The 136,250-nt window shown below is 38.3% G+C and overlaps 2 protein-coding genes across 10 annotated transcripts; one reads left to right on the top strand and one right to left on the bottom strand.

Moving 5' to 3' along the window:
* Nucleotides 1-21,273: 21,273 nt before the first annotated feature.
* PIK3R4 (phosphoinositide-3-kinase regulatory subunit 4) lies at nucleotides 21,274-43,836 on the bottom strand. 2 transcript variants are annotated; one of them, XM_040065989.2, is made up of 20 exons: nucleotides 43,774-43,836; nucleotides 42,830-43,611; nucleotides 41,461-41,594; nucleotides 40,704-41,286; nucleotides 39,226-39,360; nucleotides 37,105-37,326; nucleotides 35,566-35,739; nucleotides 34,288-34,433; nucleotides 32,983-33,186; nucleotides 31,628-31,829; nucleotides 29,853-30,052; nucleotides 28,786-28,996; nucleotides 28,205-28,370; nucleotides 27,562-27,726; nucleotides 26,267-26,478; nucleotides 25,852-25,983; nucleotides 24,540-24,640; nucleotides 23,397-23,485; nucleotides 22,814-22,922; nucleotides 21,274-21,878 (listed from the first exon to the last, which is right to left on the bottom strand). In XM_040065989.2, exons 2-20 carry the CDS (start codon nucleotides 43,557-43,559, stop codon nucleotides 21,708-21,710), a joined length of 4,086 nt encoding a protein of 1,361 aa, XP_039921923.1. In that variant the 5' UTR covers nucleotides 43,560-43,611; nucleotides 43,774-43,836; the 3' UTR covers nucleotides 21,274-21,707. The 2 variants fall into 2 exon arrangements, with proteins under 2 accessions (XP_039921923.1, XP_039921931.1); XM_040065997.2 differs by having other exon boundaries at nucleotides 42,830-43,607; nucleotides 43,774-43,790.
* A 23,433-nt stretch (nucleotides 43,837-67,269) lies between these two features.
* Nucleotides 67,270-135,682, top strand: ATP2C1 (ATPase secretory pathway Ca2+ transporting 1). Of its 8 annotated transcripts, XM_058419459.1 has the most exons (31): nucleotides 67,270-67,416; nucleotides 72,251-72,415; nucleotides 73,309-73,404; nucleotides 74,433-74,655; nucleotides 91,968-92,136; nucleotides 105,602-105,712; nucleotides 106,638-106,754; nucleotides 108,259-108,348; nucleotides 111,077-111,112; nucleotides 112,021-112,082; nucleotides 112,440-112,548; nucleotides 114,268-114,423; nucleotides 114,982-115,050; nucleotides 115,746-115,821; nucleotides 116,315-116,381; nucleotides 117,471-117,595; nucleotides 118,809-118,906; nucleotides 120,343-120,438; nucleotides 120,537-120,626; nucleotides 121,352-121,456; nucleotides 123,126-123,282; nucleotides 124,523-124,693; nucleotides 125,759-125,856; nucleotides 127,401-127,451; nucleotides 128,225-128,391; nucleotides 129,542-129,610; nucleotides 131,311-131,427; nucleotides 132,193-132,340; nucleotides 132,969-133,064; nucleotides 133,844-133,985; nucleotides 134,856-135,682. In XM_058419459.1, the coding sequence occupies exons 5-31, from the start codon at nucleotides 92,131-92,133 to the stop codon at nucleotides 134,987-134,989; spliced, it is 2,763 nt and encodes a 920-aa protein (XP_058275442.1). In that variant the 5' UTR covers nucleotides 67,270-67,416; nucleotides 72,251-72,415; nucleotides 73,309-73,404; nucleotides 74,433-74,655; nucleotides 91,968-92,130; the 3' UTR covers nucleotides 134,990-135,682. The 8 variants fall into 8 exon arrangements, with proteins under 8 accessions (XP_058275442.1, XP_039943698.1, XP_039943706.1 ...); XM_040087764.2 differs by lacking the exon at nucleotides 91,968-92,136; XM_040087772.2 differs by lacking the exons at nucleotides 72,251-72,415; nucleotides 91,968-92,136 and having other exon boundaries at nucleotides 67,358-67,416.
* The last annotated feature ends 568 nt before the right edge of the window (nucleotides 135,683-136,250 follow it).

The following is a 136,250-nucleotide window of genomic DNA, read 5'->3' as shown; positions in this document are numbered from 1 at the left end:
ATTTTGCCATTACTGGAAACTATGTTTGTTCCTTTTCATTTTTAAGGGAAAATAAGGAATGAAACAAAACATTTTCTTCCTGTTGAGGTGGTCTGAAGTAGTTATTTATGCAGTGTTCTGATGACTTCAGATGATGTGCTGCCCACATATTGTAAATTCCATGACTGTATTACACTGTGAACTTCAATATTTTATTCAATAAAGACGACAGGGAATCCATCTGTTTGTAAGCACAAATCAGGTACTTCTGAATGCAAGTGGCTAATTGTATACTTATAAATGTTACTTTCAGAAGTTACCATCTAAATATATGATTTGTGCATGTTTGAAAAGTGTACTCGACTCATACTTTGAGCCTCTCCTTTTAACTAATGCAAAAAAGAATGATTATTGTAATTTTTGGTTGTCAGTAGCACTGTAAATTTTGCAATTATGTGATTATACCAAACTCGTTAGAAGTGAGTAGCACTGTGGGAATTCAACAGCATGTATCTTTAGTCTCAGATGAAAGAGGCTCACTTTAGAAATATTTATGTCCTCCTTGACTTTCAGCTTTGCAAGTTCAGCATGGTATAAAAGACAGATTGGGTTCATTTTCCTCTCATTAATTGTTACCATTGCTAAGAATTCTGCAGCTCTTGCTAAGGTGGCATTTTCCGTGTACATCTTTGTACAGATGATAAACTGTGAGATTCTTACAGCTTCAAAATAGGATTAAAGGTGAAATGAATTGCAACAGTCATGTTCAAAAATGAACAAAAATTACTGTAAGTAATAGAGGTCAGTCCTGGCAAGAAAACTTATGTTTTCTCAATCTAAATGGAATAAGGATTTATATATATTTTTATATATATATATATATATACACACACACACACACACACACACACACATATGTGTGTGTGTGAGTAGATGCTTATATATATAAATATATAATTAAAATAACAGATAACAGGTAGTAAAATTTTCAGTTCTACTGTAGAATTTCGATATCCCCAAATCATAGTAGACATTAAATAAAACATATAAAAAGGTGTAATGCAAATAACCCTTGGCTTTGATTGATTTTTTTCCTCCATGATTACTAAAATATCTGAGCAATTAAGTGAGATGAAGAGAACATAATTTGAAATTTTTTTTTTTTTTTTCATTTTTTTAGGGGAGTAAATGACTGCGTGCACAAGCCTGATTTTCTGTACATATCTCAAAGTCTGTGTAACAAACACACACAGTGCAACGCCTCACTAAGGACTCATGCTCATGCATGGCTTTTTGTTCTTGTCCACAGCCATATGAACTCATTACCTACATCTACAAAGATGGCTACAAGCATTCAATTGTGTTTTGATATTGTAAAGCTGAGTAATCACTTATTTTCTTCCCTGATTTGTTAATATCACTTTGGTTCTATGTTCAACATTCCTGTGAATGTATTGTCTTAGCAAGCAGGTGCTTGAAAAATGATGTTAGGGCTGAGAATGCCAAAGTTTGGGGATTTTTTGCTTGGTTAGATTACTTTATTTTACTGAAGGTACTGTAACATAATTTATTAGAAATGTTAAGTGTCTTGGTATCCAGTGGTTCCGGTTACCATGAGGTAAGTTTGCATTATTTTTCCTAGTCTATCTCTCCTATTTCCTTAGGAGGTGACTGTGCCAAACTATGTGAGTTTCTACAACAAGTGTACTTACATCTGTAAATTCTGAGAGAAACCTCTCACTGAAAATGTTTGGTGTGGAGCAGGCCCCGGTCCTGCTTGTCTTTTTATTCCATTCTCCAATAAAACCAAAAGGAGTTCAGCAAGCATACTGGAAGACAGCAATGCACCTTAAGTCACTGAAAGACTTAAAATCTGTGGAACTACGGAAAATAAACTGTGTGTTCCAACAGTGATTTCAGCTTTTGTTTCAAAAACTGTTTAAATGCAATGTTTTTTAACGAAACTTTCTTTTTCTCTTTCCTTAGCTTTTTGTGATGGTGAGTACATCTTACTCCTATGTTACTGATACTAGTAGAACTGTTTATTTGTCTGATTGACTTAGCAGAGATCTGATAAGCTGTGAACTACTTTGCCTACGTACTGTGTATATATGATAGTGTATATACTATCCACTCAACCAAACATTCTGAGCTGTGTGTTTCCTTCACAGGGGTTAAATCCTTCATGGAGTCGGGTGTTTACTGACCTGCAGCTTCAGCTTGCTCATCCATTTGTAGGTAAGAGAAAATGAACTGAAAAACAATATTAAAGCTGGATGTAGTTTCCTCAAATCTTTTATGTATCACAAATTTCTATTTACAATAAAGGTCATGGGTCTTCTTAGAGGCTTGTATAGTTTTGTTTCAGTGGTATTTTATTTAACACTATTAGTAAGGGTATTGCTGGCAATAATAAAGTAGTGTGAGTTCCTCCTTTGTTATTTCCCCCTATTCTCTATGTTCCTGTGCTTATTATTTTTTTATTATTTCTTCCTACTTTTCCCTGAGAGATACAGCTTGCATTATCCTTCTCTGACCTTTCATAATTCTAATTGTCTTGTAGCTTCAGCACTGCAGATTTTCTTCCTTGTCCCTTCTCTGACCTTCTTTTCTGTTTAACTTCACTGCCATAAGCTCCTCCACTGCTTCACACTGAACTGACAAATAATTTTATCACACCCATTATTTAAAACTTTCTCCTCTTTATTTGATTTCAATACTGTTCTCCTTTGTTTTGCTTTGTGCAGGTTTTTTTTTCCCTAACTACACTCAGTACTTGGTGTGTTTCATGCCCAAATGTGTCTGATATGAGTTTTTATACAGCAAATGATGATGAAACCCCTGTCCTACACTGAAATTGGCTGGAATGGTGAGTCAGTAATCTCCTCCCTTCATGAGGGAGGATAAATGATAGATAAATGATAAATGATCTTATTGTTACTGTAGTCATGCTGCTTGCTGTAGCCTGTGATTTTTTAAATTACATTTTTCTTCATGATGCATCAGATTATTTTCTTCAGCACAATTTCTGCTTTTAGATGTAATATAACGGCTGGAGTAATTACAAGATGAAATGTGTTTTACTACAGAAATGTCACATTCATTACAAAACCTGAGCAGTTCTCTTAGTAATAATGTAGTAATAATAGCATCAAATCAGTATCTGAGCCACACAGCAGTACTTTGATCAGGGAAGGGCCACACTGTGCCACAGAGGAGCTTTAGAAAGGAATATTGTGTGCTGAAATTGTAAGGTACAGCTGTACACCGCGATGCAGACTGTTGCAGGCTCACTCTGAGGTCAGTAGTGCAGGTCCTTCCTCTGCAGGCACATTCAGCAAGGGGGCTCAGGCTGCAGCAGATTTGCATTACCAGAGGTTCGGAGTGCAGGTGGATGTAGGCCTGCCAGAACTTGGGCAATATCTGAGATCATTTCTGCCCCTGTTGTTGTCCTGTGTTTAGGTGGTGCTGGAAAAGCAACCTCTTTTCTCTGCTGCAGTTTATCCATCTGTAAATAGTGCTAATAGAATTTAGCACTATTGTTCAAATATCTTTGTAAACCCTTTTCACAACAACAAACAATTTGTACTCTCCTGTTCTTCACTTCAGTATACCTTGGGTAAATTTTTGTCTAGCTCCCCATTTTTCTTTATGCTTCTATCAAGTGTGGGCAGTAGTTTATCATCGTGTTACACAGCTTTTGTGTATATTACTCTCTGTGTCTGAGATGCAAGAGAACAAAATAATTTGGGGGTGTTTTTTTGTTTCCTGCGACTCTGTTACCACCACATCATCTACTTATCTGAGTTTCACAACAAGAATATGCTACCCAAAGCACTAAAACCTATTTCTCACCAGAGATCCTCTAGTGAGCAGGACACTGGATGTGTGATGAATGTTTTCAGGAGAACTGTACAAGGTGCTAAAGTGAAAAAAAAAATAGCTGTGATTTACAGCCATGGGACCAGCTTCCTCTGTTAAACCAGCTCTTATGAAGAGCTGTTAAGGAGATGAGTGCAGTAGAAGTTATTCCAGTAGTTACTATGAAGTTTCTTGTTTTGAGGGACTGCATGAAGGCGAATGGGTGTGGAAATTCTGCTTCATGGGAAAAACCACAACATGCCTCTACTTGTCTGTTCTGGTGTAGAGCCATCTTCTCATATGTCAGTGTGTCTGACCTACTTATACCCATGAGTGAATGCAGATTCACTTTATAAAACGAGTTCTCAGAAATTAGTCATGTTCTGCCACCTGATGTGCTTTCCTCTTGTGATCTTATTTCTTGTTCTCTGTCATTTATTTTAAAGAAAATGAGTGAAAGGCTGATAATTGGGCTTCTTCCATCTTGCTTTAAGAGCAGAGTTCAGGGTAGCGACACTGGGAAAAGGCACTCCATAAGGCAGTGAGAGTGACACAGTTCATCCACTGTTTTCCCAAAAGAGGAAGTGTGAAAGAGCATGAGCATAAGAAATCTTTGGAACTGGAAAACATGGACCAGCTGAGTAGCCTGGCTACTTATTTGGAATTCGTCATCCACATCGCAAATATCTCCCATCCGTTGTTGCAAAAAGTCCATTATGTTGTTAAGGTAGATGTTCCTTATCGCTGATGACTTCAAAATCCTCAAGCCAACAAGATGTTTCTCTTGTAAAGTTTGAGATGAAATCAGTAGTGCCCATAGTGCAGCTAATGAAAATGCCTTTTGAGGTGTTTTCTACTTTTTTCTTATATTTTAACTAATAAAGCTCAAAATTATTAGTAGTCACATTGCTCTGAATAGGGTGTTTTGTAGAATTACTACAGGCACACTCTGCTTCTAAAATAAATTGCTGCATGCTGTAAGTCTACTAAAGTATGGATTTGTTTTTTATTATTTCTCTGTTTAGTTTCTGAAAGGACTTTATACTCTTGTCACATGCTGTAAAAAAATTGTTAGAAAGGAGTTCATAACTGTAGTGGTTCATTTAATACTGCCAAGTGGCCCTACAGGGAAATGTGATCTGTCTATTATAAATGTCCTAGTAAATAATGTAATTTCATTTTAGATGAAAAAGACCAAATATAATAACAAATAGTTGGCATTAAAGAACATATTGTGGAATGAGGGTGTATTTCTATTAAAAAAATTTAAAAAGAATATACAATAACTATAAATTTGGTGTTGAGAGTGAATTATTATTCTATCTGATTAGGAATGAGTGAAAAAACATATGAAAAACTAATAGTAAGAAGGACATGGAAGATTTTTACATTAAGAAAATTGAGTTATTGATTTAGATTCTATTTATATTCTGTTCACCAAAAATACTATGTGATCTTGCAGAAATTATAATAATACTGATACATAGGAAGGATTTTATGGATTCAAAGGGTGCATTCTTCCTTTTTTCCCCATATTATAAAGAAAAACTCTTGTTAAAAATTTATTAGGTGTTGTTTCTCTAGCATGCAGTTGAAACTCATGGAGCAATGTCGAAGATTATTTTAAGCTATTAGGTTTTCATTCTGACTGGCATAATTAAATAAGGTTATCTGGGAAAAAGACTTCCATGTCACACATAGTCAATGAAAAGGCTATATGAGGTACAGCACAGCTTGTGTGAAAAACCCCAAAGAGAAACTGTGTTTCTCATTAAGACTGAATTATTTAGTGCCATTCTGGTGGTTTCTATTGCAGATGAGCTATTTGAAATGGAAAACTCTTCCTCAAGTGACCTGCTCAGCTTAGAAGTTAACAGATGGGAGGGAGATTGAAGCTTGCTGAAAATCTCTGTTCTTGCTCATATGCCTCAGGCCTCCTCATGAGACCAAGTCCAGCAGGATCTGACCTGCCACTTCTCTCACATCTACGGGATTTAACTTATTTCCTAAAGCACTTTCTGTCTTCATTGAAAAAGGTGTGACTTCATCCTAAAACCAATTAATTAAAAAAAAAAAAAAAAGGTGTTTTAAAATGCCACAATACAAGATTATGTAACTTGGTAAAGTTCTGTGTACTCATGCATCCAGCATGATTTTAAACTTTGTTCACCTTGCAAAATCACCACAAGGTTCCAGTGATCACTGCTGCTGCTTCCTCTGTGTCACATCCTGGGCAGATAGTGAGAGGAATGGCAAGATTTGTCTTTACGAAGAAGTCCTGGGTCTGCTAGTAGATAAAACTAGCACCGAGAGATAAGACAGTGGGAAGGATTCTACTGATTGATAAATGGAAAAGAAGATATTTGAATTACAAACAAACCATAGGTTTGTTTATAAATGAAATTGGATATTGAAAGATGAAAGTAACAATGGGGAAAACCCATAAATCCCATAAGAATTAAAAATTAGGGGGCTTATACATTAAAAGGGGAATCTTAGATCTTAAGCATCTCAGGAAGTGTGCACCTCTCAAGTAACTCAGCCAATGAGGAAGGAGAGAGGGAAATGTGGCTGGGAAATTAGGATAAAAAGGAGGCAGCATCCTCCGAAAAACTGAGAGACCCCAGGGGAAATGCCCCATGGCCTCTCCCTTTATTCAAATAAAGTAAAAGGACTCCTCTGTCTCCTTTTTGGACATAAACCCCTAGCATTTGGGGATTAATTTTCCTTACAATAGGAAGTTTACAGTCTTTCCTTTTCTTGTAAAAATGTGAGGAAGTTCATTTCAAGCTGCATTTGTTGAGGCAGTGTCAGTGGTGTGAGGGCAGACACAAGTAAGACACTAGTTTTGCTGTTTCAGACCTTTCCATAGACATAAACAGTTGTCTGTAGACAAAGTTCATGAGCAAGTACATAAGCGATCCGAAAAGATGCCACCAAATGACCTGGAAGCCTCACAGGGGTTCTGTCCCAGACAGGTGATATTCTGGTCATTACATTCCCTGTATATATGATAGTGAACTCAAAAATACTGCCTTTGTTTATTCTGAAGAGTTGTTGGAGCAACTCCTGGAAGTTGTTCTGTCAGATATTGGGGATCATATATTGTAGATTCATCATATAGCTAGAGAGGAAATTCAACCATCATCAGGGCTGTTTAAATACAGAGAATGCAAATGGGGCTGAGCTCAGAATTCATTCTAGCACCTAATTTTCTTGCTACTGTAAAGATATAAACTCTGCATGTCAAATGAGAGTGAGAACAGTGTAGTGATTTTCTGTATCCTTTACAAAGTGTGTTAAATTGTGAATATCGACCATATAACAAGACTAAGCGAAAAGTCAGAACACCTTACTAAGGAAATAAATAAGGTATAAATATAATCCTCACATTCATGGAAATTTGAGGGTTTTTAGGTCCTTGATTTCTTTCATTCAAGTTTTCCCATTGATTAGTGCAGAATCAGACAACCATAGCATTCATATATACATAGTATTTGTTATAAGTGTTTGAAATCAATGAAGTCACTTAATTTGCAGCTATTCTTGGATAAAGGGCAAAACTTTGCCAAAATCTTCTAAATCCCATAAAACTAATGAATTTTATTTCTGTTTCTGAACAGGAGAGGACAACTACGTACCAGAAGAGCACAAGGAAAAGGGCAATTTCAGAATAAAAGAGCTGTGTAAGTCCATTAAATAATTATTTGGACATTAGGGGTTAATGGTGTGTGAAAAACAAGGTTCACTTTCCTGGTAAATTTTAAGAAATAGGTTTAATAAAATAAAAATAAGACAATTGGGAGACAGATTAAGCAAAATTACGGCTGGGTGGATGACTTGGCATTCAGCCAAGTCCACAACCTGCTATTTCAGAGATATTCTTTAAATACCCTTTCTATTGCATCAGTCTGTTACATAGTCATATTTTCCCATAAACTAGTTTCCATATTCCAGGAACTGTTTTGCATGGTCCCTCCTTGGGTCTGCCTTTTTAGAGCATGTGTTTTTCTTGGCTGTGTCCTCATTATCACCTCCAGTCTGGGCCTTGGTCCCTACTTTCTTCAGATGCTGATAGTTGGTATATCAATAGCAAGGTCTTTTTTACATGTTCATTGGATGTTATCCCAACCAAACAGACAGTTTAAGCATACTATTTCAAGTACTACCACTATGCCTATTTTTTTACTAATAGCAGAAATAAAAACTTATTTCCTTACAACAAAGGTTTAATCATACAGCACACATCTTGCGAAAAACCAGCTTTGTAATATACACTTATAACAAGTGGATAAGAGTTGCTTTCAGAGCACTTTCCTTCATGGATATTTTCAACAGCTTTTTCATTTGATTGGTAAAATTCTGCTTGATTTGCAAAGAGAAAGAGTGAAATTGGACTATAAAAAACACATTTGAAATTAATGTCATACCATGTCTGTAAAAGTCTAAAATTGTTGTGCATAATTAATGACACCCCTTGTGTTATTTCTGTGTTTTAAATGCAACTTTACAATCACATGAAACTAGTCACTGCCCTTCTGAAATTTCCAAGTGCTGTAACATTTTAATATTAAAATGCTACATTTTGTTATTGTTGTTACAAGAAGGCATAAACACAATAAAAAAAGAGAAGTCAAAACTGAGGAAAACTGGTGTCAGCCAGTTTTGTGATTTCTCCTGACAAAGCATTGGTTGATTCTGAAACTGAATCAAAGTGCAAAGGGCTCACTTCGAATGTAGAGATTCACTAGAGAACTATCCACTAGGACACACACTGGAAAGTGCTGCAAAAGGACTGCAGAGCCAGAATTCTGATCAGCAATAAAAAGATGAAGGCATTATGAAACATGAAGTTTGGGGTTATTTCCCAGAAGCACAACTCAGAAGCGTGTGAAAGTTCCTAAAATTTTCCTGTTTCCCATTACTACTGGATGGATCTCTGTTTTGTAGGCAGGCATATTGTCTTCTTACACCTTCTTGTTAAGGCAGCTTTAGCATGAACCTGGAGAAGAATTTGAATTCTTGCGTTAGAAAAAATGGTGATAATAATGAGCAAAACTAAAGATTTTGAAAGCCTTCTCTTGGAGGAAAAGTGCTAGAACAGCTGGTTGAGAGTTCTTGTTTCCATTTTCTCATCTTTAAAAACACAGTCTCTTATTTGCAGTTACCCTGTTTTGAGTTTTCTCTAGCAGCAGTTCACATTACAACAGATCATGGCTATTAATGGCACTATTATTGACTTGTAACAATCAACTTTGGTTTTACTCCTGCTTCAAGCTGTTCTTTTCATTACTTTTCTCATTCTCTGTTTGCAAGTGAATGATTCACATAAGCCTCCATCCATTTGCTGAGTGAATCCTCTCTAAGGGGGACAAAAAGCTTGATGCTTTTTCACTCACCTGCTGAGAACTAACCTTTTAAAGTACAAAGTTGTGTTTTGGTTTCTCTCAGCTCCATGCTGTTTCCAAGATTTAGGTGAATAAATACTGAACTGCAGAGTAGATGTCAGAATAGTCAATAGCTGCTTAGCTAAAAGGAATGGATCTTCTTCAAGAAAAAGTCCCACAAGTCATTCTTAGCTTTTTCTTGAATTGCATTTCCTGAGAATGGGCTTGGGGTTTGCAATCAAATGTTAAAACATGCTCTGCAACTTTTATTCTGAATTCTTTCTAGCTTTCATGCCTTTCCCAAGGTGTGAATTCCATCCACAGATACTGTTATAAGAAGAAAATTGCCAGCACCGAAAAGAGATGAAATGTCTTTTCTTTGCAATTTTCTGCTATTCGTTGTCCCTTCACAATGTATCAGCGAAGCTTGCTGAAATCATGATCTGATGATGATGCTTTTAAAAACTTGAAGATGAGAAGTCATTTTCAGCAGCTCTCTATGAAAAAGGAGACCAGAAGGCAAGGATTTCAGGTCCTTCAGACAGACTTAGAGTATGTAAAACTAATTGCAGGAGGAGTACGTGGATCCTCCAGTTTCCATATCTTCATATCTTTAGCTTTTAACTTTTATTTTCTCATGCAACATTAAGAGGAGAAAGTGGGTTATATTTTGCTATTAGGGACTACAGTGCTCTACAGTAATGAGAGATGTTTTATTCCCATCTATTTCCATCACAGGCACCTACAGGAGCACTCTTTTAACCTACAGGCTCATTAAGCACTTGAATTGGGAAGAGATTCCCTCAACAAAATATTTGGTATATTGAAAACAAAGAGGATGCAGAAGATGGGGAGAAATAACCAGAGAAATAAATTTCTCTCTTCATAAGCAGATGTTTGTGCTTGTTTTGTCAGATGTCTTGGAACAGAAGGAGTGTGCTGAAAAAGCACACAGTAACCTGAAGACAGGCAGAAGCTATTCATGATTTTACTCTGAAAGTACACTGGGTTCCAGAGAGATATTTGTTTCTCTTCAATGTTTCCAAGTGTTACGGAGACCAAGGTCATTAGAGAGATACTTTAAGTACAGTACAGCTCTGAAATTACAGTACCTGTTCCTCCTGCCTCAGAGAAATAAAATATCTCCATTGCTTTCAGAAAGCTGAAAATACACTTGAGTTCTGATGTTAATATATAGCCTCTGTACTGCACAGGTGAGACTATTGAGAAGCTGCATCCTACCACAGTGTTTATCCATCTGGGTTCTTTACTGTTGTTAATTGATTTGCAAGGTGCCATGAAGTTTGCCTTTTACTTTTTGTTTTGTTGTCACTGTTGTTAATAAACTACATTGCAGGATTTCCATTTATCCTGATGGCTCTGCTGTAACATGTATATCCTTCCTTATCAAAATCTTCAAAAATCATCCCCGGGACAATATCTTTCAGATGAAAGAGAATTGTGAAGTAAAAATTAAATTTGGCATATTTGTGAGATAGCATGTGTGTATCCCCTTTGCGAATTACAGCCTCATCCATATCTCACAGTATGGAATTGTCCCCCACAAGTATAGGAATCTAGGAAATGTGAAGATAGAGTGCAAGGAAAAAAGAGTTTTCTTTTTCATCCAAGAAACCTTGTGAAGAGCTGCGCCGTAACAGAGGCCTGAGAAAAACGGAAGAGGTGTGTAGGGAGACAACACTGTAGTTTCATTTGAGTTACATAATTTCAGGTCATCGTAAAACTGGAAAATATGTTGACTGCTCAAATGTTGCACATTTTATGAAGCATCAGATAATTATTTTAATAAATTAACAGCAAGAAATGAGCATGTGATATAACTCTTTGGAGCCTATTAATTGTAATACATTTGATAGAGAATATCAACTTCCTTTTATCGATGAGTCAATTCTGATATCGTTAAAGTTACCAAACACTTTACATATTAAAATCTTTAATGTGGAATTTTGCTGTACCTGATAAATCATGGAAGAATTGTACTACAAAACCATCCAAAAAAATATTACAACTATAAGAATTGATAGTAAAAATACTTTAGATATGTCATATATAGTGGGTTTTCTTCTGATCTATACTTCTCTTATATATAAGCTACTGAACCTATTTTACAGAAGGAGACTAACATTAACTTTATAGAAGAGATTCATTTTCATATAACTACTGTGAAAGAAGGATTGGATCTGGACGTTCATAGAAGACTGGCTACTGTTACCTTCATTAAGCTATAAGGTGAGTATGGGGGAATATGGAAACTGCACTTTCTCCATTCTACACTTCAAGAAGTCTTTCCTAAAGCATTTGTTTTTTTTCATTTAACTGGAGGGGAAAAAAAGTCAATACTCTTATTGGAACAGTTGTGTCCTTGGCCAGGCTGGGCAAGTAAGGAGGAAAAGGATTGAAAGTGGGGCTCTCCCACTCTGTTCTCTGCCATCACCCCAACTGTCCTGATTCTGCTTATAATGGTATTCTCAGCATCCTTTCCTCTTCTCTCTCCTCTCTTTCGCAGCACAGTTAAACATTGAAATCCACTCAGTTCTACCAGTTCTTGTTCTTTCATACCCTTGTCTTTTCTTTTCCAGTCAGAATATTTTAAAAAGAAAATATACAGTTTATAGTAAGAAATTTACACCTATTTTAACCATTTCACAAAAACCAAAACCAAACAAAAAATCATCAAAATACTTGGAGACATCTTAATTCTGTGACACAGCTGAAGCTGTTTGATCCCTCTGCCCCTTTCTTTGTGAAGTTTACCTTTTCTCACTTCTCATGTCTAGCACAGAAGTACTTGGGCTTTCTTGGTAATGATTGCACTGTAAAATACAAGGAAGTTCTAAAATGACATGGATGCATAGAATTATCCATTGCCATGGCTGGGTATATGTGATGTGTCTCTCAGACAGCTTAGGTTATAACTGAGGTCACACCCTGCTTTTCCTCTTACTAGACCATTAAATTTGTCTCTAACCTCTGTACTGCTGTCATCTCTCTAAAGTCTGCAGGAACTTCAAAACTTTGGGACCTTTACCTTTCTGTCACATTTAGTGGAAATTGGTCAACATATTCCAGTTTCTACTGTGGCAAGAATAAGCAGAAACGGTAATAATATCAACCTCATTTTCATTGGAAAGAAGGCCAGAAAAAAACTGTAGAAAAACAGGACTGGTACACTCCACCCTTCCTTCTCAAAACAGTCAGATTTTATTGTACATGTGGAAAAATAGTTTTTAAAAACTTTCTTCTTAAAACTAGTCCAGGTTATGAGATTGTGAAGAATTTTACAGGATGCCATATTTTTAAGCTGAAAATGAAACAAGTAGACTTCCAGCTGATCTTCTCTGACTACACAGTTGAATAAAAGCTGCCCCAGAAATTTACTTCATCATTTATGCCATACATGATTAAATCTGTGGTTCTGGATGCTAAGTCCTTTGTGCCTGCTGTGAAGGTAACCACGGTACTACTTGTGACTGTACCATTCCCTGTGGCTGGTTTTTACTAACTCACTCTGGCTTTTTGATTCTTTTTTCCCCCTCTTTTGAGAAGACATTCACAAAATACAATACAGCGTAATGTGTTCATTTTCTCCAAGCAAAACAGAAAAGCCAATCAGTGTTCCAGCACAGCCTGTCTTGTAGTATGACACACTGACAGGCATGGACTTCCAAAGCACGTGTTACTTTTCAGTATGAGGAGTGAACCGGGCTTGTGTATGATGGAAAAGTGTCATTGAATGTCAGGGCCTTTTTCTTTTACTCAGCCTTTTTATGGCCTAGAACATAATGGCCTTTTCCTGCCTCAGTCTGAGATTAAAATTTTGGTTTCTGCTAGTTAATACAAAGCAGTTAATACATTTATGTGTTACATTTTTATTGCAAGATGAGGATTTATGAATTTTAAAAGTCAAGTGTTCTGTCTCCCCTGGCAGTCTGTTTTTCATTCTGTCCTGCATAGTGCACTCAGCTGGCATTTAGAAATAGACTATTTTCAAAATTTGCTTTGCATCCAGGAGAATTTCCTGACTTTATACATTATCTTTATTTCTGTTTTCACTTTTGCTACTCTTTTTTTCTTGGGTTCTGTGGGGTTTTTGTTTGTCAGTTTGTTTTGGTTTTGTTGTTTTGTTGTTTTGTTTGTTTTTGGTTTTTTGTTTGTTTGTTTTTTCTTTCCTGATACTAAGGCACTCTTGCAATTTTTGTTTGAGAAGTCATTCTTCTAAAACCATGCACAAGTGACATATCAAAATGAAGGATTTAAAAAATGTTATTTGAAATAGATGCCTTTACTCATGTACCCCAAAATTGTGAGAAGTAATAATAAAAATGGGAATGTCCAAACCTGCTTAGTGATATACTCAGGGGATGAAGCAGAGAAGAATAAACTGCATTCTGGTGGCTGCTGCTGATAGATGGTTATGGCTCAACTTTTGTTTCCAGCTTTTTCCTAAGCATTCTGCCTTCTTTGGCTCAAGCACAGATTCCACTGAGATCATGTAAACTGTGCCAGAACTGAACCCTCTAAACTGCATCTCACAGGCAGATGTGATACTTACATGGAACTGCCAAGATAAATCTCATTTTGAGGAGTATTAGTGGGAAGCTCAAGCCCCTATTTTTTAATGAAAGTTTTGACATTCTGAAAACAATAGAAGATGATTCTGCCCTTGCCATCACCATTCCTGAATATTTACTGTAACTCAAGCTGATTCATGTATTTATTAATTCATTTCAGATTCAGTGGTAATTATTTTAATGAGAGAAATAACAAAAAGCTGTTCTCCTCTTGCAATGTCACCTTTTTGTACAGTGTGTACCTGAGTGAAGTCAATTTCATTTGCAGATTAGCATTTCTGACCCAGTTACCTTCAAAGATATAATATTCTCCTTCTGATCATCTGCAACAGTAACATCAACCATCCTTGATTTGGGATTTGACAGCAAGGTATTTCTGTTACTCAGCGGGCTTGTATAATTCTCAGGTCTTTGTCTCCCCAGTGATTTTTAGACATACTCTTCTTGTCCTTGCTTTCTGTAAATCCTTGAGAAGCCACTTTCCTTGGCAGTGTCTTTCGTCTCTGCGTATCTAAGAATATTAACTCCTTTCTCCTTAATTATGCTAGCAACGCCTCTTGTGATATAGTCTCTTCCCAAGAGACTGTACTTGGTATCTCCTATCAAAACACTTCTATGTAATACCAATGTAATGTATTGTAATAATAATCTATTTCAATTTCTTCTAGTCTCTGATTTACTTGTTCAAAACCCAGTTTTTACAGATGTATGTAGATGATGATTAAATGCATAATTATCTCCTTTGAAGCTGACACTTTGAAGAAATCAATGAGCTATGGAAATAATAAGGTGAGAAAATCGGCTTCATTTCAGTCATTATCCCTACACCGCATTCTAGAGGATGGCTGCCAAAGTGGTGTCAGCTGGAACAGAAAAGTCTCTTGGAGGCTCCAACCAGCACAGCACAAACAAATTACAGTGCAGGAAGGAAAACAGTGACTTTTAACACTTTGCTTTTCCCTCTCCTTGTTGGAGAATAAAATCTGGACTGTTATCTTCACAGGTAAAAATAGAACTTTTCCTTCTACTTTCAGAGCTGTTGCCAGCTTTACTTTACTAGCAGTGCTAATGGTTTTCTGCCTCCCAGCATCCATGGCACCTTGGTGACTTATGCCAGCTGGTCTAATTTAGACAAGAAGTAAAATATCTGAGCAAAACTAAGTCTTTGCTTTTTCTGTAGTCAGGATATACTACCCCATGAGTGTTTAAAGTTGGAAGGAAGGGGATTTGTGTGATGGCTGGATTTTTAAATTCTCAGAACAGTCAGGTAATTTATAACAGTCTTGATAACACCAAACCATTACTGTTTTCATGGAAACTGAATTCCATTCAGGAAGTTATTTTAATAAAAATACATTTTTCTCTCCCATTTTACAGAAACCTGTATGCACACAAATTAAATTTTATTATTTTTTCACTGCCCACTCCTGTCAGTAACTTCATGCCGGAGTTATTGCAAAATCACAAATTTAATTTTCAATATGGCATTTTTGTATATAGCAGTTTTGTTATCAGTAGCCTTTAATGGATTCTTTTTTGCTCTGAATGTACTAAAGTATTATTTGAACATAGGCAAACATTGATGTTCACAACAGCCCAAAACAATGAGTTTCATCACTTAATTACATGCTTTATGAAATAGAACCTTTTTTTTTGTACATGTTTATCTCATCCTTTATGTGATACTCTGTAGTTCTTGCATTAAATGCATGAGCAAACACTTATTGCCTGTTCAGTGTTTCCTGCCATTGCTTATTTACAGATCTGTTATCTCTTTCTTCAGGCTTCTGTTTTCCAGATGCTGATTCGGGGTCTGGTTAATGGTTCTTTATGTGGAAACAATTCTTTACCCACAAGAGGCCTCTCTGTGCCTCCCACAGTTTTGTTATATATATTTTCATTATTAAGGGGAAGTGCTACACACATTATGCACAGTAAGAGGGCACCATGGAATTGTTCACTGGTGTATTATCCTGTTCTTCCCCTTGTAATGTCTAACATTTGTTTTAACTTCTGGATCAATAATAAGTACTGAGTTAATCTTTTTATAGGACTATCTGTTATAATTCCAACATTTTTTTCCCCTGATTAGGACTATGGATTCAGGACTATGGATTCAGGACTCATTCAGGGCTCTTCATTATAAACACAAAATTAAGGGTGAGTTGTGTTTATCATGTACACCATTTTTACCTACAAATAATTTAATATTATGTGGGATCGTTTAGCCATCCATCATAATGAAGTCCTTAAGGAAAATTTTTGCAGCCACTTTTTTGTTCCTACTTTCCCAAGTAGCTTACTATCTACTTTACTTACTATTGGGCATATCGCTGTTCCTTTTTCTTTTCTAAGTCTTTGATAAACATGCAAACAGAGGTCACCTATCTCTAATGATAGCTTTACTCCCCTGTGAAAACTGGTCTTTTCATGGTATCACATATTGTGCCTTAATTAGTATTAAATAGTATTTAATTTAACAACCGTCTTTAACAGTGTTAATCTTTGGGAATATTTTGTATCAGATAACAACATTAATTATTTTTGGAAGGCTTTCATTGGGGAATTTGTCCAAAGCCTTCTGGAAAAGCAAGACAATCAGCCAGACATGCACTGTTCACATAGCTAGCAATTCTTTTAAAGATAAGCTTATGATATGTTGACTCTAGAACCTATTTATTGATGCCTTTACTAACTCTGCTTTTTTTATAATTCAGAATAGTTTCTGAATACATTAGGCTGGTCTCAAAACTCCCCAGGATTTTTCTAAAAGATCTGGTGTGAATTCTGCCAGTTTCAACCTTTTTAATACTAGAGCAGTTTTAAGCAAGAGGCTCCAACCCATATTTAGCAGTTTGGCTGTTTCATTCCTGATGCCCTTTAAAATATATCATCTTTTAGATGAGAATTTTCTGCTCTTGGCAATTTACTACTGATTGAAACCTCTCCTACCAATCTGGCAGAAGTTTCAGGCACAGGGATTCTGTTGCACATCACATACATGCTCAGAAAAGGGACAGGATTCTAGCATAGGAACTCCCCTGAATTCCTCCATGGTGAACACAGACGCAAAGTACCCATCTAATTATCTGCCATGGCCTTGTTTTGTTTGAAATCTCCTTTTACACCTTCCTCAGTTATTGTCCAAACAGAAACTGTCAGATTCTCATTCCCAATATATCTGGAAAAGAATTTATTATTTGTTTTTATGTCTCGCAGAATGTTTTCCTGAGAATATATTTTGCTTTTCTATATTGTATTATACATATGGCTTCCAAAGTTTATTTTTCTATGTTTTCCACTTTAGTGTAACTTATGACTTTTGAAAGGTTCCCTTTACCTCATACTAGTCTTCAACATGCTACTGTGAATGTGTTAACTGAAAACATTATCCTTGCTTAAATGTCACACAGCAGTAGGATGTCATCATCATTATGGCAGTTAAATGGAATCTTTCATGATTGTGCTCCACCTTTGCAGCCTCTATAATTTCCTTTAGCACAGATGGAATTGCCTTTCTGGTAAGAAAATCCATGCCTTCTTTTGATGGGATTCTGCTGCTTCAGCCTCCCTTTAAAGTTTTGCCAAGCTCTGCTCCAGGCCTAATCTGAGGATACAAAGCTTCTATTGACACGAATCCGGAGGAAACGTCACTGCAAATATCATGCCCTTTCACATCTGTTCTCCACTTCCCCTGTCTTTCCTTTAAATATTTCACAAAGACTTGTCTAATTGTAACTGTCAGCAATGTGGTATAATTTTAGTTTAAGACCATCTTCCCTACAAATGATTCTCCCGTACTCACTGAATCTCAGTTCTGCCTCTGTACACAATCTCAGTTCTGCCTCTGTGTCTTTGTGCAAAATTCCTAAGACAGCTTTGCACTTCAGGCTTTGGGACTGGTTTAGCCAGCTGCTTGAAATGTGTTTTGAATTGTGGGTGAAACACCAAGCTCCTGAGTTCTAAAATTCTTTTGATCAAATATTGATGAGATTGCTAAGTTTTATCTGCCATTTCTCTAGGTTTGGGAGGGACAACAGGGACTGAACCAATATTGCTATTCTGAGAAATATTAAAACAAAGACATGTCCTAAATTGTAAATCAGTACTTCCACTTAGCCAGAAGCCTTCCTTGTTATAGGGAATAAGTTGAAAAATCCATGCTACTAATAGATTAGTATTCTATAAGATGTAAGAGATTTGATAAATATTATTGAATATAATTTTGTTTTCTTTTCCCCTTTTGCATGTCTACAGTGCAGCAGTGCAGTATAGTTGTCTTTTCCTTACCCTGATCTAAAAGATGCTCCTAAGCCTAAATAATACAGCTCTGATTTTAAAGGTTTGGGGCTACAGGCAACACCAGAGAAGACCTCATTGTCTTCCTGGACTGTGATCCTGCAACATTTTTCCATGTGATCAGTCACAGTGCAGTTTATTGTGGGCCTGTGGGTCACAATGATGTTAAACATAAGAGAAAAATTCCTAGTTTTATTAATTCTTTTGGATTGTAATTCTCTGCTCTTGGTTTGGGTATGCCAGCATACTCTGTTCCTCCCACTGATATGGTGTTTGCCTTCAACATTCACTCAGAAGGTACACCTCAAATATTTAAAATAATGAAAGAAATTATAATTGTAATAGGTAATGTCACCAAAATCAGATACAATGACTTGCCTCTAGGAGCCAGTCATTGTTTTCTCCTACACCCTGGCTGTCCACAGCCTGGTCTGCTTCTCAGAGTCCTGCAACAGCGATAAACATCCCAGAGGTCATAAAAACCTGAACTACCAGAGATCCTCAAGTGGACATAATATTGGCAATGCGGTGAGGATTCCAACTGAAACTTTTTCAAATGAATGATGCAGAAGAAAGAGCTATGTATTTTAGCCAGATCCCACCACAAATAAAATATTAAATACTGCAGTCCTGAAGTACAACAAACTGGACATTTATAAGTTATTTTTGCAAGTCATGCTTTTAACATTATCCTGTCATTTCTTACAGGGTTGTATAAACTCCTGTGCTCTCTGTCTGCCTCATAATTTGGATTACTCCCTTGAATTGCTGGCTGTGCTCAGTCCTGAAGGGATTCATGGTTCTTCACCAGGTGAGTGTATTTCTGACTTTTACTACATTTGTTTCCCTTTCAGCCTTGTGCTCTGCACCCACCCATGGAGGAATTCCACATTACTGCTTTCTATTCCATTTGGTATTCATGCTATCAACATAAACTCCAGTGAAAGCCTGTCTAAGATCTGGTGAGAATGCTGTATTTTAAAATACAATTTATAATTTTGGGGAATATATTCCTCCAGATGTGACAGGGTAGACATGGAACTGACCTTAAGATTAAATGGGTGCATAGTGTGTGGTCAGGATCAGGTAATTTGTCAGGTAAAAAAATTGTATCCAATAAAACCCCAAATACATGACTCACAAAGATTACCAAATAAAGTTGAAACAGAGCAGAAGATATTGTATATCTCTACAGTGACAGGCAGAAACAGTTTTCTCCTGTTCCAAGCTGCTATAAGCTCTGGTAGCTCTAGGACATAGTCTCTAGCTGCACCAGGTGAGGTTGAGTCTGGACATTACAAAGAATTTCTTCAAAGGAGGAGTGATTAGACATTGGAATGGGCTGCCCAGAGAAGTGATAAGAGTCGCTGTCCCTAGAGGTGTTCAAGAAAAGACTGGACATGGCACTCAGTGACATGGTCTTGTTGACAAAGTGGTGACTGGTCAGAGGTTGGACTTGATGATCTGAGATATTTTCCAACCTAATTGATTCTGATTAGCAGCTCACTTACATAAGTTCAGTTACATAAACATTCAAACAAACAATGTCTACACTCACCAAATATTAAAAAACCCCTTCATATATGATCTAGATTGTTATTAACAGACTACCATCTCTTAAGCAACATAACATCACAGATAGAGGAACTACTGAAACTGTAACCGTTGTGCTGTTTGGCAGTACTGACATTTCTCAAGGCTGGGACAAAGCTCATTTCCCTACAAGTGGTCCCACTGAAGCCTGAAATTTCTTGTAGAAATTGACATGATTATATTTTTTCTGCAACATTACTGTATATGGGCAAAAACCTCACTCATAGTTTACTGGTTATGATGATTCATTGCTTAGACCTGGTTTATGACTTTTTAATGATGACTAAAAATTATTTTAACATAGTAGAGAAAATTATATAGCAAATTCTTTTTAATACTATATCCACCATTCAAGCATCCTATGTATTTCATACTGCTTAAAATGTCTTATAAGTTTCATATGGTGTCAGTGGATTTTAACACCTGAAAATGAAATCTGATCTGCTTCTTTCATCAAACTATTTTGTCAGTGGGCAGAACCATTAACCAAGCAATGCAGCCAAAGAGGTGATTCCCTTTGCCAGGTGTATAAGGACCTGTTTGGAACTGTATACCAAATGGATACAGAACAAGCTTGACTTACCACCTTCTTCCTTGCTGCTCTGCAATACATGTGAACTGAGAAAATCTTCCTTATATCTGAATTCATACAACATAAAGGGACAGCACCAGCTCCTCTATACAAAGCGAAGAAAAAACTTTTTCAGCATAACAGGGAGCAGCAATGATAAGGTCTGCAAAGAAATGTCACACTGTTCTTGAGCTCACTTCCTCTTTTGTTACACTTGGGGCAATGTCTATTACATTAAATTATCCAAGTAAGGCACTCACTAGGGAAAAGCAGGCAGTCTTTTGCCATTGAATTCTGAGACTTTTTAAACAAGTCATTATTTCATGTGTTGTCTCTTCAAAGAACCCATTTCACAAGTTAAGAGCATTCCCTGCTTCTATCAGATACTCTGTAGAGATGTAGGCTTCCATTTTTTTTCCAGCTACACTCGAGAAACGTCAAATTAATGCTGCTTGTTGTCAGTGACCTTCCGAGTCCATCCACGCAGAGGGGGTCAATCACCTGTTTTAGGGGGAAAAGTAGTATCTGGAACTGCATGGAAGGAATGTTAGTAAAGCTTAAGTCTGAAAAGGATTTGGTAATCTGAAAACCTGGATCAGATAATGAAAGAGTGATGAGAACATTAACTGCCCCAGTCTGACATTTAGAACTGCCTCTCACATGAATATTCCATGATGAAAAAGTACTTCCCACTGAAAGCAATGTTTTGGCTATTTTTGACATCCATACTGAATGACAGAGAACATCATCCCAGTGGTGCTGCTTTAGGTTCCCAGGACAGCAGAGCTTAGCCTTAGACTCAAGTTTAAAGCAAGCTGGATGCAAGGCACAGCTGAGAATCAAGGACACAACTGTCAGAGGACAGCTGAGGATTGACACAACGCTAAGCTGATCTCAAATGACAATTAACAGCCCAATGGCTCTGTCAGCTGAGAGTGTGAGACCACTGCAGTGGAGCCACGGATGTAAAGAAACCCAAGTACCAAACAGGGAAGGTCAAATGGACTTTATTATAGTTACTAGAATGTACAGGGACATCAGTGCACTGGTTCTTATTTCATTTCTCAGATTCAACACAGGAGCAGTTAGACGCCAGCTCTTTCCTTTGTGCATATTTAGAATGTGTCATGTGGGACGTACTTAAATAATTTTCTGAAAGGTTCTTGAAGAACAATGTAGTCAAAACCAAGCTAAGTGACCTCATAAATTCCCTGATATTTCAAGGAAATGCTATGGGTACCAAAAAGCTTTAATATAAGTGATTACATAGTGCCAATTAGGGTGGTAGGATACAGGAACTGATTTTATTATCACTTTCATAGTTTTTAAAGTCCTTTCCATTAACTGGAAACAGTCCTTGAAAACTTCATTATAACACTATTTTTTTTATTACAAATATTTACATACTATATATTAGTACAATTTTTATTTCCACACTTTAACAATCCCATCCCTTGATGCAGTTACTATAAACCCTTGTGTGGTCTGGAAAGTTGCGATATCTGTGATAATATCATGATGCCCAACTGGGAGAGACTCTGGACCCTTCCGAGGGGTCTCATCAGTGGGCCCCAGCTTTTGCTTGTTCTGAATTTCCTGTATAAAAACAAAGTGAGAAATACTATTTACAGAACGGTTTGCAAAGAGAGATTGTCATCCACATTAGGTTATCAATGTAAGAAGACCGCAAAATCTCTTCCACCCAAAAAACAATCAAACAAAAATGCCCAACCATACAACCCCACTCTTTGACAGTTTTCTCAGGATTACTCCTTGTTTAATTTCTTTCCATTAGACACGGCCCAAGTCTTAATCTGAACTGACATCACAGCTCTTTGATTAGGTAAAAAATGGCGGGGGGGGGGGGGGGTGTTTCTCATATTTATTTCAATGACACTAAGATCTGATATTCCAACGGGGGGAAAATGTTATAGGAACACATATATCTTGGCTTCCCAAAAACTATATAAAAACTGCTTCAATAGCATGAATGTAATTTAGAAGTTTGAGAAGAAACTCTAAAAAGCCCAGTGCATTGGGTAGACACCTAGTGACTTGTTTTAGTCACCTTTGAAGTAGCACTCAATTTGTTGGACTGAAACAAAACATTGTGCTATTCAACAACTAGCAACATTGTCAGTTCCCAAAGTCACTCTGAAGGATGTAACAAAAACTTCATCATGCTGGTACTGTATTATCCTGGTACCAGTTCATCTCACATTGCCTTGCTCAAAAGACATTCCAAATATTGATCAAAGCCAAAAGTGTTAGAAGTCTAAATTTCAATATCCCCAAAGAAAGATAGGACTCTGGCTTCTGCATGTAAGTAGTATTTGGTGGTCCAATTCTGTCAAAAACAAATTATGTTTTTCTTTTATAGTAACTTCTTCCCAACTGCCCAAAAATGCAATGCTGTCACCATCCACAAAAAGTAAGAGCAAGTTATAATTAAAGACATCATACAATGAATATAATCCATAAGGCCATCCAAAGGCAAGCAGAATAGGTGTCTATCAAACAAAGCAAAATACCTGAACCACCTCTGTGCCTTCAATTATCTTCCTGTAGTAGGAAACAGATGGACAATTAGAACTTCCAGCAACAACATACGATCTCTCAGGGTAGGCTAGATCCCAAAACCTAAACATGAAGAAACAAAATCAAGGTGAGGTGTTCAATTTTATCCGCTTAAAACAGCTGCTTAAGAGTGGTCTTGCTCTTATGATGAAAATGAGTGGGCATAAATATGTATATTTATGTAGAAAGCTACCTGCTTTCTACACTTAGTGGAAGGGAGTGATGCAGAGAAATCTACACTCCTATCAAGCTTACATATGAGTTAATTTTTGGGTTTTGTCACGGAGCCCATGAAGAATTTTACAGAAGGATACACAGTGTTTCAGAGTACACATTGTGTTTCAGAGAAGCAGCAAGTTCTGCAGTCCTTTTGCTGAGAACAATTTCCTCAGCTCACTGGTGCTTACTAATGAACACATGTTCACTATTATTGTTTTGGCTTCTTAGAGATTTCTTAGGCAACACTTGGTAAAATTCAGTACACCAGCAGGGGTGGAGGGGGGGTTGACAAACAAGAAAGTTGCTTAGTTTGATTACCTTATTTTCATGTCTGAGCCTGCTGTCAGTAATATGGGATTACCAGAAGCTGGACTACAGTATATTCCGTGGATGCTGTGAGGAGAAGGCTAGCAGGAAAAAGGGATATATAAAAATAACTTATCAACAATAGCTCTCACCATGCTTCAGAAAGGGAATACATTCCTTGCCACATTCATCCACCCAGTTTCCAAATCTTTCTGGCAAATGCCAAGTCACTTTAATGGGCCACATCTTAATATATTAAAGTAAATTGCTCCCTTACACTTTACAGAGCAATGCAACAGAGTTAACCCTCTGTAATCCTTTTTTTTTTTTTTTTTTTAACCTTGGAAATTACATTCTCAATGATGAGAGATTATTTTTAAAAGAATCAGGCAGGCAAATCCTACTGCAAAGCACATGGATGCTTACATTTTTAGGCTATGAAAGCATTATGGGACAGATATACTATCTGAAAGCAGAAACTACAACAGAAAACTATCTTAGATCATGGAGCTTCCTGTGTAAAAATGGGCAGGACTGAAATGAACTCAACCTGCAATCCTTGTAGCATATGCAAACTTAGGTTTAAGTAGATTCCAGATTCCAGATATACATTTACAGAAGCATTTATAGAGATGCATTTATAGAAGCAGCTGTGGTAATTTTTGTCTATGTATTTGTGAACAATATTCCAGATTGCTCCTTTCCTAATTAAGTCCTTGAAGAAGAGCCATTTCATGCTTCAAACTAGCAGTTAAGTGTAGTAGTGGTATTATATTACAGAAAGAATGTGTAAAAGAGCAGATGCTTACAGAAGTATGCATAGCCCCAGGAACAGCAAGTAAAAATAAGTACAAGATGCCACACTATGAATTTTGGCTTTCTAATAATCTTTACAAGTTTGATCAGCTCGCTGGTTTTCTAAGAACATGAATAGGTGTAACGAGTGTTACAAGTACGTTCCATAGACAGTGGAAGGTACCAATGAAGATTCAGGTTACACTGCTGTTTTACAAAGCGGATTTAATTCTGACAAATAGAACAGTTATGGTGCCAAACTGAATTCCAGGGCAAGTTCTATACTCATGCACAGCATGGAGCCTAAGGTTGCTCTAACCCTGGCTACACAACAGAAACTGGAAAAGAAAGAGACCAGACCTGCAGTTCTGAAAGAGGCGGTGCACTGCTGGCCCACAGGGTGAAGCGTCGATCACCAGTTTCCATATCCCACATGGAGACTTCATTGTTGCCTTGAACAGCTACAGGAAAGATAAAGCCAGTGCAAAAAGTACAAAACAGGTTGGTTGGCTCTTGCTGTTTGCTCTACTGACATCTTCAACATAGTGGGTATGACATAGAGACACTCTGTGTTTGCTCCCTGCAGCATTTGTGTTAGTCTTGCTTTAATACTTTGGTTTTACTGCTTGAAAGCAGCTTCACTGTAACTGAAAGTGCCTGATTTGAAAGAGTTTAAAGGAAACCTGATTTAATTCCCAACCCTTTTAAAAATGTATAAAACCTTCAGTTTCCTCCCTAGATAACTTCTCAGCCTTCTTTGAGAAGGATAGATGGCTTGTTCAGCATAATCGTCAGGGACTTTGGAGTATACTCCTGTGCAGGTAAGAAAACAATCCAAAGTTCAGTAGCTACAATGAAGTTCCACACTCATGTGGAGAGGTAAAGAATTCTGTTCAAGGGATTGCTTACAAGCCTGGCAGCAACCTAGCTGGACTAGGCAAGGACTTTTTAATAATAATCCAAAATTATGAACTTTGTAATTAATTTAGTCTTTCACAGGGAGGTAACAAAGTAGAAAGCACAGTGAAACTTGCTTTATTAGTACATTTTTTCAAGAAATTTGTTTTATCTCCCAGTATTGAGTTAATAACTCAAAGTATGAAGTGAAGCCTAAGAAGTAAGCAAAATATGAAACTCAAATTACTCTCATTTTACAGCAACTTGATAAATTTAGTTACTGTAGGATTAGTTTAAGGCACTCGGCCATTTCAGAATGTGTTCCTGACACAAACTTACAAAAGTCTATGACAGTGCCACATGCAGTGAGGATGAAGCAGCTGTAAGCATATCAGATAAGGAATCTTGGAGATTTCCAGAAGTTCTAACCCATGACATAGCTGGCTTAGATTGAAGGGGGAATTGGAATTCAGTCTGTTGTACAGAGCGTGGTGGCAGATTTCCCATCAACTTCGATGTATGTCATGAGTTTGAATTTAATCTTTTGTAACATTTTGTCCTTAAAAAGAGATGGCGTAGACAGCCCACAGGGAGGGCCCCTCATGAGAGTTGCAATGCTCAGAAGATGAGAATTGTAAAGGCTGTCTGCCATTTTGACAATGGCTAAATCCTACTTTTCTTCTTTTCAACTCCCCACCAGTGCTTGAAGCAGAAGCTGAAAGTAAAGCTGCTTTAATCACAACCTCTAGCAAGGTAAGTTTAAGACATCTTTTACCTGCTATAACCCAGGACTGATAGACAGGATGCATAAGCAGGCGTCTGATTCGAGCCTTGGAAGGATGAGAGTGGCTGGAGATGGGTAACTGAAACCTCATGTCCCAGCATGCCATGGTACCATTGCTCGTTCCTGGTGAGAAAAATCTCCCCTTAGTCAGAGGGATAAATATATGAGTTTTTGTCCTTATCTTTGTGCTTGTTCCTAGGGAGATGGCCTTCAGCCTCAAGTACTTAGCTGGCAGAATGCTTCCCGAAAATAGATGAGAAGCTATTTCTCTCCTCTTGTTTGACAAAAGCATATGCTAGTAAAATCAGACCAAGCAAAAGCTTGAGCTGAAGTAATTGTAAGAGAAAACCATAAGGAAAGTGGGGGGCAGGGAAGAGAGAGAAACTAACAAGAAATACAGGCTTACCAATACACAGCCAGCACTGGTGTATGTCCACAGCGAATGAAGTTATGAGGCCTAACTTCAAATCGTGTTTCAGTGTCCAAGCGTTGCTGCTGGATCGCAAATCCCATCCAACCAGAGATCCATTAACTGTTCCATAAGCCAGTACTGACTGGGCTCCTGAATTGAAGTGATGCATATCTACCACACAGCCATCATCCTTCAGATCTAATGATCTGGGTTAAAAGAATAAACTAATTTAGATACAAGTATGACTCCCTCCAAGTTTAAGACTCCTTCCCACAGCTTATGCTGAGCAGCTTTTTCCTCTTTGTGTCACTTCTCAAGGCATCTGCGAGAAACGGCTTTCTGATTTCAGTACAATGGATGCTTATGCTCTCTCAATTCTCTCTGCTGATAGGTCCTGCAAGGCTGTCAGCAGTCCTTTGCAAACATAAACACAGCTCTGTGCCCTGGGTCAGGGCAATCCCAAGCACAAATACAGGCTGGGTTGAGAATACACTGAGAGCAACACTGAGCAGAAAGACTTGGAGGTGTTGGCTGATAAGAAGTTCAGCATGATCCAGCAATGTGTGCTCACAGCCAAAAAAGCCACCCACAACAGGAAACAAAAGTGTGCGTAGCAGATTGTGGGAGGTGATTCTCCCTCTCTGCTCCACACTTGTGAGACTCCACCAGCAGTATTTTGAATACTTTCTGAGGCCTGGACATATCTCTCACTCAAACTGGAAGATTAAGCTGTAGCTTCAGTGACTTCAGTGAATATTCAAACACTGCTCATATGGAAGTAAGAAAGAGCTAAGCCAAGCCCAAAGACCGCCCCCCCCTAAATCCCATTACCCATATCTCTACCACCTTATCACATTAAGAGCCTGGGAGGAAAAAATGCAGGTCTGAGGCCACATCACATGCTGTACCTCTGTAAACATTTATCTAACGACCTCGGAAAGAACCTTCAAAATCACTTTGTAAGTATTAAGATTGTAACAAAGGAACTAGCCAATCCCAGTACATAAATAAAACAACTGAGAACTATTCAGAATGGCTGTTTCAAGCTCAAGTTGCTGTGTTCAGTGACACAGGAAGCACCAATATCCTATAGCTAAGAATGGTCACATCTGCACAGCTGCCTTTCAACTCTTCTTTATGAAGCTGGATAAGAACATGGATTACAGCCTTCCAGAATGGTCTGGGCTCAGTCAGCAGGAAGCCTAGAGCAAATTTAAGGATCTAGCTGAGGAATACACTAACAGCTTGAGCTGTGTGTGTGATGAGATTTAAATGCTTTAAGTACATACCTGCTTTGTATTGGATGAATTTTAGGAGATTTAGGGAGCTTTGAGGCTTCAATACCAAGAAGCTGGATGGCACCATTATCTGAAGCTATAGCTAAGTAATGTGAGCCTTGGCAAAATGTAAGTGTCTTTACATGTCCTCCAATCCGGGAGTATGTCAAAATTGATCTAAACAGTACAGACAGACAGAAATAGGGGGAGAGAAAAAAGAGGTTATTTTTGGTGGCACTTAAAAAAAATTATTTCTCTTAAACACCTACTTAAAACCAATGACTCTTGAGAGAGCTCTGAAAACAACATTTTCTAGCTGTTCCAAAATCAGAAAACAAAAAGCCAGTGTTGGCTTTAAACAGCAACACCAGAATACATTTATATATGCACAAAAATGAAATCAAAAAGATATACAAAAATGAAATCAAAAAGCCTGTAATTATTATGGCTACAAAGCAGTCCCTTTGCATTTTTTCTTTTATTAACTAATTGAAACAGCAATCTATTATTATAGATGCAAGGCAAAAAGAACACCAGTATATCTCCTTATTGATATTTCCAGTACACCCACAAGTGATTTGTATTTTGCTCCCTGCTCTACTTTTGTTTTTCACTCTAAAATTGCAGCCCCAAATACCACAAGTTTTTAAGCTACCTGGTTGTAGTGGTTTTTCCTTCCATTTTTTGGCTGTTCCAGACCTTCACTGTGCCATCATTTGAGCAAGTGGCAAAAATGGAGTGTTCATCAGAAACCCGAATGCGATTCACCGCAGACTTGTGTTCATGAAGGTGAGCTACCAACAACCCTTTGGGACGCCATCCTACAGGGAAAGCAAAACCACAGCCTAATTAGGAACATGCAAGTCCCCCTAGATCCATCCACTAATAGCTATATCAGGATACAGTCATTACAACTGCAAAGCACAGACGGCACAGAAAACAGTGTGAAGGCATTTTAAATATTAAAGGCAAAAGCCTACTTGCTCAATTCTAAATTAGACACTAGGTCATAGATGTTCTGCAGAGTAAACACATTTCCTTAACTAAGAATTCCCTCTTTCCCTCATCTGTTGCACTTTTTCAATGACAGGATGATATCTTCACTCAAATTATACATATATATATATTTTAAATATATATATATTAAATATGTATATGTATATGTATATGTACATGTACATGTATATGTATATGTATAATTTTTTTCTCTAATAACCTCAGTGGCCTGTGATGTACCTGGAGGTGGGGGCTTGCTCTCCCACTCAGCATTCTCCATCATCTGTTTGGCAAGTCTCTCTGCGTTACACTGCTCTCTCTTCTGCTGGATCAGCTGCTGCAGCTCAGTTTTGCAGGTGGTGATGCGCAGCTGGTGAGCAGATGGGGACATTGTGCTGCTCAGGGCCTGCAGGGTCGGTTTCCTGGGCTGGACAACTGCTCCATCAGATGCCTGTAAGAAATCAGACCTTAAAAATATACACCTTTTATATATATATATATATATATATATATATATATATATATATATATATATATATATATATATATATATATATATATATATATATATATATATATTCTACACACAGATAAATGCCCCCCATAAGATTTCTGGATCACACACAGTGAATAAAAATGGAAAGTCTTTTTTATTGAATCACTTAGCAATGAATTAGCATTAAAAAAAATTAATGCTTGCATGAAGACAATTAAAAGTAGTGAAAATTATTATCTATATAAAAGATTACCATTCTTTTATTCTACCTTGTTTGCCTACTCTGTTCTGTATTCTATCTAAAGAAACTGTAATGTGCTGTGCACACCTATTAATGTGATTATTGCAGAGGCAGTTATTGCTCTCAAGACTGACAGAATTAAAGGTTAGCTCTCAAATTAATTTACATCGGGCTTTAAAAGTCAAAGTGTGAAGTGTTTCCCTTGTAGTTCAGGGTAGACACACTCATTTAAAGCTAGCAGAAGTTAATCTCCAACTAGAAGCCAAACAAAAAAGTGTGCAGTGTCAAGCGATGCCTCCATGGCCTGCAGAGCTCCCAGCCTAACCTTCTCTAGCCAGTACTAAGTATTACAGGTACAGGATGTAACTTACTTCAGTGGTCTCTCAGTTCCTATTTTAAAAATAAGAACTTGAATGTCAGCAACTCTGCTGGAGAGTACACCAACAGCATGGCCAGTGTCAAAAAGCCTCCAAACAAAACAAGAACATCACAGCCCTATAATCCCACTTGACTTTAAAACAATTAAATAATTTCAGTTTCAGGTGAGAACATAGTATTTTTCAGGTATACCTGTGGAGAGGATGACAAAGTGGCACAAATGCCAGCTGAGGACTCTGAACGAAGTGGTTTCGCAGCTTGGATGGCTTCAGGATCAGCAGTTTGCCCATGTCCTTTGGATATTGGCTGGGAGATGTTTGTTGGTTCCAGGGACCCAAACATGCTTTTCCATTCTTCATTTACATTTGAATCTTGCTTTACATGCTTTCTAGCTATATGTAGTTTGGAGGGAGGGAGGGAAGGAGGAGGTGGGAAGAGAAGAAAAAAAAAAACAAAAAAACACCCCCCAACATTACCATGACAGCATTCACACAGTAATTGTCATTACTTTGAGACGACATGGAAGTGTAATGTTTACATGCCAGATTGTAATTTATGTACAGAGAAAACCCTACTGCTGTGTTGTGGAGATCAGCTGACAGGCATTTATGAAGGAAACCAAACAAAGCACATGTGTGTTCACATCTTCTTGATCCTATAGCTGACTCATGTAATAAATCACTTCACTAGAGGGAAAGCTTACAGCTAGAAGGCTGCAGGATTAAACTCCATCATATGATAATTTTTTCTTATAGAATCATGGAAGGTTTTGGGTCATTTAGTCCAACCACCCTGCAATTAGGGACATCAAGAATGAATTTGTAACAGCACAGTACACAAATCATTGTTAGTATCAAATACAATCAGTTTTCCATCATAATTGCAACATCAGCTGTAGATTCAAGTATCTTATCACTTTAAATAGGAAATTTATTTATTTTCAGCATTCCTTTAGAGTTACTTAGAACTGAAAAATATAGGGAGAAAAAGAAAAACATGGGACAAATTAAATTTCAACAAAGTTGGTGAAGAAAAGTTAAAGGCATAAAGACTTTAAGGGTAACAGTTTTGGGTGAAACAAAGTCAACACTTGAACTTGCTGTTTAAGTATAGACTTCATCTACACTAAGTTTTAAATCATGTTGACTCCTGATCCAAGGATGCAAAAAAATTTAAAAATCCTATATGTCTATACTTTCCTTTACAATTATATCCAAAGCACCCTAATTCTGGAAATAAGTTGATAATAGCTATAGGCTTTACAGATATTTCTGTGTTTTTATATGTAAAAACACAGAATCTACCGGTGATGTAATAGAAGAGGGAATTACAACCTTGAGAGACTAAAGAGGAAGCTCAAACTGTCTGGTAAAGAAGAATTTTGAGGATACAGAGAACTGGAATAGTTAGCAGCAAGTGAATTTCACATCTGAACAAGGAAATGTAAGAGGTTTTTTTGAGCTGAAAGAAGAGGAGGTAAGAAAAAAAGTAAAATGGGAGTGGATGAGAAGCTGAAGAACCCTAGGGTGAAAAAGCATATACTTGGGTGAGCAACAATTGGCAACCCCTCAATGCCAGCCTGAGGAGTTTTCAGTTTTCTTCAGGCTACCTCAAGAAAACACCCAGGATTTTCACAGTTAGAGCTTAGCCCTTGTTGAGAGGAAACAGAGCAGATATGTAGCCTTCAACATTTACACTGTTGCCATGAATCACTAGAGTTCTGTTTGTCACAACTAGCTGAACAATTGCGCATGCAGTCAAAATAATTTAAAGTATTCTCAGGGGAAAAAATAACCCAAATTTTTCAATGATCAGAGAACATTTCACCACCTCACATTTCAAATAGAAGCAGTAATTTTCCTATTGCAAACTCAGTGAGGACAGTGATAGTCATACAGGCTGATTTACTGAGAACACCCTGAAAGGAAGGCTATACTTCAACTATATAGATCACAAAATATACTAACCACGTTTGTCATCAGAATCCTGCTTTGTTTTAACGAGATCCACTTGTCTCCCAGTTATTCCCAGAGCTGACAAGTCAATCACCCCTTTATGACTGCTGTCATGCAGGTGGCTCTGATCCACAATATTGGCTTTAGCTTTATTAGATTTTAACATAAAGTCCTTTAGTGCTAACAGTTTGTCTTCTTCCTCCTCGGTCATCCCCTACAGAGTAAAAGAAAAGGTAATATTAATCTCTTTTAACAATAACATGCATCAAGGCATGAAGACTTAAGAAGTAGTAAAATTAATGACCGGCTCAGAAGTGCACAAGAGCACACCCCCGGAATTCAAAGCATCGCTCATACAAAATATAAGGTAAGCTACTGCAGTGTAAGAATATCTTTCCTCCTAAGGAATGGGGCAAGAAAAAGTGAAAGGGCAGAACCGAATTTAATGCTGGATCACTATCTGGTGCAATCTGCTTAGCTGCCACCTAGACCATGCTTACAGCCCACAAGCCTTAGCGGGGAAGAACCCCACACAGCTACAGTCCTTCCTCTCCCAGTTCTCACTACTTTGGGTGGGTGATTCTTTATGTTCCCCTCTTCACACATAAGCTGCAAGACATTTTGGCACACATCCAGTACTTTGACACATACTCCTTTATCCAGCACCATGCACTTAATCCAGCAATGCTCTATAATGCTGCCACATCACGGATGCATCAGAAGTTTAAGACCTACAGCCATTTTTTAAAGACTTAGGTGGTATTTGTATGTCTCTATATCTGGCAGATCTTTTAAAAATCTTTAAGTTCTAAACAACTTGTCCCACAAGCATGTTCTGAAATCAATGAAGTTAATGGCTTGGAGGATCAGAACCTCAGACTGGGAGTCCCTCACAGCAGCAACTGCAAGGTCAGGTGTCACCGAGACACACAAAGCAATCACAGGCGGACAAGAGATTTTCGCAGAGGTCCTTCTGATCCAGCTCCCAGCTGAGAGAGAGTGGAGAGAAGAGAGGCCCTTTGTTTATTTTTTACCTTTTATACATTTGTGGGTCTAGCAGAAGATTGGCTTTTTGGGGTTTCCACCCCTCAGCCTCAGTGGCCAGACCAATTGTCAGTTACAATTGTTTTCAGGTTAGAAATATGCAAACAAAGGACAGAGAATGAAAAACAAAGGATTTGTTTATGTTACATCTGCGGGAAAGGTAGAAAACTACTCTTAATATTGTACAATAACGAAAAGATCTGACTCCATTTAAGAAAATCAAAAGGCTCAGAAAAACCAGGGTAACAGTCAGGGTTTGTGGAGGTGTACAGAGCCCGAGAGTCTCAAGCCTGACTTCTAAATTACAAATAAAACCCAATTACTTGTGAAAGAAGCTTCTTCAGCAGCTGTGCAATGGCAGGGTCCTCTGGCGGGGGGCACTCAGAGAGAGCTCCAGTTCTCTTCTTTTGACGCAACTGAAGGTGTCGGAAGAGGCTTGTGATGTCCTTTGATCTTAAGACATAATCAAATATGGAACGGCTGACAGGCTCCTTAAGTACACTTAACAGGACTATTTCTTTGTCTACCTGCAATTCAAAACAGACCAGTCAACATGAGGATATCCATGTAACTTGCACAAATTATCTAGGTTCAACTTGTCTCCTTTCTTGAAAATAAGATCTGTGTTTGCCATGTTGGACTTCCTTCATTCTCTTTCCCTCTTTCCTATGAAGTGCTTCTCTTAGCTTGCTGTCTACATGAAAAACAACTTCAAAATGAGTCCAGAGTGAGGAGTTAATATTACAATCCAATTAAATGTTACCCACTACTTGCTTGCTAAATATAGTGTTGCATAGCAAAGAAAAGATTTTATATCCTAAGATGAAGAAGAAATCATTTATATACTAATATGGCACAGAAAGTGAACAAGACAAATTTATCAAATAATGCCTAAAACACAACACAAGAACATGTAAACAAGGAAAAATAGTATAGTGAAATTCCCATCTGCAAGGTTTACAACAAAACGTTAAACACAGGATGCATTTCTCAATGTACGTACTGCAATTATTTATCTACTAAAACACCTGAGAGGTGCAGTCTACAGGTCCTGAAGTTGTATGCAAAGATGCCTATATGATCACACTGCCAGCTTCATGCAGGTCATTCCTGAACATACACTGATAGTAAATGACTTCATTCATTCTTGCTGAGCATCGTGCCCTGACCCTTGGCAAAGCACTGAAACACAGGAGTGCTGCTGATGAAATCACAAGCACGGTCATCACTACTTAACACACCGGTCTTGTAGAAGAAAGCACAAAACGTAAACCCACTTGTTTCACAGCCAGCTTCTCATGCCTTTTAGACTCGTATAAACTAGCAAAATATTGCAAGAGTTTGACTAAAACAAGGCAGAAAAGGCTTTAAAGAAAAACATACCTGTTGATTTTAGGCTTTGTAAAATGTTTTGCGTTTTGCAACAAATTTGAGATACCAGTCTTTAAAGCATGGAAAGCAATGGCCATTCTGTGAATCCACCAGCAAAGATCAAAAATCCATAATTGCTGTAATCTTAATTGAAAAAAAAGTATATATGGTCCTTATAGCCAGGACCATGGCCAAGACAAACTTAAGAATCATGGCTAGTCCAGACATATTCCCATTAATATTACTGGAAGTATTACCTGTATTATTGGTTGTGTGATAAAAGGATGGAGGTATGGCATTAGCTTGCAGTAGACATCAGCAATATTCAAATACTGTGCCACCACAGTGATAAATCCAACTGCACCATAACATATCCAAAGATTAGGGTGACACAGGAATGGTGCTGAAAAAAACATAGGCTGTTAAAATATATCATTCATATAGGAGAAAGATCATCCTGCATATGGCTGTGATGTAATTTCCTTCTAATAGAATTTTTCCCAAACTGAACCTTCCCTCCTCCAGAGCACCAAGGTTAAAAGATTCATATGGAGGAAATTATTTCATGGATTACACTGTACTCACACTACTCAATTTCCTTGCTCTTTCAAAAAGGCATATTTTCCTTATTTGTTCATTTCAATCCCTAATTGTCAACTACAGATTTCCAATGGAGACTAATCCAAAAATAAATCTCAACCACATTCTAACAATTACAGTGAAGCCTAAAACTGGTGATTTATTTTTTCCTTTTTAAGTAAATATTTTATTCTTTCCTGCTTTCCCTCTCTTCCTTGAAGAGTCACTACTTATATTCTAAGACTATGAGACTCAGAAATCCCCCTAATTATGTGGGCTTTAAGAAGCTGTTGTCAAGGCACGGTATCTAGTCATGAGACAGAATCACAGATCATCTGCCCCAAATTCTCAGTGCATTTGAAAAACTATAACATTAAGAAGAAGACTACATCTTAAAAGATAATTTGGTATTTTTTTTTATAAATAGCTGTTAAATCTTGGGCACATTTAAATTAAATTGATAAGCCTGATCAGAAAGGAGAGACCAACTCTGCAACCAAAGGTGTACTGAGTTAATGCGTTTTGATGGTGTTAGAATAAGAAAGGATCACAATTGTCTGAATTCTCTCATCTCCAAAGGCTAATATGTAAGTGTTTGCAAGTTATGTGCCTGATGGACTACCAGAAGCAACCAGGATTTTTTCTTTACAGCAGGTTGTCATATAGACCAGGGAAAGACCTTAAGGCAGAAAGTTTTTGGAGTGAGTGTTTTTTGCTGCTGTCCTATATAAAATCCAAGAAGATGCTTCCAGTTTGTTCCACCAAAACTATTATTTTAGAGTCCTGAGCACTAACATGGTTCAATTAGCAGTAGGTCCTTACCACAGTTTTGTGTAGATTCTAAAACAGGACAAGTTTCTATTCTGGACAGCTAAGCTGACAGTGTAGCTTTATGTCGTACTGAGATTTCTTTTCTTTACCAAGAAAACAGGGTATTCTCCAGTATTCCAACTTACCGATATCACAAGCAAACTCATAAATATGGGGCTTTTGCAAGAGCCCCAGCTGGCACATACAAGTAAGAGCATTGAGGGCTTTATAAATGACAAATTCTTCAGCATCACTGAGACCTTGCTGAAGCAGAGGTTTGAGTATTGACGAGCTTTGCCAGCCAACATAAGCAGCAACACCTGAAACATAAAAATAGTGCAAAAAAATCCAAAACAAATTGATAAACACCACAAAACTCTATGTCTTCTTACCAGAATTGAGAGTAAACATAAAATAATTTTATCACTTCTAATCTAATAAGATAATAATCAATATACTTGTTCATGTCTTAATGCTGGACTTTGCAACCCTTTGCTAAAAGGAAGGGAGGAAGCAGAAACAGCACAAGTAAGAGAAATCCCCTCAGTGCAACTGCTACAGAAAGGCATCTGCACACAACCACAGGCAGCAGTGCCTGCACTTACTTAAATACCAGTTAGAGAGCTCAGTTTTAAAGATGCCTGAAGTAAAATAAAAACAACTTTAGAACTTAATCTGAATTCTTCTGTGGGTGTTGTGAATGGATACTGGGAGAGGTGTTAAAAATACAGGTTACATGTCTTCACTTTTAATTGCCTCACATGTCTCTCTATGTCTTTTGCCAGAAGTCAGGACACTCTGACCTGTACTTTGGCTGCTCCATTGCTCCTTCTAAACAATTTCTGGTAAGTTATCAATATCACCTCTTGGCAGTTTGCCAGTACAGCATTTTGTGGGTTCCAGTCACAATGGAATGTGTAGCTACCCTAATGGCCCCGCTGAAAGTTTGATCGTGATTGTTTTTCCTGCCATGCACCTGAAACACCATTTTTGCTCTCAGGAACTGCAGTTGGGAAAGTTTTCTTGACCCACAAATCCTGAGCACTGACTCTCAGCGATGGTCATGTGGATTTCCAACACACATGGACCATTAGATACACTTAACAGCTGGTGTCATATTGGTAAGATTTTTAAAACTGTTATGAAGTATTCTGAAGAGACAGGAATCTTTAGGTGAGATTTTAAGAGACTAAGAAAACTTTTCCAGTTATAACTTTAGCATATACCTATGTCTAGTTTTCATCATATGAAGAGATCTACTGAAGTGAAGGGGACCATGTGCACAGGTGAAGTGATGCATCTACTATAGAGCATACAGAAATCCAAGTAACCACTTGCCAAAATTTGGCTTTTCAAGTTAGTGGCTGTAGCAGAGACTCAAAGAAAAAGAAAAAAAGCATTTAAATTCCAAATTTTTAATTAACCTATCCTAGACTTAAATGCCTCAGTCTCCTTTGTATTAAATATTTGGACTAAAAGACGAAAACATTTATATCTACATTGTTTCATCTTCATTTCCTAAAGAAACATTGCCACCCAACAATTCAGAAAACTTTTTTCTTATAAATTCTAGAAATCTTTATAAGAAAGGACTTTTATATGACTTATTTTTTCATATCCCGGAAACTGTTAATTTATTTACTTTTTTTTCTTTCCACTCTGTTTGGCTGAAACCAAACACTTACCAACAATGCTGTCAAAGAAAGCTCCTCGAAGATGCCAGTCATTCTTGTCATTTAAGAAAGTGATCATATGAGACAGAAGAACATCATTGGCTTTTTGACGTCCAAAAAAGACACACAGACGTGTTATTCCATTTTCCATCAATGTTTGTTTCACAATATTTTCTGGGTCACTTAGCAAAGTCACAACTTTCTGCTGAACCATTTCGTGCAAGGCTTGCAGCTCTGCAAGGAACAACAGGATGAACATTTTGGCTGAGGAGAAACAGAGTGTGCATGTGTACCACCTGCTGCTAAAGGAGTTACAGTGCCAGGTCATCCTGAACAACGCTTCACTTGGTAAAATTGGCAACGCAACAGAACCTCAACAGCTCCAGCAAGGGCTTACCAAAGACTTCAGGCTAAGCATGAGGTGATGACAAATCCAAAGAGCAGAGAAATGAGAGACATTTTTACCCAATTTATTCTAAACGTGTTGCAACTTCCACTAAGATGATTCCACTCATTTTATACATACAGGTGATATGCAGATGTGAGGAAGTATCAGAATGAGTCAGCAGCAACATTACCACAGGAAACAAAATGCTTTGAGACATTTTTGGTATGTTTATTTGACTGTGAATTTTAAAATTTCTGAACTGACAACAGATCAAGAATATATTTTTAGTTAGGTAGATAGATTCACTTCATTAAGCATACAGAGAAGAATATAAGAACACTTAAAAAAGTGAATGCTTCCAGTTTCATTAAATTTCTGCAGTTAACAATACTGATGAAAAATTTGAAGATGACCTTGCCTATGTCTTCTACTTCATGACACAATTAAAAAAAAAACAATTAAATGGAAATAATAGATTGCTAATGCAATGCATATTATTGAAAACTACAAGTCAGGATCTCAAACAAGCAACATAAAAAATTCAGCTACTGCTGCACCAGTTTCGAGGGGTGATTATCATTTGCCTGCAGGCAAAAGTCCAGCTAATTTGCTTTCTATCATGACTCTGTCTATCAGTCACACAAAATATCCTCCTCCTGGGTTCAAATTTCTCATGTTTGGTTTCTAAAAGGCTGAAAAGAACAGAACTACTCAAGCTTCTTTCTTCCTTATATTATTTCCTTCATCTCCAAACTATCTCAAGGGATAAGAGACAGCATTTCTTAGAAACACAGCCCATACGATGTAGCTTCCTCTCTCACTCCTCAGCAATTCTGGATACCCCATGCCTTACGTGAAGGACTTTGAAGAGGATCTTTCATATTTGGTTTTAGTAGATTCATTGCTGTTTTATTTTAAAGTATCATCCTGCAACTAGTTAAGAGATAATTGTCTTTTCCCCAAAATGGAATATGTGCAGGATGTTTACCAGCTCTGATTAGATACAGATTGATCTATTTAGCCCAGAAGAGAAATGACTCTTTTTAACCACAAACTCTTCCCAGCTAGGAAGACTTGCCCAGCATTATTCTGGGAATTTATGCAACACTAAATGGCACTGCAAATGACACACAGGTCAGTTATTACCACGTGTCTTTCTGAAGGGAAAGGAAAAAACCCCACATCATTAGGATTTTAACTCATTCTCTGCGCTAGTTATAATACAAAGTTACAGTAATGTTACTGCCAACTGGCATCCACACATTTAGTTTTGCCAGACAAGAACTGGGAGGCACAGGGACAGAAAAGGAAGAATGACTGAAAAATACAGCTCAGTGACTACGCTAGAATTTGACAGGTTTTCCAAAGCTAATGCTGCTTCCCACTCTGCACTCCAGAAGCAGTATTTGGACACAGGCGTGTTTTTGCAGCTGACTTGTTTATGAGACAAGCTGGAAGTGAAGCTGGATATGCAACCAGGCAGCCAGCATCACAGTCAAATACCTTGAGGACCTCTGGAGAAGAAAAATATGCTAATTTATATACTATTTTTTGTCCCTCGCAACGTTCAGAGCAGAGGTGCCTGTCTCTGCATGAAGCTGTAACACTCACACTTTGATACTGGTCAAGCAAAACATCCTTCCCATTTAATAGCAAGGTTAAGATTTGAGAGATGAGTTAGATCAGTGCTACCCAGAAGCTTTGGCCCATATTTGCTATTACAAGCAGGCAAAAAGTGACATTACCTGTGTCATAGTTATCACTAGGGTGAGATGTTTCATCCATTTCTTCACCATTTGGTTCATTTTCCATATTCAGATTTTTCAGCTGTACTAACTCCAGAAATCTCAGAGCTGTTTCTGCCAATAATGCTATGTTTTCTGCAAAGGGAAACTTTTTGGTTAAAAATTGTTCTACTTTGCCAATTTACATCAGTCTGATGATCCCCCTGAAGAAAGCCATCAACAGCACCAGCCACAATAGGCAAACAGGACATAAATTACACAGGATGCTCTGGTCAACCCACTTCTGTTGACTCCCAGCAAAGCTACCAAGTACATCAAATCACACAGTATTTTTGTCATGTAAACAAGTGGGAAAAAATCCTAATGATATTAGGTGTAACAAAAGCTAATTTAATTCTTCTTGAACTAGCCCTAAATGACACTTAATCTCAGGTTTTCTCAGCGACTAAATAACTTGACAGAATGTAAAGGCCAAATATCCGGAATTAACTAACATTGCCACATAGCAGACTGCAACAAAATAGCACCAACCCACCACACCAGGACATGTATCCTAGGGAATAACAACTTGTTTCCCTGGAATCCACTTATAGAACATTTGTCAGGGTATCCCTCCAGACGATTTGGCACAGTTCCATTTGGAAGCTGCTGAAGCAATTCAGGCTGCATTATATGGGTCAGGCCACTGCTGGCACAGGAACAGTAACATCAAGGCAGAAGTCCCACTTAAGCAGCCGTTCTGAGTGTCATCCAAAACAACAGCAACATGCCAATGGAGCCTGACCACAGCCCAGACCAAATCCTCTTAAGTCACCAGTCTGACTACTTCCAAAACTGTACTACAGTAACAGAAGTTACCTCGGTTAGATTACCTTTAAATACATCAATGTATTTGAAATTTAAATTGATCATGGTGACCACACGCAATTGTTTCTATTTATTAGGTATACAACCTCTTCAATAAGCAGTTTTATCAATTTACTTAGTAAACAGAAGAAGAATATAACCTGAAACATTTTCAACTGAAAACTTCATTTATAACTAAAGAAACCCCAAACTAAAACAACACACCAGAAAATGTGCTAGTTATAGCAAATAAGGGTACGTAGTAAATAGCGAACATGGGCATGACTACAAAGCTCACACATCTGAATAACACCTAAAGGAAACATTTGTTACGCTATAAGCCAGTCTATTACAGAGCAAATGATCTAATTTCAGCCCCTGCATATCAAATTTCATTTTGCTGGAAAACAGCTCTGCAGCCCAGCAACACACCGATGGTTTAAGTTAGTTTCATATTTTTTCAGTTCCATCAGGCCATTTTAGGGAAACAATCATCCGGGCTAATGAAATGTAAGTACAGGTGCCACTACCAGCAGTCACTTCTGAGACTTCTGGCGAGTTTTACTGACAGAAACAGTTAAGAGAATACAGAAAAGCTCAAGATTTGGACTTTTGACTGGATGTCCTCTTACCAGCATATGCAAGTCTGACGATGGTGGCTTCATCCTGGGCCAAGTGTGCAATGCCTGGCAGAATGTACTCAGGGTAAATGTTAATATCATTGCGTGGCACCTCTTTGACGAGAGCAAGAACCTTAGTTAGTGTCCTCACAGATTCTGCCCTCACCCTGGGCACAGAGTCGTTGCTGAAATGTAACAGATAAGGAGTAATACGATCCAGAAGAATCTCTACACTTAATCTCGGTGCTAAATGAAGAATCAGCTCCAAAGCAGCAAGTTTTGAATCACAGTACTTGAGAGTCTGTAAACAGGAAGTTATCACAGACACTAGAATAACCAGCCCATTCTCTTTTGTCTCTCCCTCGGCCTTCTCTGTGCGATCATGCCCACAGAGATTGTGGATGATGTTGTCCAGATCTTTACGTATGACCAATACACGCTCATCTGCTGACACAAACGTTTCCTTGGCAAACTGGGCCATGTAAGGCTGAAGGAAAGTGTAAAATATTTCAGGAAATGCATTGTTACGTTGCTGTTTCAAATAATCTTCAGCTGCTAAACGTTTATCTGGCTCTCGGTGGATCATCTGAGTGACCTTGAGAAAGGCAGAAGTAGGAGGGAGTGGGAGAGAAAGATCAAAGGTTTAGACATTTGTGATACAAAAACATCAAAACCCAAACCCAAACAATAAGCAATCTGTCACTGAAGTGCGTGAAATAAACTGCAAACAGAACACACAGATGGTTCTAATTCTGTAGTCCATCCTTACCAGTTCTCTGATACTGCGGTCTTCAATTTTGTTTAGGACTTGATCAGGGGAAAAGAGGCCATTTCTGTAAGCCAAAAGCTGAGATAAATCAAACAAGGGTACACCTTCTGTGAAGAGCTCTGCTATTACACAACCTGAGACAGAAAGAAAAAAATAAGTCAAATATGTCAGAGGACTATAAACAGTTATCTTAACTTTGTTTTGTATACACAGACAAGAAAAAACCCTAAACAAGTCTTTGCTCAATTAAAAACAAGGCAAATGAGTTGCCAAATTAATTTGCAGGAAGGAGATAACATCTCAAGCTCCAAAACCTGGCTTTTATACTTGATCCCTGAAATATGTTCCAGGTAATTTATTTCAAGCATGTCAACAGCAGAGGAGTTTGCAATTAGAAAACATGACGCAGTGACTTCAGCCACCTGCCAGCTGAAAAACTCATCACTAGAAAAGGAACCCACATCACTGTCATGTGGAAGAGTGTGATAAGTCAGCATGGATCGGGTAGTAGGTCAAAATTAAGCAGCTCTTTTACGGAAAGTGAAGAAATAACTTCTGCTCCCACATCTGATGCTGGGAGACAGCATATATTAACTCACACATGATTGCCAAAAACAGATCCCCAGTGTTGTGTACATGACACAAGTCTCTCTGCAAAGAACCTGCTCCTGCAGTTTGCTCCCAATAGTCTGCTTTATCAGTGGAGCGTCCTGGAAGTTTGGCCATAAGAGCAACTTGTAAAATGAAGTAACCATTTCCTTGAAATTTATATTTTCAATCACTTTAAGGGGAGAAAAAACACATACAAAAAAAGGACTAAACTCATGACTTTCAAGACAACCCAAGACTCAAGGCAGTCTCCCGCAGTCAAACTCCAACAAGTATTTGTGAGTGCGACCACAACAGGACTTTGCTCCCACTTCGTGCCTGTGGAAAATAAAATGAGAAGGGCTTTCTAGAGCCACTATCGCCAAATTACCCTGAAAGCTGTGTCAGTCACCCCAGAACTGGATCACTGACTGGTTTCTCCTCTCAGGTCCCATGAGGCACATGCTTCTCTGCCAATAGAAGATGATGGACTGTGCCTTGAAGAGCTGCCTCTTTCCTAGAGCACAGTTGAACCATAACAGAATAGTTTGTGATTCCTCTCCTCAGATTATAGTGATGCACTTAAATTATGTAGCCTACTATGTTGTCTTTGTATTTTTCTGTGAATGAAAAAGGTTTGGGTCTTTATGCTTAAAATACACAAGTTTTTAACATGCTGTTCTCCAAGCCCGCTGTAAAAAAAGAAAAGGAATCAAAAAAACCCCAGTTAAGCTCTTCTGCACTGCATTAGTCAGAAACAACACCTAATAGCTCCAAGTACCTGCAGAAAAGATATCCATTGCACGTTTTAACTCCCCTCTTGTTCGTTGATTGCTATTTGCCAAGTCTACCAAAGGAGTGGAAGGGTCCCGCATGTTTTCCAGCTCTGTGGCAAACATGCTGCCGTCGACAAAGCGCTCGGGAGCGATGTAGCACGTTCTCCTCCGGGATGTGTCAAAGAAATAATTGAAGTCAGCAGGATTGTCTTCAGGAAGGTAAGTTGGTTTAAAACTGGCAAAGTCAGTTAGAAGGACCCAGTTCCAGCTGGTTACCATGATGTTCTCTGTTTTGATATCACCATGGCGGACTCCAGATTTGTGCGCTTGGTCCACCGCAGTGAGGATCTGGAAAGCGATCCACCTTTTCTCAATGTTGTTCAGGAACGGCCTGGTACTAATTCGGTCATAAAGGTTGTCCCGTACGTACTGTCTGAAAAGCATGGCGGCCTTCTCGGACAGGGTGGCTTTCTGGAAGGGGAGGCAGTTCTGTGCCGAGTGTAACCTTATCTTCAGCTCCTCCAGCTCCTGCTTGTAGCTCGTCAGGGGTAAGGTGGGATCCTGAATGGCAAACACCTTCACGACCACCAGCCCCTCCCGGTGCTTGGCTCGGGCCACCTTGAAGAAGCGAGTGCTGCCCAGGCTCTTGTCGTACTCGAAGTCGTGGATGTCCGAGAAGTAGCTGTCCACCGAGAGGATCTGCGAGGGGGCGATGCCAGCCAGCTGGTTCCCCATGGCGGCACCTCCTCCGGCCGAGGGCACCGCGCCGGGGCCGTCCCGCGTCTGCCTGCGGACAAACACAGCGCGGATCTCACGCAGCCCCGGGTCCGCCCCGCCGCCCGGGCCCGCGGGCCGCGCTCCCCGCCCCGAGCGGGCCCGGCCGCCGCCGCTGCCCGGCCCCGGCCGCCCGGGCCGGCCCCAGGGGCGCGGGTCCCCCCGCAGCACTCACCGGCCCAGGCGGAGCCGGGACCCCCGGCCCCGGAGGCGGCGAGAGGGAGCGAGGCGGGACTCGGGGCGGCGGAACCGGCACCGCCGGGCGGGCGGGGAAGAGGCGGCGCCGTGAGCTCACATCCTGCGCCCGGCCCGCCGGCACCCGGGCTGAACCCGAGAGTCCGCGGTGCTGCCTGCGCCGTGACACCGGTCCGGCTCTTCTCGCCGCTTGGCCTCCTGATGAACTTTTTATTTTCCCTCTCCGGCTCCGTTTCCTGGAAGGGTTTCTTTTTGGTTTTTTTGCTCTGCAATGGGAAGAGGTTAGGGCGGCAGCGTATAGGCGATGTGTTCAGGTCGGCTTGAAGTTGTTTTCATCTATTTGTTTAGCCATGTTAAGGAAGAGCTGTGGGGGTGCAGCGTCTCCTGTGAGCCTGGAGCTGAGGCAGCTGAAGCAGTGCGGGTCGGAAGGTGCCTGCAGGAGATGGGGGTGCTGCAGAACGGGCCTCGGGAGCATCAATCAGGACTTCTGTCAGCAAACAGGAGAAGAGCTGCCATGCTTCCTTCTCCTGGTGCTTAGCACTGGGTGCCTGTAGGCTTCTTCAGGTGGCTTCACTTCTAGGTCTGTCCTGACAATGCTTGGTATATCTGAAATACAAGGAAAAAGGCTTTTTGTGGCAAACAAAATTATTGCTCTTCTCACAGTTTAATCTGAAAGTGCTTGAGAGCGAGGAGAAGCCCAGGGCAGAGTTTGTTCATTCTTCCCTTTGCCTTTTTCCTTTGCCATGTTCTTTGCTACCTATGATGCTCTACTAAAGATGTGGTATTTGGGTCTCACAGACCAGTGCCTGTATACTCAAAACTTTCCTTAATACAAGATTGCCACCAGCCGTGTGTGAAGTCACTTAATCACGCAGTCTTCAAAGTGGTTTGGGTTGTCCTAGTGAGAGTTTCTTGCCAGCAGGACTGTCCCAGGGCAGAAATCTTAACCCAGGCCTAGGGTTAGGTTAGGACTAAGGTCAGGGTGAGGAGAGTGAGAAGTAGGGAACCTTCTGACATTAGACTGCTGCCTAGGCACTGTTCCTTCTAGGAAAGAACTGTCATGCTATTTTTTCCCTTTGGAACCCCATTATCTGGACATATGTCACCAAGACACACAAAGCAGTCACACATAGACGAGATTTCGCAAGGCAGAGGTCTTTCCGATCCCAGCTCACAGCTGAAAGCCGAGAGAAGAAGAGACCCCTTTGTTTATTTTTTTACTTTTTATACATTTGTGGGTCTAGCAGAAGATTGTCTTTTTGGGGTTTCTACCCCTCAGCCTCAGTGGCCAGACGAATTGTCAGTTACAGTTGTTTTCAGGTAAGAAATATGCAAACAAAGGACAGAGAATGAAAAACAAAGGATTTGTTTATGTTACTTCTGTGGGAAAGGTAGAAAACTGCTCTAATATTCTACAGTAACTAAAAGATCTGACTCCATTTATAAAAATCAAAAGGCTAATAAAGAAACTCAGAAAAATTAGAGTAACAGACATAACTTCCATTCACAAGATCTTTACCTGGAGGGCAGGTAGGGTAGGCTTCAAGTGCCAGGGGAATTTGGAAGAGAAGGCACATAACTCAGTTTTCTGCTCTGCTAGAAACTTGGCAGGTTGTCTTCGTGCTGTAACACTGTAAACAGCACCGTTTGGCTCCTGTCATAGTGGGTAAGGAAGGGAATATGGAGGGGTGACTATAGTGCTTCCTTTTTGACTTTGAAACAGACAGTATGCTAATGGTACCCTGGTATGAGCCTTCCTCATCACCTAAAACTTCATTCCCTCGTTTTAGGGCATAACATGGGTGGAGAAAGCTGTGTAAGGAGACAACTGAGTGGCTGCTATAAGTCTGGCTAAACTGGATGTTGGTTGTCTTGTAAGTTACTAAAAGAATAATCAAAAAATCTCCATGGACTTGTCTGCAGAACAGTTACATAGGTGTTGCTCTCTCTAATGGAAAAAGTAAATGGATTTAAAGTGGAAAGATTTTCTCAGTTGCATCTGTCAGCCCCTGCAGCTTAGCTGTGCTCTCCAGCCTTTGATCATAGGAGGTAGGTTCCCTTTCCAAAAGAGGGCAGGGATTTTTCATAGCCAGGGCTCTTTGTAGCTGCCGCAGGCAGACTTTGCTCGGAGCTGAGCTGTTAGCTTCTGTCTCCGAGCTAAAGACATGTTTATTGCCTGTGCCCCTGGTTGTGATGGGCTAGTCATGCTTCAAGCCAGTTTTTCAGCCACCTGTGTCAGGGTGACAGCCTACACAGTACTGCCAGGGGTACAGCGTGTGTGGGCACAGGTGCTGAGAGAGATATAACAACACGTTTTCATGCGCTCTATTTCAAGTTTAGCTAAACTGGCCACAACAAATGGAGGAGGTGCATTTATGGCTCCAGAGCAATAAAATGGAAAAAAAAGTGAGTTTTGTATATGCTCTCCTCTTTCAACTCCTCTTCTTCCTTGGTCATATACTGTTTAGGTGCTTCTCCAGATGACAAACAAATAGGAAGGAAAACTTATCATGTCACTGTGGCATCTTTGGTCAGCATTTATTCAGAAGTATACAAGAAGTAAAAATAGACACTTAGTTTTAGCTGTTGATCATGATGAAGTTAACAGAAATTATATAAGCTGTCAAATACATTGTTGTCTTTTTCCTTGTCTCCCAAATCTATTTCCCTTCTAAAGCAAACATTCTTGGGTATCTATGCAAATGCAATGCCTTTCATCATTTCTTGAAAATGTCAGAACACTGCTGCTGCTGCAGAGCTGAGCTTAGAAACAGAAAAGCAAAGAGCATTGTCATATCAGAAGTCTCCTTTAAATCGTGGATGAGGACTAGAAATTGCCTGGAAACTGCTTGGGCTCAGTGGTGTGTCCTATGGATCTCCAGTGCTCTTGCCCCAGTTCAAAGAATTTATCCCTATTTACTCATTCCTGGGCTTATGGAAATATTTATGTTGTGTGAAACCAAAACTGCTTTGAAAGAAGAAAGGAGGTATAATGAATCTTAAATCTAAAGCATCTTGGAATAAGAACAAAGCTTTTGAAATGCTCAAAGTTGTATATTTCTTATGATTCTCTATGCCAGCATTTGGGGTATTTTTTTGCTTTCAAAATGGTTCATTAATATGTCAGTTGACTTTCTAGGAATGGTCCTTCTTTAATTACTAATTTGCAAAGGGATTCAAGATCTATGCGTATCACCCCTGATTAGTATGTTTGTACATTTTAAAACATTCTGCAGCACCATTCTGTACTATCACATCTTGTTACAGTCTGTCCTGCTGATTTAGCAAGACTTCATTGCATGCAATATGGCAGTGATCCCAGGGACTGCAATGGGTAAGAGAAATGATTTATAGAATACTTTCTTTAAAAGTACTTAAGGTAGGAGAACTGCCTCAAGTTTGGTCTCCAGACTGATGTACTGACAGATTTGTTCCATAGTCATGTGCTAATTGTTTTGGAATGAGAATCACTTGCTCCTGGATCCTTTTATCAAAGCAGCATGTACAAAATTAATTTCACAAAACTCAGCAAGAGACCATATGGAAGGGGAAAATGGTATTTATTTTAAACAAAGTTGATTTCAGTCACTAACACATTGTGTTGTAGATGTCAGTCCCTTGCACTCCCACACTATGTAGTCAGAAGCATCCAGTCACGTGTGAAACCTTCGTACACAATCTTCTATTAATGTTTCATTCAAACCAAGTTCAGTATTTCTGCCACACAGCAAGTTAAATTGCATTAGCACACATGCCCACCATTGGGTTATACTGGTGCAATTTTCTTCTGTGTCTGCAGCTACTTTTAAGTTTGGGAATTAAAAATCCAAAGATGAAAATTGCAGAGGTGAGTTCTATTACATACCTTAAAAACCTAAGCCTTAAACATACCTGCAAGCTGTGGATAGTTCTTATAACCGCCCTCTTTCAGGGGGAGTGGAGAAGGAAGAATGCTTTCCTTTTATTCTTTTACAGAACTGGAGACTCACTGTTGCTGTTTTGAGCTTCAAATGTAATTTTGGTAACCCTCTAATCTCAGTAACTAAACTGTGCAAATTTCCCCTTTTCTACATTTGATTCCTCTGCCTGAGACTCAGAAATGGCCCTTCTGTATTAGCCACAAGTCAGCTAATGGTTATCTTTAATTAGGCTAAGTCAGCTCCAGTGCCAAGCACATCATGCTTTTTATTATCATGTATCTTAGTTTCGTTAACCTAAGCCCTAATGCCAAACACCTTATATATTATTTTATTTTATGTTGTTTTATTTTATTTTATGACTATTCAGTCTTCCTTTGAAATCCAGGGTACAAATCCCAAACTGTGCTCTTGGGCACAGATTTAACATGTTCTTCAGTAAAGGGTCCAGTCCCGTGCTAAACGAGCTGCTCTTTGCCAGATCCAGACTTGGTCTCAGCTGTGACCCCACAGAAATGCCAAGTGTTTCCAAGGAAGCAGGCCTCTGCTGGAAGCTGAGAGGTTTGTGTGTTTCAGCTGTTTATTTTGTGTCTTGATGACAATTTGGGAGGGTCTAACAGAGTGGCCAGCACGTTTTGGAAACATGTTTTAGATAGGCAGGTTTTGTGGAAAGCGGTTGCCTTCCCAAAGCAATTATAACTCACCATTTCCAGGGCTTTCCTTTCCCATGCCCCACTTGTTCCTGTCTCAGTAGGAAATAATTTTACCAAGACACAGAGTAGACTGTTCGAAGCATCTGCTAACAAAAGGCTGAGTATCATGTTGCAAATGCATGTCCTCATTTGCTGGAATTGTAGAGGCAAAAGAGAGCACAGAACTGGGGCTGAATATTAAATTTCCCAGGAAAAAAAACAGCCAGCAGGCGCTAGTTGCTGTGAAATCTGGATGAAATTTAAAGTAATTCCTCCCTTGCAAGGGAGATGATGATGTGAGAGTGAACTCTTTGGGAACAGGTACCCTTAGGAGAAAGCCTGCTGAGGAAAGTCAGGTGTTAAGCTTGCCTGGCACACAACTGACAGGAGAATTGGAATGGCAACATCTGGGGAGGTGATGCAGGGCAGAGAATACCTGGCTGGTCAGTGGTGTTACTTATGGGAGTGTCAGGCAAGAGGACAGTGAAATAATTATGGTCAGTCCCATGACTATTATTGCCCTCCGGGCCTGTGTGTGAGAGCAACCGCAGAGGTACTGGGTTTATCCACAGGAGAAAGGACTGAGAACATGATCTCTTCATGGTCTTCTCCTGTGGACATACAACATTAAAAACTGTCGCACCTTATTCTTTTAGTAACAACTTTCTGGCAGAGACAAAAGCAGTAATGTTTATGCTGTGATATCAAACAGTGCCCTTTCTTCTCCACTCTTACCCTTCCCACTGAAACTGTAAAATATCAGGGAAATTCACTGCTAGAGTCTCTGTCTTGCTGCAGTCAGATTGTTTAGCTCCAAATCTTGGTCTGAGTACAACCAATATCGTCAAAAATCTTTTCAAATTTGGGACAAAAATTATGGACTCGGGCCCATCTTTTGTGAAGGATCTATTATCAGATGCCAGGGTTAGGTAGATCAGAACATAATTATGTACTTCAGTGCAATATTCAGTTGTTAGTCATTCTTCCCTAACGGTGAAATGCGTGACAGTTTGGGGGTTTGATTGGCACCTCCATTACCTGCTCTCAATAAACAGATTATTGGCCTCTTTTTTTTTTTTTTTTTTTTTTTTTTTTTTTTTTTTTTTAAATAGATCTTCACCTTGCACGCGGTTTTGTTATCCAGCCGGCTCTAATGTGTGCTGCAACTAATAAATGAGCAGCTGCCATGGCTACTGTAGCCATACAAAGAAAAGCTCTTCAGCTTTTAAGGAGTGGCTGGAGGCAGGTAATTAGCCAGGGCTTCACTCCTTGCACGCAAAGGCCTGGAAAGCCACACACCAGGCTTCCCTGTGGATCTGCCTTTTATCAGCACTTACTTCAAGGATTGCAGTGTCGCTGCCAATTCTGGCTACAGCAAGAGAGTAAGAAAAAGCAAAGCAAATCCAGTTATAATTAAGCTGGTGATAACAAAGGGGTCTTAAAAATATAATAGCAGATTTATCTTTGGAGATCTTCCTTCTCCTGCTTCCTTCCCCCCATTTCAGGCTTTACTCCTTCGTGCTGTTGTCTGTTCAGTGCTTCAAGAAATGCATCTCTAATGCATCCAGGAGTAAGAGGGTGTTCACCAAATGGTCTTGGCTCTTTTCATATCAATGCATTGCCATTTATGCATCTTAATCCACTGTCCTCCATTTCTGAAGAATTCCTGGTATTATAGAGCTATTTAAACTCATTCTTTAGCATGCAGGGTAAATCACATTCTGCTATGTAGCAGATTGTTATTTGTCTGTCAGCCTACAGTAAGAGGTCTGATTTCTGCCCACTGACTTCACTGCAAAGTTCTCTGTTGCCTATAATTAGGGTAAAATTGGGTCCAAGAGTGTTAAATTATATCTTCTCCAGCACAGAAGAGCATACCCTGACTTTCAGCCGTATCAATCTGTTTGCAAACAACAGTGAAATTATTTTTGTGTCTCACTGAGCCATGACAACATGACAGTCTCTCTTAGAGCTATAGACTGGATTTCAGGACAGAAATTGCTAATATCAGCTAGTTTGAATTCTTGTAGAGGGAGGCAAAAATTCATTCAGAAGCTTGTTGCAAACCTATACATCCTGGGTTAGCTGTAGGCCAAGAACTGCAGCATCTTTGACTCCATAACAAAAAACTCTTACCAGGAAAACTACTGGTATTGGTTTATTGGGGTATATTTTATTTCTCTCTCTTGTCTCTCTCTTGTCTCATTCAGAGCTTATTCACTTGTCTCAGAAATGCAAACCATCAGTAGTTGCTCTTTAAAGGTCAACAGTAACTTTAAGTCGCTATAAAATTAATCTGAATCTGAAGTTGCAATTTCACTCATACTCTTACTGTTCAAGTAGTATATTTTAAAGTGTTTGGAGCTTTGGGCCAAGCATTGGTGTAAATCAAAATAAATACTTGTCTGACTTGCTTGGGTATCTTCCTTTGGCAATGTGTTTCTAGCTCACAGTTTGGTCTTCTTTGCAGCTGAGATACCTGGTTCTTTTTCTGCCAGCTTTTTTTTCTTTTTTGTTTGTTTGTTTGTTTTGATTTTGGGTTTTATTTACTTGTTTGTGATTTTTTTTTCTGTTTGTTTTGGTTTCTGATTTTGCATCTTCTCTCTGAAGTTCTCAACCCTCCAGTCAAGAGTTTTCAAGCTTCCTTGACTTTTGCCACTGCAATCCACGTGTTAAAAAAAAAAAAAAAAAAAAAAAAATTGCTTATATTGCTTATTACCTAACTTGTGTAGTTCTCTGTAATTCATATCTTTGTGAGACAAAGAATTATGGTGATAACTGCTGGCATTGACTCACACTGCTCTTTGTGCCCAGCCTGCCTATCTGTTGAGTTCAGTTAGGCTGCTAATGTAAGGTTTGCAAGCCTCTGCAAGGAAATAAGCTTCTTATAGATGCCCTTCTTTTAAAAATCCTCATAGGTTTCAGTCTATCTTCATCTTTCCCCAACCAGTCCTGATTCCCTAACTGTGTTTTCTGTGGCCTCGCTCCTAAGGGATGTTTGAGCCTTGCATCATGCCTGTCTGGGGAGGAGGGAAATAGTGATGACAGCCAGCGACCTCAGCTGACTGAGGAATGGGGTGCTGGGGAAGCAGTTTTTGTCCTTGTTCTCCACCACCCCCGTCTGCATCAGTACACTCCGGAGTTGGTGAGGAACTGCAGCTCACTTGGGATGACTGGATTCCTTTTGAGAGCTTAAGTTCTAGCTGTCCTCTGGGCTTCAGTAGCCTTTGAAAAGGATGAGTGGGATGTTTTGCTGTCCTATTGTTTTTAACTGATTTAATAATCTTTTAAACTTGAGGACACTTGGGGATAACAAGTGAAGTGAAATAGTTGTTTTAGCATCTTTTGGAAATACCTTGAACAGCAGCAGGCTGCAACTTAGAGGGAAAATATTTCCCATTTTGATTGTGTTTGCAGCCCTGGGTCATTTAGAGAATCTCTCAGCATACACACTGCAGATCACCAGGAAAAAAAAAAAAAAAGGAGCAGGTAACCAGCTGGATTTTCTCCTATAGTAGAATCCACTGGCTGGCCAATACATAGTTTTGAAAAACAGAATTATTGCAACTCGTCCTGGTCAAAATCTGTGTGGTGAAAGAGTAGCATGACTGAACCGGTGGGTAGGAATTGCATCTACATGGCCCAGTGCTGGCAAACTCGCTCCAGCTCTGAGACTGGGAGGAGACTTCAAGTTCCTCTTGGGCCATATTTCTGCTGTGAAGCCATCTGATGGCAAAAATACAGCAGGAGAGACCACTTGGAGAGTTATGGCAGACTACTAAGAAATGTGCCTGTGTAAGGAAATTCCTCTTCTTTGCACCACAGAGCCAGGCACGCTCCTTGTCTTTGTGCTTTTTGACTACAGGAACAGGTTCTGCCTCATACAAGAGCAATGTTGATGGTCTCAAAACATTTGCAGAGGAGCAAAGCACAGCCAAGACCCACTCTCCACCATGTGCTGCTGGTCAGCTGGCACAACAGCACTGTACAAGGGAAACATCGCTTCTTCCTTCAGTAAAACACCCATCCTTCCTTTAGTAAAAAGCCCATTGCATTAGAGGCAGCTGGATGAATTCTACTATGCTTCTATCTTATACTAATTGTGTATTAGGGTATACACAAGATGATTTTAAAGTGAGATTTTTCTTTCTCAGCTTGTGAAAGATTCTCTTTTCCAACTGCTGGAAAATAACATGAGCTGATCCTGTAATGAACTCTCTCATGTAAGAATTGCCTCATTACCACTAAATGTTGCCAGCTCTTAGATTTGTGTTCTACTTCATAAATTCTAAAAAGCAGCTCAATATATTTAGAAGCTATTTCCTAGTTTTAAAAGGAACCAGAATCTATTCCAGGACCCAAGCCAGATACCTTACAGTTTAAATTAAGATAGATTGTCATGAGCTTATTCCAAAAGATGAAGAAAAAGTTTTTGCAGAGCAATTTATCTCTTTTTTCTTTTTCTTTTTCTTCCCCCCCCCCCCCCCCCCCCGCCCCCCCCCCGGCCTTTTTTTAAGGGAAAGAACCTGTGCTTTTTGTGTTCCTGAAGAACAGTGAATAAGGCCAACAAAATTGCACTATTGTGTGTGCCTGCTAGTCAAGTATGAATATAATTTTTTTCTTTTTTTTTCCCATTGGCAGAAGGCAATAAAGGGCCAGAATTCATTTTCCCTGATTCTACATGCCAAGTCCATAGGGTTCAATTCACTCCAAAATAAAGGGTAGCTGCCTTGGAAGAACTAATGATGAGGTCTGGAGGGTTTCTCCTATGAATTTTTAATTCGAATATTATCCACGTCAATGTTTAGGTCAGCTCTGTGTTGCTTGACTGCTATAGAACAATGAAAATCTCTTCTAATCACAATGGGTGGTTACTGTGATTTTTCATTTTTATTTGAAGCATGAAGTAGTGAATAGGATAATGAGGCAATTTTGTTTTCTTACCTAGACAGGTATAGGCAGAGCAGCACAACAAATTTGTACTGCTATTCATGTTGCATATACCCGTAAGAAATAGAAGGGAATTTGCTATAGGCTGCAAAAGTAGTTTACAAAAATGAAGTTGCTAAGGAGAACATCAGTTCTGAACAGTGCACCTTCCTAATATCAGGGAATTCTGGCTGGGCAAAACAGTAATGTTGGATCTTAGTAGACAGTGCTGCACGCATGTTGGGTTTAACCAATGAATCTTTTTCCAAAAGGAGTCAGAGAAGGGGAAAGTCCATAATGCAGTTAGGCACATTTCTCATTGAAATCTGTCTACTTCCACCATGCCCAGGCAGATTTAAACAGATGAAAACATCAGCTAAACAATGATTCTATATGTACATAAATTAAGATATGAGAGTGTTCAGTAATTTATTTTAGTTAATAAAATGCTGCTGTGATTTTGACTTTGAGAAAGGAAGAGCCTTATAAAGAGCAGAAGACAGCATCTCAGGGCAAACAACTAAAACTGCATGAGTTCAAAGATGCAAGAGGATGTGTTCCGTCAAACATGTGCTCAATCTATTCAAGAAGGAGCGTGTACTGTGTCCTAATAAAAAGAAATAATTGCATTTATTTGATCTTCTAGGGTTCTTTCCTTCATATTCTATCCAAGGGAGCATTTTTTGATGTTATGACTTCTTTTTTTTCATAATGTCTTTCAAAACCAGGCCTGGTGTCAAGACCCCCTCTTTTCCAGTGTCAGCCCTGACTTTTGGCCATTGGTACATTCATTGAATTGGATCCCTTCTGCACTGCTCCTGGAGAACTGCACAGCAGACAGCTGGGAAATCCATGGCTGGATCTGGACTGTGGGTTTCCCATCCATATAGGACAGAAATATGCAGAGAAGGAAAGCACCAAGTCTGACATGACAGTGCTGAGTAAGGCTTCTAGCTGAACTAATAGTTAATAATGGTTAATAGTTACACCAGAAAGCTGTTGGTCTATGTGGACTTTTTTTCTTATCTAAACCCAAAATTAAATTTTACTTGCCATGTCCTAGCCAGAAGTAGAGTACATAAAGCAGGGTGAAATTCCAAGTGTAGGAATAATGAAATATTTAACCCTAGTACCCTATTCAGCCATTTCTCAATGTTCCTTTCAGTTTTAAAAATAAGTGGATTTTTCTTCCCGTTTTTCCTCAGCAAACCTTCTAACAGTTATAATTTCTTATTGCAAGAAGGGCTGAAAAATTTGGTATATAAACATCATTTGTCTTATGGCATGTTTTACCTGAGCAAAAAACATACCCCCCACACCTCACAAAAGCAGAATCCATGGAAGGAACAGTTGTAGCACTTTGAAGTGCTATTTAGGCTGTCAATTCTCTTACCATAAATGTTTTTAAATCAGGGATTTAAATTAAGCACTCACATTAATCACTCTCAAACTAATCAGTGAATTGATTCCAAATCTGGCAGCCAGTCAGTGTTGATACAAGATTTGCTGCACGTATACTCACAAATTCTGTTTGCACGGTATTTTATTGCAAATATAAAAAGGCAAATACAGTTGTCAATTATGAATGAAATTGAATCAGGATAAACTGAAGTATGAAACTGGTGTATATACACTCAGCAGCCTGTCAGTATGGACAAAACCTCCTGTGATTTGACATCTTATTTGATAGATCTTCTTGTAAATAATAAATCACCTTTTCTTTCTCCAAACAACATGAACCATGTTCATCATTTGAGATCCTTTTCATTATTAACAGCTTGACAGAGAGTTCAGAAACTCAGCAAAGAAAATATTCAGGATATCCTATATAGTAAAATATATTAAAATTCCATGCTGATCTTTTGTACACAGCCTTCCTATTTTACTAGCAAATTTACATAATTTTGTATTAGAAGAGTCATGGTCTTCTGCTTCTTGAGGCATTTCCATACTGGAATATGATTTGAATGACAAGAATCACAGAACGTCTTGTTGAAAGAAATATTTAGGGATCATCTAGTCCAACGCTCTGCCATGGACAAGGATGCCTTTCATCAAACCAGGTTGCAAAGAGCCCATCCAATATGGCCTTGAGCATTTCCAGTGATGAGGTATCCACAACTTCCCTCAGAAACATTTCTCAGTGCCCCATCACCCTCATAATTAAAAATGCCTTCCTTATATCCAATCTAAATCACCCCGCTTTCAGTTTAACACCATTGCCCCATGTCCTACCACTACAGGAATGCTGGAATCTTTTTTTACTCAAGTAATGCATACAGTTTGCTATGTATTCCAGAAAGTGAGACATTTCCAGCAGTGCTCATATATTTTTACAGCTCCTGGAGCTGACGTGCCAAGGAAATTTCTTCTCAGGTGCAGTCTGGCTCAACATGGGTCCTAAAGAAGCCATGGCAAAACACGGGAACAAAGACAAAAGGTACAAAGAGCATACAGACAACTCCTAGGCCACGAAATAATTCTATTCCTCCTCTGAAGACGGTAACACACAAAAATATATCCTTGTAGCTAAAGCTGGTTACTTTCTGGCCTTGACATGCTTCAAAAAATTATTTCTATGAGGTGACCAACAATACCAGGCAGTTATCTAATGAAGACAGTGGGACCTTAAAAGCCTCATTGAGTGATGAAGAGCTGGGCCTGTTTGTTTACTCCCAAAAAGGCCTAATGTTCCCATGCATGAAGGAAATTCCATATTCTCGCTGCAAGAGTTTAATGGGCAAAGAGAGGAAACAAAAAAAAAATCTATCATGAAGGAAGAAAAGAATTCTGAAGTTTGAGAAGCACAAAACAGATGGCGTACTCCTTTTTCTCAATCCTTTTTGTTATCTGAAATATACCTTCACAGAAACAGAGGATCACTGAGGCAGGGGAGAAAACTTGATGGGAAAGGATTCATGTCCATGCCTTTTTTCTGGTGCTGTAGTGAGCATGGGGAGGGTGGACATGGAGATGGGGGACAATGACATGGTCAGGGTTCTCTTGCACAATGGCCACTTAATCTTTGGCTGTAACAGTAGACACTCTCTCTCCTCACCCTTCCAGTACAAAATCCAGTGTCCTGAGTGCCCTGGGGCAGGTGTAGATGTTTCAAAAAGGATGAAAACCATCCTGTTTTTTCACACCCTGAAAATCTTCACACGAACAGCCAAGTTTGGTTTTAGGTCTTGAAATTGCATGTGGGCTGCTGACAGTAAAGCTATCGTTAAATATTCATTAATTCTTTTCTAGAAGTAATTTATTCTTCTTACTTCCCCCCCTCCCCCCAACAGGCATCTCTTCTTCAGGTTTTTGTGGCAGATAACCTGCAGGGCTAAATGGAAATTGAGTTTGTGCCCTTAATTCTAGAGTGATTTGGATTCATGGTGTATCACTGTAAAAAACAGCTATCCTAGCTGCTAGGCAATTTTAATAGTGATTTAGCCACTTTTCCCTTATTTATTGTGGACTTATTTTCTTAGTTTCATATTTTCTTGTTCTTAATCTAAACACCCAGCTCATAGCTGTATAATTATTTACTGTAAACAAAATATAGATTTCTTCCAATAGTGATTTGTAACAATTATATAAAATAGAAAAGGAAGAAAAACAGTCTGGTACCAGAGGGAATGTATAATATCTGAAACACATCTTCATTGCACCAACCTGTACTCTTCAACATGTAAGCTTACTGAAAGACCTGCAGGAACATCACAAATGCACATCTGATTAGCTAAAGCTAAACAAATCTGAGCGTTAATTCAGTAGAATCCTCTGAACTGGTAGACAGCCAACACAATTAAACAGTTATCCTGATAAACAGACACAAAAATGGATCTGAAGACTTGCCATGACACAAAGTAGCCATCAAAGTAAAACTACAGCGATAAGGAGATGACTTAGAGCATTTACTTTGTCTTTGGTATTTATTTCCTTATTACAACTGGGATCTCTGTTTGTGATGGAAGTTTGGCATTTCACACTGATTTAAGAGCTTGAGATACTTCATTTCTTTATCACTGAATATAACCCCGTTAAGCAGTTTCATTGTTATTAAGTATAATTGTGCTAAATTAGCATCCATAGAGATGTCCTGGTTAAAAGTTTTTCTATAGCAGTGATTGTACACAAATAACATAATCCTGATTAAAAAAGAAAAAGAAACCGGAGCAATAGGTAGGAGAAGGAATTTGTAGTTGCTTTTCAAAAGAGCAGGCAGGGAAGTGGCTTCACACCAGCCTCTCCTGGGACAGGGAAGATTCCATTCCTCAGCTAAGTCAACACAGTGGTCATGGCCCCCGAGGATTGCTATTTGAACACAGGTGTTTCTCTAAAAGAGACACATGGCCATTGCAGTCCAGGCTTTGGCAGAGTCCTGATTTCCACAGCGCTTGGCTCTCTTGCTGAATGAATTTTTCCGCAGTGCTGGTGTTTCTTGGGCTTCCTTTGTGCACCCTGCACAGGAACGGTTTGCCATACAAATTCTTCAAACGATCCTCTTAAGAATTAATGTTGGGAGAAGGCTTTTTCCTTTTTGAGCTGTTATGCTTAACATCTAATTAGCCCATGGTGTCAAGGCTAACATGATAACTCTGTAGGCCAGACATTTCTCATGAGGAGTAAGGAATAATTTAAAACCATCATTAGGTGCTGCAAGGTCTTGAAAATAGAAATTCTGTTCGCTTTATCTATAACTTTAGATAACTGTGCTACAGTATTCCTTCCAATTTAGTGCTCATTTCTGTAGTTACTAGGTAAAATAACAAGCTGACATCTGCACTGTATCATATGCTTGATTATCTGTATGCAGAAAATGGCAAAGAACTATTTCAGATAACCAAGAGATTTAATGCTTGAGGGAATTTCCAATAGAATTAATCAGCATCTCGGGACTTTAAACTGTTTGCTTAAGAAGGATTTTCGGTTAATTGAGGTTCACTAACTAAGGTTACATAGAATGCAGAGCAACTTGTAGTTAGGCCTTGAAGCATTGCAATGAAGGGTGTTTCAGAGGATTATTTGAAAAAATGTTTTTCACATCTAATAATTTGCTTCTTAATTATCCTAATTACTAGCCATTTGATTATCTTTCTTACTGTGTAAGCTAAACTGAGAGAAAATTATCTTCCTTTTTTATGCAAAACAAAGAGTAAAAGGTGGTCCTTACCTACATACAGAGAAACTTTGAGTAAAAAATCTTAAGATTCCATTAGTGCTGAAGCATGTTAAAGTATTATTAATTCATATTCATCTGCACAAATTGAACAAACATATATTTCAAAACTATCCTGATACAATCTATCTTTAACTGTATGCTTTAATCAAAGCACCAGGAGTGTGTTAGAAGGGAATGAAGAATAAATTCCAGAAGGAAGAATCTTCTCTGATCATGCCTCTTCCCAGCCTCTGTTCAAACGCACATACCTGCAACCAAGGACTTCACAACTAATTTTGACAACATCCTTGTTTTCATTTTCTTAAGAAATTGCAGGGTGAATGAATCACAGGGGTCACATTTTGACCAACAGATTACTCAGTCAGCTTAACTGACTACTAGATTGGTCCATGTGTCACTGAAGAATTTGTATAATTTTTGTCCCTGACAGTCCTTTGTTACAGAGTAAACAAGCACAGTGAGGAATAATACACACAAAATTTAGGACTCAGCAATAGTCTATGTTGATATTTCTCAGCCTTTACTATCTGAAGAACAAGCCAAAATTTAAGGAAAGGAAGATTTATCTTACTTGTTTTGTCGTGATTGTTTTCTTGTGTAACTAAACAAGTGCATTGAAATAGGATCATTCATGCTTTCAGTTTTATACTACCATTTTTTTAAATTATTTTTTTATTTTTTTAATTTTTTTTTAATTTATTTTTTTTAATTTTTTTTGCTTGTATTTCGCTGTATATTTCACTAACATTATGGGACTTTAAATTGTTTGGAAATGTGCCATCTGAGATATGATGAGACAGTGGTGAAAAGCTGCTGAGAAGCACTCAGCTAAGAAACTTCTACAGATCCTTTCTATCCATTTGCCCTACAGCCCTTTGATATAAAGTTGTTTGCAAGTAGTTGTTTCTTGGCACCTGACTTGCAATGTTCACTTCTGAGCAGCAAGAATGAGGATTCAAAACCTTCCCCTGCATTCCCCTGCTCTGTTTACACTGTTAAGTTACCAGGGCAAACAGAAATGTTTACTGCTGCTGTCTGCAGCCTGTTCATCTAAATTTCATTATTTCAGTGACCTTTCTTGTAGTAGCTGCAATGTTTGTGAAAGCAAATTTTGAGGCAAGGGATTTGTCTATAAATTCTCATTTGCTTCTACCTGTTTTATTTCTGATGAAAGCTTCTGATTGACAAATTAAGTGTAATTGCTTTAAAAAACAGCCTTGATACATGCTGCCTTATGACTAATACTTTATGAGGTGTTTGTGAACTCAGAGACAGTATAAATGTCAACATGGGAAATATATTTAATCCTTCTGCACAGCTGTATTTATCAACCTTTTCCTCAACTATTAACAAATATCTGATAAAGTCCTCAGGGGATCTTGCCGTGACACATACTGAAATTGGTTTGCCCATCCTATCCCTTCTCTTGCCTAGTGGAATGTTAATGCTTTAAATTGGTCAGAGAGTTTGAGAAGATGGACTAATTCAGGAGCAGTTACACAAGTGATAAGAGGTCTGACCTTGTCCCACCATCTGGTATGAAATTAGAAGGCAACTCATTTCACTGGAAACCAGACCCCTCTTCTAATGCTGGGATGAATTTTGTGATTTGCTAATTTATATCAATGGCTGAGCTACTCCAGATGGAAATTCTGACTCACAGCTAGTGGGTGTTGCAGGTGAAGTGAGGGTAAAACATTTTGCACCTGTCTACAAACTCCAAAAGAAGGCTGTAACTTTGTGAAAGCTATTCCTGACTAATTCTTGGCGCTGTTCCTTTAAAAAGACTGTTAAAAACCTTGTCTCATAAAATTGATAAGAATATTTTCCATTATTTTCAGTACAATCAGAATTTTATTCTGAAGAGGAAGAAATGTAGTTTCAGAGTGACTTCCTTGACAGTAGAGACTATATACCCATGATTTACCTAGGAAATTATTTTTCCAGTGCCTGGGAATTTCTGTTTTTCTTTTTGGTCAAAATTGCTCTGTTTATTCATGACACATTGCACTATAGGATAGTCTTCGTTTGCTGTGTTTACCTGACAGAAGTGACTCAGTGGGACAATTGTGCTCTTGAGCAAATGATATTTAGGGTAAAACATTTGAATTGTCCTTTGGCTAAAAGAGCATGGGAGTGATGCTGATTGTTGTTCATTCTGGCCATTTTTGAACTTAAAAGATGCTGAGGAGTGCTTCAGTTCTGGAAATACATATGCTTTTGAGGAACAAAAAGGATAATATTTTAATTACCTTTTTATTGGAGTTTTGTGACTTAAAAAATAATATTGCAAGAGTGACAAGTGTTTTCCAGTGAATTTATGGCCATGTTCATAAATGGCATCCCTCACAACATTATCAGAGGTACTCTGAATTTACACAGAATTGTTTAAATTGGAAAAGACCCTTAAGATCGAGTCCAGCCATTGCAGACATGCAGGAGCTGCAGAAAGTAAAGCCTTTATTTGCAGCCAAGATGTAACCATTGCCATGCTCTTGAAAATACCTTTTTTCTCTTCTAGTGTCCCTTCAGCTTTTGGTAGAGAGGATCACAGCTGAATCTGAGAATGAAAGCAAGGCTTTCATGCTTTTCTCAGAAAATGCATGTGGTAAACACTCTTTATGTTACATGTATGTCTACTTCTACGCCACTTTCATGTGACCGGTATGTACGTGACCAGCACTGGACAAAATACATGTGGTAATTTTGCAGCTCCGTTACCTTTCATGGTTAAAAGCTGGAATCTACGACAGTGGGCAGAAAGAGTTTTTATATATGACCCTTCCGTCGTCACTATGCAATGCATCAGTGGTGACAAAATCCACTTTACAGAACACAACGTTCATTTCATCACAGTGGCCATGATGAGGCTGACTGGGTACTGGGACTTAAAGATCCTCTTACCCTTGAGTGAGATTTGGCCTGTGTTTTTAGCTGCCTGAGATTTGTATCTCATGAGTAGACAGCTCCTTGCAAATGCATCAGATAAATTATGCACAAACACTCTATCTTAGGCCAAAAAAACCCCCAGATAGAAATGCTGCTTTCCTTTCCTCAAAAAGTGCTTGTTTCTATCCATACAATCTTCTCCTCTCTCTCCAAGTACATTTATTTTATTTCCATTAATAGCCACTCTGTGCACTCATTTCATCAAGGGAATGAAATAACCCCGCACTGTTGAATGAAATACTGATACAGTAGAAATAAATGCAGATGTTTCCTATATGCAGACTTCCCAGCTGGTAATTGACAGTCTATACAAATGTTATTTTCTGGCACCGTTAATAATTTTTTTGTGATTTGCGTCATAATCTATTTATTTACGGAATCTATCATTGCACTGACAGCAGGGAGTACAGTGTACTTTTTGTAAAGTCAGTCTGAAGATTGTTATTTAAAGCAGAGTCCAAGGCTTACGAAGAAGATATCCCAGGAGGTGATAAGGGAAATTGCATTGAGACAACAGAGCAGGAGGGTAGCTTCCTACACTCTGGAACGGAGAGATAGAAGAAGCAAAACAGAACAGTAGTAAATCCCAGGGTAATGGCATCATGTTATTTCATGGAATGCCGTGGAAGAAATGGAAGAATAGTAATGTCTTACACATGCACTGTAAGCATCTATTGGCCAATTGAGTGACCGATGTGCTGAAGATGGGTTTTAAATAGAAAAATGGAGAAAGAGAGGGGTGAGATGCCCTGCTAGCTCCAGTCGTGACTCCACTAACTCCACTAGAAACCCTGTCTTGAAATCATCTCCCAGAGTATGAAATGCACCTCTTCATTTTCCCACTCGAAAACCATAGCAGCTCAAAAGCTCAAGAGCAATGATCTGTGTACAGGCAGCCCTCGAGATGACCCTTGACAGAGGACACTTGAAATGGAATCACGAGGAAAATGGAGTCTTCCTTTTTCTTTAGAAAGGCAACTAAGGTATAATAGCAGAGCATCCTCATCCCATTGCACATTCCCATTGCAGAGACATGGGGAAAAGTCCCGGGGTTTGACAGCATCAGAGGATGATAGCATTCTGCTGATGTCTTGATCTGTTCCAGCTCTGCAGTGTTATTTTTCAAATTTCCCCATAACCCATAGAGTTAGTGACCATTTCCCAATTATATGCTGCACTGAATATCCCAAATACAGTGACTGTAAGGTAATTTTCTTTGCTGACTGACAAATTGTATACTGTTTCTCTATCATGCAACCTTGATTGAGTCTGGAAACAGCATTTGAGCATATTTGGTGTATTGTATCTATCAAAATGGGGAGAAAGCCAAAGAAGGTGTTCTCCATAGAAACACAAGGTTACAGTGGGAACGCCGAGTCTTCTCTTGGTGATAAATGGCACTGACACTGTGATTGCTCTGCTCTTGTAATCTCTGGAGGTGTCTCTATGCAATAAATTTTTTACTAACATGCCCCTTATTTTCCTTTTTTAACCTGCTCAATATTTTGGCCGCCTGATTTTATGTAAGTGAAACACACTGTAGCATTTTTTCCCAAGAGTAGTTTTCCTAATATTTCTAAGCCAAAAATTTTATATTTGCATGAGAACACAGTAGTATCAAATCATTCAAAGCAACTGATACTTCTAGATCAAGGTCTGTTCTCAGTTACTGGTAAGAATTCAGCAGTAATTTAGCTACACAAATTTATAGTTTCTGCTTTTTAGAGTGATTCATAAAGGAATTTGACAGCCAGAGGAATGATAAGAAAGAGAGCTCATTGCTACAGGATGCTGTGGGCACCAGCAGCTTATATGGGCTCTCAGAGGAATTCGAGAAATTCATGCAGGAAAAATTAATCTGGGCTACCACACCTAAAGGCACCCTTCCTGATGCAGGAACTCCATGACCTGGAGATTGCTGGTAGCTGACGAAAGTACCTGGAGGAAGGAAAGCTGTGTGCCTGCTCTGCTCTCACTTGTGTGTGCACCTGCCAAAAGCCCTTGCAGGAAGCAGCTCTCAGGGGGACACGTCCCCTGAGCGGGTACGGCTGCTCTTGTGAACCACTTCTGGCAAAGGGTGAGACCTGCAAAGAGAACCCCCAGAACTGTGACTTCAAGTACAAGAACACAGCAGAAAACCCCTTCTGTTTGGCAGTAATGGATGAGGACATTCTCTACCTCACGTCAGGGCCCTGAGGGCACCCTCTGCCCCTCCTGGGGGTTTGACTGCCAGGGCTCAGGGCTCTAATGCCCTGTGACACAGCTGCTGGTTACAGGGAGAAAGTTGGTAGGACTCAGCGAGGTCTCTCCTCACCTGCCATTCATTGCAGGATCTGGTTTTAAGCTCAGGCTCTGACTCCTTGGATCCCAAGCAGTCTGCATTGCAGCCACATCATGGCCGTGCCCAGGCTTGGCTGTGGGTCCTTCTGATGGACTGCCCTGACCCATTAACTGTTTTCCCAGCCTGACCCCAGACCTACCTCATCACCCATGGACTTGCTGTGCCTGGCTGCCCCCTTCTAGCCTGCCCTGCTCCCTCCATGAGGGCATTGGGGTAAGCCCTGGCTGGTGGGGCCATCCCCTGTGGCTCACAGCCACCCACCTCTTACCTTGGGAGCTCCCTCCCTTGCTGTGCCACACCAGTGTCTAGTGCTGCGCCAGTAGCCACTCTGGGGTGCCACAACCAGGTTGTTGACCCAGTCTGTGATCCATTGTAAGTGATGAAAGGTTGGTGTTTTGTTCATCTCTGGTTTTCATGTGCCTTTAGCTGTGGGGCATGGGCACACACTCCCTCTGTCACGCACCCCAATTCCTGCCTGCTTGCCTTTTGTCAAGTGAATCTAGCACATGTGGTCCCACCAGAGAAAAAGTAATAGGTCTGACAGTAATATGCTTGATCATGCAGCACCATGATCTTATAATTCAATTACATCTTTACAGAGCTTCTCCTACAAGAATTTATAAGGTTGAAGGTTATTACCATGATAAACACAAAGGTTAAGGGTATTTATGGGTACAGCTGCTCAATGAACTTCAGTAATAATTGTAAGGCGACTTAGACATGTTTTGCCTGGGGGTTTCTAGAAGTTTGTCAGGAGGTCTTTTGAATTCAAACACAAAAAGATAATAAAATGGCCTGGGCTGAAACACGGCTTGTGGCTCACTTGTAGTCATAAGCTAGGATAATGAAGAGCACTTCAGCTACCAACAGGTTGTGTATCGACACAGGCTGTGCTCAGAGTTGAGAGAAGTTAATAACACAGCAAACTGTAATCTGTTCATCTAATTTGCCTCATGAGACAGAAAATCAGTTGCAGTTTTTCTCTTCCTGCATTCCTTCCCAGAGAATTCATTGGCAGAGGAAGCCACTGTCAAACAGCCCTGACAAATTATCGTTTCTGTGCACAAAACACATAATTCAGGTTTCATCACCCTTTCCTGTCAACAAGTTCCAGTCTGCTGGGGAATGATCATTTCTATGTTACCTTCTGCCTCTGCTAGAATTGAGCCATGTTCAAGGCTCAATTCATCTCAGGATGAGAAAGGACATATAGCAAATCATTTAGCTAAATTGCCTCCCTGGTAAACCATCAACTTATATTAACAAAACTTTTAAACATTTAATATTGCATCTGCTCTGTGATTTTTGTTTTAATAAAAAATCCATTTATTCATCTCTTCAATATGTCACATTTCTGCTTCTCCCCCTCTATAAATGTGATGCTCTTTTACTCATTGGGCCTAACCTCAGAACCCTGAGTTGTTTCTCTCTGGCTGATTAGCTGATGTTTCATCCCTTTTGTTTTTCTAAGGAGTAAGTTGGGGATTTTCTTTTTAAGTCACTACATGTTGATTCATTTGTCTGTTTACTAATTCTGTTTCTATTTCTTTTTGCATCTATATCCTCCCCTTGTGTTTTAGGTCAAAGGCATTATAAATGAATTAACAATTCTTTCCCTGACTGCCAGAATAACTGTTCATAAAAGCCTGGTTTCTAACTCCTTACAGTTGATGAGGAACCTTTGCCCTGAAGCATACAGTTTGATATCCCAGCCTGCACCCATTCTAATGAATGCTCCCATTATACCCTTACTTGTTCAATCTTCCTTTGAATCTCAATAACATTTGACCCCTGAGATGACATGCAGGAATTAAAAAAAAATCCCCATTTTAATCACTTCCTATTTTATTCAAAAGAAAATCTATTAAAAAACCCCAGACTTCCTTCCTGTGTTTCAGATGTGCTGTACCTAGTTCTTCCACAGTTTCTTTTCATTCCCCTCTGTGTCTGTCTCCTGCCAGCTCTAAACAGTTTGCATCTTTTCAGTCCTTCTTCATATAAAAGCTTTTGTAAGACTATTCATGACCACTGTCTGTCTCATGTCTTTCCATTCCTGCAGCTGTTTTTTGTGAGATGATGATACATCTGGCTATGGGTGCTCTCAGTTGGACACATCCTTCGTTTGTAAAACAGAAAATAATACAGCCCTCTATTATTCTCTAGGCCCACTTTTTTGATCATCTTTGCATAATGTGAGCAATAGCTTCTTCTTGATGTCTTTGAAGTGACTACATCCTCTGCACTAGAGATCCAGGCTATCCAAAACTGACAGATAATTCAATCCTAAAATAATTTTTAGAGTGTGTACAAGGCAGAAAGAAGAGATTGACACGTAGCTACTAGGAAGAGTGTCTTTTGATATATAAACAGATAAGGTCTAAACCAGACATAATTTTTCAGAATCCATTTTCTGAATGTCTTTGTACTTTCAAATACCATTCTTCAAGTCAGATGTTTGCCAAGTTACAACATGAAATTTAGAGCCGGTTGGGCAAGCTTTTATTCTAAACTATCATGCTGGTTCTTCCTTTTAGCTGTATGTAGGTTTCCAATGCATTCCTCTTTTAATCTGATCAATAGATAAATGAATTGCCCTGAGAGACAGATATTTTAAAATGGAATCTGTTATAAAGTAGAATATGGGGTTTTTTTCAGTAGTTGCTAAGCAGTTGAATTATTAATTGCATCTGGAGTTTCAGGTGCTCAGCAATTGGTCCTTGTTCTCCACTAGCTTTCAAATGACATATATACTTTCAATTACATCCTTTACATCCTGTCAGTGGCAGGATTCACATTCTCCACTGTAGGGTAAGGCACATTTCATGCACTCACACCATCTCCTCTCCTTGCTTGCTTAACTCACATGCCTCAAATCTGAGATCTTCACAGAGAAGAAAAAAATCTAGAATTACCTAGCAGTAATCTCTAAATCATATACTATGCTAGGTGTTTATATGTGAGAGGAAGGGAAGCTAAGGTGAGTTCTTATAAAGCCAGTATTACAATCATTTTTGTTTCCTCCTCTGTGGTGGGTACTATTCATATAAGAGAAATGTTCCTAGGGGAATATTTGGAAGAGCCTTGGAAAAAGAAAAGAATTACAGACCATGAGAAGATGGGAAAAAAAGTTTATTTATTTTTATTTCTCATTTGTTGAATTATCTTGAGAATGGTAGTTACATTTAGAAAGAAAAAAGGTTTTACATTAAGTATTGTCTTGAGTTGCAATATGAAACCAAAAATGTGTATTCTATTTTCCATCTGTTAAAACTGTTTGGAGAGGTTTTCTTTTCCTTTATCTCTTGTATAACCCATTCCTCATAACTCTGGGGTGGATGTCTTCTGTTAATGGGCTGGCTGGTAAAGCCAGGTGGAACAATGCTCCTTATCTCTTCCACAGCCCATCCTCCCACTGGGTGGAGCCAAGGATTCCTACCTGTTTAAAACCTGAGAAGAGGAAGGCAGCCTGTTTACTGCTGGATTCTAGAGGAAGACTGGACCCATCTCACTACCACTGGACCCTTTCTACAGGATCATCTCTACTCCAACAGAACCACCTATGTTACTCCAGGAGGATTTCTTTGGACTGCTTCCAACATCCTGGCCAACAGAGTGTCAGGTCTTATGCTGACTCTGTCAGGGTTTCTAGGATTTTTTGTCTGTTTGTTTGAGTTTTTTGGGGGTGGGTGTTTTTTGGTTTTTTTTTTGTTTGTTTGTTTGTTTGTTTGTTTGGGGTGTTTTGTTTTTGGTTATTTTTTTGGCTACTACATTCATATTTTTAACATTCCTAGTAAAGAACTGTTATTTCTATTCCCATATTTTTGCCTGAAAGCCCCTAATTGCAAAATTATAATAATGTGGAGAGAAAGGGTTTACATTCTCCATTCCAAGGGAAGCTCCGGCTTTCCCTGGCAGACACCTGTCTTTCCAAACCAAGACAGATTTAAAGAAGACACATGATTTTCTTTTCACAAGAAAACATAGCAGAAGAAATTAAGCAACAAGTTTGAGGAGTAAGGCTAAATTGCTTAGAAGGGGCTACTTTCACTTGAATGAAGAGACTCCTTAATTTCAGGGAGAAAGTTGTATGCCAAATCTGGCAGAATGCATGTTGAATTTCCATGTTATCTTTCTCTAGTGTGATGAGGGGAACGTTTTGAAAAGCCAATGCTAAGCTAATGTTTAAAGGTGAATTGCTGAAATCAGGCTCCCTTTGAGAAAGCCTTTCCTGTTTTCTTACAGTCTCTTATGGGGCTCTTAGCAAGAATGAATCTTGTATCCCTAAGTACACCTGCAAATTTAGTTGTTGGTGTCCAGGATGCAATTTCTGTAGAGCTTGTACTTGAATAGGAGAGGGTTTTCTCAATAATCTGACCTTGTGTGTCTCTGCTTTTGCCTTAAATAAGTGCACTTGTTTAGAACCTGGACTGTACTGTAAGTATTCTTCACCTTAGGCAAACCTCCAGGGGAAGTGCTTTTGCTTAGGGCTCTTCTGAGTAAGATATGGAATCAGTTCAGATGAGTTCTCTTTGGAGCTGGAAAAGCTGTGTGTCTGAAAAAAGGAACCCTAATGAGTAAAGGCCCCATTCTTCCACCTTTCAGGCACCTTCTGCTGGCTAGGAGCTTAGTGGGGTTTTGGATGGGCTGCTACCTGCTTTCATTTGTTTGAAGGCAAACCTGAGAGGATAGTAGCAATGCTATAGGAAGATGAACTGGGCTAGATAGATGAGACCATGGTGACGTAATGAGTTAAACCTCAGATGAAAGAGTTAGAGGTGAGAAAAAGCTCAGCTGGCTGCCAGGTTCACAAGCAGTGAACTTCTGCCTGGTCTTTCTAGCCCCACTGCTCTGTGAAGCGCCCTAAAACTAACCCACAGTCCACCAGCGCAGCGAAGAGGAGGTTTTAATGCTCCTTTGAGATGTGTGTGAATAATCAGTTGAACTTTTTTGTTCAGACTAAGTTAATAAGCTGTAGTATCTTATGTGTTTAGTAGACAAGTGAAAACACAGTGGATTTCTCTTATCTAACTCTACCATGGCTTCTTGTTGTTATGTGTGGGAAGCTCCTTCAGGAAGAATTTGGTAGGAAAAAAGCCCTTCTCAGCTTCATAAACCTGTAAAGTGAGTACAGAATTGCCTGGGCTGCAATGTCAGGATAATTAACAATGGAACACCAGTGGTGAGGGAGCTATCAAATGGGATATCTCTGAATCAATATCGGGTCTGGTATTAATTAATGAAAGCACTAATTAAGGTTTCTATTAAACAATCTGGAAGACAAAATGAAGCACGCATTGATCAAATTTGTAGAGGCTAGGCTGAAACTACAGAATGATTGATCAAGATATTTTAGAGCAAGAGGCAAATTTTAAATAGGGTGTGATTTTAATTTAGATAAATTTAAACAATGCACTAGAGGGTGACACTTTATAAAATGGAAGGCTGCTGATTAGAGCTCATTAACTCGAAGAACTAGAAGAGTGGGTAACAAATGGGACCCAAATCCCAATACCATGGAGTTTTAAAAAGACAAATAGCTTTCTGGCTGTGCAGAGAGTAAAAGGTAAGTCATTTATAGGACAGTGGCTATAAGAATATCTATTCTGTGTTTCTAGTGTGGCAATACTGGTGTAAAACTTCAGCCTGTTATCTATGTGAAATTAACTCTTTGATTATGACCTCAAGGTTGGCTATTAAAGGAATTAAGTTTCTGAAAGCAATGCTGGGCTGATAGATCTGTGTACACAGCCTGTGAGAGGCATGTGAGCACAGTGTGTTCCACTGATAGCCGCCTCTCAGTCATGTGACACCTGATCACACACTCTGATTGTGATCCATTGACTTCCGATGCATTCCTTTACTTGGCAAAATGCAATGGGTGGAAACTTCTTTGATCAAGGAAAATGCAGCAGGACATAAGTGTAGAAGTCTCAGCCTCTGTCTGCCATCTTATCAACCTGTTCCTTCCTGTTCCTGCAAAACTAAATATTTGACATTAACTTCTGACTGGACTGGGTAAATTGGGTGAACATGAAGAGCATATCCAAGGAAAGAAGTTTTGAGAAACGGGTTTTGAGCTTTATTTTACAGCTGGGGTCTCTCTTTTCTAAGAGTGACATAATGTACATTGAAGCCCTGGTACAGCAGAAGTACTGGCTGCAGCCGGTTGCTCCTCACGACTTTGTATTCTTGGGAAATAAAGAAGAAAAGGGGGAGCAAACTGCTTTATGCATGTTTGGGAGAGGTAGAAAAAACTCTGAAAATATTTCAGCATCTAGGAGGAATTATGGATCACTTATCTGGTCCAACAGTTTCAAGTAAGCTGTTGGCAACCATACTTGTAGTATACGTAGTTATTTGATGCTTGTGTGAATGCCTGTACACAAAAGTGCTGCATTATGTTTGAGAAGCATTCTGGAAACCCAGGCAAATTTTCTTGCAGTAAAATGAAAGATTATCTTTTGGCACTGCACCAGCAATGAATCTTTATATTTGGGAATCAGTTTACTGGTGACATTTCTTTAACCATATCTTCTTTCTTTAAAAAGCACTTATTTTTATGCAGAATTAATGATGCCTTTTGCATATCCTTAGGGTTTTTTTCATAGTAACACCTTGTAATTTCACAGAATTATAGAATAGCTGAGGTTGGAAGGTACTCTTTGGAGATCATGTAGTACTACACCACGCTCAAAGCAAAGTCAGAGAGAGCAAACTGCTCAAGTCTGATTGTAAGGCTTTGGACGTGTCCAAAGCTGAAGACTTCATAACATTTTTAGCAGCAGGTTTCAATGCTTCATCATTATAAAAGTGGTTTAACAAAGAAATAATTACATTTAAGTGAAACTTTCCACATTTCAGTTTCTGCCCGTTTCCTCTAGTCCTTTCACAGGGCACTGCTGAGAAGTCAGCTTCCTCCTCCTTCATTTCAGCCTCTCAGGTATTTATGCATATTTAGAAAATCTCCCTGATTCTGCCCTTCTCCAGACTAAACAGTCCATGCACTCTCAGCTTCTCCTCCCATAATAGATATTCCACTCCCTTAATTATCTTCATGGCTCTTTTCTGGACATACTCCAGTATAATCATGTCTCTTTTGGACTCGGGAGACTGTGACTGGACATGGAACTAAATTTGAAGCATTAAAATCCTAGAAAATCTAAATTAGTGATGCATATCAAAGAGTTTGCATCATTCAAAACAAACAAAAAAGAACTGGATCAAGTTTCAACCAGAATTGAACTAATAAATCCTGCTCAAAAATACAGAAAATTAGATTAGTTGAAGATGCTGGCCTAACAGCTCTGCTGCAGTTAGTTATTTATCAAAACAATGAGGTGGGGGGAGATGGGGAAAGAAGCAAATTCTTATTCTGACAGCACACAAAGCCAAATGCAATACTTCCTTTATACATATAAGATATGCTTTAAGGACCCAACATGATGTCTTCCTTGGGACAGAGGTGCTCTGCAATGAAAGGCTTTAGAAGGTGAAGGGGTCTGGCTGAGATGCCAAGATGGTAGGAGGAGACAATTAAACAGCTCACAATGAACAAGATTTTCACGTTGCTGCCTGTCCTGCTGCCAGCAGCTTGCACTGAGTAGTAGGACAAAGTCTGTGTTTGTTCACCAGCTCCTTAAATGTGTTTTCAAGGTGGGGGCATTGTGTGTACATGTGGTACCTGCATCCCTGTAGATATACACATATACCTGTGTGGATGCATACATACCTCTGTTTTGGTGTGGGTTTGTTGGGGCTTTTTCTGTCAGGCAAAAGAGAATTATTTGCTACTTTTACACAGGATCTGGATGCTGTTTGTGGATTTTGGCTTCTGGTGATATATTTTATTAGTGTCATTGGAGACTCTTGTAATACAGGGCGGGGGTGTCTAAGTGCTGTGTGGGAGACGTTCAATTCACCTTGACTGATACCACAAGTACTAGTGGAACAAATAGGCTAGTGCTATTCTTGTTGACGCTGGATAGTTGTCAGGCCAGAGCTGAGGAGTTCAGTCTCTTGTTTGCTGTTTTCTGAGCACATGATAGATCATTATTTTAGTATAAATTTGATTCATTCCTAACTAGAGTCAAAATGTTTAAATTTCTTCCATTTTCTTTTAAATACACCATGGCATGAGAAGTGAGGGGATTTCTTTAATAAAAACACAGGGCACAAAAAGAAACTGTTCTTTCAGGTGTCAGAACTCATGTTTGGAAATTTTGTCACATTATTTTACACCAGAGAAAGGAGACTTTTTCACTGAAACCCTTAAGCTAAAACATTCTGACAGCTGATATTGTATGTTGAAAGCTTGTCTTTGCTTTCCTTGGCTTGTTACTGCTTTTCTTAAACAGGGTGGAGGGAGGGAGAACATTTGTGATATGTATCCACTGACTTATTCTTGACAGTGCAAGTATTTCCTAGTTAAGAAGTCTTTTTCTGTTTCAATAAAGACTTTAGGTGCTAATCAAGGAAATGTAGAATTCTGATATTTGCCTAGGCTGAGGTATGGCTCAACTAAGTGATGCTGTCCTACACTCCTGAGGCTCCCACCCATCTGGATTACTGCAGATGTCTCCCTTTGTGCTCCCATAGCACCTACATGCAGCATAGAAGGGGTGAGTCTACAGGTGCCTGCTAAAACGCTGTTAAGCCAACCTGAAACAAGCCTACAGTGCTCCATTCCTCTGGAGGACCTTGGTCAGGCGCTTCAGACTTCTCAAAGAAGCATCTTCAGCCTGGTACGATTTTGCAGGGAATGGCATAAACATAACGCTGTGATTTTAGGTAAAAGTCTGAGGTTATGCAAAACAAATATGTCCTAGTAGATGTCATTTTAAAGGAACCACTACAGCAAAGTGGAGCTCAGCGTTTTCCCCTGCTTGACTCTTTTGTGCCTGTGGCTTGTGTTTTTGCTTTTACTACTCCTGTTCTTCTGCTTTTGGTGATCCTGGCTTTGCAGAGCAATTAAAATTCCCGTGCTACAATGTGTCACTGATCTTCTTAACATCTCCCTGGCTTCACAGCAAAGCGTGTACTTGGCAATTTACAGTGCTGACAACTCCACTTTTCTTCCTCGGCTGCTCAGGTGGTCAGAGTCACACAAGTGCCAACAAATTTTATAAAGCACAGGAGCAGTGTTTCTGACTCAGCAGGACTTTGTACCAAAGTGAGGGCAGGAGAGGTGTTGTGCCGAGAGCCCAAAACTGGCTGGCATCTCTCGATAGGAAGCAAAACAGGAAGATCACCTTGTAAGCAGGCTTGGTGCAATCCAAACAGATGGGCTGAAGCATAAGCAGCCAAACAGTCATTTAGGAACACAAAAAGGATTTGTTGAAGGCACATTTCCAAGCATGAAATGTCAGAATGGTTGCCTGTGTCAAGCATCAAACCTGAAGGGAGGGCTATATGCAAGTAGTGTGGGATGAGTTAACACTGAAAACAAACACGTAAATCTGTCTTGGATTCTTTCCTGAATCCATTGAAAGATTTTTTTTTTTTTTTTTTGTAGCTGTGAGACCTAGAAAGGAGGAGTGGGAGGAGAGTCCTGCAAAGCAGTATTATTTCCCTACCATATGGATCACTTTCCACTAACTGTGCTGACAAGGTAAAGAACTTATTTCTTTTGCCTCTCACAAATGTTGATGTGCAGGAGGCACATAACATTCTCTGGCTGGTTAGTCTTTATCAGCTGTATTTAATAGCTTCAGGACAAATTCTGTAGTATTAGCCAAGCTCTAAGTAATAGAATCATAGAATGGCCTGGGTAGGGAGTGACCTTAAAATAATTTATTATGCATGGAAGCATACCTTAGGAAAGACTTTAAAAATTCAGAGTTAATGGCTGTGGAGTTGTAGCGAGGACTGAATTGCTTTACTGTAATAAGAACCCAGCTCTGTGACTTATCTGAACAAAAGGTCAACAACAGCAACAAAAGAGAGAGGGAGACATCCACCCAAACTTCCATAACTCTGAAACTCAAGAATTTAGGATGATAATTGATGGAAACATGCTTTGCTGCTTTTCCATCCACTACAAAAGCCAGACAAATACTTGTCTGCTGATCAAAGGTGCACAGTAGAGAAGGGGTCATAAAGCCAAATGTAATGATTTGAAAGGAAATGAGTTTGCAGGTGAGATTCAAGGCAAAGCCCCCAGTTGCAAGCTAAGCTTTTTCTGAGCTTGCACTTCTATGCTCTGTAACTGGTGCCTTGCAGTTCCAGTTTAGAAAGCGGGGAATGAAAGAAAGCATTAATCTGACTGAAATCCACATAACAGGATTGTGTGTGAAACAAAAGTGAAACCAGGCAGTGCAGTCGGTGAAATAGAGCTTGAGGAGGAGGGGTGAACGTGCTGGAAACAGCAGTTTTCTAACCTCTTTACTGCAGCTGAACAAGCTTTAAGAGGCATCAGGCATTAGGAGGGGTAGGCAAAATCAGGACCCAGTTACTGTTATTTGATTTTTGCAGCAGAATGTTCTTACCAGAAGTAGAGCTGTTTGAGCAGGCTTCCAGGGAAATGATTTGCATTTGGTAGAACTGCCCCTCGGTTCTTGCAGCTCGCACTGCCCTTGTGGCACTTTAACACTAGTCATTTGTTGGAGGCTCTGCATTTGATGTTTTGATTTTCACCAGTTGCTCTGCAGAAAAGGATTGTGCAACAGTCGAGGACTACGAGTCTTTGGGAAGAGGCAGTAAACACGCATTCAGAACTCCGGACGGGGAAGCAGTAAGAGAATTTGCCTAAATTATGGATAATCTGCTGCATAAGTCTGTGTTCTCCTGTTTTATAAAGCTTCCTATCCATGCAATTTGGAAACTTATATCGACGGTGAAAGCCAAGAGGATTCAAGAAAAGGTAAAAGCAAATTAAGAAAAATAACTACTCCAGTTGTACCTCTGGGGGTGACCTAGCTATATCTTAAAGGGGAAGATCACAATTTTAGCTGCACTGTTTTCTAAGTGTCAGTACCTCTGAGTAATGGTTCTATTTAGGAATTTATGAGAGCACTGTGAATTTGAAAAAATTTTGCTCTGAGAACAAATAATTTCTGATTCTGAGGAAATTACTGGACACCTAAAATGATTGGGGTCTGAGACCATGAAGCTTTAAGCAGTCATTCCTTCCCTCTTGAAGATCACAGAAGCCCACATTTCACTGCTGTCATGAGTTGTTTTCAGTGTAATTCCAGTTAATCTCAAACCACTCATCTTCATACTAGTTGTGTAAAAAATTGTTAAACTACTTTATATTCAAGATATCCTCAAATCTGCTTGTTATGCTAAGGGGGGGTATATTTGACAAAATTAATTTCTAAATAGGTACATAAAATAAATAAAAAATAAACTAGACCTTGCCTCTTTTAACTCTTCTCTTAGCCACAGGCTTTATGCTGTGCTGTTCTCTGTTCTGTAAAGGCTTTCTTTGCTAAGAGATTTTCATTCTATGAGATCAGGTGTAGGCACTGGTCAGTATTTGGGCCCTTTGTCATGTAAATCTGTGTTAAATAAAAGGTTGCATTCTTGGCAGTAGGGTTTGTAACCTGATTTCTTAAGTGTTTGTGTAGATCATGATACCTTGACTTAAATGGAACACGAATATCCTTAGGAGAACTGAATTGCAATCCGAAGCTGTTGCTGTTTCACAAGAAAATGGAAGCTGTTTAGCATGGGTAGGGGAGAAGGGCTGAGCCTGGAATGAGGCCGTCTCTGATGAGTTACTGCTCCTTTCCATCCAATATGTGCTGGATATTAAGCTGTGTGATGAGAATTCAGAAGTACTCTGCAACAAGTGCTGAAATTCTGCATTTCTTTGAAACAGTTAAACTTCTTTGTTCTCTGTGTGCTAAATGATGCTGAATAGCATACTTCTCCAAACCCGAGGTCACCAGGCAAAGAAAGACACATTCCTTTGCTGTGATATATTTTGGAAAAAAAAAAGACAAGAGCTGTAACTGGCAGGGAGTGGGTGGGAGGGAAATCTGCTTTTCCTGTTTTGGTACAGTAATGTTCATTATTTTCTTTCTTGCTCCTAATGTTTTTACAATGGCTAACAGCTCAAGCACTGCATGCTTAAAGAAACATGGTGTTCATTCTCCTTGGGGTTGTCAGATGTTGGCAGGGCTGATACTCACCAGATAGTAACACTTGCTGCTTTGACTCTACAAACACAGAGTGCAGTTTTGCTCTGGAGGCTGCCCTGCATGGTGTTGAAAATAAGCTCTTTATTTCTGAGGAACACATTCTTTTATTTAGCAGGGTAAGTCCTTGGGATGGTTGGTTTAATACTGACTGAATGTCTTTTATTAAATGTTATCAGTAGATAAATGTTTTTTTCTTTGAGGGTTTTTGTTGTTTTCTCACTATTCACCCTTTTCTGATCTCAGTGGGCATTAAAGTTCCAGAGAGCTTAGCACACTCTAACTGTGCTATTGTCATGTTCTGCTCTGACAGATTTTGTCTGATGTACATAGCGGTGCTTGTCCGGTCACGGCGGCAAAAATCACAAGCAGAGGATGCATGCAGGGCTAGTTGGCTAACAGCTTTTGAGTTGTTCAAGATTTGTCCTGACAGCTGAACTTCAGAGGATGCACAGGCCAGTTAAGTTGTAACTTAAACGTTCATTGGTGGAATTGAATGAGAGAATTAGAGATTGAATTAGAGAGCCACCTGTAACTTGATGCTAAATTTAATCATTCCGCTTGCATAAGGATGTGAATATCCTTAGTGCAACATACTTCTAGCACTGCTGCTTCCACTGCTGGAAGTAATCCATTTAATCAAAACAGGCATTGATGTGGTTATTAGCATGTTAGTCCCGAGACACAAAGCTTTATCGCTATAAAATGAACTGAATGTGGTGCTACTATTCGTTCTCTTTACATTGTTTGATATTGTGCACTGAATGTAATGAGGCTTGTTGAAGAACTGCTGTTCACTGTGATGTTCCAGAAAAGTTATGCATCCTGGGAGACTTGCTCTCTGATCAAACATTTTAAATGAAATACAACATTAAAATAAGTGTAATGGCTACAATCTGAGGTTAGCTTTGCATGCTCACTTTAATGAGTCGCAATTTCCTCTGGAAACTGACAACTAAAAAATCCTGTTTACCAGTTGCTTAGAAACTGATCATCAGTAAGAGCATTAGACACCAAATATTTCAGTAAAAACTAAAGCAGGGAAATGCATGTGTATTGTTCCGAAAAGACAGATTCTGGAAATTACCATGGATTTTCATGAAGTCCAAGACATGAACAGATTATAAGAAGGACACGCGTATAGATAAGGACATCCAGACTTATACTAAGAAGGATAAACTTGCTCGCCTCATGTATACAATATGGTTTAAGAAAACTATTTCAACACTGGCAGTTTATTAAATGTTTCCTTTCTTGGATCACCTTCTGGAATCTTTCCTTACTGAACACACAAGGCCCAGGAGCATGGACTTCAGGGAGTATGAGTATGATCCAATAATGGAATTATTTATGATCTTGGAGATTTTTCTCTTATTTTTAATTCAAACTTGAATGTTTTAAAGCAAAGAAATCTGAAAGCTTTTTAACAAGCCTTACAGAAATGGTATGAAAATGTGTTTTGTGGCTACATGGCAGAGTTTTTTGAGAGCAGGTGACATTTTAACAGCATAGTTGAGTTTAGAAGGTAATTCTGGCTAAATGAGGCTTTTATCTAGACCTCTATAGCTCTTTCTTAGGGGAATATGTAATTTTTTTTTTTAAGAGCAATTCTTATCTAATTCTATACATTGAATTTTTCCATTAAAATTATTATGATTAAGCTTTTGGAAGGTATTATGGTTTTAACATTAATTCAGTCTGAATGAGGAAATGAAACATGCCACTTATTTTCTTGTCAAACATAAAAGACCTATTATTTCAGCATGTTTAAGCGGCCTCTCTGCTTAGATAAAAAACAATAGAAAGCACGTATGTGGCTTATTTAATGGTGTTTATGCTGGCAGGATTATCTCCTTTCCTTGAAGTCATTTTTCAATCCATTTGGCAAAGCAAGCAATTATTTTCTTTTGCCTTTGTTGCTAGTTAGAGTATATCTCATTAACATTTGAGGAAATTACTTTTCAAGAGTATTGTAAGGTTACCTCTTTCCAAAACATGACCATAAAGCTTAGACTTCCTGCTGAAAATTCCAGCTGGACCCAGATAAAATCTTTTTCCTGGAAGAAACTGCAGGATGCTTTTTTCATTCACAATCAGTTTCCAAAGGGTGTGTGACTGGTGCTAAAGGAAATGGAAGAACTGTCATTTTGTGCTGAGAAACCACCATCTTTCCTCCTGAATCCCAGCAGTAAATAGACATGTCTCACATCCTTTCCAGCCAATGCTTAGACTTATTTCTCAGCTACAACCAGCCACAAGATGAATGCTAAAATAATTTCTCTGGCTATTAGTTCATGCATAACAGCGATACCATCAATGAGGTTCTGTACAGGAGAATTAACAGATGGGGCTTTGTCCTTTAGGGAACCCACCAAATAAGCTTTGGGAGTTCAGAACTGAGGCAGCACAGAGTGATTTGTACATTGTGCTTGGCATTGAGAGTATGTTTCTTTAACAATTAACACAGCTGCTTTGTCAGAACCCTTTTTAGCTTCTTTTCTGAAGGAAGTGAGCTGTATCTGTCCCCTTCCCCCAGCAACTGCAGAACTCATGGATAGAGAGTCTCAAAGAGGTGAAACACCCACATGCTTAATGAAAATGAGGCTGGTTGGTAAGAGGGGAGGCATCCTATTAAAAGTGCCTTTAAGAGCAGCATTACATCAAAGAGATCAGGCAGGGGAGAAAAATCAGCAGTACTTGGTGTACTGGAAAAGCTCCCATCAGTGTTTGCACCTCTCAAGTATTCAAAAGAATTATTCCCAAAGCCTGCGCTGGAGAAAGTAATTGCGAACATCCTTGACTCCTATCTCTGGTAGTGGTTGATTGCTGCAGCTGAGTCAGTCTACAAATCAGTCAGCCAGAGGATACCAGACTGCTGGAGACCAGACAGGACATTCCCCAATCCATGAGAGAGCTACTGCCATTAAAACATATTTGTCTTTCTCAAGCTCACCAACCAAATTAATTTAAAAAGCAGTGACTGAATTGAGAGTAGAGTTGGATAATAGCATCTATGCTGAGTGGCATTAAGCTGTCTTTCCTTCAAATCTCTGTTCTAACTGTGACGGGCAGGATTTGTAGGTCCTTTTAAGGTCTGAGTATGAACAGAGGACAGATCCTCTTGTGAGGATGTTCTCCTAACAGAGCTTATCAGATGCTTCCTTTTTTAGTGCATTGTTCTTCTGCCTTATCTTTAATTTTCCTCAAAAATGGCAACTCTGTTCAAGTCAAGGTCTTATCTCAAAGTAAGTGAGGATTTAACACTATCTTTGAGGAAGACAGTGCTCAGAAGGATGGGACTCTAATCAAGGAGAAAAAACTCACAGGATGCATGCCAATAGGATATAAGGTACCACCTTTCAATCGGTATTTAACATCTGGAATAATTTATCTCTTGTCAGCTCATACTCTGAAATTGTGGTTAGAAATGCTTGTAAAAGACTTTATACAGATGAAATAGAGGTTACAGTCCTTGTGCACACTTTACAGGTTGAAGTTCTCTGTTACATATACAGTCAGACTGAAATAAAGAAATAATTCCTTACAGCTTTAAAATCTGCATTAGTTGAATCAAATTGGCACTGTTCAACTTTGTCTGTAAATGTAGTTGTTGTATTCCAAGCAACATTAATGTAACTGAATCTGACATATGTTTGACACACAGTTCCTGAAGGTACAGGACTACAGGCATTTTAAAGTACGTATTTCATGTGACAATCTAAGATTTTTGCAAGAATCATGTCTTCCAAGTGGGAAAGACTTCAGACATGTAGTTAGTTAGCCTGGAGAAGAGACCCTGAGGGGCAGCTAAAGGGTCTGAACAGGACATGATTTTATCCAGTAAAAGATCTGGCAGCTTTTGCTGGAATAGCTGGCACTTGATCTCTGCTCTGAGATGAACAATACCTCTCATTCCACACAGGTCAACCTCTAGCTAGAAGTGATGCTGTTTCTTAGTGTGGAGAGATGCCTCTCTCAGGAGAGATGGCATCTGTGGTTGCTAGTGCTGTAACAGTGATAATGCTTTTATTATGGCTGTAATAGTTCAAGTGCTACTGCTGGCTTGCAAAAAAAAAAAAAAAAAAAAAGGAAGAAAAGAGCTTGGCTTTGTTTTGCTTTTCTAAAGATTTCTGCATCTAAAGATACATTTGGTGTAGGTGCCTCTCTATGAAATACATGGGTATTTCAAATAACACAGTACTTCTCTACTAGGACAACTAAGAAATCTGGATAGCTATTAATGAAAAGTTCATCGTAATGGCTTTGTTAACAGCAGTGGTATTGTTACTTTTTAGTATGTCAAAACTAATGTATATGTTAAATTTGAGATGACGTTCTAAAAATGCTGCTTGCTTTGAATGACTAAGGCACTCTGATTTTTGTGGTTTAACAGAGGCTTGACTAAATTTGCTAATGAAACATTTTCCCTCATTTCTCTTATTTGAGTTCTGAAGCATAAAAAGCTCTGAGTGCTGTGTATCCCTGGGATGTGGTATCTCCAGAATCTAAGATACTTTGATTCTCTGGGGCTGATGGATATTATGTTGTTTAATATTTTATACTTAAATCCATTGTGTCAAAACAATTACTATGACCTAACTGTTCCTTGCACTTCACAAATTCATTTGGAACACTCTAAATCTGATAGAGATGGGTAACTCAGGCATCTTCTTTGTCACATTAGCTTCTCCTATGCTCACTTAGGTCAATATTTGAGAGAATTCATCAGAATAAATCCCCATTTGGCCTGATTTGGCTTTGTGCTAGACTTTCTCCTGTAGTCATGTAGAAATTCCTGTCAGGACTGTATGAAGTTTTCCAAGGATGTGTAGATTCTTTGTTTTTTACTGAAAGCAGATTTTCTACTTGAATTATGATCTGTGGCATCCAAGCTTGAATGTTTTGCCTCTTCAGATAAACATCTTTGTTGAATCTCCATCTTATATTTCAATCATAGGCTGGGTCTCCGCTGCTTTGTGTCAGACATAATCAGAAAGTTTTTCAAGCATATGCTATGTGTGTCTATACAGACACATTTTAAGATGAGCAGGTTTTGGTGTTGCCAAAGAAACCACCAACTAATAAAAACCACTTGAAGAAACCACTAGGCTAAGCAAGGATCCTAGTCATAAGGCACTGAGATTCTGCCTTTTTCACAAAAGCAAAAAAGAGCAGTTTTCCAAACAGAAATCATAGAACTTATCCAGCTGTTGATGGACTGTGGTAGCTCTTGCCTAACGGTTTATTCAAATTCTTATTTTAATTTGCTGAAAAATTATTAATCTAAATGGCTGATACTTATTTATTTTTGGAGTCTAAGTTTGAGATGATCTTCTGAAGAAATCTTACACCACTGAAATTTTAAATAGGATTGTAGTACATTTCCTGAAATACTGTTTTTCATTTAGGCACTTTTTGTGTTGTATCAATCAGTTACGGCCGGGTTGGATGGGGCTCAGAGCAACCTGGTCTAGTGAAAGGTGTCTCTACCCACGGCAGGGAGGTTTGAACTAGAGGATGTTTAGGGTCCCTTCCAACCCAAACCATTCTGTGTTTCGTCAATTCTTCACTTAGGCCAGTATCAAAACTGAAGGGTTGCTGCTGACAGCTGTTGTTGGGAAGGGAGGAGAGTGGGGCAGGCTGACTGCCACTTCTCAAATCTAGTGAAACGAAAAACCTTAACACAATAGGCTGTGCAGTAGAAAGCTTATTTTCTTTTTAATCCTTAAGCTCAACTTTTATGGCATTATTTAAATAACTGGTAGAACAGTGCAGATAAACACAAGTATGTCAAGGATTGAAAACTAAGAGAAAAATTTTGTCAGGTAAGATATATACAATTACTGAAGTTTTATTTGATTACAAATGAAACAAATTATTTTCAACAACAACAAAAAAATTTGTCTTATCCCATTGTTTCGTCTCTTTTTCTTATAAGAATATGTCTGCCAGATACAGATAGATTAGATTTAGTTTTTGGAGACTTCATGTTAACATTTCTAATGTCATGGAAAGACAAGGAACCCAAAAAAGCAATAAAGCTTAGGGAGCATTTAGAGCTCTGAGACAGTCAAAACAGATGTTTGGTTCCTGTTTTCTTAACTGAATTTCCTCAGCTGTGCCCTGTCAAATTAGCTTCTTGCACCATCAGATGTACCGAACATATGCTACAGTTAAGAGGTACTGTGCTCATGTGCACTCAGTAACACATATATTTATTTACATTTTCCCCCAGGAAATTAGACAGAAATATAACAGTGCTACTTTTTAACCATACTTAAAAAAATCCAAGCGGAAACTGCTCAAGAGGCATTAAAAAGGTCTAGGTGAAAATGTTTTTGAGTGTTAGAAATTCCAGGATTTTCAATCAAAACCATTACAAAAATGAATTACCCTTTCAAATTGTGATTTCTATTCAGAGAAATTTCATTTGGCCTTTCTATTCTAGTTTTGAAGTTTATGCCTTCTAGATTTTTCTATCCAACTAAAGGGATTAGAAGCTTTTTTCAGCATAGGCAAAGTTCTTTGATATAATGGCACCGTTCCATGAACCAGCTTGTAGTATCAAACAATACGATATTAAAGCCCAAGGAACTACAAAAGCTTTGGGTTGTAACCTTCCTCTGGCATTCATGCCACGTCAAGCCTCTTTATGGTATTTGCTTTGCATCCACAGGAAGTTTGTTATAGGCAGCCACAGCCTATGCCCAGCCCTGAAGACAAAGCAGAGAACCTGAAACAGTAAAAGCAACCTTAATAATAGTGATTGTCTTTCACAGTAACACATGGCATTTTCACTGAGGGCTAAAATAAAAAAGTATTTGCAACCATTTTATGTATAGGACTCAGAAATGCTGGCATGGCTGCTGGAAACTTTTAAACCTGACCAAATTTCACATTGCTGCTCCTTCAGTTACAATGCTACAAAAGGCTCTGTGTTTGGGCAGTGCTAATTTCGCATGGAAAGACAGGATGTCATGCCACAGCTATTTGAAAAGGTTGCTTGGAATTAATGTCACCAGTGACAAAGTTACTTCAAAATCATTTAAATATATAAAAAAATTAGAAAAGAGTTCTGTTTAAAGACAAGTGCTTGTGAAGCTTGAATACCTGCAAAAAATCTGAAACTCATCAGAAAATATTTGCTAAGGAGTTCCCATTGGGATCAGAAGCCACTGTGAGAAAAATTGCAAAAATAAAATCACTTGATTTTTCTTCTTCAGTGTGGATATACTTCTTAAGGTGGCCTAGGGCTTGGTGGAGGAAATGGTGGTATTCCTTTTGCTACAAACTGCAAAAGGAAATGCTGTTTTAGAGGTTTTGGCAAGTCTGAAAATGGACTTTATTTTTCCTCAACAATTTTCAGCTTCTCTGCTACAGTTCTGCATTCTTTGTTTTGACCCTAGGAGCAGTATCTTGATTACACTTTGTAGGATGTAACAGCTGAATTGATGCAAAGCTTAATTTATTCAAACCTAGCTCTCTCTCTTTAGATATTGCAGTGAGGCCATGGTTTTGGATAAAACAGACTTTATAAACAGGAAAAAACTGCAACAACAAGGTTAGTTTATTCTACATCCTTTATAATCTGTCCCTGGAAATGAAAAACAGCATCACTGTTCATAAATGTTGAAGATGTGAGGCTGTAAACAACCAAAGATCAAGTTTTCAAAAAGGGAAAACAATTTGGAGTGAAAATTGTGGGAGACATGAAAGATGACTTCTTAAAAGCACCTGGCTTACTGAAATCTGATCTAATGAAGAAAATACTCCAGGAGTCCTGTTTTGCAACTCCAAGAGAAGCAAAATCAAGATTTTGGTTCTCAATGCATACACACGTAAGTGATTTCTTATTAATCCATGTTGCTATTACAATGTCAGTGCCTTCCAATGATTGTTTTGTTTTTTCCCTGGATGGATGGATGGTTTTCCATAGGTGAATGACTGATCAATCAGAAACATATACATCTTGATATCTTTTTATTTCTCCATATTAAATAAGTCATAGATATATGGCTGGATAGATTTATTGTTTGGTATAACATAATAATAGATAAACTAATGATAAGCAGATTTATGGTTAAGTAAATCATAGATATAATAGGAATCATATAAATATAAAATGTACAATATATTTGATGTGATGTGAGAGATATGTTCTCGTAACAGTATCTTAATACAACCTAAGGTAATCTTCTGACCTTACATTGATTATATGATTTATGAAAGAAGTAGGATAAAAACCATGCCTCTCATTAGATATCAAAATATTCTGGACAAGTTTTAAATAGTATATAGGAAATTCAGGGCTAAAATTTACTTTAAGCTGAACTTCAAGTAGGAAACAAGATTTTTGCTGATTTATCACTACCAGTTTCTGTACTCTATTTATAGAGTTGTATCCTCAGAACTCTTCAACAGATCTGGATTAGGCTGGAGGCCCTAAGATGGAATGGGAACTGCCTAATTTTTTTCCTGAATGAGAAATATTTTTTTGTTGTTGTTTTTTCCCTTCCTTCTGAATAGGCAGTTGCCATGCTGAATTGTACTGAATGTCCCCACTAGCCAGATGGTGGGGAGGAGGGCCTACGATAGAGTTTCAGCTCTAAATTAAATCCTCCTCTGGTGCTTCTTGGCTTGTTGCAGATGCACAGGATGCAGCTGATGTTAGCTGCTGAATTACTGGGAGACAGAGGGGTATCTCAGGGCCCTTTTAACCCTCCCATTGTGACAGACTGCTAGAACATACTCTCCCAATTTATATAGCTGTGGGGTTTGTCTCTCCCATATCTGCTCCTGTCACTTTCAGCTGGGGCTGTACCCAACTGTTGGTGATGCATGAACTGAATATGTGATCTATTATTTAGAGTACTAAAGATGGTGATGTTGCTGGGTAATATTTTAGCACCTATTTTCAAGGCAGACAGGAGCCTTCTGTGAAATGTGTGTCTGTTTTCTTAGTTCCCTTGTGCTGAAGTTTGATATTCATTGGCAGTGGGGTATGGAAACACTCCCAAGCACTTGCTCCCACCTCCACTTTGTGCTAGCACAAGCTTGTGTAGTTGGGTAGGGAATGAGGTCAGAACGACCTTGTTAAATTTGGGTATTTTTTCTAAGTGTACTTTACTAAGTTTCTAAATGTTACACAAGGAGTGTGTGTGCAGTTTTTATTCCTACCCCTGCAGCCTTACTGTTAACTTTGACTAAGAAAACATCTGTATACAGATTTAGTCTTCATCAGTTAGGTCTATCTTAAAGTTAGGGGTCCTTATCATAGAGCATGTAGTTGTAATAGAAGCACACTACATTAATTGCTCTTATCAGTAACCTTTACCAGCTTTAAAAATGTGACCTCAGACCACTCTTTTCAAGATATAAGACAGGAAAAAAATCCTCTGCATATTTGACTCCATTTACATGAAAATTGTAGTAATACTAAAAATAAAAATGTATATGTGCTCCCCTGTAAAACAAAAGTTTGTAATGAATTCCTCCCAACGTGAACATCTGCCACAGGCTTTCACTTGATAACATTTTTTGGCTCTGAGTCTGAATAAAAATTCACAGCCCAACATACTATGCTTAAGTGTGTTATCAAACAAATCATCATATTCTTGCCAGGAGCTGAAATCCTATAACTATGTAAACATCTGTTTATTAACTGCCAGCTCCCCACTGAGTATTACCTTTGCCCTGTTTTGCTCTCACCCATAGTCTTGAAGAAGAATTTCCAAGAGACTCTTGGCAAGCTTACTTGTCTGTAATACATGCAGCATTCCTGAAATTCTTGGCACATTAACCTTGAATCAATTCAAATGAAAGTACTTTGCTATTGCTGGTGTTTATTTGCTGTTTATAGTTGCATTGTTGAAATGTCTTTATTCTCCACCACAGCTTGCTATAATGTAACTGAAATAATTTAAAAGTAAATGGGGTGCCTTCTTTGCCATGTAATAAATTTCAGTAATCCTTCAGAAAGACATAAACCTTTACTAGGGAAGAGTTTTCCACCTTCTGCTGTATTCAGGCCACAACATGATGGTAGCTGCAGCTGGCAATGCAGAGGAGTGGAGCCTTTGTCCTGTAGCAGACATCCTAACAAGGCATTTTTCCTGCCTCAGCCAAGACTTCCAATAGTAACTCGCTTCACAGCATATTCCAATTATAGAGCACATGTTTCTTGGCTGTCTTTTACAGGCAATGTGAAACTAGATCTTTACTTCACAAGATGTCTCTGGAAATGTGAAGCCTCTAGTAGATAGGATAGAGGCACTTGTGAGATCTTCCACCTTAGCGGTGAAACTTTTACTGGAGCAGTTAGCTTTGAAAACAGTCACTGAGGGGAAAACAGAAACAGCTGAAGAGCTCTGTGAGCCCTAAATAAAGGGAAGCCGACCCTCTCTGGAAAATGTGAAATTAATATTTTTAATTATTTCAAAATAGTGTAGCTGAAGGAAGAAAATAGCAGGTGAATACTGAACACGTGCATGAGATGGAAGGTATTAAAGTAGAAAACTATGGAAGATGACATGCAAGTTTGAGATAAGTTGAGTGCTATGGTCAGAAAATGAATCAACTTTGTCTTTCCCTGAAGGATAGATTAAACCTGATTTTCTTGAATGCTCTGAGTATACATTCACAACAGTTCAAACTGATTAAAGATTTTAGTCTTGTCACTGCTCCATACTGCCTTCTTCCACTAGTTCTGAGAGTTCAGCAGTAGAGCCTTTTTTGAGCCAGGCTTTCTTCTTGGCTAGATCAGTCCTCCTGAGCTGGGTTATCAAGAGAGGAGAATGTCAGGGCCAATGCAGAACTTGGCACCACCAGAAGGGCAATCACAGAAGCCTGACTTTATGTCAGCTTAAACTGCTGTGGTGCTGCACCCCTTCTCTGAATGTAGAATATTGGTAAGGATGCTGCCTAGGGATGGGATGACATGGTTAAATTCAAGTGTTTTAAAAATCAGTGAAATATAATTTAAGACTCCCATAAACCAAAGTTCCTTAATTAGCATAATTGCACAGTGTCAAGACAGGGCTGAGCCAAGGTAATTTGAAAATGTAGTTATGTTTTTTATGTCTTAACATGTTCAGAATTATAAAATTAAATGAGCACTTATTTCCTCTGGGAAAACAGTATCATTTTTCTTCTTTTAAGCTTGAACTGATTTTATACACACACACACACACATATACACACATACACAAAAACATCAGAACTTTAGGTGGGTTTGCCTTGGGTTTTCCTCTGGAGAATTTGATTTGGAGATGATGTGATTGCTTCTATCTGCTATCAGTTGAACAGCATGGATGGAAAGGATGTGGAGATGAAATTTGCAACACGGGCTTTGCAAATAATGTGCCATTTAAAGCGTGTAAATGAGAAGCTCCAGTTTAATCCCTCCCATGTCCTGACTCCAGTCATACAAGAACTCTGTAGAGGCCCATAAAAGCCCTGTGAGTTTTTGATTTCCAGATGAAAAACAACAAAAAATATGATTAAATCAAATGAAAGTCTGTCTTACCAGAAACCATTTTTTTCTTCCATGAAAGCTAATCTATGCTTAGTGTACTGAGGGCTGTTTAAGTTATACCTAAAGCAAAGCAAGCAAGCAGTGGAGAAGCCTGTTTTGACAGAAGGATCATATATTAACCCTTTCTGACCCAAAGCTTTGTCCATATTAAAATGTTATCAATGATAAGGTTCAGAAAAACATCTCTTGCTATAATGCATAAATAAATTACTATGAGATTAACAAAATTTGTAATAGATTTCAGTAGCATTACTGAACACTGACATTAAACAAATGCATCTTGAGAAGGATACTACCAAACAATACTTTAAAAGAATCTGGAAGCTCACTTTAGAGCAACAAGTATTTCAAGTGCTGTTATGGTTTGAAAAGTGACTTCAACAGAATTCTGTGTAGTAAATCTCCAGTCTGTGAACCATGCAGTTAGAGATATCCTAGTTATGTTTAAAATATATTTTACTGCTTTTGGTAGTGCTGTAGCACATGGGAGCCATTGAGATGAAGCTGAATTGACCAAGATCCCAAATACTGAGCCAAATGTGAAGTTCAGCTTGCATATAAGTGAGCTGCAGGCCTATCTGTTTAATGCCATTAGAGTGAATTTTCCCTTTTTCGCTTACAACTGATTGATGGTACTTCCTGGACTGTAATATATTTACTACTTTTTAATTTTTCCAAGCTTTCCAGAGGCATTTAATTCTTCTGAAGAAAGAAGAAATGGAAAGGCAGCTAAAAACTGGGGATGGGGTGATGGCAGTGGTTGGGTGGCAGGAACTCTTTTTTATTGATGTAGAACACTAAGGTGGTGCTGTGTGGCATTGAAACCTGGTAACACAGTAACAGAAGGAGAACGCCTGGGGCAGGGGGCTGCTAAAGCTGCCATTGAACGCTCATGAAACTCTGCCCTCCTGAATGTAAACCTATTTCCAGAAGGTTTGTTTGCTTTTATGAAGTATTTTCAGAACTGTGAACTAGAAAGAGAAAATGCTAACCACTGCCGGTGTTCAGTCTTTTTTACTGATAGGTATGAATAGCTATCAGTATTGCATATCCTTTCAAGTACAGGTTTTTTGTTTGTTTGTTTGTTTTTTTTAAAGATATTCTAACCGTGACATTTAAAGACTGTTTGTGTATGTTTTTCTGGTTTGTATACCTATTTTCACTGTTTGGGCTAGACATGTTTGCTCACTGGAAATTCAGAGGAGCATTTCATTGCAAGATTTTTTTTTCAAGATTAAAAGAAGTAAAACAAATATTATTGTAATTTGTAAGTGTAACTGGCTATGACAGGTTACTGTAAGCAAAGCTTTTTTTTTATTTCAGACTTATCTCTACAATCATATTTTAATAATGTGCTTTGGTTTGCCAAATAATGCCTTTACCACACACTTTAATGAGGCTTCCTGAAGATGTTAAGGTTGTCTCAATACTCTTGTGAATCAAGCTCACATTAAGGATGGGATTTTTGAAGAAACAGCATTTACCAGCAGTTGTAAATAAAACACTTTGAACGTGTTGAATATGGCAGAAACTGTACTATCATTTTCAAGGATGGATATAGTCCTTGTATAATGCTGAAGTGGCACTTCCCAGCTGCCTGGCAGCATCACAGGCTGTAATATTGGCAGATGTATATGATGTGAAAGAGATTAACCCTTAAAGACAAAACTCTCTTAGTTGTTGCTATAGAGTAGGACTCGCTTTTGAGTTCTCTTCTTGTGAGATACGAGAACACAGACTGTTTCTTAGTATGCAGACTTTGTCACAGATATTTAGGTCTCAGTTGTGAACAAACTCAGTAATGTTCAGGAACTCTCACTCTTCTCCCCAAAATTTTTCACGATGTAAAGAAGCCCAAACACGTTATGGATGTAAACATTATTCGGACCTACAGGCTTTGGTTTTTTCTCCATTAAACATTTACCTAAGTTTTTAATATTTAATATTAAAATGTGATGTTGAAAGCAAGACCTACTTATTTTAGCAAAGTAACTATTTTAGCAAAGTTTTTCTTGTTGGGTGGATCAGTTTTGTGTTGAAATTGTGGCATTCTAACTGTGAGTGTGTCGTGAGTATCTTGGAAGGTTTCTTAGTTCGCTTACATACAAGTTAACAGAAGCGCTGTCTTGGAGGACAGTCACTGCCACTTGTAGTGGGATACTTCATGGAGTAACCATGGAGATACTCAGGTAACATGGTAACTACATGGGACAGGTCAGAAATTACCTACTAGGTAATTTCTAACTACTAACCTGCCTCTTGTCATCCTAATTTCCTGAATGCAAATGTCTGGAGCCTTTTCTTTAGGGCAACACTTCTAACTCTTCTTTACTTCTCAAAATATATTGACAAATCTATATTACATTAGCACTCAAAGTTATCTTCAAAAGCTTCAAAAGAAGCAAGGATGCTCTTTAGCTTCAAGAGGCATGCTATTATGGGTTGTGAGATTCATTTGAAATTATAAAATTCAGTTCTGTTAAATGCTGCTTATGAACTGACAAAGACTGAGTTTGGTTTCTTCTAAGAAAAACAGGTTTCTTCTTCTAAGAAAAACAAAAGCAAGGTGACAGGTCGTTAATCATGAGATGTCAGTGCAAGTGCTTTTTTCAGACCATGTTGTCACTGCTCCTTTAGAAATGGGATGTAAAGCCTACAATTAGCATGTCTTCGTTAGATTCTGACCTTGAAAGTTGAAAGGTATTTTGTTCTTACTAGTAGTGTACATCATACTTTAAATTAAAATTAATCATCTCAGTGGAAGTTATTTTTACTTAAAAACTTCCCCGGCTGAAAAGCTCAGCATTGCAACTATAGTTCTAAATAATATTCCTTTGGAGTCTAGATGAACATAATTGAGTTGATAAAGCATTTTTTCCCACCAGAATTCAACAAGTTATTAGGATTGGTGGTTCCATAATTGGTAGCTAAAACCTGCCTTTAAAAGTAGTTACCTGATGTGTTTTAAGGTTTTGTATTTAGTCAATTTTTTTTTTTTCCCCCGCTAACATTTGCAAGAATATGATAATGCGGTGGGGCAAAAAATCAACCAGGGCTGCCAGCCTAGAGCCTGGATGTATTGTAACTCTAATAGGAGCTACCTAAGGCCTTAAGATACCTTAAGATACTGGGGAGATTCCCATTATTAGGGGAAAAAAAAAAAAAAAATCACTTTTAGGATAATCAGGCATTGAATAGGCTGCCAACGGAGGTGGTGGAGTCACCATCTCTGGAAGTGCTTAAAAGGCATCTGAATTTGGCACTGGGCGTTACGATTTAGGGCTCTCGGTAGTACTGGGTGCACAGTTGGACTGGATCATCTTAAAGATCTTTCCCAGCCCCGATGATTCTGGTTCTACTCCCTGTGCGTGACCCCGGTTTTCATGGGAGGGCAGCAGAGCAGCGCTCTGAGGCGATCGGGAATGACGGGGCTGTTTTCCCACGCCAGGAGGGCCGGGTTTGGCTCGCGGCGCTGGCGCCGGGCCCGGCGGGGCCGAGGGCACGGGCCGGGCCCCTCAGCACAGCCCGGCGCTCCTCGCTCCTCGCTCCCCGCGCCGGCCGCTCAACGCCGCTCCCGCATCCGCCTTCTCGCGGCGCCGTGCGGCTGCTGCCCGGGCAGGGGCCAGGTGGGCACCGGGCGGGCGCCTCCACGGCTCCCTGCAGGGGCTGGGCGTTCACATGCGTTTATTTCCAACCGCGGCGCGGCTCGGCTCCCGCAGCCTGCGGAGCTGCCCGGCGCTGCGGGTGAAGCCGCTCCGCCCTGCGGGGTACCTGAGGCCGGCACCGCGCGGCGGCCAGCGCGGAGCGGGCGCGGCCGGCGGGGGCGCGGGCGGCGGGCGTGTGTGGGCTCCGCCCGCCCTTCCGCCGCGGCGCCCCGCCCCGTCCGCCGCCTCTGCCCGCGGAAGTGAGCGGAGCGGGGATGCGGCCGCGCCGCCCCGGCGCTCCGAGGTGAGAGGCGCGGCCGGGCGGCGGGGCCGGGGCGGCGGCCGTGCCGGAGCTGCCGCTTGCGCTTCTGTGCGCTGCCACGGCCGCCTCCCCCGCGCTGCCCCGCGGCCTGCGCTACGGTGCGGGCGGGGCCGAGGGGGCTGCGGGCAGGCGTCGCTTCGGGCAGGCAACGCTGCCCTTCGCCGCTTCTCTGTCTCCCGCCTGGCGCCGAGGATGCGGGGTGCGGGCAGAGCGGGGAAAGGAGGGGGGGGGTTACTTGGGGTGAGGGTTTATTTTTAGGAGCGAACGCCCCTCCCCGGGCGGGACGAGGCTGTTGGAGGCGCTGGGGGTGAGGGGAGAGCGGCGGCGCTGCTCCTCCGTGTTGCTGGAGCTGCTGGGCGGCTAATCCTAATCCTCATCCTCGGTGGTCTCTGACAGCTGCGGACTCCCTGTGTGTGCGTGTGCGGCTCTGCGCTGGGCAGCCTATACGTTTTTGTTTGTTGGTTTTTTTGTTTTTTTTTTTTTTTTTTTTAAATTTGGGGTTTTTTAATTTTTTTTTTTTTCCTCTTTTAGCGTTGGTTTCTCTTGCAGATGTTGCTGCAGGTGGGGGCGAAGGGAGCACTGTGATTGCCTGGGATCTTGGGGCATTTCTCTCTTCACCTTTCCGCTCCCGCTCCAGCGCTGCTGTTGCTAAAGACTTTTGTAACTATCGACTCAAGTACAATTTCGATGGAAAATGAAGGTAAAGGTCTCATCAGAGTCACTGACTTCATTGGAGCTAAGAGGATTTTTGCATGCAATTTGGTGACAACTGCTACTGGTGCGTGTGTATGTTTTACCGTTCCAGGGGTTCGCAGGGTTGCTCTCGTGTGTTAATCTTGTGGTAGGGATTTTGATCTGCATTTCGAGGTTTAAGATTCGTAGCATCATAAAATTTTTCTTTATTTGTGCTGCTGCTTGCTGAGCTAATTGTCAGACAGATTTTATTCTCTCTTGACGGATATTCGAAGCATCTCCTGTGCGTTTTAGTGCTCCATGTGTTCGGAATAAAATATTTTATTTAGACAGAAGCTTCTTAGCATTACTTGCTTGGTGTTTGCTTAGATTATGTGATTTTCTTAAATTTACATTTCAGGGGGAAATTGAGAAGCATTAGTTGCATTTTCCTTTGAAATATTTTGTGTATTTATATGGTCTTGAAAATGACTCAGATTTACTCTCTTGGAAAGTATTTAATTAAAAAGTGACGCTGAAGTTTTGAGTATTGAAAGAAGTTGCTCTATTAGCTTTCCCCTTCTTGTCTAGTTTGGAAATTATTTAACCTGGGGTTGGCCTTCAGTTTGTGCTCTGGGAACCTTGAAAGCCCCTTTGCATTATGACAGTGACTGAACTTCATTGACTTTTTTTTTCTTTTTGTTTGTTTCTCTTTCTGCTTGAAAATCTGTGAATTTTGTTATTTTTATTACTGTATATTTAAGAAAAGAACCATTGATGCCCCCCCTCCTTATGCCATCACTGTTCTTTGAAAATGGGTGGTGGTTTAGGTGGCTACTGGATTTTGCTATAGGTTGTTACATGACATGTTGGGTGCTTCTTTTCCTCCCACCCCGTCTGAAAAGAGGAGTGTTTTTTTAATTGTTTGACTTGAATGAGGAGCTGAATTGGGATTGATTGGTAGCCCTAAGTTATTTTTTATGGTTGGATATTTTTCTGGTTCGAAATATGGTTGTTGTGGATGACTGAAAGTTGTGGTAGTTGTGATGTCCGACAGGTTGAAAACTATGTAGGTTGCTGTCATATGGCATTTCAGAACTTTCTTCTAACTTTAAAATTATGTTAGAATATTTTAAATTCTGTTGATCATGCCTCCAGCTGGATAATTGTAAAGAAGAGCGTGGCTCTTGTTAGGTAGCAGGAATTTTGAAGGGCACAGAGCACCTCTAGAAGATTGGTCTTTGTTTTTAGAGGCGGGACAGCTGACAGAAGCGGGGTCAGTGCCTTTGCGTTGCAGTCACTGTTGCAAGTGAAAGGGTTTTGAATGGGCAACGCCCAGGAGCCGGGGAAGGCAGGCAGAGATAATACCACTGCATAGAATTACACTTAAGGGGAAAAAGGTATCTGTGTGCCAAAACCCAAATGGTAGAAAGACTTTTAATGCCTTACTGTTCTGCTACCAAATAAGCAGTTTATCACAGATGTGGTGTACAGTCAAGTTGTCTGTGATAGTGTGGCTCCGTTCTATTCTTCCAAATGCATGAAGATGGCATTTCTTATGAAAAAAATAGACTTTGCATAAAAATTAGTAATATTTGTATGATAGAAATAATACAAAAAGAGCTTTAGCTAGGAGAAGACACTTTAAAATATGATCAGATGCATGTTTCAATGGCAGAAATAAAGGCTGTGGTTTATTGAAGGTTTTCAAAATGGTGTAAGCTTATGGGGGTAGGGTAACTGAAGTGGTTGAAGTGGTTCTCTGTACACAGGAATTAAGTCTTCTCCACTATTTCTGCTCTCATATCCCTCCATCTCATAATTAATTGAGTTTCCAGATGAGCATGGATATTTACAACGGTGTACTGTCTGTATTGGTGTTCTTGGTATGTCCGAGCCCTTCTTTTTCTATCAGTGTGACATTTTGAGGCAGCTAGACACCAACAGCTTTCATATTGGAACTTTTCAGCACTCTAGATGTTCCTTAATGTACTTTTTCCTGGTGACAGTTGAATAATCTTTGTAATCTTGTAGAACAAAGATTACATTTAGAATATTTTTAAGTGGTGGCTTGTTTTTGTTTTTGTTTTTTTTTCTCCTCGAATATGTGTTTGGAAAGTCTCTCAGGTTTGGATATTGAGCAAGAGACGCCAGATTGTGGTTGTTTTTTTTTTTTTCCTTCCTGTACTTGAATGAATATTCAATATGGGGAAGTGATGAGATGGTTAGGAAAACTGATGTTTTTCTGTGTTAATTCAGTACTCATAAGCAGTATTATATGTTTATGTCTAGGCTAGTTTTGTCCTGAGATTTTGTGGTTCCTGTTTCTTATGTGGGGTTGATTGAACTTCTGCCAAAATTCATGTTTCTCATGGTAATGAGGCAGAGAGAATTTCCCATCATAGAAAGATTTCTGCTTGATCATTAAACTGTGATTTAGAGGAATGATGTTTGTATTTCCATTTGGAAAGGTGGAATTTTGTGACTTCTTTCTGTAAGACCTTTTTCTTAAACTGTAGGCAGTTAAGGAAATCTTGCATAGACAAAATATAATTTTGTAATTTTTGTATCTCTCCATTGGTACCTCTGGACCAATTGAAATAATTTTCTGTAGTGTAGTCTTAAATTTTTTCTTCCTCTTATCAACGTATTTTAGATTGTGATTTAGGCTGTTTGCTTGGATGAGCATTGTCTTGTAGAAGTCTGCCTTTTAGTAGACAAATAAAGTACACAATTTAGGTTTCATAGATTTTCAGCTTCTTTGAGGTCAGACTGTGACGACAAATACAAATTGTTTAATAGAATTAAATGGAATTTAACAAAAATTACTGTTTTGTTACCAAGGCCTTAGGTAGTATTTGTTTTCATAACATTAAGGGCTGAATGGGAGAGGTCAAAGTAACATTTTCCTGCAAAAAATTGTCCCAAAGTCATATGGAAGGTTGGTACAAAAACTCAGACCAGACTTGCTGCATGTAATAAAACACCATGTGGTGATTCAGAAATCCTCCTTAATCCTTATTGTTTTGAGTCCTAGTTAATTTTATCTAATCTTCAAAGATGATGGTCAACTTCAGCCTATAGTCTGTAGTAATTTTAGGATAATTTTGATGACTGGATGAATAGGGTGTGAATAGATGTAAGTGAAGATTGTTTTATTTCTTAGAAAAAGATATTTTAGTTCATCATAAAATCCTGAAAAATTAATAATTCTGTTTGTCTCATGCTTGAAGTGCAGTTGAATTTCCTAGTGAGTTCCATGGGTGGTGGTTTTTGGTTTTGATTTTTTTTTTTTAATGATGAAAATGGGTGTAGTTGCTAAACTGTCAGACTGAAGATCAGTGAATAGATTTTGGGTTTTGAGGGCAGTGAGTTTTAGCACCCTGGCCTGGCTCATCATGGATTAGGCAGCCATAAGTACTAATGAAGAGGTGGTGAGTGTGTACACACAACAGACAACAGAGGGATGCCTGTGGCAGCAGTGGCTTGAAAATAAATTAAACAGTTCCAGAGTGGTATCATCAGTTGTTCATTAAGTAATATCCAAAATAATCAGATTGAAATTTGCGATGAAAAATCGCAATTGGAGTTTCTGAAATGGACTTGGTGTTATCACAACAGTTCAAGTTTCCTTTGGAATGTAGATGATTTCTAAACAAATTAGTAGGTGAAACAAGAAATTTGAAAGTTACTGAAATTTGGTATTCCTGCGTGGGAGTCTTCACTCAAGACTAATTCTATTCCTATATGTAAACAGTCCTTTGATAACTGAAGTAAGTTCATATAGCTCAGTCTTGCATTAGAAACATATATTTCCTTTAGAAATGAACAATCAGAGTCATCTTTTAATCTGGTTGATGGAGCGTTAGATAGTTTTAGCCTTTTCTTTCCCCTTTTTTCCCCATGCAGGTAACTTGGAAATGTTAATGTATAATAACCTAGAAATGGTTTAATGTGGTGTCAGTTTGAGTTCAGATGTTGCAGAATGTATGCTTAGTTATTTTGCTCCCTCTGTAACTTCTTGACTTGAAGAGTCTATGGCATAATCTCCTGGTGAGGCAGGAGAAACATTGCTGTAAGGAACACGCAGACAAAATTCAGCAAAAGAGAATCAAACATTTTTGCTTGTGTTTTTGCGGTGAAGAGTGACAAATACAGTGATTTTGAGCATCTTGGGGGGCTTTTCTGTAGGACTGAATGAAAGGTCTCCTTATTGTTGAGAAAAGATCCTGCTTCTGAGCTGTGTTCCTGCACTAGTGCTGTGTTGACTCTTGTGGTTGTTGAGATTGTCTGGCTTGCAGGCTTGCCAGAAGCCCTGGCAGAAGGTTAGCCCAGCCCTTCCTTCCCCTTGCCCTTGTTGGGCAGTTTTCTGTTGAGTTGGAAAATTGTATGGGTTCTTGAAGTGTTCAGGTGATGTTGAAAAAGGTGATGATGGACAGAGGAGTGAGACCTGTTAGCTTGACTCAGTTCCTTATGTAATCATGGCTTCCATTCAGTATCAGTTCACCCACAGACCATGGTGGAATTCTGCAAGAGTGGCGTAAGTTAATAAATAGATTTTTTGTTGCGAGAGCTGCTTTTGATTCATTGAAAGAGTTCAGATGATAGCTGATTGACATTGGGTGATAAAATTGACATTTGCAGTATGGTTTGTAGAAGCTAGAAGGAATTATAAAGTTACAAGGTATAAATTTGGGACAAGCATCTGTTTCTGCTTATTTGTTTTGTAAACATTCTACTCCAAACAACTAGAAAGGATAAAATGGATAATGGGTTAACAGATGCCATCTAGAGAATCTTTTACAAAGGCTTTTAAAATATTTGTGAATAATAAATTTTCTGCAGCACTTTTTTCTGCATACATAGTTCACCAAAAAAAGAGAAGCACTGTGAACACAGTGTTGCTGCTTTCTTGATACTAATCATAAGAAAATTTGTTGCTATGAGTAATTATGCAGTGAGTTATGTTTGCATTTAAATTGACACTGACATTAGCTTGGTCTTGAGAACTGTTGTCAGCAGTAAGCTCAGGGGTTTTTTACTTGGAAATTTATTTTGTTGCATTATGAAGAGACTGCATAGCTGTTGAAGATATAATCAACTATGGGGTCTTGAAGCTTCATAATTTTAAATGAATACTGAGAGAATATTTTTATTGGTGTTTTTGCTCAATATTATTATATGGCAACTAAATTCTGCATATCATGGGTACATTAATAGCGTATCACAGGGTGATAAAGTTCTTCATTTTAGTGTTTGCCATTCAAGTGCCATCCTTGATTCAGAGAAGCTCAGCACTTCTGAGTGTTATGAGATACCAGCAGGTTGTTGGAGAGCAGCCATATGATCTTATTTCTAAGCTTAAATGTTCTGTTCTAGAAAGTTAGTGACTCTCTGGCAAGATAAATGACTGATACTTAGACCCAAAGTTTTTTGGCCTTTAACTTCTAAAGGGCTTCCCATGAAGGGAAGGATTTAAGCTGAAGCAGGAGCTATTTAGAGTCAAAGGAGGTATGGCCAGCAGTGCTCTTTTCCTTGGTCGATGAGTTTCTGACCTGATAAGTTTTGCTTTCATCGAGGTACTAGCATTGATTTGATCATTTTAGTGTGTGCTTAAGATAGTTTATCTTTTTGTTCTTCTGATTAATAAGTAATGACAAATGTAAGAAATGCCCAGGCAGACTTTTTCCAGTGTTCAAGGAGTTTTTTTGAACAGGAAGATTGAAAACTGAATATTTTGGCCAGCCAGCTACAGATAGGTCTGATGTGTTTGTCAATGCCTTCTTGGTAAAGCTGGTGCCATCCCCAGGTTTTCAGCCTCAGCAATGAGGCTTTAAACTCATCATAGTACGTCCTCCAGAGTATGCATAAATGCTTTAAATGGTAAATCTTTTGTAGAAATGAAACAGAAAATGTGTTTGGCATTCTTAAGTTTCCCTTGTACTCTACATTAAATAAGCTAAAGGAGCATAAAGTGGTGTTGGAGATTTAGTTGGATTATTTTGCCTTTACTCTGGCAGTCCACAGCACTGCAGTCAGGTTATTTTGTGAAATGTTTTCTCTAGCTAGGAAGCAGGCAGTTGTCACTAACAAGGTTTGCGAGATAGCTGCATGGTGTATACTGTGATTACAGCAGACTGCCCATCTTTACTCTTTGCTGCTAGCCTCAGTTGGACTGGATGCCCTACTTTCTGTTTTTTAAATTAAAGAAGATATGGGGAAACATCCTGAAAGAGTAAAATGTATTCCAGTTACAGAGCCATGTTGCTCGAAGAGTGTTCTTGGAAAGTATTTTTAGGACTGGAAAATAGTTCTTGAGCTTTATAGACTATTGTAGAGTTAATAAATTGGATGTTAAATGGAGCATCTTAGTCTTTATTACACTGCCTGAAGTAGATGGGGTTGGGGATAGGTCGCTTAAATATTTTACGACTTTTAAGATAAGATAAACCTTGAGATTTAAAATGGTCTGTGCCATTATTCTATTTCTGTTTCTAATTTGATAAGACATGCCAAAGTGTTGTGTATCAAAGAATATGGTTCTGCATTATGTTGTTCCATGGCCATAGTTAAAGTCCTAAGCCCTGCTGATGTGGTACTGGAATATAAGGCAGGGGTTTTTTCAGGCTTACAGAGCAGCTTAGCAGGTTGTTCTCATAATTTGGGTGTTTATATTTCTTTGGTTAATGGGTGGTGTCTTGCTCTTTTTCTATTAAGTGTTATGAAATGACACACAATAACAAGGGGCTGAAACTGTGACCTTCCAGGATAAAATTACTCTGCAAGGAGAACTCATTAATACAAATTAGTGGTTTTCTTTCCTTCTGGCTTTTTTAGAGTCAGAACTTTTCTGTGTGAACTTCCTTTGATGTGGGGGCTACTGGTAAACGTTTTAACTAAAATACTGTAGAATAGGAACAAATTTTTTTTTGACTGTTGGAATCCAGGGTTGCTGCAGCTGTTTCCCCAGAAGTGAAAAATCATCACACTTTTCCAGAGGAGTGCATTCAAAAAAAGACAGTAGACAGTAACTTCAAAGTACTTGTTTCTCTGAGCAAACAGGGTCTGGTTGAAAACAAGAGGCTCATTAGTTTGCAGACTTCAATCTTTCATGGGGTGGGAAAGGATAGCTCTTTGCAGTGACAAGTGAAAGAATCTTTTTGCAAATTTGTTGAGTAAGTGTTGGCCCTTCTTGTTCTAAAAGTCTTGTTTCCCATAGAGGTATGTGTCAGAGTTTAATGCTCTCTGGCCACGTTCTTTTAGATAACCCACATAAGGAGGGTGCAGCATTGAATATTAGGGCAACAAAACTGGTGAAGGTCTGAAGCACAAGTCCTATGAGGAGCAGCTAAAGGAGCTGGGGTTTAGCCTGGAGAAAAGGAGGCTCAGAGGAGACCTTATTGACCTCTAGAACTACCTGAAAGGAGGTTGTAGCCAGGTGTGGGTTGGTCTCTTCTCCCAGGCAACTCATGACAGGACAAGAGGACAAAGCTTCAAGTAGTGCCCAAGGGAGATTTAGGTTGGACATTAGGAGGAGTTTCTTCACAGAAGAGGTGATTACCCATTGGAATGGGCTGCCCAGGGAGGTGGTGGAGTCACCATCCCTTGGAGGTTTTTAAGGCAGGACTGGATGTGGCACTCAGTGCCATGGTCTAGTCACCATGGTGGTGTTTGGTCGTAGGTTGGGCCCTGATCTGAGAGGTCTTTTCCACCCTAATTGATTCCGTGATAGCAAAAGCATGCGCTTGAAGATACTTGATGTTGTGTGAGCTTTTGATTTAGCAGAAGGACACATTCATGCTATGTTTTCAGTATGTTTTGTAAGTATACTTTGTAACTAGCAAAATGTAGAAATTTCAATACATAGTTCAATCACAATCCCAATGTGAGTCCCGTTTCCTGTCTCTATAATATCTGCACCATTGTCGTGCTGGGTGTCCCTCATTGCCAGAAAGGATCATGTGGGTTGAGACCCCATAAGGTGCTCCTGAAATTGTGTCAGTGGTTCCGTGCATGTGGTCACTGGGCAATGTAAGCCTGATCAGCATGGGGGGGAAGCAAACTCAGACATTAGCCTTGTTTTGATGAAATCTGGGGGAAACATTCACACCACCAGTTGATCCACTCAGCTGACTGAGATGTTTGTCCAAAGCAGAGGCCACGCTCCAGTCCCACTGTGTAGAGGTCAAGTCAGCCTCTTCGCAACTGCTGTGGTTTGTCACACCCTGCGTTATTTCCTGAGCTTCATGGGTGCTTCACCCTTGCTCATCTCCTCCTAAACCCTGGCAGAGGGCTTCATTGATCACTATTAGATCCAAATTTACAGGAGTTTGAGACTCATTTGGGAAGCTGCTAGTCAATCACAGTTGGTCTTTGTGATTTAATCACATATAAAGTACAAACAACTGTATCACTGCAGCCTGTAAAGATAAAGCCTTTCTCAATATAATTTCCAAATTTATGTGCATAATTAAAATATAGATAAATTAGTTCAAAAGCCAAGAATAAGACAGCAAAAATCAGAGTTTACTTAAGGTAAATTTACAACTTGACCGCATTTTTAGTTTGTGAGCTTGATTGCACTGGGTTTTATTTATTTTATTAAGTCTCTATTTGCCACACTCAGCTGCTTCTACCTGCTTCTGCTAGCATAACTGGTTAATTTCTCTGGAGATTTAACTCCTGTTAAAATCTGGTGAAATCTCACAGATAAAATTGTGTCATAGTCACAACCATGTTGAGACTGGTTTCAAAAATGGGCTTTGTGAGCTTCTGTCTGCCTTACTTCTACTTTTGGAAACCTGCTGTTGCTTCAGGGGTTTGCTTCTGGCTGTACAGTTGGTGTAGGAATTACTGTAACTATTAAGTCTGCCTAGTGCCTTTTTTTGTGTGTGTGTGTGCTTGGCTTTTGTGTCTTGTCATCACTTGGCCATGGTTCTGTGGCTGGGGCTTGTATTGAGGTTCCAGAAGCACTTTGCCTTCTAGAAAAAAGGTGGAGGGAAAGATGGCATAAGCATCTGGTGAGATAGGCATTTTTTTAGCTAGTGACTCTGTGGAATCACAGTTGTGATGCTGAGCAATGATCTATTGAAATAGAGAGCTTGATGATGCTCAAGATAGATAAGACAGTTATGCTTTAAAGAAGACAGTTAAAAATGTGCATCCCCAAAATCTCTACCCACAATGTCGTAATCAACAGGAGAGGATTTTGCAGAGATTCTTCACATCTGATGGAACTGACAGAAAAAAAGGATTACTTATATTCTGGGTAGTCTTTTCCTTAAAGATGCCTTTTGCAGCCAAGAGTCTTTGCCTAGTGGGAACTGTGTCCAAAGTCTGTGTACATCCACAGGGAGAGTCAGACCTCTGTGCCCATTGACATCTAGTTGAGCTCTAGTTCTGTGTGCTTTCAGGATTCCAGACTGGGCAGAAGAGGGAAGCACTTGGTATTTAAGTATCTTTCTGTGTGCATGGGTGTCTGCATTGCCCCTGTGCACCTGTTATCCTGGCTCTGAATTGTACAGACTTGCAGAAGAACATGCTTTTTAGGATCTGAGCTTTTTAAACCTTTTAGTGTACATCTCACACAATTTGATCACTTAGAAAGTTCAGGAAGTGGGAAGCTTGTACGTTTTAGTCTGGTGATGCTAATACCTTCAGTGAAATACCTTTTATTATGTTGAACACTACTGTTTTTTTCAGTGTGGGGAAGGTGGATAAAAAATGAAACCTAATTCTTAGAGTGGGTGAAGAAGTCCTTTTTCTTTTGGGATCCCCGTAAAGAAAGGCATGAGTTTGTGAAAGGCAGATCTCTACTAATAACTGAGAAAAGGCAACAGCAAGGTATGAAATCATATGTCCTTTCTGATGCTGGGAATCCTGAGATGATGCAGCTTTGGAAGGATCTCTGATCAGGGCATGGCACATTGTAGATCTTCTTTGCTCATTGTTCATTTGTTTTGTTGGGGGTTTTGCTTACAGTACAGTCATCCATCACTGATAGTCAGGTCTGGAATGAGAGCTTTGAAGTGTCCCATGGACAATGTGCTCTAATATCCTTACCTCATTAAGAAAACTGCAGCTCCTGAGCAAGGTGCATGTAATATTTCAAGTGGGAAAGACAGCATACTGTACACATACTTAACATGAAATGCACATTGATTCGTTACACATTGATTATGCGGACATTCATTAATTGTGCTATTGATTAGACACAGCATGACTCAGTAACGATCACATGGCGTCTGTGGTAATCACGTACCTGATTGTGGGTCACTGACTGCTCACACAGTAATAATCTTACTGGCGGATCATTACAGACAAGCTGAAAGGTCTTTGTAGTACTTGAATTGACTTGAAAGGGGTTCAGTTTTACAGGGAGTGAGGGACAGGTTCAGACAGATATAGTGAGCTGTTCAGATGGACCCAAAGATTCAGAAGGAATTTCGAAGAATCAGAATTCCTTTCAGTATCTCAAGTTAAATTTCATTGTTTTGTGAACATCTGGGGTTTTTTTCACTTTTGCTGTTCTCTATAGATTAGTTTCTCCACTACGTTTGTATTTCATACTTGTAGGTCAGTTGAGTAGCTTTATGTAACATTTGCAGGGCTTTATGTTAGCTAATTAGCCAAAGTGTTTTGGTCACCAGTTTGTCTAAAAATAGGTTTTGCTATGAGAGTGTTCTAAATTTTTAGACTGCTCTCAGTGAATGTAGGTCTTTCCAGTTGCATTCTCTGAGCAAGAAGAGCTAAAATTCCCCTTAAAAATAATTATAAAAGTTTATTGGTGTCAGTGAGCCCTGCTGATGGATAATGGACTCATCCTGCTAAGCTGAGAAAAGCAATGGTAGAGGTAAGCCATTGGTACTTCTTATTGGTCATGGTAGAAGGAAGTTAGGTAGGTTCTTGTAGCCTGTGAGGGAGAAGAAACAGTAAGACATTGCTGTTAACTGGATTTTTCTTCAGAGAAAACAGAAGGGAACTCTCAATTTCTGGGTAGTTTAAGCCCTCCAGACAAATTTGTATTAATTTTGATAAACATCCTTTGGTCACAGTTCCATGGTCGTATGATTGACGCATATTTCTTGGCCTAGAAATGGTGGTGTGTACCTTGGAAGTGGTCCAAGAAAAGCCCTTCCTGAGGCAGTGATTTATTTTTGTTAGTTAGCATCCTGCTGCTTTGTTCCTTGGTGGAATTAGCTGCAAGTGGGGAATGGAAAGCTGTAGACACGGGAACTTCAGTGGGGATGTGTGTGCTGCCTATTCAATTCCTGACGTTGGCCAGTGTTATTTCTTAGCCCGCATTTTCTTTATCCATAAAAAAACCTGGCCTGCAGTGAAATACTGAACTATTTTAAGGTATCAACCGATGAATGATGGAAAATTAATTGCAGCATAGGATGGAAAGAAATTTTGCTATATGTGGGTTGTCTCCTTTAATACAGAGCGCTGTGGTTCTGGGAATAGCTTCTGTTGGGTACCTTAAAAGGTGTTGCGGAGGCCCAAATCTCTGGTGGGCAGCAGTGCAAAGGATTGCAGAGAGCACTTGCCAACAGCATTGAATAAGCAGTTTTTCTAGTTTTGTGGAAGTAAAAGATGCACAGTAAAAGCAAAATCATTTGCTTAAATACAGTTGTTGTGGTCCAGCAGATAACAAGCACAGCTGGACCTAAATCTGTTGGTGTAGCCCACTTTATATTATATTTTGTGAGGGAAACAGTGATTGATTCCTCCTTGGCTAAGCAACTGAAATTTAATTTGTGGCAGTGATAGAAATTCGAAGCTGTTCTTTTCTGAACTACAAGTGTAGTTTAATCTACAAAGATTCTAGAGGGTTTTTAGGAATTAGACGAGGAGGGTTCATCCAGAATTATTGTACAATGTCTAATTCTGCTCTGGTGAAAGGAGCTGGTTATAAAAAGGCTTTCTTTCTGATTCTATATCAGATTTTATCTGGAATTTTTCACTATGTGCCATACAGTGTTCTTCATAAAAGTGGTAGATAATACAAATGAAATACATTTAAAATGACTCGTTTTTTGAGTCTGTCACAAAAAGGTTGTCAAAATAAGCTTTTCTGTTGCACTGTAGTTCTGTGGTAATGAAGATTTATTTGGAAAACAAACCTACCTGGTCTCTGAGAGAACCTTAACATTTCTGTTTAAGGATATTTAAATTCTTAAAATAATGGTTTAAAACCACGCTATTAGACTTCCTGAAGTCCTAACTGATTTTATTAGGAAAATGACCAGTTATGTGTCCTTTTTTGGAGTTGTATTTGTCTAGCAGTGATGTCAGTTGCTACCTAGAAAAAGATTGTTCTCAGCCCTAAATTTTTAATGGCTGTCAGTTCCTTTCTGCCTGCTCTTACTGGTTGCTCAGCATTTTTGTTGAGAATGTGGAGTCATCCTAGTCAAAGTCGTATGTTGGTGGGCTTGTTTTGGAATAGCACTAAGGCTTAATGGTTTTCTGCCCTAAACTGGTGTTTGGTAGCTACAAAGAAAATGAGCTCCAGTAGTAGAGTACCTGGCCAACAGCGTGCAGTATAGAAAATGAAGATTAACATACCTTTTTTGGGGCATAAAATGCTGGAATTTTTTAATGTGTTGTCATCTTTAGGTACTTTTATTTTAAGTCTCAGCACCCACAGAGGAGCAGTTATACAATACAGCAGTTATTTCCTAAAGCATAAACCCACCAGTTGAAATTCTGTGCAAGTATAATGTGGAAGCCATTTCTTTGGTCTGCATGTTTGCATGTTGAGTCTCTTCCCGTTAATGGTGAGGGGATCTGTGTGCAGCATGAAGTACTAATTGTGGGTGCAGTGAGACAGTCAGCAGGAAAAAAAGAGTATCACTCCAGCTTCTCACGTAAACAAAAATCAGAAACTCTGAAATTTCATTAAATACCAAAGCCGTGCTGACCTATGCAATCAATGTTGCTATTGTGCTCTTCTGCAGTTCACAAAATTTTATCTTCCTAAAATTACAGAAAACGTTGCGTTTTATAGCATTGATATGAAGCTTTTGTACTGTGATCAAGTTTTATGGCTTCACTTGCATCTGTACTCTGGTTGGAGGTTTTCTTACTGGTGTGTCTCCTTTCTTTATGTACAAGAAAATGTAAGTAGGCATGCTTAGAGCACCTTCGTTAATGACTAGAAAGTAGGAGCAGGGAGTGAAATTTATCTGGAGCGACTTTCTGACTAGGTGTTGATGATAATGAGCTGAAGGATTATTAAATTATTTTGCTGTTGGGATCTTTGCCATCACTGAACACGGTGTTACAGAAATTAGTGTTCTCACTTGCATGTCCGATGTTTCATTGTTGCAGGTGGTAACTGCATGAAAATGAGTTGAATTGTAGATTAGTTAAGTGCAGTGTTTATAAAAATCTGCCTTTGAATGGTATTAATACTTAATTGCTCTGGCATGTGTTGTTTAAAATAAAACATTAGCACTCTCCGTCCCTTCAGACTTTTGTTTTGTTTCTAGGTTGCACGTCTTCAAAAAATCCCTGATGGTGACAATGAGACAATGATTCCTGTACTGTCTTCAAAAAAAGCAAGTGAATTGCCAGTTGATGAAGTAGCAAGTATTCTGCAAGTAAGTAATTTTTTCATATCTAAAGAATGTACTGATGTTAGCAAACAATAAGTTTGATATTTCTTAAGGACAAATCTTGTAATTGAAAGTTGATGCGTTGTCATGCAGTTTGATGTTAGCTATTACATGCTTCTAAAAGCAAGTTGATTTTTAAATTGTCACTAGAAATGCTCTAATCTCTTAATAATTAAAAAAAAAAAATTGGGGATTTGCAGGGGAAGTGAGATTCAACTTGAAAATGTTTGGATTTGTCTGCTTTGAAAATTGCAATTTGTTAATAAAAATCCTAGAGTCAATCTTGCTATAAAATTCTGTCCTGGGTTTTTCTTTTTTTATTGCTTCCATTTCTCTAAGGAATCTTTCATGTTAATCTTAATTTATTTTGGTAGCCTCCATCTTAAGTGGAGAAACAGGACTGAGAAAGCTACTCATTGACAGATTTATGAACCATTCAATCTGGGTTAATTTTTGTGATAGATTGCTTTTTTCATTTTCTGTATGCTCGACTGCATGAGGAGTACACATGATAAATGTTGGTCACTGACAACTCAAGATTTTGAAGCTATTGCTGTCATTTGGCTGAGTCACTGAACTCCTGACAGAACCCTCAAGAGTCTGAAGGATGCCCACAGTTTGGTTTGTTGTAGAGTTCTTTGCAGGGAAGATCAGCAGTCATTTCCAGATGTGAAACAACATCTGCTTCCGTAGTTCTGTGAATTTTTGATTCAATCCCTTAAATAGTGCCAAACAGAGTTTTAAAATATTATTTAGTTAGCTTTCATTGTCATACAAACATTAGTACCAAGCTTGTCTTTTTGATGTTTCCCAAATTTGTATAATCTAAGGCTGTGTATTTGGGTGTGAGAATTTACACTAGCTTCTCAGTGTAATTGCTGACTGTTTTGTTCTTTGCATATTGTAATAGGCTAATCTTCAGAATGGCTTAAAAAACTGTGAAGTTTGTCATAGACGGGCATTCCATGGATGGAATGAATTTGATATTAGTGAAGATGAGCCACTGTGGAAAAAATATATATCCCAGGTAAAGATTTTTTTGTCCTTTCTGCTTTTTGGTTTTACTAATTTTCAATAGTTTTGCTCTGTATTTTGTTTTGCTTAGCTTTTGTGTACGTGAACATATTTTGGTAAAAGTGGGAAAAATCTAGTAGAGTGGGAAACTATAGCATGTATAATTTATATCTAATTTACCTATTGAAAAAGCTTTTATTTAGGCATATACCTGTAAACATCATAGTGTTTTGATTGTGATTTCTTCTTAAATATATGTTCATAGCTATCCAGAGGGTGCTGTTCATAACTAGCCTGAGGGCTAGAAAAGCAAAATAAAGGTCCCTGTAGTCAAACTTGGTCAGAGAACAATGCACGTGACCATTGGTAAATATTTAAATGGAATGTGAAATATGAGTAACTCGATAGGTGATTTCAAAAAGCAAAACCGCTGCCTTTGATCTGAGGGTGGATGTGGGACCAGCCTTGATTGTGGTGTTGAGCAGAACTGGCAAAAGTCAAGTGTGAATTTTTGTCTTACCAGTGTGATATATCTCAAATACATATATACATTTCTGATGTAAAAGTGTCACTACTGTCTTCTGCCCACCTGTCCCACCCCCCAGCTGTATAAGGCATTTACGCAGATGATTCTTGTAATGAATTTGTGATGTTAAATATTTTGGTCAGTGGTTGCTGCGCCTTGGCTGTGCAGCAGTGCAGCCCTGAAGTTGCACTCTGGTTGACTCTGTGTTCCTTGGGAGAGATTAAAAAGACATTCAGTGCTCTGATGATGGTAGTGGTGGGAACGCATCCCATCCTGGCTGCGCTCTGGCATCAACGCTTCATTTTCAAATGTGTAGAGTCCATTCCTCAGATACATCAGAACAGTTCTAAGGCTCATTGCCCAGGCCTATTTTAGATGGGATTTATTAAGATTCATACTTGCTTTGAGTGTGCTTATCAGATCTGCTTTTGGAATGTTCTTCAACTGAATTGTAGGAATGTTGTCTTTTTGTAGTGTTTCTCAAAAAAAATCACCGTGTTAGCAACCAGCTGTCATAGAAGCAAGATCCTTTTTTGTTTTAGCTTTAAAGATATGTGGAAATCCTATGTTCTAAAAGGAAAACTTTTATCTTGTAAAACAAGAGATCATGAATTGAAAATTAGAAGTATATTGCTACCTTAATAGTTGTCACTTGTTGGAACAGGATCAGTGTTTTACCTCAAAGACATTTTAAAGCTTCTTTTTGTATGTTTAAATATGGTATAAACAGTTATAGGAGATTATTCTTTTTGCATTTAAAATGTGAATCAAGAAGTGTAAGAAATACAGTCTATTCAAGGTCTTTGATATTTAAAAGAAAATGCCTCAAGCATCTGAACTGCAGAGTTTGCTTTTCATTGCACTGGTAGGTTATAAATATTTTAATAATAGAATAATATGTTTCAAAAATAGATCTGGTGTGCTTTGAGGGGTAGGTAAAATGGCCTTTCTGTCGAGAGTGTGGCTGAATTACTCTTCTGTTTCATTTCAGTTTAAAAACCCCCTTATTATGCTTCTCCTGGCATCTGCAGTCATCAGTGTTGTAATGCATCAGTTTGATGATGCTGTCAGTATTACTGTGGTAAGCAACTGAAATTCTGTCTCGGTTGGGAGTACTTGGGAATGTGTGACCACATATGTGTTCAGCATCATGTGAATGCCAGTGTGGGGTGGGATCACTTGATTGCAGTTACTGAGTTGGATTTGTGTGTTATCATTAAATCCGTTTAGTTTGTGACTGGATTTTGGTTTTTTTTTCTTTTCCTTGATCGATAGCAGCAATACATATCCAAATACATCCATGAATAATTTTATGGCTGTTTCTTGCATCTTTTCTGTTAGTTGAAATGCCTGTCTTTAGGCATTTGTTCAGAGGAGCAATTTTTGCTGTGTTCTGTTTAATTTTAATCTTAAATTATGCTTTAATTTCAAATTGAAGCCAACATAAGCCTTCTGTGAATTTACTTGAAAGATGTAATCTTTTAAAACATGAAGAAGTAAAACCCGAACTGTCTAGAAATGACAGAAGAAAGATAGAAGCTGAAATAATGAATTTTTGTAGAAGGTTGCAGTTAAATAGGGTGCTAAACTAGTGAGCCAGATATAGTACTCATAACTGTTGGTCGCTGCAACTAGCACAGAGAAGAAAACTGTAATCTCTTTGACCTTTTAGGGGTGATAGGTGGTGACTGAAAATCATGATTTCTGTATGACTAGACACATTCTAGCTGGAGTTTTTTTCCTGTTTTGTCTTACCCCTCTGCACTTTCTCTGTTGACTTTACTTCTGTTCATAACTCAAGGTAACTGGAGGTTTGCTCCTAACCCCTCTAGTTTTTTATAAAAAATAGTTGCCTATGAAAGATAAACTAAACTTTATCTTAAAGAGAAAACTTGCAGTTTTGAATCTGAGTGTAGTGTTAGTTTGGCGTAGTTTGTGGTGTTCCTAAGTTGGGTGTAGGTAATTTGCTGTATTATGAAATATATTTAATTATTGTGGATGAAAGTTGAATTATTTCATATTTTTCCCCTTGATTAGTGCCCTTAATTCTACTTCTAAACCCTCTTGAGCAAGGCAAGGAGAAAAAAATCAAGGCAGTTAGTATAAGAGAGCAGTAATTTCTGCTTTCTTTGTTGCAGCCTTGCGAAGAAATCTTTTCATAGTCTTGTGAACATTAGTAGAAGCATCTTAAAATATGGAGAAAAAGTGTCATTGAGTTAAAGTTATCAGCTGTGGGTTTTGTCTAATTTCTGACTAACTTGTACCATTTAGTCTTGTTATTACCAATAATTCCCACTTTATCGCCAAGTGAGTATTTGTTTTACTTCCTTTTCAGATGATAGTGCGATTTTGCTATGACTATGCATTTGTACTCAGTACCTTGGCAACAAAACTCATTTGGTACTAAAAATCAATGACATATATTCCTTTTGATGGCACCGCTGTCTTGAGCTGCTTCTGTCATCCTTTTAGCTCTGCTGGTGCAAATCTAAAACTTCTTGATCTGGAGACTGGGAACTGATGAAGAGTAAAAGAAAAATAAAATCATTAAATACTTTCCATTTGGCTTCTTAATGCAAGCTGTTACACACAGACACTAGCTGAGGGACTGATGTGAGGCTAGGAATGCAAAGCTTTTTCAGATAACGTGGTCTGTGGAATATAATAAAGCCTTCAAAAACCCATGCAGCTGTGGTGGAAACATTCCATGGAAAGATGAAATATATATAGTTATTTCCTCACGTTCAGTTGTTGAGGCTGATGCAACTGTCACAAGTAAGGTGGGTTTATGTGGATTTATTTAAGAGTTCAAGAGAGTTTTTCACTTGCAAAATGGTAGTGGTCTTGATTATTTTTAGTAGTTGCTGTGTTTACTTGAAAGGCTTAATGGTTTCTGGAAGAAATCAGTGTAACAACTCGAATTGAGTAACAAATCCAGTTAATGTAGCAAAACTCAATTTGAGAGCATATCGAAGGAGAAGATGAGACTTGCTTTAAAACAAACTGATCTTTGTTGTTTCTTGTAATAGATTTATTTCATTGCTCACTTTCACATCACGTGCTTAGAAGCCCTGTAATGTTGATGTTGAAGTGTTGCAACCAGAATTGCATGTGATAGAGGGGACTATGAAGGCTGCTCTGGAGGCCTTAGTACTTATCTTGGGTTCTTCCTAATGAGCAATATTTTTTAGATTTTTTTTTTGTTTGGGATCTCTGACATCCTGTCTGTTTGGATTGTGCCCAGTGTCCTCTTTCACTCTGTGGGTGCCTTGGGCAGAGTTTCTGAGGCTCATCCTCCTCTTGCTCTTGCTAGGATGTTTTGTGGCTCCAGACAGGTTCTTCAGCTTGCTGCCTCTTATCTAGTCTTTCTGTTATCTCTGTATTTAAATGAAACCACATCTGTGATGCCCCGTAGCAGTTAACATGCCTTTGTTCTGGTCACAGAAGACGCCAGTCAGTTTTTCTGTTGGTGTCATGGGTCTCTTTCCAATGCTGTCTCTTATTCACTGTTTAGAAACAGGAAGCAAAGGCAGTTTTTCAAGTTTGCCATCTAGTTATTAATCTTATTTTCAGTAAAATCAGGGTATTGCATTCCTGGACACCACTGAAGCAGGTACAAATAGATAATGGCATTGCTTTTACGATGGACCTGAGAGATACTGAGTGATTTTGAGCATGAGAAAATTAGTTTGTTTCCAAATCATCTTGTTAATATGTAGTAACAAGTATGACTGAGCAAAATCAAATATGATTGCTTGCTTTCATGGTCATTTGGAATGCTCGTCTCACCCACTTCTGTTTTCTTGCAGGCAATAGTCATTGTTGTTACAGTTGCCTTCGTTCAGGTAAGACAGCTGTTGTCCAAATAAGATCATTGCTTTTATGTAAACTTTTATGTAAATTGCTTTTATTAAAAAAAACCCAAAAAACTAAAGTAGTTGTCTCGGTGCACTGTGCTGTGAATGGTTGAGTAATGTGCTTTCATCCCAGTCTTTACCTTTTCTGAAGTGCACAGTTTGTCCTGCTTTAACCATGTTGACATTCATGCACTTGTATCAGCATTATACTCAGTGTTATACTCACTAATAAGAGTACTTGTAAGGAAGCCCTTGTAATAAGCAGTACTTAAACATGTAACTTCATAGAATTTGAAAATGTAACTCTTGCTTTAGTTTTGTGCAGAAATGGAAGGAAAGATGGTCTTCGTTTCCCAAGTCGTAAAAAAGTTGTTTTCACTCTTGTAAATGCACTGCTTCAGTCAGGGTGTGCCTAAACCAGAATTGCTTTGTGTGTTTGTGCTTTATATCTTTAATTACCTTAATTTTGTAACCTGTTTAACGAGTTGAAGATGAGCTGTGTTAACCTTGGTTCTCTGAGGCTGAGAGGATGAACAAAGTATTTTTGGTACATATTTGTTAAACTGTAGCATTCAGTAATGTATCTGATCCCTGAGTTTAGAATTATTTTAGCAAGTACTACAAAGACTGGAAGATAATTGAAGGAAAATGCAAAGCACTTCTGCTATTTTTTCAGATGAAATGCATGTAGGCAAATCTGTAAGTTTTTCAGTGTTTGGACCATATTTGCTTTTTTACCTATCTAATATAGAGCTGTTGAAACTCATCTCTTACCTGTTTGGAATATTACTTAATACAACTTTATTAATTAAATAAATTTCAGTAGCTGTATTTTATGTTGTGTAAGTTTTCACAGTTTAAAACTTTATTTAAAAAAAAAAAAATTGTCCCTGCAGGAGTACAGATCAGAAAAATCTCTTGAAGAGCTTAGTAAACTAGTGCCTCCAGAATGCCATTGGTATGTATTTTTGTCCTTTGAGTCCTAATGTAAATCATAAAAAGTTTAATCTGAAAGGAGTGAATGCGAAAGATTTTATTGAACTTAGTTCCTTTGTATCAAGTTCTCAATGCTGACCTAGAACACACTTTACTTTTGCTCATTTTAAAGATTGTTTTATGAGCCTAAAAAACTACACTGTGTGGTTGTGTCTGAACCCTTCCAATGATGTTACTGATGTGTAAGCTCTCAGAAACAAGCAGCAAATTAGAAATCTTTTCTGAAATGTGTAACATTGCAATGTGCAATCAATGATGTGAGTGCTTTTCTCAGCCAAAATGCCAGAGGAGTCACTCTTGCTGCTCTTTGTGCCTGCAGTGTGCGAGAAGGTCGGGTGGAACACACACTTGCAAGAGATTTAGTGCCAGGTGATACAGTCTGCCTGTCAGTGGGAGACAGAGTCCCAGCTGATCTACGATTATTTGAGGTATATTCCTAACTTGGATTTAATATTTAATAGCTTTACTTTTTGTGGGACAGATGTGAAGAGAAGATAGCCACTGAATACTGAAGTGCAGTAAGTGATCTTGTTTGGAGTTCACAACTATCTTGATAGAAAATTTGAAATAATTACTTTCCAAATGTCACATACATTCTTAACCAATGTATGTAGTTTCTTACTGTAGGACAGGAGAAGAAATAATTTTTCAATTTTATGTATAACATATTCTTTAAAATTCTATTTTTTTACTTCCTCAATGTTAAATGTGTTGTAAAAACGTTTTTTTCAGTCTGAATGCTAAGATATTTTGGCATCTGGTTGAAGGTGGTTTCCACTCTTTACTTGCATTACATTTTAAGGTGTAGTTCCAGTGTTCTCCAGTAGTGGAACATCAGGAAAACTTGTGAAATTGTGCTGGTATAATCTTTTCTCTCTGATGCTTTTTCATCAGTGTTTTTATATCTTCTAGTTTACTAAATACTTAATTTGTGGTATTAGCACTGCTGGAAGTGCTTGAACATTCTCTAGAAATGAAGTGGAATGTGTATATATATTCGTCTGTCATATTTTGGTGGTTTTAGTTGAATAATGTGATTTTTCTGTCAGACTGGGCATCCTTCGTTTGCTCAGTATCTGGGCTGTCTATCCTGTTAAAGTAGTGTCTGGATATAAAAATCTGTATGTCCAGATTATCTACAGTTGATAGTTAATTAATCAGTGTTCATTTAACTTCTAAATTAACTAGTTTCTTGACAAATTGGTTTGGATTGTGTTGTTAGCCTCTGTGGTGTAGTTGGTACTTGACTGGGTTCATTTTTTATGACTGAAAACATTCTGCTTCCCGTGGCAATTGTGTAGTCCCTGCATTGTTACGAAACTGCTGTTGCAGCAGCGCCTACTTTCTTGCTCCTATCTGATACCATGCTATGACAGCAGCATGCTCAGACCTCTTGCAGTGGAAAGCAGAAATGGAATTAGAAGTTTCTCAGCTGTCTGCAGCCCGTCACTAGATGAGAATTTTTTCCACCCTAAACTATTCTTGCACATAATTTGAAACTCAGAGCATGTCATCTTATTTTCCTGTTGTGTCGGCTGTGCATTGCTACAAGGTGGTGGGTTTTAAAAGGAAATTATGTGGAGATCATCTTTTCAGAGAAAGAACTAGATTTGTTCTGCATATTCTCATTGAAGCTGTCCTAGAAAGCACTAGAAGTGGTAACTAGACACTATTAGCTTTGGGAAGACATTTGTGTAAGTGAAAACTTATTTCACTGGTTTGATTTTTTGGGGACAATCTTGATTTTCAAAATGAAATTGAAGATCTTTTCTGGCCTAGCTTTTCTGTATGTTAATGAGTGGTTCATCAAGTTTTCGGATCATCTTCTCTAAAGAGAATCAAAAACTAACACAGCTGTAACAGTGTAGACTTGAAACACAGTTCCTTTTGCTTCTGGTGATAGATATTTCAGAGCTCATGGCTAAATTTGAACAGTAGCAAAGCGGCATCTTCATCTTCCCTGCTTGACTCTGGTGAGAGCTTTGTGGAAGTGCTTGTTGGTTTGTTGATCCTTAAAATATTGGCTTGTCTCCTTATCATATGAATAAATTGGTTATATTTTAATGGTCAAAATTGTGAAACTTACCTTTACACTTCGAAATACTCACAAAATATTGTCATGCTTTTTACCTATTTTGTTTTCAAAGGCTGTGGATCTTTCTATTGATGAGTCCAGTCTCACAGGTGAGACAGCTCCTTGCTCTAAATCTACAGCTCCTCAGCCAGCAGCAACCAATGGAGACCTTACTTCTAGGAGCAATATTGCTTTCATGGGGACATTGGTCAGATGTGGAAAAGCAAAGGTAAAATCACTACTGAGAGAAAAGAATGTGTTCCATGCTTCAGCTATTTGGAGGCAGTTCTTACTTTTTAAGTTTACCTCCTGGTGATTCGTGTGACACTTTGCAGAGCTTTTCTCACTGGTGCTTTTTCATACACTAGTTTAATAAGAAAACTATGGCCATGAGAGCTCAAATTCATAGGGAGCATGTGACGTGGAACTCCTCTGTCTAGGTTGTGGTGTTTTCGTTCTAGAGCTGCACTCACATGTTTGAAAATATGTAACAGAAAATATGATTCTGACTAGTGTTAGGTGTTACCAATTTGAGTTTTGCTACCGGTAGTTAGTTAGTATTTCAGCAGTACACAGAAAAGCAATTTGTTTCACTGAGGCAAAAAGTTTTTCCTAAAAAAATTCCCTACTTATGACAAGAACTAATTCTATAAAGCAAGTTAAAATTTTTATTGGGCTAAATGGCATTTGCCCATGACTGGAATAAAATCTGTCTATAACAACCACCAACCTTAAAACTTCAGATTTAATTTGGCTTTGTCTTTGTGCTGTTTTTTGGTTTTTTTAGGGGATAGTTATTGGAACAGGAGAAAACTCTGAATTTGGGGAGGTTTTCAAAATGATGCAAGCAGAAGAGGTAAGAGAAGATATTTAGAAGCAAAGGCATAGTTTGAAAGTGTGTATTTTGTTCATTAAAACTTTGAATTTATTCCATAAGAACTTACTTAAACATACATTGCTTTCAATATTTCCCTTTCCTCTAGTGAAGCAAATCTTAGCTCTTGGACATGAAAGTAGTAATTGAATGCAGTGCAGCAAAATATCTGTAGCTGATCTAAAGATACTAACTGTGAAAATAATACTCTACACCTGTCTAAATATTTACATAGCTTTGTGTTTTGCTTGATTGAATTTTCTGTAGATGATTAAAAACATTCCTTCTGAAATATAACTGGCCTTCCAGGGCTCTAATGCCTCTATTTTGAAAAGCAGTTTTATTCTTGCCACCAAGAGCTTTTTTGGTCTTTGAGGAAGTGCAGTGTAGTTTGCATGATGTTTTGTTTTGGTTTTTTTTTAATGAATTTTTCGATAGGACCTTTTATATTCAATTTGTTGCAGATATTACAAGGCCCTAGAAGAATATTTCTAATAAATATTTCATTTCATTGAAGTACTTTTGAATCTCATTGAATTCTGTGAAGGAACTGTCTGTTTTCTTAACATAAATGTATGGAACTATAGGGTATAACTGCATCTTTTTCACTGACTGTCTTGAATTTTGCATCTGTGACGTAAGATTTGTTAACTGCTGCTTGTTTGCCATTCATCAAGGCTCCAAAGACACCTCTGCAGAAGAGCATGGATCTCTTGGGAAAACAGCTTTCCTTGTATTCCTTTGGTATAATAGGTAAGGTAATTTATGTAAAATAATTGCAAAAGATTAGCTAACGGAAACTAATGTGTAGGCGTGGGAAATGGAAGATGCTTTTGGCTCCTGATTTCATTGGTCAGTTTGAGTTCATGTCACCAGTCATCCAAAAATTGCATAATGTGACATAACTCTAATCATAAGGGTGTTTACTTGCTGCTTCTTGCAAACGTACTTTACTGACTTTTTGTCCTCCAAATGCTTCCTTTTAAATTGCAATGTGTCTTGGATTCTGATTCAAGGTGTGCATGAGTGAATACCTCACTTAGAGATGTGATTGGGCAGCTTGACTGGCTGATACTTTCTTCATCTTTGCCATACTAATGGAATCATGACAGTGAAATAAATAATAATTTCTTTATAGGTAGCACAATGGTAAGCTTTGTTCTGGTTATTTGAGTCTTTTCTTGTCCCCATGAGGCTACAGTACATGCTGGTTTTACATTTACCCCCTTGACTGTTTTCTTTATAGGAGTTATTATGCTAGTTGGCTGGTTGCAAGGAAAGCATATCCTTGATATGTTCACTATTGGTGTGAGGTAAGATTTATGTTTTGAAATAATGTAGATCATGCATTACAGCAAGTGTTTGAAAGCTAGTGATCTGTTTTATAATATGCTTGCATACACCGCTCTCAACTTCATGTAAGTAATTCTAAATGAACATAGAAAAACAAATTCATACATATTTGTAATCATGCAGCGTGTTCCTGTCAGTCTCTTAAACTTTACATTCATATGGTGATTTCTGAGTGTCTTGTGGAACACCTGCAAACAGGCAGTAGAGTTGTACAGTTTGAATTTTTGTTGCTGAGTAAATAAAATAGCTATAATTTTACAAGGCATATGACAAAACTAAGTTATTATAAGCTTTGTGTCACGTAGTTCAATAATTGATCTTGTGCTATATTATGCAAACTTAATCCCAGTGTGTTGGCTGAGAACAGCACTGAATTTAGATGGTCTAACTCCGTACTTCTGGAGAAGTTGTTGGGTTGCTGATTTCATGGGCAGTGCATAAAGCAGAAGGGTTTCTTTAAGTGACAGGGTCAGACTCTGAAGAATTACATGTTTGTGAAGGGCAGAAAAGAAACCCGGGAACTGCATCTTTGAGCATTGCTTAATGAGTTGTGACCTTGTTTACACTGTCATCAAGTTTTTTATTTGTTTGTTTTTTTAAATGACCTTCAGGGCCGTTCCTTCAGTTAATTTGCTGCCACATCATGATCTGGCAGTAGCAATTGTGGATCAGTAATGGCATTTCCCAGTTCTGTTTAGTGCTGACTACATTTATTCTTCACAATCTGGGCTGCTTTGTGCAGCCCTAATTAGTGTTTTGTGTAGGCAAAACAGATGTACAATTGATTTCTCCCTCTCCCCTACATTTCTTCATACTTTTGCATAAATAATGAGTACAAATGATCTAATTTATTTCGTTTGTTGCAGTCTTCAGCGGGTTTCTTATAATGAATGCTATACAACTAAAATCACATGGCAACTCCTTCTTTTCTGCTTTAATCTCAGTGACCAGTCAGCTACAGAAACAATGTTCTGAACTGTAAATTCATCACTACTGTGTATCCCTGTATGACATTTGAGAACAGATCAGTGTATTTGCTTTCATTACAGTTTGGCTGTAGCTGCAATCCCTGAAGGACTCCCAATTGTGGTAACGGTGACATTGGCCCTTGGTGTGATGAGAATGGTGAAGAAACGGGCTATTGTAAAAAAGCTGCCTATTGTTGAAACTTTAGGTATGACTAGACTAACTTAGTGTTTTTGATAAAAATATCAGGAAATATTGATGACTAATGAGGAAAACAAAGCAGGTATTCTTATTTGGCTAGCGGTGTGGTGGCTCTTTAAAACATTCCTGAACTGAATGTGTGTTACACTGAAGCAACTCAGGGAGATACTTCTGTGGGCCTTCTAACTACTTTTTTTTGAACTGAAATATAAAATCTGCCAGAATCATGCCATGCTAGCAATACAGTAAACTGATTGTTTGCTGTAAGATGTTAAGTAAGACTTGTAAAATGTTTTTTAACTTAAAACTTTTTGGCATAAATTTAGGAGTGATATTGACAGTTGAAAAACAAATCCATATTTGAATATTAGCAAAAGCTTTGTAATCATAATGCACCTTCAGGATGTTATATTAGAACATAAAAGCGTTTCAAAACTTTAAAGCTCAAAGAAGTTCTTTATGCAGGTTGAGTCATGTAAAGCACAGAATATGGAAAAGAAATAGAAATACTAAGTTAAATAATTCAGCTGCATCTGAATTCCTTTTTGAAATTTGAATATTGGGATTTTTTTTTTTTCCAGTGCCTCTACCAGAGTTTCATTAATGTTGCAAGGTTTTTTTGTTGCTTGTACAGTTCCTGCTGTCATGTCCATAAGTGTCAATATGCTGCAACACTCTCTCAGAATCTCCATTCCAGAGTTAAGAAGGCATATACAAATCTCACATTTTGGTGATCTTTTCAAGCTTATTAAAATTTGCAGGTTTATTAGTAAGTCACACTGGTCCTAGGGTAACATTTGTGTGACACAAATATTGTGGCTAGTATTAAATACATGTTGTACTTTTTAATAAAGAATGACTTCCGTAAAGCAGGCTCTTAGGTTTTTCTCCTCACCAGGAATCTCAATTGAGATTTCAGTAATGTAGCTTGAGGTACAGCAGAATAGAATAAAGGAGGGGTGGTGAGTGGACACATTTCGTGTAAGTTGTGAATTTGGGATTTAAATTAGTTTGGAGGTTTTTTTAATTTATTGGACAAACTGTAGGAGAACCTTGTACAATTATTCATTAATAGTTGGAAATTTGCTGTCTTTCACTTGTTTTTATTCACAGACAGCTGCAATATTTCTAGAAATTTGCTCAGCTTATTTTTCTCTTTGTTAGTTACTCAGATTGTTCTAAACAAGGATTGTCTTATAAATGTTAATTTTTTGTTTCAGGTTGTTGCAATGTCATTTGTTCAGATAAAACTGGAACTCTGACAAAGAATGAAATGACTGTTACCCATATTTTTACTTCTGATGGGCAGCATGCTGAGGTATGTAATGTAACCCTTAGATTTGAATTTGCCTTTTTATTTTGTTGTGTGTATCAGCTGAAACATGCTGAACTATACTGCAGGTAAAGCATCAGTAAAGAAAGCATAAATTTGTTGCACTAAATTCCTGTCCCTCAGTTTATTTAGCAGGCAGCCTTTGAGCTGTACTATTCAAGCCTTCTCTGGTTACAGAAGCATTTTTTAATATTTTTAAATTCTTAAAACTTTTGGTGACTGTAGGTCACACACAATAAGAGAGAGATGCTAAGATAGACAAGTTGAGAGATTGTGTTTTTCTTCAGTGCAGGAAGTTGAGGCTATTTTGCTGTTTCACCTACAAGGAAAACCCCCTGAAATTTATATGTTCCAGACATTTAAAGTGGAGTTATTCAACTTTTTGCCTAAAAGACAGTTTATTGTGTGAACTGTTCACACTGACTATGCTCTGTCATTCTTGCTTTTTTATAATGGATGGACTTGCAAGTAGGAGCAGGACATGAGAGAGTGATTGTTGAGATTAGGGAGTTGCTGGAAAGACCAGTGATGTAAATCCACAAAAGAGAAGCAAAAGCAGCCTGAAGGGAAAAGGAATGAGGTGTGGAACTGGATGTGGGTTCATAGGACTGTTTTAATCAAGTTCTTAAATTCTTAAACTCCTCACAGGTTTTGTTTCCACAATAGAGATAATAGACGGTCTTGTAATTTTATTCTGTAAGCAAAAATACTGTCATTTTTCATATTGTTTCCTATTATTTACTTAAATTTTTTTGTATATTCTGACTTCTTTTTAATTGCTAGAAGTGTATAAGAATACTGTTACTAGCACAGTTGCATCTGGGTCAAATCAGCTCCTTTTTCCTAATGGAAAGAGAACTTAAAATGGCAGTGAAATATGTTAGCTGTTAATGCTGTGGATATGAAGACTTTTTTAGGATCCTAATAGGACGCCTGATTTTTATGCACTAAAAATACAATTTTACTGATACTAACACCTTTCTGAGGTTTAAACTGAGAGGCTGTTCAACTGTTTGTTTTTTTTAATAACTCGATGGAAGTAGGAGTCTGTTCTGTAATTCCATTTCCCTGCAGGGGGTATGCATTATTAATCAGGGTAAAGACAAATAGGAGGAAAAAGTTAGAAAGCAAAAGAAAGAAGAAAAAAGAAAGCATGCCTAATATTCTGTAAGGAAATAGCATAGTACATTTATTTATCCTAAGGAATAAATTGATACTGTTTAAAGAAATTAGTCTCTAATATATTTTATTGAACTCAGAGTGTTGCTGCGTTAGAAGCTGAGTAAGAATTCATACACACTGAGTAGAAGCAGCCATTATGAATGGTGTTTCGAAATTCTTCTGTAGTTTAATAAAAAGCTGAGAGCAGTTAACCTGGTGAACACTACATTGCATGCTGCCTCTGGCTGCTTGTCTTGCAGGTTACTGGAGTAGGTTATAACAGGTTTGGAGAAGTGATGCTCGATGGTGAAGTTATTCATGGTTATAACAACCCATCCATTAGCAAAATTGTGGAGGTAAGATCTTGACAAAGAAAGGTGAGTTTAAACTGGTGATGAGAGCTTTGTATGGCATTTAATTTGTGTTCTGTTTTCTCCCCTTCCTCATCTTTTAGGCTGGTTGTGTGTGCAATGATGCTTTGATTAGAAATGACACATTGATGGGGAAGCCGACAGAAGGGGCTTTAATTGCACTTGCTATGAAGGTGTGTACTTGATGGTGCTTTTTGGATTCATGGCAGGTGGGAAATGTGTAGAAATAAGTTGTGGCTTTGCTTTTCTCATTTTCTTCTCTTTTGGATCTCCTAGATTTGTATTGCAACTGCTCCTCTGCTATGTTTCTTTCTTGTAAATCTTGGGCGTTCTGAAGGATCAGAAAAAAAATATTTATGAGTGAAGTAAAATCTCTTATTTTCATCTTTTTGCACTTAGTACTGTCTTTTTACCTGCCACAAACTGATTTACCTGTTGAGTATTGACTGTCTCTTTCCCAGTTTCACATCAGTAGCAGAGGGATGTTGATAACTGATGCATTGTGACTGCAGAATTTATAGTGCCTCTAAAGTTAAGGGCTTTTGAATTGTGGACACTGTGCCGAAGTGTTTGGGGTTTTTTCTTTTGGGGAGGGAGGGGGTTGTTGTTGGTTTCTTATGTAATACTGTGACACACCCATTACAGCTACTGAGAAATGTAGCAAGGCTCATGCTGAAGCCTGAAAGAAGTTTCTAGGTGCTTTCAGTGCTAGTTTGTCAAGAAGTCTATCTAAATTGGAACAGTGAGCTCAAAAGGCAACTTTGGAGATGAAATTGTTCTTTAAGTGATGTTTGCTAACTAAGGTGTTTCAACAAGTCATCACATTTCATACTATGAAGTCTTATCTATTTGATAAGAAAAGGTCCTGACATTGTGGTAATACTTCTGTTTTATACAGATGGGTTTAGATGGAGTCCAGGAAGACTACATAAGGAAGGCTGAATATCCGTTCAGCTCAGAGCAAAAATGGATGGCTGTTAAATGCATTCACAGAACGCAGCAGGTAAACTTCAATCACTGTTTCCATGAGCACTGGCTCTGTAGAGTGGTTATCTACCATGTGTAATATCTTCATCTTTCGCTTCAGAAGTTTTGGAACGCTGGGAGTAGTGCACAGTCCTGGAAATGTGGTTTGATAATAGTTGCAGCTTTAGTTTCAAGCTCTGAAATAGAGAAAAGGAATCACAAGAAATAATTTCCATAAAAGACATCCTGGGAAATTATTTTAAGTATTTTGAAAACTGAGACCTTCACTGTATACTTAGCTGTTTTTCCTTCCTTCTTCCTTCTCAAACATCTAAAGCAATTCTGCCAATCTTCTGCTGTTCCAGTGCTGCATAGTTACATAATGAATTAAGAATAAGAATATGCATTGATGTTCAATAGTAAAATTTCATTTGTTTGAAAACACAGGGTTTCTGGTTTTGATGCAGACATCACATCCCTGGTGTTGACAAATTTTATCGATAATCCACTGGCATGGATTATCAATAAAACCCACTCTGTAACCTCTTTTTCTGTCTTCTGGTACTTTCACAGACTTATGTCTATTCATGTTTCATTTAGATCCATATGAATGTTTTTGTTACAAATATTGACATAATCACTGCCAGTCTGATAACTGGAGCCTTCTAGACAATATGTGCAACAACAGAGCTTATATTGGATTTATGAAAAAGCTTCTAGTACTTCAGACCAAAACCAGGCTTGCTGACTGTTCCAGTATCACAGTAAAATCTTTGCTTTGGAAAGAAAGCATTTGACTCCTTTTAGCTATATGGGTTATATTGTTGATTATCCATGTGATTATTGTTGATTATCCATAAAGAACGGTGAGCAGAAATTGGCATAAGATTTTAATCCGTGTAAAGACTTACTGTGTCTGTGTTTTGGTATCAGAAATTTTAAAAGAATGTTGGAAAACTGAGAACAGATTTAAAGGGAACATAAATGATTTGAAGACTAAGAAAATACGGTGAATTTAGAAACTTGGAGCTCTCATCAGTTAAGCCTGTCATTGAAAGATTGCGGTAACTTGACTGCTGTGCATATAAATAACTTAACAGGAAGAAAATAGATACATTTTTAGTTCAACTGGAGAGAAGATGAGTGATCAGTGATTGGAAATTTAGCTGAGGCAGCAGTTCTTCATGGAAAGGGGGGGAAGGGAAGGAATGAGTTGATTTGCATTGGAGTTAAGTGTTTGAGGTAGTTGGTGGACTCTCAGACCCATGATATCATCATATCAAGGCTAGATGGCCATCTGGAAAGTGTTAGATTTATTAGGCCTTGCACAAGAATGGAGGGGATGTTTAATGACCTGTGCAACTTAAGGTCTTTCAGGTCTAATGTCCTGTGTAGGTTGAATTGTCCTTTGCGTGGCCTCTTAGTCTGTAAACTGTGACTTGCAGTGCTTGTGTCTGATGTCTACTGAAATGAGATATTGATTATTAGCTTGGCTCTTTTGACTTTACCACTATTGAACATACACTGTCTAGAGACACTCGAATCGATTTTTATGTTTAGAAGTGTGAGCTTGATTTGCTTTACATTCTTAAGATTTTTAATGAAAGTACATGTCTGTCATTCTTGTGTATCCATGTGTGTATGTACTTTTGTGTGTGCAGTTATGCATACACACATGTGCACACAACAGCTCTTTTTTCTTTTAGGACAAACCTGAGGTTTGCTTTATGAAAGGTGCTTATGAGCAAGTGATCAGATACTGTACATCTTATAACTGTAAGGGACAGAGCCTACCCCTGGTGCAGCAACAGAGAGAGCAATACCAGCAAGAGAAGATGTCTATGGGTTCTGCAGGGCTCAGAGGTAAAGCTGTCTCAGTCTCTCAAAATAACAATTTCATTTAAATGGCGCTACTTGTTGTTTAAAAAAACCCCAAACAACTCTAAACCAACGGCAACAAAAAAGAGCAACCCAAAACACAGGGATCTTCTTTTTTGTTTGAGTGGCTGAGGTTTTTTTGTTGAGTGCCACTGTGTTGTTTAGTTTTCAGGCCTGTATAATAATAACATGATTAAACTGCAGAGGGTGAGAAGGGGCACTGTTGCTTCCTGTCATCTCTTGCATGTGACTGTAACTGAACAGTACATTGCTACTTAATGGCTTCCATGCCTTATTATAGATGCCTGTGGGTTTTTTTTTTTTTTAATATGAATGTGTTTATTTGTCCATTACTTTGGCTCCTGTCATCTTCATGAGTTAGGCTAGCAAAAGTGATTGCAGGTTAGGAGATGCCGTTAGAATTACCTTCTGTGTTAACAAGCTGTGTAGAATTTTAAATAAAACAAAATATTTTTCACAAGATGATTGGCAGGAGTTAATTATGGGCCAGGATTATACATGACTTGCTTTCTGTGGCCTCTGTAAAGAGCTCTCTAGGCTGTTAAGTTCATGCACAACTTTTTAATTTTTTTTTTTTTTAAGGGAGGTGTAAATTTCTAAGATGCAAATTATTAGAAGCTGAGAGGATATGCTCAGAGTGTTATTTTTTGGCTGTTTTATTTGAAAAATTCATTTGTTTTATTTGAAAAAGTCATTTGTTCTGTCTGTCAAACAAAAAAATCAGGGGTAATTTTTTGAAAAAAGCAAACTTGTTTTTTCCTTACAACTCTAATGATATTAAAATATATTTGAATTAAGAATCCTACTTTAAAAGACATTCCAGAAAATATTCAGCATGTACTCAGGACGTTAACTGATCCTCCCTTTCATCCTAATGCATAAAAGAAATGCACAGAGAAATCACAAAGCTAGATGTGGTTCTCTTTCCGCATAGTCAAAATATAAACACTTTGAGATGAGAATAAATAGGAAACTTATCTTTAAAACCTGGCTGTTCGGTAAGAAATTCTTTAGAGGACAAGTGTGTACATAAGTAGGTTATTGTGGATGCTCAGCATTGCTACTACCAAGGTTTTAAAAAAGCAAAATATCAGTTCCAGTCCTTTGCTTTATGCTGGCCTGTTAGTTTGAAAAAATTGTTTTAAATGCTGATGTAAACATTAATTTCAAATCTTAACATTTTTATTTCTTTTTCTTTCTAAAGTTCTGGCCTTAGCTTCTGGTCCTGAGTTAGGACAGCTGACTTTTCTGGGGCTTGTAGGAATAATCGATCCCCCACGGACTGGTGTAAAAGAAGCTGTTACTACACTTATCAGCTCAGGAGTTGCAATAAAAATGGTTACTGGAGATTCACAGGAAACTGCAGTTGCCATTGGTAAGAATAGTCTATTTCCTGTCATATTTTCCTGTTTTCTCCTTAGTTAATTGTTACAAATGTGGGTATTAAGTCTTTAATTTTTGTGAGTTCTTTATTTTGGGTTAATGTGTGTCACAGTAGAATTAGCAGGGAGAAAGACCCAAAAAACTCAGGACCCTAGCGTGAAGTGATACATTGGTTTCAGCTTGAATAGTGGTTTTTCTAATTTGGTTAATATATGAGTTTGGCTGTTGGAAACTGTATTTTTTATGGTGTTTTCTTATTACATATAGTACATACAGTACTATAGTACTATCTTACATACAGTAAGATTTTTGATTCTTACTGTTACATCACCACCACCACCCTGCCTACCCTCAGCTTTGGATGGCTGTCTCTGGCAAGAGGGATAAACTAAAAGGGCCAGTGACGAGTAGCAATGATGGATGGCACTTCAAGTGCTGTCCAGTACAGTTTTGTCCATACAACTAAGTGTGAAACTTAAGTGTTATTAATAAATATTTGAACAAACTGTTTAACCTTTTTTACAATACAGTCGTTAAAGAACAGTCACTTTAGTTGGAATATGAATTCTTTAGAAACAAGATAATGAACAGTTGAATGGGCACATAGAAGATATACCCCCAAATCCAGAGTATTTTATCAGAAGTTTTTTTTCTTTCCCTTGTCTCCCTGTTATCTTTCAATTTCTGTTGTGTTACTTTTGAACTGTAAATTCTTTCAGAGCATTGAACTACTCTATTTGTTTATATGACACCTGACAGAATCAACTACAGACCTTTAGACCTAAAAGGACTAAGCAAATAAATATCTGGTTTAGGATAGACTTTGTAGCATGTTGTTGTTACTCAAGAGTTCATCTAATTTACTCCAACATACTGAATCAATAATGTAGTAAGATGTTCTTCTCCAGGTATTTCAAATCTGAAATGCTGCAGAAAGTATTAGGATTTAAAAAAAAAAAAAAAAAAAAAAAAAAAAAAAAAAAAAAAAAAAAAAGGGTACTTAATGTCTTAAAAGGGTATATTATTACAATAAGGTTTTTTTATTACTTTTTTGCAGCTAGTCGACTAGGATTATATTCCAAAAATTCACAGGCAATCTCTGGAGAAGAGATAGATGATTTGGATATTCAGCAGCTTTCTCAAATAACACCAAAGGTTTGTTTTGATATACTACTTACTGAAATGTGGCAAAAAATACATTTACATATTGAGAAATGCTTTTCTTTTTTCCTATGGCAAGCTAAAATGTAATTTCTGAGTTACAGATAATATTGTGCTAATAAGTATCTTTTGGTCTGACATATGACCAGTATGAAAATCTATTTCTTTGAACTTACACAGTTATCTTTTAGGGAATTTATTACTTCTGTCTCTTTTAATGATTCAGGTTTTTTTATATCTTTAACTTTCATTTTGCCACCTCTTAGTGAAGAACACCTTTTTGTATTATTAGGCCATTTTGTTTCTGAGCAACTCAGTTAATTTACATAATCTTAGAGTCAGACAGTCCATTCTTTCAGAATTTTTAAGAGGACTTGTCTGTGCTTTTAATGGTTTTGATTGATCTGGGGTCATTAGTTGGGAATGTTGAAAGGGTCTATTTATTAAGTTACTGCTTAATACATTTTAGTTATTAGATAACTAAATGGATTAACCAATGTCAGAGTTAAAAATGTGAAGGCATAATCAAACGCAATAGAGATTCAGTGTTGCAAAATTCATGTATCAAAATGCTGCTCTGTTTGCAAAGGACTGCAAAATTAGACTGCAGCATGCTTGAGCCTGGTGTAAGCAAGACAAAAGCCAATATTTTGAATCAAGAAATGTGCATGTCAGCTTTGTATCTTTTCTTAGGGACTCACAGAAACTGAGAAAAAGAAGGAAATTGTATGGCAAATAGTAATTTTTGGTTTTTTTGGTAATACTTGTTCTTAAGGGGCTGTCCATATTAAATAACTGAAATAGATACAAATTTACTTACATGGCTTTGACCTTTGACCCAGAAGCTTTCCTAGGTGTTTGCTTAAAATCTTATTAGGAATTAAGTGAAATCAACCAATAAGATTCATAGCTGTATACAGTCTAAAGTGATTGTTGAGAAATCTAGGGTTTTGTCAGGCTTCTTGAAAAGGAAAAGTGCTGACTGTATGGAGATTGTGGAAAACTAAATTCCCCATGCTCAAATTTCAGTTTACAGAAAAGTCTAGAGACCAAGAAAAATCTGAAAATTGGTCCTTCCAAGTCCAAATTTTTAATTAGCTTTAAAAAACTTCAATTGTTAAATAATATGCTATAAACTAGGAAAATGGAAATATCCTGAGTAGCTTGTCACTTGTGCTCACAAGGAAAAAGGATGTTGATTGTAGAGTCAGCGTCACAATTGCCTGCATGAATTTAGTCAGGAAGGCCAGCAGCAAGCCATTATTCCTTAGTCGCTTCATTATTTTAGGAGGCTTTTAAACTGCACATTCTATCTTGAAATAAATTGCACTGACTTTGTTTACCAGAACAAACTTTGAATCTTCTGTGAAATTAATGATTTCACCCAATTAAAAACACAGCTCTGGTTCTTCAGCTTAAGAGCTAACAAGAATACAGTTGGCCTTTGATTGTATTTTTTAACCTCTGCCTTCATAGAATCCAGTGCAATTCTTTACATTTCTGAAATTTTAACTATTGCTTTATTATTCTTTTAATAGGTTGCAGTGTTCTACAGAGCCAGTCCCCGACATAAATTGAAAATTATAAAGGTACGTCTTTATAGAGGCTCAAATGTTGGACTGTTGCTATGAGTATTGCCTTTACTTAAAGTATAACATGCTACAGTGTGTCAAGATGAAATCAGAAATGCATTTGATTTGACAGTGAAATGTACTTGAAAATATTACCTAGAAAAATGCATAGTGCCCATGAGGAATATGTAGGTAACATTGTGCTTTGCTCTATGTAGGGAGCTGGGGATTGATTGAGATTTTGTCACATTGCAGTTGAATTGACTAGGAACTTGAAAGAACCATATTTCTGATACTTGTCAGATGAGATAAAAGGGAATAAATTTCAAGCCACGTCTGTGGCGATGCCTCTATTCAGAAGTTAACAAAAGAAGGTAGCGAGGAGGGACATACTCAGCTTAACAATTGAAGCAATCAGAAAAGTAACAATAAGGAGAAGTCAAAACACTGAGACCATGGGGATAAATGCTAGACTTATAAGAAGGTGATAATGGTAATATGTAAATATAATATCTTCTGCCTTTCTCTAGAGTTTTTTCTTTCCCTTGAAGGAAAATTTTATATACCCTAGCTTTAAAATTTAGGCTGTCTGAATACACAAACTGAAGTTTAACCCAAAATATTGCATTAAAATTACTTAGAACAGAACTAAGTGTTTTTTTCTTTGGGACATTACAGTGCAATTACAAGAACTGGGGCAGGGGGAGCAATGACACAAACCTTGTATCTTGAATAATTTTATAGGTTGGGTTATTTCAATCCCTGTTTTAAGCTCTTTTCCCTCTCTTTAGTCCCTGCAAAATAACGGTGCCGTAGTAGCCATGACAGGAGATGGAGTGAATGATGCTGTTGCTCTGAAGGCTGCAGATATCGGTGTAGCCATGGGACAGACTGGAACAGATGTTTGTAAAGAGGCAGCAGATATGATCCTCGTGGATGATGATTTTCAGACAATAATGTAGGTGGTCTTTATGTACATATCTTGTACTATATAGATTTAATGAGCTGTTGCCTGGGTCAAAACCAATAGAAGTTTCCCTGAACTTGTAAGTGTAGCAGCTTTTAAATGAGTTTTCTGCTCAGTCAGGAGTATTTGCATGTTTGAAAACATAACTGAGGTGAAATTGTGAGTCTATTAGTGGTTTGCAGATTTCATTCAATATCTTACTTCAGAAATATACAACTGATGAAAAAATGACAGAGCATTACACTCAAAATTGAAAAAAATTACATAGCTCTCCGTTGGTTTTCAACACTTAAATGTCGTGATTTCAGAAAAAGAAAAAAATATAAACTATTTTGATATCACAGGTGAAAATAGGTTATTAGCATCTGGTAACCAGCAGTTTGTACTTGTTTGGGTTTTTTTGGTTGGTGTATTTCAAAAAGAGCTTAGCTAAACTTATCCTGTTTTGAGAGAGAGAAGGGTGGTGAATGCTAAGGCAAAAAAGAAGTATGAATTTCCACTGTTTTACATAATTTCCCCACCCTTGTAATTCTTCTCTTTTAAATTACCGAAGGAATGCGGCTTAATTATTGTGAGAATGGAAGAAAAAAAAATGAGTTTTATTTGCAGCAAAAGAGGCTTGATTTGGGTATCAGAAACCCCTTTCTCACTGCAGTAACTGTGATAATGTGATAGGCAAGTTGTGACACATGCTAGGGGTTGTGAAGATGGTCTGTACCTATTTTGTTCGGGTACAGGAAGAATACATGGTCCTCTAAAGCCATGGTTTTTTAAAAGGGGGGATTTGTTGGCTTTCTTGGTTTTGTGGGTTTGGCTTTTTTTTACTTATCCAACTTGATCTAGAAGCTCTTATCAAGGATGGTGTTGAATTTTGAACATAGAGGAGATCTTAATAATAATTAACATTTTGAAAGTTAAGCATCTGGAAAAAATAACTTGTGATTATTCACAATCACAGAATAGTTTGGGTTCTTACAGTCAAGTTGAAAAACAATGACTGCCAAAGTTAAAAGAACCTCAACTCCATTTGTTTATTGCCGGTTTTATTGCTGCATAAATTAATAGCTTTTTTCTTTGTTTTAAGCTTTTTTTGGCACTAGATTAATTTGTCTAGTAATGTAATCTTTGCTTTTAATTGCAGGTCTGCGATTGAAGAGGGTAAAGGAATTTATAATAACATAAAAAATTTTGTTAGATTTCAACTGAGCACGTAAGTTTGAAAAGCTGTCAGTATCAGAAGTTTCTTGTGAATGAATCAAAGCATGAAACAGATGCATAAATTCATGTTAGTAGTGTAAATTTCAAGTAGCATGCTATGATATACTGTGCTTTTGAGTTTTCAATATATTGTGTTTGGTGGCTTGTTTTATTTTTAAAGACCCAGAAGATAGTGCAATAAACAGACATGTAACTTTGTCATGGTTTTCCTTGTTGAGATGTGTAAAGTGAGTTACTGAAAGGATAATGAGAAACAGCATAGCTGCCTTTGGGTCCCTGTTTAAATGAGAAGCTTGTAGTCAGTCCCTCCTTAACCAGAACATGTATTCAAATGGAGGAAACTAGGAAATCAGGAGGTTCGTTTTTCTGAAATCCATGTACTGGTTTGTGGAATCAGCTAACTATATGAAGCGGACTTAATTTTCTTGCACGTAAGGACTCATGTGCTGGTTGTGTAATGTGTATGTAAGACAAGAGGACAAGAGTTCATTAAGCCTTAGTTTCTTTTTTTTTTTTTTTGTGAGTTTATCTTATTGGATCTGGATTCAGGGATATGGTTTTTCTCTTCACCATGTTGTTCATGTACTTTTTTGCAGCCTTCTTGACATTTCAGAGTGGTCTGAAATTTGCAGAGTTTAAAAAACAAAAACAACCAAACCTAAAACCTCAAATAAAACAAACGCAAAAAAGCCTTGCAAAAAACCCAACCCACAAACAACAAATACCACCCCAAAGACCCCAGAACAACAACAAAATTCTCAACAAAAACTCCCTACCCGACAAAAGTCAGAAATGACCAATTTGTTTACCTGCATAAACACTGTAAGAAGTGGCATATACTTTCAGTCTTACCAAATGTCCTGTCTAGTCTTGCCAAGACTAGACTGGAAATCTGCTGCTGAAAAATAACTAAGTGTAGATGTTCTAGGAAAGTGTGCTTACCTGTTTTTGATGAATCAGTTACCCTTTGATTTTTTCTGTCCCTCATTGCAGGGAGAGTGTAATAGGGTTCAGTACAGTGCTAAATTTGGAATTATTATAAGCCTTGCTCTCTTCTTCTTGGTTATGAAACCACTTAATCTTGCACTGAGAGCAATTAGTGCATACTTGTGTACAGAGGTTCCTAATGCCAAGCTTGCAGCCAGCTAATCTGTTTTTCAGTCTTTGGCCTGGCCTTCTCATCTTGCTAGTAATGAGGAGTGGTTGTAGATATTTTTAGGGAGCTTGAGTAGTACCTTGCCTCGGCTGACCAGACAAACCAGTGACAGGTGCACAGAGTGAGTTTGTTTACATTAGGAGTGGAAAAGTGCTTTGTTTTTCAAAGCCAAATTGAGAAGTTCCACTTTTGGTACAGGGAAAATATAGGACCCAGTTCTCCGTAAAAAAATCAGTTAGGTGATGGTGAGTGATAATTCTGAAATTCTACCTAAAAGTTTGGGAGGTTTTAAAATGCAAATTTGCTGCCTTTTTATTGCCAGAACAATGCTGTTTTAAATGTGGACTGTGTCAGAACGAGTATTCTAAAGGATTTCATGCTCTGCCTTTAAAGTTCTACTTAGCGTCAGTCATGATTCATGCTGTCAAAATCTGTATCTACTCTTAAACAGTGGAAGTGTTGATTACAAAGCAGTTATCAGTGGATCTTCAGAAATGTTCCATGCTGACAGTTGTAAAAATGGATTCTTTCAACAGGAGTATAGCAGCACTGACTTTAATCTCACTGGCTACATTAATGAACTTTCCTAATCCTCTCAATGCCATGCAGATCTTGTGGATCAATATTATTATGGACGGACCTCCAGCTCAAAGGTAATTACTCTTAACTCTGTTACGTTCTGTGGTCCTTTTATTTCAACAAGGGAAATGGTTGCTCATAAAGGAAACTGTGAAGTGTTAAACTTCAGTGAGATGTTTCAGAAATAGCAAACTTCTTTCTACAATGTCTTGAAAGGTGGTTGTAGCCAGGTGTGGGTTGGTCCCTTTCTCCAGGCAGCAACTGATAGAACGAGAGGACACAGTCTCAAGCTGCACCAAGGGGAATACAGGTTAGATGTTAGGAGAAAGTTTTTTACAGAAAGAGTGATAAAGTGCTGGAATTGTCTGCTTGGGGAGGTGGTGGAGTCACCATCCCTGGATGTGTTTAAAAAAAGAATGGATGTGGCACTTGATGCCGTGGTTTGGTTGAGGTGTTAGGGCATGGGTTGGACTCTGATCTTGAAGGTCTCTTCCAACCTGGTGATCTTGTGTGGTTCTGTGTGAACTTTCTCTGCGAACTTCAGTGTTTGCAGTATGTTTCTGTGTTAATTCTATTTAGTTTGCTTTAGTATCTAATTTATATGGGGGTAGCAAGGATACCTAAAGATCCATGGATATGCCCATGAAACTTGAATGTTCTGGCTTCCCTCTGGGTTCTTTCTCTCACCCTTTTCACTGCAAGTGGATGGTAGAGGGGGAGATGGTGAGGAAATAGCATTAAATCCTCTTTTTTTCAGCTCAGAAAATCTAATCCTTAAGTTAAAAGCAGTGAATTAATTTTACGATGGTAAAAATGTAAGATGTTCTTTTAATTGTAAGCCTTGGGGTGGAGCCTGTGGATAAAGATATTATTCGAAAACCTCCAAGAAATCTGAAGGACAGCATTCTGACCAAAAACCTGATTGTTAAAATACTGGTTTCATCAATAATTATCGTCTGTGGAACACTGTTCGTCTTCTGGAGAGAGGTATGACAAAAGTGCAGAACTTAGAGCAGTAACAACCTAATTTAAAAGAAATTCTTTTTATACCAGCAGTTGGAATTCAGAGTTAATATGAACTTAGTAGTGAGTTTTGGCCATGATTATTTAATACTAGCAGAGTAGAGAGGAAGATTTTCAAAAGAGTTGTTGAAATGCAAAATACAGTTTTATTCCCCAGTCTCTATTTTGACATAGACTTTTACAGGTTCTGAATCTACTTTGGAAATTTTGCCAATAGAAAGTGTGTAAATCTTCTAACCAGATTATTATGAAACAGCCATTTGACTTTGTTTTCCCAGTAGAGAAAAATGTTGTGTGAACATTTGATAGTGCATCATAGAATTCCTGCTATTTAATGTGCTTGAATAAGTGTTGGCCAGGAGACTTCATTTTAATCATAGCTTGGAATTACAAATTTTTATAAGTTACAGGTATGTAATATTTGTTCTATGATTTAATAAATCAGCTTGGGGCAAACAAGTTACTTCTGCTTTCATTTCCTAACCAGTAAAACTTATTGTAGAATTATTGTAATAATTTTGTTTAATCGACTTTGTTTAATCATGGAGGGTTTAAAGCATGCTAAAGCCATTTCATTTTATTTTCTTGGCAGTTAAGAGACAATGTAATAACACCGCGAGATACAACCATGACTTTCACCTGTTTTGTATTTTTTGATATGTTCAATGCTTTGAGTTCTAGATCTCAGGTAAGTGATTCATATTGTCCATTTACACAGTATTAACACAACAATCAGAGTTTTCTTTGAGGGAAGATCTTGCTGTGATTGTTTCAAGTGTTTTCCTGCAGATTTACTTCACATCTGCTATTAAGCTCAGAGTTTGATATATTTACTAGGTAGGATTTCTTAAATTACAGATAAGTTAATTACTTAATTTGTTTACATGGTGGTATCCTGACAAAAGTAAGAAAGTTGTTATTAAGAGCTGAAGTGTCATAGTCCTTTGTATTGGTGTGTATACTTGGTTGGTTTTTTTCTCTTCCTGGAAATTCTCTAAGTTCAGCAGCCATACCAGAATGAGAAATTTCTTGAAGGCTTTGGCTTTTGTATTATGTAGTACTAAACCCATAGTCCAAGGAAAATTTCTGAAACTGTTCTGTATTTTTTTATCCATTTATATTTTTTTCATTTTAAAGGAACAAGTCTGAAATTTTGTGATAGTATACATTACTACATTTACTGTAATTTGCAGTCATTTCTGGTATGGAATAGTGTAGGGGTAACCTTTTTGTGATGAACTGTACTTGTGGAATAGTGAGCTCAGTTGCTGACTATGAAGACAAGACTTGCATTTTATTTACCAGGGAGAAAATGCAATTAGCCTGTTGAAGAACATGTTCTGGATTATCTAAGAGGTCAACAGTAATTTTTACATTTTTCTAAACATCTGGATGAAAAGAAATTGTTGTTTCTTGTCTAGATAATTAAGATTCCATGTACATTGTAACATATTACTTTTTTTACAGACAAAATCTGTGTTTGAGATTGGACTGTGCAGTAACAAAATGTTCTGCTATGCTGTCCTTGGATCTATAATGGGGCAGTTATTGGTCATTTACTTTCCTCCACTTCAGAAGGTTTTCCAAACAGAGAGCCTGAGTGTCTTGGGTAAGAACAGTTCCGTTTTCAAAACTGTGCATTAAAGATTAATTTATAAATGTGGTGGGTGGTGGTTCTGTAAGAGCACTTTCTGGCTGTTTGCATACAACAGGAGTACAAAGCCTGCTGCTACTTTCTGTTTTGTGGGTAGGGTTTTGGGGGGGTTTTGTTTGTTTCATTGATTTGATTTTTAGTTTTTTGAAACGTTCTAGATGTTTTCTTTGCGTACCATGATTTAAATGCATATGGTACATAACTGATCAGTGTGTTCTTAAATTTCTATTAAGGTGCTTATTTATTTGGGAGGTTTTAATACAAATTTTGTTGCAGGCAAAATTATTGACTTTGTAGGTTTCTGAGCACTATTAATTTAACTGTTTCACAAGTTTTTTCTCTAAATATAAATACCTTATTTAGAAATTCTGATCCTTTAATATTTATTGCATTGTCATAGGGTAAAGAAACAGGAGGATTTAAAAAAGCTGTAGATACATAATGCTGTTGGCCTCATTAAGACTTGGTTTAGATTTGGTACTGCTGTGGTTTTCTGGAGTTAACTGATTGTAATGAAATACATGTATTTATTGTAGCATAATTTCTGATGATGTTAATATTCTTTTTTCAGAATTAAGTTAATTATGTTGCTGAAAATAATTTTATGAAATACTTTAAAAGCTTTTAATATCTTGTGTGTAGTTAGGATTTTTGCATAAACCATGTTAATCTTCTGGGCCTGCAAAAAATTGAATCTTGCTTCACTTCTCCTGAACTTTCCCAATGATTGGGAGAAATTTTGAAAATCTTGTAAGTCTTGTTCTTTTGTAAGTCTCCCCTTAGCCTTTAATAGCAATTTTAAAGAAGGCTAATTATCTCTTCCAGATTTACTGTTTCTTCTGGGACTCACTTCCTCTGTGTGCATAGTGACTGAGCTAATAAAGAAGTTTGAAAGAAGCAAGGAAAAGATCCAGAAACGTGGAAGTTCTTCATCAACTTCGTCTTTTCTTGATGTATGATGCATATTGCATTCTTGTGTTTGCAAACTTAGCGATTGCTGTCTAAAGATGTTGGAGAAAGCAAAACAGTTATCTGGAGGATAAAGAAATCCTGAGGGCTTTTGACAAGTCCTTTGTTTCACTGGCTAATGACGAACTTCATGTTTCAAGACTGTTTAGAGTTTAACTTCCAGCTGGGGAAGTAAAAAATGAAATTATGCAACTTTGGTAACATTTTTCCTCAAACATAAATTTACTTTTAAGATTGAATGGTATTGTGGGGGGGAGGGGGCAGGGGTTAATTTAAAGAAAGATCTAAGCCCAAGTCCCATTTTCTGCACTTAAAAGATATAACTGTGTAAAATCCTTCTCTTAGATATAAATATTTTAGTTTGTTTTTATTTAAAGCATTGTACTATTCTACTTTTATGGTGGTGGGACTTTGCTACTAATACAAGAATAAAAATATTTCAGAGGCATTCCACTGGGTTTAGAGTCCGTCACAAGAGTGCCATATTCTAGCTACTGTATTTATTTACTTTATCCTGCAATGTGTAAGCGGCTCAAGTACCTTGTGCTACAGTTTTTTTGTATCCCAAGTTTGGTTTTTTTTGCACAGGATGTGACCGCTGTTGGATCACTGTTTTTCTTTTCTTTTTCTGTGATTGAAAAGCCTATACTGCAATTTGAAGTAAATGTTTGCTTTTCTTATAAGTGTGTCGTCTCTTTGTTTTAAAAGAAGCTGGCATTTACACCAAATGAATGAGCTTGTTTTGCTTTGATTGCAGATACAGGCTTTGTTTCATGTCTTGTTCTATATTTACTTTAGCTTGTGACTCTTAGATCACTTGAGTGATTATAAGACAGTAGTTATGGAAATTATTTGTAGTGTACTGAATTAGAAAATTAACACAATAATCCTCACTGGGTAAAAAACCCCCATCCCTCTCTCAAAGAAGCTTCATTTTACTTCCTTCTTCCTTCCTTCCTGTTCATAAAAATACCCCCTTTTATCCTGGTAGAGTAACTTTGAATTTTAACCCACAGACTTACTTTTGGAGCTAGAAAAGCATTGTAATAGATTTGTTTTGACATTGTAAAAGTATTTTAAATATATTACAATGCCTGAATACTCTAATATTCTTTAATTGGAAATAGTGTTTTCCCTCAAAATGGTCTTGTCCTGTTGTCATCAGTGTCATCTCATCATCCTATCAGGAAATGCAAGGAACCATCGCAGTGCTTGAAAGTGCAGTAGGAATTTCTCTGCTGTTGTTACTGG

The sequence above is a fragment of the Hirundo rustica genome, chromosome 1 (assembly GCF_015227805.2).
Source record: "Hirundo rustica isolate bHirRus1 chromosome 1, bHirRus1.pri.v3, whole genome shotgun sequence".
Taxonomy (NCBI): Eukaryota; Metazoa; Chordata; class Aves; order Passeriformes; family Hirundinidae; genus Hirundo; species Hirundo rustica.
The sequence above is the reverse complement of the archived record's forward strand: the minus strand, read 5'-3'. Positions and strand labels throughout refer to the sequence as shown.

Excerpts from the sequence above, each read along its gene's own strand:
- PIK3R4 (XM_040065989.2), bottom strand. The coding sequence starts at position 43,559 with ATGGGGAACCAGCTGGCTGGCATCGCCCCCTCGCAGATCCTCTCGGTG. Across the intron at positions 30,053-31,627 it reads GGATTCTGATGACAAACGTG|CTAGAAAGCATGTAAAGCAA; the intron begins GTTAGTATATTT and ends AACTACATATAG. Across the intron at positions 24,641-25,851 it reads TCAGTCCTGGGTTATAGCAG|CTGTTCAAGGCAACAATGAA; the intron begins GTAAAAGATGTC and ends TCTTTCCTGTAG.
- ATP2C1 (XM_040087764.2), top strand. The coding sequence starts at position 74,548 with ATGGATAATCTGCTGCATAAGTCTGTGTTCTCCTGTTTTATAAAGCTT. Across the intron at positions 112,083-112,439 it reads GTGCCTCCAGAATGCCATTG|TGTGCGAGAAGGTCGGGTGG; the intron begins GTATGTATTTTT and ends TTGTGCCTGCAG. Across the intron at positions 121,457-123,125 it reads GCATTCACAGAACGCAGCAG|GACAAACCTGAGGTTTGCTT; the intron begins GTAAACTTCAAT and ends TTTTTCTTTTAG.